This window comes from Tasmannia lanceolata, unplaced genomic scaffold (genome assembly GCF_043159265.1).
Source record: "Tasmannia lanceolata isolate RefF3 unplaced genomic scaffold, GAP_Taslan_0.1 ptg000015l, whole genome shotgun sequence".
Taxonomy (NCBI): domain Eukaryota; kingdom Viridiplantae; phylum Streptophyta; class Magnoliopsida; order Canellales; family Winteraceae; genus Tasmannia; species Tasmannia lanceolata.
The window spans coordinates 17,103,742-17,247,920 of record NW_027518692.1 but is presented as its reverse complement, the minus strand read 5'-3'; the positions used below and the strand labels follow the sequence as shown (position 1 = coordinate 17,247,920).

The 144,179-nt window shown below is 39.1% G+C and overlaps 2 protein-coding genes, 2 long non-coding RNA genes and 1 pseudogene across 8 annotated transcripts in view; 4 read left to right on the top strand and 1 right to left on the bottom strand.

Annotated features, from left to right (window-relative positions):
• The window catches only part of LOC143892915 (cytochrome P450 93A3-like), a 5,498-nt gene extending 5,299 nt beyond the window's left edge, over positions 1-199 (top strand). Inside the window, exon 3 of the mRNA XM_077397832.1 lies at positions 1-199. This exon is cut by the window's left edge and continues 747 nt beyond it. The gene's annotated coding sequence lies outside the window, so the exon portion shown is untranslated.
• Positions 200-54,619: 54,420 nt separating this feature from the next.
• On the top strand, positions 54,620-129,270 carry LOC143845730 (uncharacterized). 3 transcript variants are annotated; one of them, XR_013234511.1, is made up of 4 exons: positions 54,620-55,036; positions 58,284-64,723; positions 128,705-128,899; positions 129,012-129,270. It is a non-coding gene; the product is annotated as an uncharacterized LOC143845730 (long non-coding RNA). The 3 variants fall into 3 exon arrangements; XR_013234510.1 differs by having other exon boundaries at positions 58,224-64,723; XR_013234509.1 differs by lacking the exon at positions 54,620-55,036 and having other exon boundaries at positions 58,017-64,723.
• Positions 72,695-76,642, bottom strand: LOC143845804 (3,9-dihydroxypterocarpan 6A-monooxygenase pseudogene; annotated as a pseudogene).
• LOC143845724 (uncharacterized) lies at positions 79,443-91,745 on the top strand. 2 transcript variants are annotated; one of them, XR_013234507.1, is made up of 7 exons: positions 79,443-79,965; positions 80,095-80,200; positions 80,437-80,490; positions 80,585-80,637; positions 82,207-82,240; positions 89,400-90,386; positions 90,901-91,745. XR_013234507.1 is itself a non-coding variant. In XM_077354135.1 (6 exons), the coding sequence occupies exons 1-6, from the start codon at positions 79,907-79,909 to the stop codon at positions 89,430-89,432; spliced, it is 339 nt and encodes a 112-aa protein (XP_077210250.1). In that variant the 5' UTR covers positions 79,443-79,906; the 3' UTR covers positions 89,433-90,733. The 2 variants fall into 2 exon arrangements, 1 of the variants encoding a protein (XP_077210250.1); XM_077354135.1 differs by lacking the exon at positions 90,901-91,745 and having other exon boundaries at positions 89,400-90,733.
• Positions 110,118-113,487, top strand: LOC143846254 (uncharacterized). Of its 2 annotated transcripts, none has more exons than XR_013234718.1 (3): positions 110,118-110,465; positions 111,032-111,218; positions 112,379-113,487. It is a non-coding gene; the product is annotated as an uncharacterized LOC143846254 (long non-coding RNA). The 2 variants fall into 2 exon arrangements; XR_013234717.1 differs by having other exon boundaries at positions 110,118-110,470.
• Positions 129,271-144,179: the final 14,909 nt, after the last annotated feature.

Below are 144,179 nucleotides of genomic sequence, written 5' to 3'. Positions count from 1 at the left end.
CAACCCGAATTCCCAAAAATTGACCCGAGTCGTACCCTTAACTTCAATGGATCAGCTTCAGTGCGTGCCAACATAAGTCCTCCGAGAGGGAACTTTTGTTAGATTCAATGTTGTAATTTCTGGTGTAATTTTTGTTGTTATTTGTTGTCTAGGAGATGTATGCTACTTTGATTTATTTTGTAAGATTGTGTTTTTGGTATGATTCGTTGCTTATGAGATTGTATGTTTTGTAATGGTTTTAATAATTGAACCAACACATATTGAATAAAAATCCACTTCTAAAAACTCCCTTGGTAATCAGCTCGCCCTAATCAGCAGTAATATTTTGGACCTGCCATAGGAGCTTCCAAAGGTAGGAATTTACATCGTAGGGGCGTGATGTGGTACGGATGTGCGGATCTGCGGAAAACAAAGCGCAACATTGGATTTTCAAAGTTACAACAATAAGAGCAATACTTTCATGAAGAAAACGAAAAGATTACGAGAAAATATCCAAGAATAGTGGCAGATTTATAGAGGAAAAAAATGAAAACAACAGGGAAAATTCTTCATTTCTATTTGGGATTCACAAATAGAGTGGCAAAGGAAGGAGTTCTCTTACAAGATCCGAGGAAACTCCTAGTCTATCCATGAAGAAATTCCTATGGAACACGAACCGAGCAACCCCAAGGAGTTGGAATCCCTCCAAGCCTCCTTCAAACTTCTACAACTCCTCTCAATTTCTCATTCTCCAAAAGTGAAATTTGCATCCGCTACCTTCCTATTTATAAATCTTAGAGCTATATGAGAGGATGACACATGCCCATGGTCTCGATGGACAATTATTAAGAACACCCAAAAGTATAAGGCACGGGCGGAGAAGCATAGGAGAAGGGATGATATCAATGAAGGAGATCTTGTATGGGTTCATCTACGCAATGAGGGTTTTCCAACTGGAAAGTTTGGCAAACTTCAAGATCATGTGGATGGACCTTTTTTTCGAGTGCTTTAGAAAATTGGGGATAATGCATTTAAGATTGAATTACCCTGTGATTACGCTGTTTAAGCTACTATCAATGTTTCTGATATTATTCCATATCATGAAAGTGACCCGGTCAACTCAGGGACGAGTTGACGCTCAATCGGGGGAGATTGATATGGGTGCATTCCCGCTACAAAACTGCTACCCGATTTTCAAGCCCATTTTGGACAATTAGATGGAAGAATATGGAAATATGGTAAACTAGGAAGTTGTAGCCCTTTTTTATATGTTTCCAACGAGTATTTACACTCTTAATTTGGCCCAGTGGTTAGTGAGATAAGACTATTTTCGTGGATTGTGTCAGTAAGTTCATAGGCTAATTAATGTGTTTGTGATTTACTAAGTTTTTTATGAGTTTGCAACGCCCTAAACTAGTTAGTGGACTAGGTTGAACGTCTTTTCTCTTGTATTCCTCTATTAAAAGTGCACCAAACATCAACAATGGGAGTTTAATTGAAGAAAAAAAAATTTCTAATAATTTGGCAAGAATTCAACTTCTTCTTCTTAATCCACAATCCTAAGGATTGCGTTCGTCGATCCGAACGGTATCACATGCCCCATATTTTCTCCATATTTTGAGGCTTTGTTCTCTTGATTGATTGTTCTTATCTTATATATTGTTCTTCTATCATATATTGAACTCTATCTTCGGAGATTGTTCATCATCTCTTTTGGTTGTGGATATTGGGCTAGTGTAAACTTCGGTTGCACTATTTGAGAAGCGAATATTCATGTTTTTTGAAATCCGTCTTTCTCTTTATATACTGGGATTCTAGTGCATGGATTAATCCAGAACCCACAAACCCGCAACCCTTTCCTTGCTTCTCAACCAAGACCGTACAAAAGAAACTCGAGGGAGAATCCCAAAGAGAAAAACCCAAGAAGAAAACCCTAGAGGAACCCGAGAAGGAACCCCAAAGAAGAAAATCCCTTCTCTCTCTCTCTCTCTCTCTCTCTCTCTCTCTCTCTCTCTCTCTCACCTCATGTTCTAGCCTCTTCCCGCAACTCTGTTCACGGACCAGGTTTCCTAAAAACTTAAGAAACCCTTCTGTTTTGTATTCCCACCACAAACAATAGTCCTAATTATATTAGGAAGGAAAACGCTTTGAAAACAGGATTCCTTTTGGAAAATAAAAAGGGGATAGATGTGGCCGTTGATTTGACCTTTTTATAGGGTGTATTTATTTTTTTTATAGGGATTTGAACCTCTTCCTTTGTCTTTTTGTGGATGTGGCTATATTGATTGATGCCCGTTTTTTTTGTTGCAAAACGGAATCCCATTTTCCTAGCAAATCTCTATATTTGCGCTGTTTGGTTGGCTCATTTTGGGGGGATTGTAGGAGTTTCAAATGCTTGAGATCTTCCAAAGATTTCCCCAAAGCATGTTTGGTTGTCATTTAGACTTTTGACCACTAGACAACTTCTAGACATCATTATTGCATTTTATCCTAGGTGGCACTACGTGGCGGAGATGCTCCCCTCATAATTTTCTCCCCTTTTTTCACAAAAATGGAGAAATTTGTGTGGGGAATTAGGAGAAGATTCTTGTCTTATTCTTTTTCTCTCTTTCTCTCTCTTCCACCCTATATTTTGATAGCGACACCCTACATCTTCCGCTAATTTCCTCGCGCAACCAAATACTACTCACAAATCTCCCTCCTAATCTTCTCCCCATCTTCCATGCTTGTCTTTTTCTCTTTGACTTCTTTTTCTCCTAATCTCCCAACTATCTACAAGCAACCAAACAAAGAATTAGGAAAGAGGTGGTGGGAAACAAGGCAACTTTCCTAACATTTATGACTACTCTTTTTACGCCCTTGTCTTTTCTTCTTTAATAGGCTGCTAAGAGCTTTTTGGGAATTGCAAGTGCCTTTTAGAGCTGGTTAAATAATAAAAGACAAGGGGTGAATTAGTTCCATTGGTCAAAACTTGATAGTGGCTGTAGACACCCCATTTTGACCGAACCCTAATAGAGTCGTTAGGATAGAAACCCTATCAAACTAGTGTTTTAATATCCCAAATTTGTTCCGAAGCTAGGTTAGGGTCCCACTAAAATTCTCGTAAAATGTCGTCGGAATCCGAGCACGTTTGCCCAGCAAACAAGCGAGGTTTGTAGTGAAGCGTGGTGTAGGAATAAGGGTGGCGATTCAGCCAGAAACAGGGGGGCGCAGGAACCTAGAAAACCAGTTCAAATTTTCCGTAATGGGTTGTCCAGGGAGATATAGGGGTATGCGGATTAGTGTGTAATTTAGTTAGAGGGTGTATTATCCTGAACCAGGGCAATATCATAATTTGCAAAGATGCTTTTCTTCCCCTCCAAGCCACCATTAAGCCCTAAGCTAGGTTAGTGAGATGCTTAGGACTAGGATTAGTTAGAGGGAATCTTAGGAAGCTTCCTTAGAAGTTTCCTAGTTGGTTATGCTTCCTTTGATCCCAACCCTTGAACGAGAAAAGGTAATTTGGAGGGTTGGGATCAAAAGAGAGAAGATATTTTGCAAAAAGTTTCCCCCCCCTATTTGCTACTTGGCCACCCCTTCCCCTGCCAGTTAAAAAATTGCTTAAAAGTACACTGGAGATGGGCTGTCCATGGAAAGGGGGGGGGGTCAAATTCATCGTTTCTCTTTGATAAAACCCAACAAAATAGGGTTTTAGAAGAAAAGAAAAAAAACCATTTGCAGAGAGAAATCAGAGAGAGAGAGAGAGAGAGAGAAGGAGAGACCAGTTGTCTTCTTCGACTCTGTTTCCGGCTGGAATCCGGCCAAGCCAAGCTACATCCATCTTCTTCTTCTTCTTCTCCTTCTTCTCCTCCACCTTCTCATCATCTGCCATCTCATTCCCACTCCACCACCATTCTCCCCTCCGGCTCCATCTCAGCTGCACCACCTCCACCTCTATCCCACCACCTGCAACACCCAAACCCATTTCCATCCCACCACCATCATTTTCCTCTTCACAGCCCTAGATCTAAACCCCAATCCTCCATCTACTTCGGCCGTGCCACCTCCGACCACCGACCCTACCACCAGCTTCTTCTTCTCTAACTCCCCTTTCCACCATCTTCAACCTCAAAACCCGTTTCTCCAAAACCAAACCCATCTCATCGAGTACTCCCTCATCTTCTTCAAAACCCCCATAGAAACCCACTTCAAAACCCAGTTCTATCCCTTAAACCCATCTCCACCCCATTCTCCAGCCCTATCCTCCAGGACACCCATCGGAATCCGGCCAACCACCATTAAATCTGGCCGGATTCATCCCCTCCCAAACCCATTCCATCTTTACCTCTCTGCAACCCTCATCTCTACCACCACCACCACTGTCTTATACATATTCCACCCAAGCCACCATCAAACCCACTTCATTTTCATACCCATTTTACAGCCACCATTAAATCCGACCAACCTCCAACCCATTTCCTCCGGCCACTCCTTCCATCCTCTTCTGCTTCTTCTTCTTTTATTCTTTTCTTCTCAAAACCCATTTCACCCAAACCCCAGCCACCATTTCCCTTCAACCACTATCTCTCCCACCTCTCAATTTACAGCCACCAACTCCTTCTTCTCCGATCGGATTCTCGCCGGAATCCGGCCACAACCCCCATTAAACCCTCCATGAAACCCATTTTATTTCACCATTTCCAAACCCTCTTCTCAGCCTCCCATTCAGCCCACTAGCTAACACTCCTCAAATCCGATCACTTTTCGGACAAGCTTTTGACTGATTTTGAGTAGCTTCAAGTAGCATATTAGGAATTGAACGAGATCTCCACCAAGTTTGATCATTCTCGCATATGCTCTTGAAACTTTATGTAATTGACCGAAAGAAGAAGGAAAGAGGCGTGGATTTTCACAGAGAGAAGAAGGAGAAGACCTGAAGGAGAGCTCGAAATTTTGGACAAAATACGCTAGATCAGGTGAGATTTGGAGCAGAATTCATCGAATCACTGTAAGTTTCTTTCTTAAGATCTGTTGATGCTTTTCTGTTGTTGAGAATGCCGGTGTTTTCTAAATCTGTGGCCTTAATTTCGGGGTAGATGTCTTGATTTCCACACATATGAAATTGTTCGTTGATTTGCTAATTGATTAAAAAGAACAAGAGGAAATCTTGTTTGGGATATTTATTTCGGTTGAGTTTTTTTGTGGTTTTTGTAGATGAGTTTACTTGAAAGGATATTGACGTAGGGCTGGGAATTTAAACTTCGTTTTCTTACCTCTCTTCGTTGGTAATACTGTACTACGACAGATTTTTATTTTCCTTGTCATTTGGAATATCCACTGTTGTGTATCTGAAGGCATGGAGCAGTACATGTAAATTTTATTGTTGTGTTTCCTGGAAATCACTTCTTCAGTCAGCCTGGTTAGGTTTAAATGACTGTGTAACCGTATGCTCTTTTGAATCTCGGTTATATGGTCTGTAGAAGGTAACTCTGTGTTTTTGTTTGCTTCCCATCTAATTATGAGTTAACTTCTTTTGGGGGCTCCGGCAAGTGATGGGAGGTTTAAACTCAGGTACATTGTAATGTGACTGTCATTAGGAGCTCTCATGTTTTGAAATATATCCTTATTTACTATGGAGTAGTTTTGGTTGCAATCTTTCTGAATTACAGGTTTAGTCCAAAGTTTTAAGTGATTTCACTTCATAGATTTGTATCATACAAGTTGTTTGGGTGGATGATTTCAAAGAAAATCACATGTGCATAGTTATTGGTATTTTTGAGTGGTTGTTGGCTAGACTAAGTACCTATGGTCAAGCTGGGAAGATTTTGATTGGCATTTTCATCTCTGAATAGTTCATTGAGCTCATGAAATTTTGGCTTCAAAATTTTGTTTTGCATATGGTGGGCTTAGAACAGTAGAAGAATGGCTTTAGCTGAAGCATGATTCTGTTCGAGGGCACCATTCAAGTTGGCGACTGAATTTTGATTTTTTAAGAGTCTTTGTTTAGTTCATCAGGTAACTCTTGTTACTGTCGTGTGGGATGTTTATCAATTAAGGCTAGAAATTGCAAGATAGGCAAGGGAATGCCTGGTAAAATATGTATAACCAAATATTGCATGTCTAGTGTTTGAAAGAATGCGTACATGAACTTCAGGAGTTTCATCTTTCAACGGTTATTTCTTAACTTGGAGAAAATTGAATAAATGGCTTAGGAAAAGAAGCATATGCGGTGTAGATTTTAGAGCAAATTAATTATGCTAATAGTTTGGATTGTTAGCTATTGGGATCTTAATAGCCCAAACAAGGCTAGAGCTGCATCTTGTTTTAATGTGGTGCCCTCAGTTGTTCTCTGAAATGTTCATGAGATGATGTCAATCTTGTCATTAGTATTGTGCATATACCTGACTACTTGATACTAATTTATAGGTCCAGTTATTAGAAAGTTATTAGCATTAGCTGTGTGTAGGGCAATTGGTTTAATTCTTCTTCCATAGCCCTTGTACGAGAGAATCAATTTAAGTTTCCTTTGTTGCAAATTCTGTACATGAGTTGCTCATCAATAATGAGTTCAGAAGCCATTTTAGGACTACATTTGCATAGAGGAATTGCCATGTAAAAGGTTAAAAAGCCCTTCGATTCTGACATTTCAAGAAGCCATCCAATGACAGTAACATTGCTAGTAGTCCATGAACTCCATTCCAAGTTTCCTTTTCCTCATCAGACAACTTGCGAAACTTTGACTTCTTTACGATCCTCTCGTTACCATTTGTGGCCCCTTCAATTTTGCTCAATTACCCTAGAAGCTAAAGAGGGATTCAAGCGATCACCATTTTGAAAATGGCGAGTTCGACTCTTGGTCTAGAGATCGTCCTCGTCTAGCCCTCATTAGGGGCGATGAAGGCGCTAGCCCAAGCCCATCCTTAGGGGACTTGCTCAGTCCAAGTAGCGCTCCCCTCCTTTGTATATAGGAGACTTGCCCAGTCTCATCAGAACCCTTGTTTACGTCATTTGTGTCTCAGAGACAAGCCTTGTCTCATATAGAGAGTCTCCCCTTTAGGAGGCTTACCTAGCCTCATGTTAGAGTGACCTCCTCTTTTAGAGCGAGTCTTTGACTTTGTAGTGTTATTAGAGAGTCTCTGACTCATTTGTACTCCCTCCCTAGTGTTATTAGTTAGGAGTTTTTTCATTAGAGATTAACTCAGTCATATAGAGCCTTCCCTGCTTGGGATCTTAGATTGTTTTCTCTGTTCTTGAGGCACTAACTTTCTTATTGTGGATTGTCTCTTTGAGGCTTTAGTTGCTTGTCCGGGGTTTCCCCTTTTGCTTTAGGGCTTTGTCCTAATTTGTGGTTATGCTTGCGTGTTCCCTTTGAGGGTGAAAACATTTTAAGGTCTAAGAGCATTTGAAAAACTTCAAAAACATAAAAAACATTGAAATATCTTAAAAATTAAAAACATTTGAAAAACATTAAAAAACCTTAAATCAGCTAAAGTGTTGAGTTTTATAGCGTATTATGAGAGTTCGATTTTCGAACTACGTTGGTTTGATCCTCTTCCATGAGGTACGTAGTGCAGCTTAGGATTTATATCCCAATTGCAGCCAAACTTTTTTATAAATATCATTTTAAATCTTTTTGAATAAGCAACCTTTAAAACCTTGTTTTCAAAAGATCTTCCTCTAGAGTTAAGAGTTTCTCTTAGATAGAGAGTTTTAGAGTTAAGAGTTTCTTTTGATAGGGTGTTTGATTGTTTTTTTGTTGTGTGCTTGTTTTAGAATTAGGGGTCTGTCCTAGAGTTATAGGAGTGCCTCCGTCCGGTCAGTCGGCGATCCACATCGCCGAGTGATGACTAGAGTAGGATACGCTAGTACACCCTTTGTTTTCCTTAGGAAACACAGTCGAGTTACACATAGGTTGTAGGAACCACCTGCATTAGCTTAGGGCTAATCTGCATTCAGTTAGGGAGTATAGGGTGTCCTAAAATCCACAATTCACTGGAATTTAAATAATCATACAAGAAATTTTTAATAACTGGTCCGGTCTTTTAGATCGAGTCTATGATAGAGGTCTAGGTGTCTTAGGCATCATAGCTTAGAATAGGCGCAAAGAACTACGTTGCCTTGATTCTCGTGGAGGCTGGGATACGTAGGCTTCTTTGGATGAATATCATACCATCCAAGGACTCGGGCTAATGTTTTAGAGTCTTAGGATTTATTGTGTTGTTCTTGTATGTTTTGATGTGTTTTCTTACTTTCTTGTACTGATCTTATACCTTTAGCTTTAGCTTGTATGTGTATATCCACTAGAACTTAGACACCAGTTAGGGATGTCACTCACAACCTAGTTGTCATTATGTGACACATCTTTTATCTTACTTTATGTGTGCTTATTATTTCATCCCCGAGTCATGCATGATTAGGTAGACATTCACTCAGGGATATTTGTTCCCATTTCACATGATTTTTACCCAAACTTCTTTGGAGTTAATGAAAATGGCATAAGAGACCAAGTGCTTGCACTCGGACGAATTGGGGGTACTCTTCAGACATTCTCCATTCGTAATCAGGCACGAACCCATATATATTTCTGGTTATCCATTGCACAGAGGATTTAATTTTGGGGTTCCATGGCTTATCCATGGATGGCAACTCTGAGTTATTTTTAGGTACATCTCGGTTTCAAGCCTTGGCTCCTGATCAGGATGTATCTCTTTCGTTTTGTATCGCCACTCGCGCTTTGTTATGAGGGTGGCATCCATTTTGAGAGTTCCTTGGCAGAGTTCTCGTTCACGTGGATGATCCAGAGGATGTAGGGACCCGTTTCCTCATCACCGCCCTCGGATCGGGGTCCATAGGCTGGCGACTCTGTTTGGGAGTTCTTGAAACATTGCCTAACTCTATAAAAATGTCATTTTTACTAACTTTGGAGAAATTTGGGCTAAAATCATTTTAAATGAGAATTCTATCGTTAAAATCCAGGGGCACCAGATAGGTGCATAATTAAAACAAGGGATTCACACACTGCACATCATATGTTATCATATTGTTTACTCTACCTTTTTCATTGTTTTTTATTATTCTTGGCTCCGCGGGATAGATACAATGCGTGCCCAACTGGGATGTCTTTACCCTGATGGTGCTGTTGTATCTATTTCCAAGCTATGCGTCGGTGCTACAGCCGTAAACACTAGGTGTACTTGTGTTTACAGCAGCCGATGAGCAATGAAGCATACTATGTATAACACTAGGTGTACTTGTGTTACACATATTAAGTATGTTTCATACTCATAGTACCCGATAAATTGAGTCCGGAGCCCTACTTTATTTTATATATTATGTATATACTTATGACTTCGTGAAACCCAACTAGGAAGTGCCCGTGTTTATATAAGTATATTGCATTCATATAAGGGTCGAACGTGTGTTGCTTACACATGTGGAGCCTAGAGTTAGGAGCTTTGTCCCATTTGTAGACTAGGGTAGCTCATTTTATATGGCTACAACACGGTCCTAGTACAGTTATCAGTCTGTCTTGAGTTGAGATTTTCTTGACTTAGTTAGATTAGATTAGGGCTGGTGCCCCTGGTTAGGATTTGTGTGTATGTGTATATACGTATAGATACTGATTATATATATTAGGGTTCTCCTCTTAGTTAGAGTTCCTTATTCTTTTCAATCAGTTGTATTCATTCGGTATTCAGATCTAGATCTAGTCAGTGGCTTTTGATTACCATTACCTTGGCCATGTTTAGTCCTTGATCTGTTGATTATAGGATTTGACCCGTTGTTGTATGTTCTCACCTTTGGTCAGTCCTTCAGTTGATCACCTTTCTCTGGTAACCATTATTCATATACCTTTGATTGAGCTATGGGGATCCCTTGTATAGCCGTTATGCTGCCAGATTTTATCCAGAATATTTTTTGAGCATGACAGTTATTTCTTAGAGTTAGGAGAACCATGAGTTTACCTTACCTTGATTCTCTTGTATAGCGCCGTTATGCTGCCGGATTTTATCCAGAATATTTTTAGCATGACCGCTACTTCTTGAGTTAGTTAAACCATGAGTTTACCTTACCTTGACTTTCTTGTTTAGCTGTTATGCTGCTGAATTTTTCGCAACACATGTTGAGCATGATTGCTATCCTTTGGAGTCAGTTTACCTTGTCTTGATCCCCATATATAGCTTTGATTAGTTTAGAACCCACTCTTAGTGAGAGCTTCTGATTTGATCAGTTGTATTTGTATCCTTTCAGTTTCACTAGGATAGTGACCCGTACATATTGTTCTCGTGGTCACAATTTATTTGTTCCCTTGTGATTATATATCCACTCTTTTGTTATATCATAAATTCATTTTATGTATACATTGCTCAGTAGGATTGGATCCTTACCTGTTTGTCTTGAGATCTGGCCGATAGCTCATTCGCTGTCCTTATGACCATGGTCTATCATTTGATCCTCTTGATCACACAGTTGATGATATTCATCGCCGGATTTAGATCCGGTTTGCGACCTACTTTTGTCATTTTATGGCCGCGTTCTATTTTCTGATCTATTGGTTATCTTTCATCTTTGATGAAAAACTCAATGTCCCAAATTGTATCCTTCCCCTGTAATTGATCATCAAATTTATCCCTTTCATTTGTTTATGGATATCTCCTTTCTCTCATAATTTTGTCTTGTCTGGGTGATTAGGTTTGAGCATGGAAAATAATGTGTTGAAGAGTTGGATAAAGGAGACTCTTAAAACTCTTCCGAGTGAGCATTCAGAGAGGAGTATGGCCGAAAAGTTTATTAGTACATTCAATCATTTGAGCATACTCGGTTGTGGACCCCGCATCCGAGAGAGAGCGGCGGTGAGGGACGTGCCCCACGCGCGAACAGTCTCTATGGATCATCCACGTGAATGGAGAGCTCTACCAAGGAACTCTCGAAAGAAAATGCCTCTCACAGCATGAGTGGCGATACAAAGGTGAGATACCTCTCGATTCGGGGACTAGCCCAGATTCGAGGCGTACCTTAAACAAAGAAGAGTCGCCATCCAAGGAAAAAGGCAAATGGGCCCTGGATCCCATACTATGCTCTGTTGCAACGGATAACCAGAGATATAAAATAAGGTTCGTGCCTGGTTACGAATTCGGAAGGTCTAAAGAGCACCTCATCCGCCCAAGTGCAAACACCTGGTCTCTTATGCCATTTACTTAATAATTTTGAAGAGTTTTGGACGAGAATCATATGAAATGGGAACATAAATCTCCGAGAAGACGTCTATCTAATCATGCATGTCTCGGAGGAATAATAAACACACATAAAAGAAATAAAAGTGTCACCTGAGAATAACTAGGTTATAAGTGACATACCTAATGGGTGTCTAAGTTCTGGTGTGCAAACACATGCATGACATACCAAAAAAGTATAAGGTCTGCGCAATAAAGTAAGAAAACACTGCAAAACATAGAAAATGACTCGATACCATACGACCCTAAGACTCTAATCTATACCTAGGCCCGAGTCTTTAGATGATCTGATGTTCATCCAATGAAGCCTACGTATCCCCGCCTCCACGAGAATCAAGGCAACGTAGTTCTTCGCACCTATTCTAAGCTATGATGCCTAAGACATCTAGACCTCTATCCTAGACTTGATCTAAAAGACCAGACTAGTTTTTAAAACTTCTTGTGTGATTATTTAAATTCCAATGGATTGTAGATTTTAGGACACCCTATATGCCCTAACTAAATGCAGGTTAGCCCTAAGCTAATGCAGGTGGTTCCTATAATCTATGCGTAGCTAGGCTGTATATCCTAAGGAAAACAGTAGGATCTATCGCATCTTAGACCTAGTCATCAATTGGCGATGTGGATCGCCAACTGACCGGACGGAGGCGCTCCTATAACTCTAGGACAAACTCCTAACTCTAACACAAACACAAACAAACCACACAACACATCAAAGACAAACTCAAAACTCTAAAACTCTTTATCTAGGACAAACTACTAACTCTAGAGGAAGATCTTATTGAAAACAAGGTTTTGAAGATTTTTGGTATTTTTTCTTAAAATGGGTAAATGATTTATTTACAAAGGTTTGGCTGGACCTGAGATAAGAATCTCAAGCTGCACTACGTACCTCGTGGAAGAGGATCAAGCCAACGTAGTTCGAAAACAATTTTCCTAACTACTCCTAAATGACTCAAGATTTTTGAGATTTTTAGCTTTTCAGATGTTTTTGATATTTTGGTTGTTTTATAGTGTTTTTTGAGTTTTTGATGCAAGAGGACTGAATCCTATCATCATAAGGGGAGGACAGACTCCTGAAATCCCGCAAAGGTTGGACAGCATCCTATGCTTTGCGGGAGAAAGAACAGAAACACGACTCTGCAAGGGTTGGACAGCATCCTATACCTTACAAGAGCGGATAGAAAAACACAAGATTTGATGAGAGGTTGGATAAAATCCTAACCCCTATGATGATAGGACTGAAACCTGAAAGAAAGATAGACTCTCTAGCTAAGGACAGACTCCTAGGCAAAGGACTGACTCTGAAAATAGGATTCTAAGAAGGAGGTGCTAATGAGACAAAGCCTGTCTCCTAAAAGAAAATGAGATAAAGAAGGGTGCTAGTGAGACTATCAAGCTAAGATAAAGCTCACGAGTAATAAGGAAAGACCTTGTGCATATTTGGCAAAGGTAAAAACATCCAGCCGGGCCGGACAGCTACCTAGCCCTAGGGTGCAACAAATGTGCAACCCAATACCCATAAGGTAAGGGGTATGATGCCAAGCCGAGCAAAGTGTTCTTCCAAAAACCAAGAGACGCACAAAGATGAGGTTTAGCAAGAAAACGAGACTAGGTAAGTCTCTTAGACACAGAGGTAGGATAGAGAAAAATACTAACCAGGAAAAAGAGACCTTGTGCATATTTGGCAGAGGTAAAACACCCAGCCGGGCCGGACAGCTACCTAGCCCTAGGGTGCAACAAATGTGCAACCCAATACCCATAAGGTAAGGGGTATGATGCCAAGCCGAGCAAGGTGTTCTTCCAAAAACCAAGAGACGCACAAAGATGAGGTTTAGCACCTATGAGACTAGAGGTAATCTTCTAGAGGTTAACTTAGGTTGATTCATTAATGAGACAATGCCTGTCTCCAAAGATTTGGATCTAAAAGACTAGGCAAGTCTTTTGAGAAAATAGAATGCTATTTGGACTGTGCAAGTCCCCTAGAGATAGGCTTGGGCTAGCGCCTTCATCGCCCTTTCAACGAGAGGGAATTCTAATATCAAATAATTTTAACAAAAACTATAAGACTGTGTTAGTCTATCAAAAAAAAAAAGAAGAAAAGACTACCAGATAATCGCAAATTTTATTCCAAAAATAAATCAAGTGCCAAGCAAAGAAGAATATACAATCTAATAGCAATCATAAAATGATAAATAACATTAATTAGTCCAGACCAGCCGCTGGATAGCCTAATAAAGTAAAAACAATATCAAACACTTCAAAACCAATCACAAACCCCAATACGGGGACTCCAATGAAATCAGATGATGCCAAAGTAATCATCTGATATCAAATACACATGATAATATTTCTAATCCCGCCTTGAGATCGAACAGTACTCATGTCGATAATATCGAATAGAGTAGTCATCTGATCTCCTTCTTCCTATTAACAATTTATTTAAATAAAAAAGGAATGAGTATAATAAGCTTCGATATAATCTCACCTGAACAATCCATTTATCTTCAGAATCTAACTCAAAACTATAAGATGAAAGAGGAATATTAAATTTCCAACAGATTATAGAAACACATTAAATGATATTTACATCACCCTAAAAGATGGGCTTGGGATAACTCCTTCATCGCCCTTGCAATGAAAGGACAAATTCTAAAGGTTTCTAAGGACTATGCAAGTTTATAGAAAGAAAAGGAGAAAGAAGGGGGGACTATCATGATCGGGTAAATCCTTCTAAAGATGGGCTTAGGCTAGCGCCTTCATCGCCCTACACTTAAGTGATAACAAATAAGCTAAAGAGGTAAACTAAAAATGTGAATAAGGATAACAGAACTAAAATACATAAAACTAAAATTTATAGAATAAGAACAAGTCATAGGCTTGATATGTAAGCTGAAGCTATTAATTGGATATTGAATAAAAAGAAAGAGCCAAGAATAAAAATAACCAGGTTATAAGCATTTTGATTAACAGCAGATGATTTGGACACACTCTTCCAATATAAGGCAAACATCCAACAAGGGGATCCAAAATCTAATGAAATATTGCTCATTATACTCATATCAAAATGTCATACCACTGTAAAAATATAGTGCCATTATTAATATCATTACCAAAAGCAGTGGCATGAATATCTATTCAAGAGGAATTAATATTATTATAAACATGTCCCTGTAAGTGCTATACTATCCCAAAAAAATGACATCATCATCATGATATTTTAATCACCAACACATTCGAGCTTTATGGTAGTGAGATCTAGGAAATGTGGTGGTGGGGGTTAGTTATGCTAGCTGGACTAAGGTAATAGTGGCTGGATTTCAATGGCTGGCCGCAAGAAAATTGACTTGTAGATATCGACTTATAAATAAGCAAAGAAACACTCACTGTAAAATTATTACGGTATTACAACCAATGACAAACCGATGACTTGGATATCTGAAGAGGTAGAATATCTTATTGAATTCTCAAAAAAAAATCATTTTAAGTTTGAAAATAATAGTTTAAACCAATAAAATATAGCAATATTTACAACAGCTGCAAGAGAAGATAAAAATGGACAAAATATCACTTTATGTTAAGACTATCTCATTTTTATTTTTATTTTTTTACAAACATCTTCTAATCAAAACAAATAACCAACTGATTCAAAGCCCCCTTTTAAATAAAATAAAATTAAATTAATGATATTACTTTTTGAAAGAATGACCAGGCTTAAACTATTGGCAAAGCAATGACACTAAATTAATTGTTCATTCTAATCCAAACAGACCATCGAGCACCTGATATGAGGAAATATCTTCTTGCTGGAATTGATGGTGATGAGTGATGGCCGTGAGCTTGATATCCTAAACCCTCTTCTTTCTTTCTTTTTTTATTCTTTTCAGCTCTCAAAACCTTACAACCTCAGCTTCATAGCTACTGTTTAGATCTCCTCTCAAGTTACAGATCTGAGTCTCCAAAGTATCTCCCTATAGCATCTACGCTATGATCGGCACAGATCACCTCCCAGAACTTGGCTCCGATCAGGTTCCCGCATTAGCCGCCCTGGATATGCGAGATTTCTCGCATTTCGCTAGATCTAGGGTTGAAATGCAAAGAGATCGATGGAGAAGAAGGGGATTTGGAGTTATAAGCATGAGAGGATGGAGATCTGGTTTATGGAAATGGAATAATAAAGGAAATGTAAGATTAAAGGTACAAACAGAGGGAAAATGAGAGATCTAGAGTTTAAACACTTGCAAATAAGGTTTTACAAGGTATAATTTGAGAGCAAAGGGGAAAAGACTAAGGTAGAAGATATTGGAGGAAGAAAATCCGACGAAAAGCTGGCCGGAATCCGGCAAGAGTTGGTCGGAGAAGATGAAATCCCAATCGGAAAAAAGGATTTGGGTTTTTGTGAGACTCAAAAAACGTAAAGAAAGAAAAGAAAAACTAGCAAGATGATGAAATAAGGTGCTTGAAGCTACTTGCAGATGGAAAGATGGCCGGATTCCGGTCAGATCTACCGGAGAAGATAGGAAAATGAGATTAGGGTTTCAGGTTTTCTCTTTCTTTCTTTTCTTTGATTTTTTTTTTAAACGAAAATTTTCCTCCCCCCTCTTCTCTTTTACAGATTTTTTTTTATAGAAAATGATGGTGCTGATATTGGCACTACTCCCCTTTGATTGGCGCGCGATTTTGCGCGTCCCATTTGGATAAAAAATTACACCAATCCAGAACAAAATCGCCCCCCTCTCAGGATAAACACACCCCCCTTTCTGATTTACACTACGAACACCTCTTTGGCTCGTTTGCTAGGCAAACGCGCTCGGATTTTGACGAAATTTTGCAGGGACCTAGCTGGGACCCTAAGCTACCTTGAGGTGAAATTTGGGACCCTAGTTCATTCATTTGATGGGGTTTTTCTCAAACTTGGAAGGTTTAGGGCACGGTCAAAATGGGGTGTCTACATCGGTATAGACTGGAAATTTCTCCAAGCAGCTGCCAATCTTTGCGATCCTGCTCTTCATGTCTTTAGATTCGGTTCCTTTGAATTTTGTCCTATCTTTGAGGATTGGTGCGTCCTATTGGAGGTCCCATTGGAGGGACTCTGGGTCCAACTGTAGACACCCCATTTTGACCGTACCCTAAGCCTCTTGTGTTTGAGCAAAACCCCATCAAATCAAGCAGCTAGGGTCCCAAACTCCATCCTAAGCTAGCTTAGGGTCCCAGCTAAGCCCCTGCAAAATTTCGTCAGACTCCGAGCGCGTTTGCCTAGCAAACGAACCCAGGTGAAGTCGTAGTGTAAAGCAGAAGAGGGGGGTGTGTTTATCCTGAGAGGGGGGCGATTTTATTCTAAAATGATGTATTTTTTATCCAGATAGGACGCGCAAAATCGCGCGCCCATCATTTTGGCGTGCCAATATCAGCAACTTTTTTTTTTCTTATAAAAGAAAATTTCGTGCAGAAGAGAGGGAGGGGTTTTTTTATTTTTCATAAAAAAAATCAGAGAGGGGAAAAAAGAATTCGCAGAGAGGCAAAAGAGAGATTTCTTCTTTTTTTTTCTCATTTCCGATCATCTGCTCCGGCCAGATCTACCGGAACTCCGATAGAATCTGTAGCCTTTGATCATATTCTCCATCTCTTCTCATCTCTTCTCATTTCAGATCTTGATTTCTTTTTTCAGATCCGGTTGAAACATTTTCTCCGGTCACCTTCTCCGGTGAGCTCATCGGAGCTCTGTCTGACGTATTTCTCCTCCGATCTTTCCTTCGATTCTCGCAGATCTGAAAGAGAAAGAGAGAGAGATAGAGAGAGAGAAAGAGGATTTTAGAGAGGAAAAATAAGTCTGATCTGCTCAGATCATCTTCTCCGGCAGCATCATCGGAGTTCTGGCCGAGAAATTTTGTTCATTTTATTACTCATTTTTTCGCTGGATCTGTTGATCTCTCTCAGAAACTCTAGATTCAAGATCACCTTCTTCGGCAGATCTTCTTTTTCCCGGTAAGTTGAAATCTGTTTTTGTCAAGATTAAGAATAATATTCGATTTGCTCTTAGATCTCTAAATTCAAACCCTAAAAATCCTAGATCTGTTTTTGTTTTAATCATACGTACCCTAGAAATCCTAGATCTGCTATTGAAATCTCTTTTTCTCCGGCAATCTTTAATTTCTCCGGTCACCTCTTCTGCAACATCGTCCAAGTTCCGATTGAAAGATTTCTTCTTATTTTTTCCTTTGAATTTACTGATTCTATGGTGCTCTTACTCTAGGAATAATAGTCTAACTCTTCAGTTGCAAATCTGGACTAGACATTTTAGATCTAAGCTATAGAGACTTAGGTCTGTTTGTTTCAAGCTTGGATTCATCTTCTTAGCTTTGAATTTGAGCCTTTCGGTTTGAGGTCATCACTAGTGAAAGTTTTGTCTGAGGAAGGAAAGAAAAAGCTTGAAGATTCTTAGAGAAATTCAACAGAAATTGATCTATAAAAAAGGAAGGAAGATCTTTCAAGCTTTGCTTTATTAGCAAATCAGGTATTTTATTTTTTTGAAGTGTGAATGTGCTTGTGCGCTTGTTAAAATTTTGAGTTTCTTTGCTTCTCTCATGTTTACATTCATTTCCTGAAGATTACATGTTTGTGTGTAGAAAAGGCTGTAATGCTGTAATCAAGTAGGTTGACTCATTTATTTATTTATTTTTTTATATGGATTTGTTCTTACCATAAAGAAAGGATCATGTTAAAATTAATAATGGTTGTAACGCTTGTAATCTTTGATCTGGAGGTGAAGAAATGGTTTTTGTTTGAGTTGGGAGTTCTGTTCTAATCGAATTAGAAGTGCTATTTTCTGTTCAGGTTGAAAGCATATCTGTTGAACTTAAATTCTGTGCATGTCAACAGTAGAAATTTTAAATCTATGACTATTTGAAATAATATTTGATAATATTGTTTGAACATGTATGGATAGTTCAATTTGTTTTCTTCTATGTTGATAGACTCATGGTGTTTGTTGATAATTTCTGTCATAATCTATCAAAATACTCTGGATTTCTACAAATTGAGCTAAAAGATAGTGGATATGTGTTTGGCTTAATGTTTACATGGTTATACTTGATCTGTATTTCCAATTAGAATTGAACTAAGCTTTATATTTTTTTTTATCGTTAAGAAATCCAATTCTCAGATTTTATAGATAATTTGTATTAAATCTTGATTCAGCCCCGCTTTGTTGGCTAAACATGCAAAACCATAGCAGCCTCCATACACTTGATAATGGCAGCCCTTCTATGATTTGGTTTTGAGTAGCTATCTCTCCACAATGATAATAGCTGCTGCCCCTTGTTGTTTTTAATATATAGCTGCTGCCCCTTTGATTGTTTCTTTCAAATATATAGATGTAGCCTATTGATAGTTCATTAATGAATGCACAATCCATATTTATTTGTAAATGCACAACCCCACTCTTATTTGTAAATGCACAGTCATTACTCCATTTGATATACACAATCCCTATCACATTTGATAACTGACAGCCCTCACTTCCTTTGTATTGGCAGCCAACATATACTTTTGATTTTAAGAAACCACACCCCTGATATTGGCAGCCCTTTAAATAGTAAAAGATAAGATGTTTGGGTGTAAGTGGCAGCCATCTCTTTCCACATGGAAGGGTTCATATTATTTCCCTATTCGGTTGATTATAATTCTTATAGAAAAGTGTGGAAACCGGTTAAGAGTTGTTTGAATTAGAATGGACTTATTCACTCTTAATTTTTCATTGTGCCAACTATTTCTAATGTGTCAATGCCTCATTTTGTCATTTTTGTATTATCATCGAATAACCCAAGTGAGATGGGGGCAGATATGCTGTTCTTTTATGTTTATAGAGATTGGTTATAATTCCTTAGCTCAAGCACATAGATATTGTCCATTTTTTGCTCACTACTTGCTGTTCATTTTGTGTATAACTGCTGCCCATAGATTTGGTTCATAAGCACAAAGCTGTTGTCCATTTTTTATTCACCGCTTGCTGCCCATTATCTTGTATAAATTGCTGCCCATTATTTTGTATAAACAAGCTGTCTATTGGTTCTTTTCACTAGCACATAGTTGATGTTCATTGTGGTTCATTGTTTGATGCCCATTATTGCACATAGCTGCCACCTTTATAAGTGGTTAAATTCTTAGGTAATAATTCATGCTTGTTCAAATGTTTTAAAAGAGACTTGTCATTGATAATATTTTAAGCTGAGATGATGTCATTTCTTTAAGAAAAGTATAGACTGCTGATATCTTATTATTTTAACGTTTATGATAGTTCATTTTATATTAACGAGATCTTCCTGCAGTCTTTATTTTATATCATTATCTCATTTGATCATTTTAAAATATTCTATACAATCTTCTTGGACACCTTAAAATTCAATAATAAATGGATTGTTCAGGTGAGTTTATCTCGAAGCTTATTATACTCATTCTTTTTATTTAAATAAATTGTTAAATAGGAAGAAGGAAATCAGATGACTACTCTATTCGATGTTATCGACATGAGTACTGTCTGATTTCAAGGCGGGATGTGGAAATATTATCATGTGTATTATGATATCAGATGATTACTTTAGCATCATCTGATTTCATCCCCATATTGGGGTGGTGTTTGTGGTTGGGCATAGAAGTGTTTGCTATTGTTTACTTTTATTTTATTAGGCTATCCAGCGGCTGGTCTGGACTAATTAATGTTGTTTACCATCTTATGATTACTATGTTCTTAAAAATTCTTCTTTGATTAACACTTGATTTATTTTTATAAGAATAGAATAAAATTTGCGATTATCTGGTAGCCTCTTCTTCTCTTTTTTTTTGATAGACTAACACAGTCTTATAGATTTCTGTTAAATTTCTTTAGATATTAGAATTCCCTCTCGCTGAAAGGGCGATGAAGGCGATAGCCCAAGCCCATTATTAGGGGACTTGCTCAGTCCAAGTTGCATACCTCTCCTTTGTATATAGGAGACTTGCCTAGTCTCATTCTCTTACTAACCCTCCTCTTTGTGCGTCGTTTGGTTTTGGGAGAACACCCTACTCGGCTTGGCTTCATACCCCTATCCTATATGGGTATCTGGTTGCACATTTGTTGCACCCTAGGGCTAGGTAGCTGTCCGGCCTGGCTGGGTGTTTTACCTTTGCCAAATATGCACAAGGTCTCTTTTTCCTTGTTAGTATTTTCTCTATCCTACCTCTGTGTCTAAGAGACTTACCTAGTCTCATTTTCTTGCTAACCCTCCTCTTTGTGCGTCGTTTGGTTTTGGGAGAACACCCTACTCGGCTTGGCTTCATACCCCTATCCTATATGGGTATCTGGTTGCACATTTGTTGCACCCTATGGCTAGGTAGCTGTCCGGCCTGGCTGGGTGTTTTACCTTTGCCAAATATGCACAAGGTCTCTTTTTCCTTGTTAGTATTTTCTCTGTCCTACCTCTGTGTCTAAGAGACTTACCTAGTCTCATTTTCTTGCTAAACCTCCTCTTTGTGTATCATTTGGTTTTGGGAGAACACCCTACTCGGCTTGGCTTCATACCCCTATCCTATATGGGTATCTGGTTGCACATTTGTTGCACCCTAGGGTTAGGTAGCTGTCCGGCCCGGCTGGGTGTTTTACCTTTGCCAAATATGCACAAGGTCTCTTTTTCCTTGTTAGTATTTTCTCTATCCTACCTCTGTGTATAGGAGACTTGCCTAGTCTCTTTCTCTTACTAAACCTCCTCTTTATGTATCATTTGGTTTTGGGAGAACACCCTACTCGGCTTGGCTTCATACCCCTATCCTATATGGATATCTGGTTGCACATTTGTTGCACCCTAGGGCTAGGTAGCTGTCCGGCCCGGCTGGATGTTTTACCTTTGCTAAATATGCACAAGGTTTTCCCTTATTACTTGTGAGTTTTATTTCAGCTTGATAGTCTCACTAGCACCCTTCTTTATCTCTTTTCTTTTAGGGGACAGGCTTTGTCTCATTAGCACCTCCTTCTTAAGAATCCTATTTTCAGAGTCAGTCCTTAGCCTAGGAGTCTGTCCTTAGCTAGAGAGTCTGTTTTTCTTTCAGGAGTCAGTCCTATCATCATAGGGGTTAGGATTTTATCCAACCTCTCATCGTATCATGTTTTTATCCACTCTTGCAAGGTATAGGATGCTGTCCAACCCTTGTAGAGCTGTGTTTCTGTTCTTTTCCCCCGCAAAGCATAGGATGCTGTCCAACCTTTGCGGGATATCGGGAGTCTGTCCTCCCCTTATGATGATAGGATTTTTTCCCCCTCGAGTCAAAAACACTTAAAAACAACAAAAACATCTGAAAAACCAAAAATCTCAAAAATCTTGAGTCATTAGGAGAGTAGTTAGGAATTCTGTTTCGAACTACGTTGGCTTGATCCTCTTCCACGAGGTACGTAGTGCAGCTTGAGATTCTTATCTCAGGTCCAGCCAAACCTTTGTAAATAAATCATTTACCCATTTTAAGAAAAAATACCAAAAATCTTCAAAACCTTGTTTTCAACAAGATCTTCCTCTAGAGTTAGTAGTTTGTCCTAGATAAAGAGTTTTAGAGTTTTGAGTTTGTCTTTGATGTATTGTGTGGTTTGTTTGTGTTTGTGTTAGAGTTAGGAGTTTGTCCTAGAGTTATAGGAGCGCCTCCGTCCGGTCAGTTGGCGATCCACATCGCCAATTGATGACTAGGTCTAAGATGCGATAGATCCTACTGTTTTCCTTAGGATATACAGCCTAGCTACACATAGATTATAGGAACCACCTGCATTAGCTTAGGGCTAACCTGCATTTAGTTAGGGCATATAGGGTGCCCTAAAATCTACAATCCATTGGAATTTAAATAATCACACAAGAAGTTTTAAAAACTAGTCTGGTCTTTTAGATCAAGTCTAGGATAGAGGTCTAGATGTCTTAGGCATCATAGCTTAGAATAGGTGCGAAGAACTACGTTGCCTTGATTCTCGTGGAGGCGGGGATACGTAGGCTTCATTGGATGAACATCAGATCATCTAAAGACTCGGGCCTAGGTATAGATTAGAGTCTTAGGGTCGTATGGTATCGAGTCATTTTCTATGTTTTGCAGTGTTTTCTTACTTTATTGCGCAGACCTTATACTTTTTTGGTATGTCATGCATGTGTTTGCACACCAGAACTTAGACACCCATTAGGTATGTCACTTATAACCTAGTTATTCTCAGGTGACACTTTTATTTCTTTTATGTGTGTTTATTATTCCTCCGAGACATGCATGATTAGATAGACGTCTTCTCGGAGATTTGTGTTCCCATTTCATATGATTCTCGTCCAAAACTCTTCAAAATTATTAAGTAAATGGCATAAGAGACCAGGTGTTTGCACTTGGGCGGATGAGGTGCTCTTTAGACCTTCCGAATTCGTAACCAGGCACGAACCTTATTTTATATCTCTGGTTATCCGTTGCAACAGAGCATAGTATGGGATCCAGGGCCCATTTGCCTTTTTCCTTGGATGGCGACTCTTCTTTGCTTAAGGTACGCCTCGAATCTGGGCTAGTCCCCGAATCGAGAGGTATCTCACCTTTGTATCGCCACTCATGCTGTGAGAGGCATTTTCTTTCGAGAGTTCCTTGGTAGAGCTCTCCATTCACGTGGATGATCCATAGAGACTGTTCGCACGTGGGGGCACGTCCCTCACCGCTGCGCCTCTCTCGGATCGGGGTCCACAGGCTGGCGACTCTGCTGGGGAGTTCTTGGAACATTGCCTAACTCTGTTAAAATGCCATTTGTTGCTAATTTTGAAGAATTTTGAGCTAAAATCATTATAAATGGGAATTTAAATTGCTTAGAATCCAGGGGCACCAGATAGGTGTTTAAAATAAGAGATTCACACACTGCACAGCATACATCATTTTGATTCTTTATTTTCCTTTATTGATTTTCTTATTATTGGCTCCACGGAATAGATATAATGCGCGCCTCATGGGATATCACTATCCAGATGGTGCTGTTGTATCTATTACCAAGCTATGCGCCAGTGCTGCAGTCGTAAACACTCGGTGTACTTGTGTTTACAGCAGCCGGTGAGCAATGAAGCATACTGTATATAACACTCGGTGTACTTGTGTTATATACTTAAAGTATGGATCATATGCATAGTACCTGATAGAGTCCGGAGCTCTATTTTCATTTTACATATATTATGTACATGGATATATTTGTTGATTTAGTAAAACCCAATTAGGATCTGCATGTGCTTATATATATATTGCATTCATATAAGGACGAACATGTGTTGCTTACACATGTTGGAGCTTAGATTTAGGAGCCATGTCCTATCCATAGATTATTGCAGTTCACCTTATGTGGCTACAGACGCAGTCCTAATACACTCACATGTCTGTCTTGAGTCAAGCTTCTTGACTCTATGGGATCATCTTTTAGGGCTGGTGCCCCTGGTTAGGATATATATGTATATATCTATATTTTGATTATCAGATTAGAGCCTACTCATTAGTGAGGCTTCCTTATCTAATCAAATTAGTCATATCAGTCCGTTCTTCGGATCTAGACCCGACCAGTGGCTTTTACTTGCCCTCTCATGGTCGTGGCCTATCTTTTGCTCTAGTCATGGAAATTTTGTCCATATATCTTTTGATTATAAGATTAGGACCTACTTTCTAGTAGAGATTCCTGGCTTGAATCAATCAGTCGTGTATATTCATCTCTCAGATCTAAACCTAGCTAGTGGCTTCTACCTGTCACACTCATAGCTATGGTTTATTCCTTGACCTAATGATGATAAGTATTACCTGTTTTCATCCTTCAAATGCAAACCTCATTTATCCATTCTTTTGTTGTATTACTCAAATTATTGTTCGTCCTGTCTTAGATATGGTTGATAGCTTGTCTGCTGTCCCTATGACCATAGTCTATCATTATTGATCTTCTTGATCGTACATTTTTGTCGTCCACCTTTCAGATTTAGATCCGGTCTATGATCTACTTTTGTCATTTTATGACCGTGGTCTCTTCCCTGAGTTTCTGATCATCTTTGATCATCAATGGAACATTTGATGTCGCCAATTATATCCTTCTTGTGATTATTGGTTAAGTCCATCTTTATTCTTTGTTTATTCCAAGTTATTCTCCATTCCCTAATTATCCCATCCTATTCTTTGTGTTTAGGTTAAATCATGGCGAATAATTTGTTGAAAGGCTGGATAAGCGAGACTATTAGGACTCTTCCGCTAGAATCTTCGAACAGGAGTATGGCTGATCGGTTCATCTGTGCCTTCAATCATTTGAGTGTATCCGATATAAATTGGAAGTTTCTCCAAGCAGCCGCTAGATTCTGGGATCCTAATCTTCATATTTTTCGATTTGGATCCTTCGAGCTTTGTCCTATATTCGAAGATTGGTGTGCTTTATTAGAGCTCCCAACAGATGGACTTTGGATACAATCTTCGAACATAGATTCCTCTCATTCCATTTTTTGCAAGCTATTCAAAAATCAAACCGTTGATGCACTTTCATGCTTAACGGATACGTGTGTACAAGTTCAAAACCTCATCACCCTTTTTTCTGAAAACGTCGATCCTACTAACTCTCGTTTTCAGAGTTGTCGACGCAATGCTTTGATTTTTAGTGTCTTTGCGCGATATGTCATTCGGAAAAACCCTCGTGTTGCTCCGTTAACCTTGTTAACTGTGGTAGACCAAATTAACAAAGGGAGGAATCCTATCCCTACCATGTTAGCAGAGACCTTTTTGGGACTAGATCTTATTGCTTCCCAAAATATCAAAGACAATTTCTGTGGGTGTGTGAAGTTGTTGTATGTCTGGCTTGGTGAAAAATTTCAAATTCTTCAGCGACAAAAACAAAATCCGTATACCCTGAAGAATTTCCATACATGGAAACCAATAGCCAACCAACCTCAGTCCATTGATGAATGGCACAATTGGTTACAACATGTAGAGGAGAGTCAGTTTCGCTGGGTAAGTCATTCATGTTTCCATGTTTTTACTAGCACTTACCCGCATTCATTTGTTTACCTCATGGGTACCGAGAAATCTTCCTTTTATGCACCCATGCGAATTCTCCACCAGATTACGGGAATTCCGTGTCCTCCCGGAATCATAGTTCCTCCTCTTTGTGAAGATCTCACTCCTGACCTTATCCGATCCATTGTGGCTGCTTGGGGAAACAAAAATATAGAAAGGAGGTTAGGCTTATCTCGCAAATTCCGACGTGGAGAAATATCGGAAGAACCCGCAAGTCGGAGGGCTCGGATTGAGGAGCCTTGAAGATCCGTATCATGTTTTGTTATTCTGATTTTTGCATTTCCCATTTTTGTCAGTCTGTTTATCCAGTTGTGATTAGAGATTAATATTTTTCATCCTTTGTAATCACAATTCGAATTTTATTAATGAAAGTGTGTTTTTGTCTCTTTTGTCATTATTTGATTAAAATAGTTTATCTCGATTATCAAAATTTTAATCTAGTGTTTATATTTCCATAACAGGATTCTTGATTGAGCAGCCATTGCTCCTAAGAAAATCCTCGTTTCAAAATCAACCTGGTCCCGTCAGTCCGCTGATTCCAGGCTGAGTCGTTTTTCTTCCTCACCAATTTCTTTTACCTCCCCTGCATTACCTTTCTCCAATCTCCAGGAAATCCCTTCGCCTGTCCAATTTCCTATTGCACAGATGGCTGAATCTACAAACGCTATAGCTGAGATGAGTGAGATGATGAAGGCTATGCTTCAACAGATGAATAACATGAATGAAGAGATAGCCCGTCTGAAAAATGACAGAGAGTCTACTTCCAGAGAGCATGTAGCTCAGCACCCATCAGTTATACCTCCTCCCCCTCCTGCAATGGCCGGGCCTGCTGTCTTAAACGTCGAAGACGATCTTGATAATGAGCAGTATGAAGAAGAAAATCGTCATCCTAATCTGAATAGAGCCAATGAGGACAGAGCGATGGCGGACAGAATGGATAGGCTGGCCCAAGAGATGGAAAACATAAAATTTCAAGGCCCGAAAAAGTTGAACATGGCCGATTTTATGTTGTATCCGGGAGTCACATTGCCTCCTAGATTCAAAGTTCCGGACATGGATAAATACGATGGGACCGGGTGTCCTCGAAGCCATCTAATGTCAGTTCTCCCGCTTTTACAACAGCATGGTCTATCTCCGGAGCAAGTTGCTCTATTATTTCCTAGATCCCTTGTTGGAACAGCTAAGAAGTGGTTCCTGAGTTTGAAAACAGAGGAGATCCGAACTCTAGAGAGTATTGCAAATAGGTTCGTCGAACAATTCTCTATGGAAGAGGGGATCGATGTAACTAAGAGAGATTTGAAGGCTTTGAAACAGGGCCATAATGAAACTTTTACTTCCTTCATCCGTAGATGGAGAAGGAAAGCTGCCCAGATGACTCATCGGTTGTCAGATGAGGATCAGATCAAGATTGTGGTGAAAAATCTATCACCACAATATTACCACCATATGGCTATCCAATATTTCCTTGATTTTAACCATCTTATTAAGACTGGGACTCAGATAGAAGATGCATTGGCTAAAGGCCTGAGATCTAGAGTACCATCTGATGGCAGAGAAGGGAAGCGACCTGTGATGGCGCCGAAAGAGGTCCATAATGTCAATTATGTCAGGCCGCCCCCACCCAGAGTAGTTACTGAAGTAAGAAGGCCGACAATGGAGCAGAAGCCTCTTCGTCATTTCGATCCCCTTCCGTATTCTTTGTCTGTAGCTTTGAAGAAGCTATTGAAGGACAAGAAGATCAAGTTGCCTGACATTAAACCTCCTCCCAACCCGTTGCCAAGAACCTGGAGAGAAGATCAATTCTGTGATTACCACCGTAACACTGGCCATATCACTGACAGGTGTTTAGCTTTGAAACACCAAATTCAGAACATGATCGATAGGAAGGAACTGTCAATCCAGTTACCAAATGTAACTAGAAACCCTCTTCCTACGCATGCAATGCCGCCTCCATCCTCGGTCAATGTCATTTGCGCCGAGGAGTCTATCATTGATCCGGCTTCCTTCATATGTGCTGTGGAATCCGAAGAACCCTATGTCTGGAAATTTGAAGAAGGAGATCAGTTGGCAGAATCCGAAAGGCCATATGTTTTATCCTGGAACGATCCTGATGTGGCTGGGCCATCAAACCAGTCATATATTTTCCAGTGTGAAGATGAGGAGAAAGATTCTGAATCTCTATATGTCTTAAGGGTGAGTGATGATGAGGGAGAAGAAATAAAAACCCCTTACACCCTTAGGATAGAAGATGAAGATTTGTTACTCTTAAACGATCAATGTGATGAGCTCCGCCACGTCACACGGGGTGGACGAGTCTTTAAGCCAGCCGAACTCAGAGTTGATAATCCCGCTGAAGTTGCGAGAGGGGTTGATAGTCAGAGGCAGAAACAGAGGCTTGAGGAAGAAGAAGATAACTTGTTGAATCAGCTTAAGAAGACACAAGCTAATGTGTCCATTTGGGGTTTATTAATGGCATCGCCGAAGCACAGACAGGGTGTACTTCGTGAATTGAACTCGTCCCAGGTATCAGTTGAGATCACTCCTGACGAGCTGGTCGGTTTGGTGGCCATGACCAAGGCTTCAAAAGCCTTATCTTTCTCAGATGAGGACTTGCCTTCAGAAGGAAAGGATCATACTCGTCCTCTCAAAATTACCTTGCTTTGCAACCAGAAGAAAGTCTCTGAAGTACTGGTAGACAATGGGTCAGCTTTGAACGTGTGTCCTTTGAGCACTGCCACTACTCTGGGGTTTGGGCCTGAAGATTTTATTCCGTCTGAGCAGGGTATACTAGCATATGATGGTACCCGAAGGGATGTGATTGGAACGTTGGCTACTGAGATTGTCATTGGAGGAGAAACCTTTGACATTGAATTTCAGGTGTTAGATATCAAGACTTCTTTTTGTCTGTTGCTTGGTCGACCTTGGCTGCACAAGGTTGGAGTTATCCCTTCCACGCTTCATCAAAAACTGAAATTCATTCGAAACAATCGGGTGATCACAGTCAAGGGAGATCCCGAGCCAGAAGTCGGACAAATATCTCAAGAGCTTGTTACTGAAAACACAAGAGATATTAGTCTGACAGGATTTTCAGTGGAGGTTTCGGCTATCACCATGAAAGAGGCTATGAGTGAAGAAATTATGTTTCTCTCTAGCACCAATACTCGGGTAGTCAAAATGATGCGCCGATTTGGATATCTCCCAGGGGCAGGTTTGGGGAAGAATATGCAGGGTCCGACTGAGCGGCCTGAGTTGAAAGCGGTTGACGGATTATTTGGGTTGGGATACAAGCCAACTCGCAAGGAGATGCAAGAAATGAGAGCTTACATGTTCAAATGGGCCGAGTGTCGCCGCAAGGGTTTAGAATTTCCAATGGGACCCTTCAGTATGATCATGAATGGCAGATTCCGGAAAGAAGGAGCTGATTGCCCTTATTACGGTTTCTCAGAGCCGTGGTATGATGAGAGCGGGCTAAAGCTGCCTGGTCTTGAGATCTTCTTCGCAGATGAGCTGCCAGCAGAATTTTACAGTAAGCAGATTGTAGAGGCAGTAGTGACAGAGGAACCAGACTCAGACTGGGTTGAAAACTTCGAACCGGAACTCTTGAATTCTTTGTTTCAGACCGAGGCACCAGTCATTGCTATGATTGGAAGAGATGCACCTTTTCTGAACCCAGAGGACTATATCACCCCAGCCGAGGGACCTCTGGATAACTGGACCTCACAGGTTATACCCCAAGTAATCCCTCAGTACATTCCAGTCCCTTCAAAAGAGTCAGTTATTTCAAAGTATGTGTCAGTTTCTGAGTCCATCCCAGAGTCTGTCATTTCTAACTTTTCTTTTGATGCAGGTACTGTAGAAGTCGGGTCTACCTCTGGAATGGGTGACGAGTCTGTCCTTGGTGGTGTCGAGTCTGAGTCTGAGGGCGTATTCATTGATTCTTTGGCTGTACATGTTTCTCATCACGTCGATACTGATGTCGGCTTATTTTTTCATTCTGTTTCAAAATCTGTAACGCCTGATGTGGGCAAGTCATCTGATGTAATCATTCATTCTGATGAAATAAAAGATTCTTTTGCTTACATTCCTGTACTTGTCTCTTCTACTGATCCTGCTTCTAAACCTGATCAAGTAACTAATAATGATAATCAAGACTCCCCCTCTAATGAGGTAGTCGACGAAACTCCCCTTGAAATCAAGCATATGATTCAACAAGAGGAGAGTCGCCGCGCTAAACCACTTGAAGAGGAAATTGAAACCGTAAATATAGGTGATGAAACCTTAATTCGGGAAATACGAATTGGCAAAATTTTATCTCCTGAGGAGCGTGAAGAATTAATCACCTTGCTAAAAGAGTTTAAGGAGGTTTTTGCTTGGTCTTACGACGACATGCCAGGATTGAGTGAGGACATTGTCCAACACAAATTACCTCTAATCCCTGGCATCAAGCCTAAGAAGCAAAAACTCCGGAAGCTTAAAACAGAATGGGAGTTGAAAGTTCATGACGAGGTTAAGAAACTACTCGAAGTGAAATTCATTGAAGTAGTCGAGTACCCTGAATGGCTTGCAAATATTGTACCTGTGCCCAAGAAAGATGGAAAAGTCAGGATGTGTGTCGATTTCAGAGATCTGAACAAGGCAAGTCCAAAAGATGATTTTCCGCTTCCGAATATTGATCTCCTGGTTGACAATACTGCTGGACATGCACTCTTATCCTTTATGGATGGATTCTCAGGGTATAACCAGATCAAAATGGCGCCTGAGGACATGATGAAGACGGCATTTATTACTCAGTGGGGGACATATTGCTACAGAGTGATGCCATTTGGTCTCAAGAATGCTGGTGCCACCTATCAGAGGGCCGCGACTACTCTTCTTCATGACATGATTCATAAGGAGGTCGAGGTCTATGTAGATGACATGATTGTCAAAGGCAGGACTCGGCCAGAGCATACAGTCGCTTTGAGAAAGTTTTTTGAGCGAATCCGAAAGTTTCAGCTTCGCTTGAACCCTAATAAATGTGTATTTGGGGTCACGTCAGGGAAGTTGCTTGGATTCATGGTCAGTGAAAGAGGAATCGAAGTAGACCCTCAGAAGATCAAGGCTATCCAAGAAATGCAACCACCAAAGACAGAAAAGCAGATTCGTGGATTTCTTGGTAAAGTGCAATACTTGAGGAGATTCATATCTCATTTAACTATGACATGTGAACCAATCTTCAAGTTATTAAAAAAGAATTCCTCCAAGAAATGGAATGAAGAATGTCAGGAAGCGTTTGAAAAGGTCAAGCAGTGTTTGTCTTTGCCTCCTGTCTTATCCCCAGTCATTCCTGGTCAACCGTTGTTGATGTATTTGTCCATCACGGATACAGCAATGGGTTGTATGCTTGCTCAGCAGGAGGCAGGGTCTAAGAAAGAAAAGCCCATCTACTACATCAGTAAGAAAATGTTGGAATATGAAATCAAATACACTGTCTTGGAAAAGACGTGTTTAGCATTGGTCTGGGCGACTCAAAGGCTTAGACATTATCTTCTGTCGAACAAGATATTTTTGCTCTCACGGATGGATCCGTTGAAGTATTTGTTCGAAAAACCCGCTCTTACTGGAAGAACAGCCAGATGGTTGCTATTGCTGTCTGAGTTTGACATCACTTATGTCACTCAGAAATCAATTAAGGGGCGGGTCATCGCTGAGCAGCTAGCTGATGCTCCTATTGAAGAGAATGCTTTTCTGAAGGCTGATTTTCCTGATGAAGAGATTATGGACATTGAAGAAGAGATTCCGAGTTCCAAATGGCTTATGTACTTTGACGGAGCTGTCAATAATCACGGTCAAGGAATAGGGGCAGTTTTGGTATCTCCAAAGAAGGAGTACATTCCATTATCCATCAAGTTGCAATTTGAGTGCACCAATAACATGGCAGAATATGAAGCATGCATCGCAGGACTTGAGGCAGCTTTGGCTTTGCGAATTCAAGACATCGACGTATTCGGAGATTCAATCCTGATCATTTGTCAAATAAATGGGGATTGGAAGACAAAGGAGGCGAGGTTGATCTCATATCATACTTATCTCGAATCTCTGGTCAAAAAGTTCAGGAATGTCACCTTCACTCATCTGTCAAGGACGAGGAATCACTTTGCTGATGCTTTAGCCACCCTGGCATCAATGTTGGACATTTCTGCTACAATGGAGGTTCAACCTTTAGCTGTAAGGTTGCAATGGGCTCCAGCACATGTGAATGCCATTGAAATATCTGCCAGGTGTCCAGATGGAAAGCCATGGTATACAGATATCAGAAATTTCATTTCAGGCAAGGGGCATCCGCCTGAAGCTTCCAGCAAAGAGAGGAAAACTCTTCAGAAGTTCGCTGCCAACTTCATCATTTGTGGTGAAGAGTTGTACAGAAGGTCATTTGACGGTATTCAGCTTCTGTGTGTTGATGAAGATCAGGCTGCAGAGCTCATAGAACAAACACATGAAGGTGTTTGTGGTCCTCACATGAATGGAAAAATGCTGTCAAGGAAAATCCTTAGACTTGGTTTCTATTGGCCCTCAATGGAAACAGATTGTTTCGCATTCGTGAAGAAATGTCATAAATGTCAAGTCTATGCGAATCTTATTCATGTGCCTCCGTCAGAGCTGCATTCTATGACCTCGCCATGGCCATTCTCAGTATGGGGAATTGATATCATTGGCAAAGTCTATCCCAAATCGTCAAGTGGGCACGAGTACATCTTGGTGGCCATTGATTATTTCACGAAATGGATAGAAGCTGCTTCATATGCTTCCATAACTTCCAATACAGTTGCGAAGTTCATCCGTGCGAATATCATTTGCAGATATGGAGTACCTCATGAATTGATTTCTGATAATGGATCTCATTTCAAGAAAGAGGTAGTGCACTTGTGCGAAGAGTTTAAAATCAAGCATCATAAGTCATCTCCTTATAGACCGCAGACAAATGGGGCTGTAGAGGCAGCGAATAAGAATATCAAGGTCATAATCAGTAAGATGACCGAGACTTATAAGGACTGGTCGAACAAGCTTCCTTTTGCTTTATGGGCTTACAGGACATCGATCAGATCCTCTATAGGTGTAACTCCATATTCTCTAGTGTATGGAATGGAAGCAGTCCTCCCTGTTGAAGTGAGAATCCCGTCTCTAAGAGTTATGATGGAAGCGAATCTGCCAGAGTCTGAGTGGGCCAAAGCCAGACATCAGGAATTACAGATGATTGATGAAAAGAGGCTGAGAGCCTTGTACCACATCCAAGGGTATCAGAGAAGAATTGAAAGAGCCTTTAACAAGAAAGTCAAGGTCCGAGACCTGAAACCAGGAGATCTCGTCTTGAAATCTTATCGAGCACCGGTGTTCGATCCCAGAGGAAAATTCAGGCCAAATTGGTCTGGTCCTTATATTGTTGATGAAGTCCTGCCTGGAAAAGCCGTAAGACTCCTCAATGAAAATGGAGAAAAATTAACAGAACCTACAAACCTGGACCAACTAAAAAAGTACTATGCTTAGATACACCAGGAGGCCGTCTTTGATCGATCAGAGCTCAAAAGCCAACAACCTCAAAGTCAAAAACCATTTGCAAACACTTTGGGCCTAAATAAAAAAAAAAAACTTTCATTCTTTGATAAACTCAAACCAGGGACATCTTTTATGACTTGCGTCATAAAAGATAATAGCCTGAACTACGTCATGACCTGATCCCTCTCTACAGGGTACGTAGGTAGCCTGATTAATTCGGGTTCGGTCAAATCCTTCAAACCTTTCAAATCCTTAAAAAAAAAAAAAGAAGGAAAGAAAGAACAAAATAAACAATTTTTGAAACCCAAATGGGCGAACTACGCGGACCTGATTCTCATTTCTTTGGGGATACGTAGGCAGTCTGGAAGGCCAGATTCGGTCAAATACATGAAAACTTACCAAATGTTAACCTGTTTGAACCCAAACCTACCTAAAAGTCCTTCTGGTGTACTTAAGCCCAGGTTTGTAGAGAAACAGAAAGAAAATAAAAATGATGGAGTCTAAGACCCGCTAGACTGAAAACCCGCAAGGGCAGTCTAGGCAAAAGTTAGGGTCATTTGCCCGCTAAGCTGAAAACCTGAAAGGGCGGCTTAGACAAAAATTAAGGCGTGCGGTCCGCCAAATCGAAAACCTGAAAAGGCAATTTGGTCATGGCAGTGACTTCATAAAGGACAGAACCTCTGAAAGCCAGCAAGACTTTCATTTCTTCGGCAGCACTACTTCAAAGTCTGAGTAAGCGCCGACAGAAATTCTTCTGACACTCTCAAGGCTAAGGGGTTAAGACTAAGCAATCCAAGGGAATAATAACTATGATGGAAATACCGGAAAAAGGAATGAAACACCTTTAAATACGGTTTTCAAAAGATTTTAAGAGTGGTAGACTGTACCATTTTAAAAATACTTATCAGACTAAGAAGCAGATTCAGTCTCTCTTAAAGTTTAAGTCATTGTGCCCGTCGAAGTTCTCATTTGCTGGTTGTCCAAGTCTTTTTCTATGTTGAGTCAAGGTCAAATTCCAGAGTCCTGTGTGGTTAATATTCCTCCCAAGGCTGGGGTGATGAAAAAAAATGATGAATTTATATCCCCTCAAGGGTGATGCGCAGCAGAGTGAAGTTCCGAAGATGATTGATTCTCAAGTCCATATGGCAGGCTTTCAAGCCCATATGAAATGGCAGAGATCGTCAGAATTGAAAGGCAATTGTCGGGCAGATACAGCCTGTTGTAAACCTGAAAGCTTTGTAACCTTAGATATTCAATGAAATGAAAATTTTTAACCATTTCCTATGTTTTGCTCTTTTACGAATCTGTTATGGAAGTATTTCATACTAGGGGCATCTTTTATGACTTACGTCAAGCGTGATGATAACTAGGATAGCTATTCTCAGCAAATGAAAACCAGAGAAGCTTGAGTACAATCTTTGAGCCGGTCTCTTCAATCAAATTGTTTTCTTTTAAAGTCAAGTTTTCAGAAAATTTTATCCCTAGCGGAGTCTAGAATTTGCTCCTGCAATCGTCAAATCCTCAGCAAAATATTTTTCACTCATTCTAAAAGGGTCAATACCTGAAATTTTCTTCAAGTTCCTTGAGTTTTATCTTCGGCGAAGATCATGCTTTTTCAATCATTCTTGGCAAAGAATGACTTATTCACCTTGTGAAATTGATCAAAGTTGGTCATTTCTTCAATCGTTTCAATGAATTTTCCTTTCATTTAAAAAATATATGTCCGCCAATGGCTCCGTGATTTGGAGTTTGATCTTTTCTTTCACCATTTGAAAGATTTTAAAAGCTGTTTTCGCCAATGGCTCCGCGATTTGGAGTTTGGTCATTTCTTTCACCATTTGAAAGATTTTAAAAGTTGTTTTCGCCAATGGCTCCGCGATTTGGAGTTTGGTCATTTCTTTCACCATTTGAAAGATTTTAAAAGTTGTTTTCGCCAATAGCTCCGCGATTTAGAGTTCGGTCATTTCTTTCACCATTTGAAAGATTTTAAAAGATGTTTTTGCCAATGACTCCGCGATTTGGAGTTTGGTCATTTCTTTCACCATTTGAAAGATTTTAAAAGTTGTTTTCGCCAATGGCTCCGCGATTTGGAGTTTGGTCTTTTCTTTCACCATTTGAAAGATTTTAAAAGCTGTTTTCGCCAATGGCTCCGCGATTTGGAGTTTGGTCTTTTCTTTCACCATTTGAAAGATTTTAAAAGTTGTTTTCGCCAATAGCTCCGCGATTTGGAGTTCGGTCATTTCTTTCACCATTTGAAAGATTTTAAAAGATGTTTTTGCCAATGACTCCGCGATTTGGAGTTTGGTCAATTCTCCCACCATTTGAAAGATTTTATTTCAAGGCATTCAAAGTCCATTTTCACATGGCATTCCAAGTCCGTTTTCACACGGCATTCAAGTATTCCAAGTCCGTTTTCACACGGCATTCAAGCATCCAAATCATTCAAGTCCGTTTCTACACGGCATCCAGATTCATTTTCTCTTCAAATTTCAAGATCATTCATAATCAAATCTATCCTTTAATGTTTTGCAAGAGAGGCTATCTCGTCAATATTGTTGAGTTACGAGTTGGAGAGAGGCTATCTCATCAGCGTTTGCAGAGTCAGAGTCCGGTGACAGGCTATTTTACCGTATTATCTTTGTGAATATGATTTTCAAAAAAAACAAAAAAATCAAAATTTGCTTTGCTTTCTTTTTCGGGTCAGCCAAAATGTGTTGTCTGTTCAGCTTTGACATTCGCGTGACAAGCACGCTCTGCCAAAGAGGGGCATCTGTAGACACCCCATTTTGACCGTACCCTAAGCCTCTTGTGTTTGAGCAAAACCCCATCAAATCAAGCAGCTAGGGTCCCAAACTCCATCCTAAGCTAGCTTAGGGTCCCAGCTAAGCCCCTGCAAAATTTCGTCAGACTCCGAGCGCGTTTGCCTAGCAAACGAACCCAGGTGAAGTCGTAGTGTAAAGCAGAAGAGGGGGGTGTGTTTATCCTGAGAGGGGGGCGATTTTATTCTAAAATGATGTATTTTTTATCCAGATAGGACGCGCAAAATCGCGCGCCCATCATTTTGGCGTGCCAATATCAGCAACTTTTTTTTTTCTTATAAAAGAAAATTTCGTGCAGAAGAGAGGGAGGGGTTTTTTTATTTTTCATAAAAAAAATCAGAGAGGGGAAAAAAGAATTCGCAGAGAGGCAAAAGAGAGATTTCTTCTTTTCTTTTCTCATTTCCGATCATCTGCTCCGGCCAGATCTACCGGAACTCCGATAGAATCTGTAGCCTTTGATCATATTCTCCATCTCTTCTCATCTCTTCTCATTTCAGATCTTGATTTCTTTTTTCAGATCCGGTTGAAACCCATTTTCTCCGGTCACCTTCTCCGGTGAGCTCATCGGAGCTCTGTCTGACGTATTTCTCCTCCGATCTTTCCTTCGATTCTCGCAGATCTGAAAGAGAAAGAGAGAGAGATAGAGAGAGAGAAAGAGGATTTTAGAGAGGAAAAATAAGTCTGATCTGCTCAGATCATCTTCTCCGGCAGCATCATCGGAGTTCTGGCCGAGAAATTTTGTTCATTTTATTACTCATTTTTTCGCTGGATCTGTTGATCTCTCTCAGAAACTCTAGATTCAAGATCACCTTCTTCGGCAGATCTTCTTTTTCCCGGTAAGTTGAAATCTGTTTTTGTCAAGATTAAGAATAATATTCGATTTGCTCTTAGATCTCTAAATTCAAACCCTAAAAATCCTAGATCTGTTTTTGTTTTAATCATACGTACCCTAGAAATCCTAGATCTGCTATTGAAATCTCTTTTTCTCCGGCAATCTTTAATTTCTCCGGTCACCTCTTCTGCAACATCGTCCAAGTTCCGATTGAAAGATTTCTTCTTATTTTTTCCTTTGAATTTACTGATTCTATGGTGCTCTTACTCTAGGAATAATAGTCTAACTCTTCAGTTGCAAATCTGGACTAGACATTTTAGATCTAAGCTATAGAGACTTAGGTCTGTTTGTTTCAAGCTTGGATTCATCTTCTTAGCTTTGAATTTGAGCCTTTCGGTTTGAGGTCATCACTAGTGAAAGTTTTGTCTGAGGAAGGAAAGAAAAAGCTTGAAGATTCTTAGAGAAATTCAACAGAAATTGATCTATAAAAAAGGAAGGAAGATCTTTCAAGCTTTGCTTTATTAGCAAATCAGGTATTTTATTTTTTTGAAGTGTGAATGTGCTTGTGCGCTTGTTAAAATTTTGAGTTTCTTTGCTTCTCTCATGTTTACATTCATTTCCTGAAGATTACATGTTTGTGTGTAGAAAAGGCTGTAATGCTGTAATCAAGTAGGTTGACTCATTTATTTATTTATTTTTTTATATGGATTTGTTCTTACCATAAAGAAAGGATCATGTTAAAATTAATAATGGTTGTAACGCTTGTAATCTTTGATCTGGAGGTGAAGAAATGGTTTTTGTTTGAGTTGGGAGTTCTGTTCTAATCGAATTAGAAGTGCTATTTTCTGTTCAGGTTGAAAGCATATCTGTTGAACTTAAATTCTGTGCATGTCAACAGTAGAAATTTTAAATCTATGACTATTTGAAATAATATTTGATAATATTGTTTGAACATGTATGGATAGTTCAATTTGTTTTCTTCTATGTTGATAGACTCATGGTGTTTGTTGATAATTTCTGTCATAATCTATCAAAATACTCTGGATTTCTACAAATTGAGCTAAAAGATAGTGGATATGTGTTTGGCTTAATGTTTACATGGTTATACTTGATCTGTATTTCCAATTAGAATTGAACTATGCTTTATATTTTTTTTTATCGTTAAGAAATCCAATTCTCAGATTTTATAGATAATTTGTATTAAATCTTGATTCAGCCCCGCTTTGTTGGCTAAACATGCAAAACCATAGCAGCCTCCATACACTTGATAATGGCAGCCCTTCTATGATTTGGTTTTGAGTAGCTATCTCTCCACAATGATAATAGCTGCTGCCCCTTGTTGTTTTTAATATATAGCTGCTGCCCCTTTGATTGTTTCTTTCAAATATATAGCTGTAGCCTATTGATAGTTCATTAATGAATGCACAATCCATATTTATTTGTAAATGCACAACCCCACTCTTATTTGTAAATGCACAGTCATTACTCCATTTGATATACACAATCCCTATCACATTTGATAACTGACAGCCCTCACTTCCTTTGTATTGGCAGCCAACATATACTTTTGATTTTAAGAAACCACACCCCTGATATTGGCAGCCCTTTAAATAGTAAAAGATAAGATGTTTGGGTGTAAGTGGCAGCCATCTCTTTCCACATGGAAGGGTTCATATTATTTCCCTATTCGGTTGATTATAATTCTTATAGAAAAGTGTGGAAACCGGTTAAGAGTTGTTTGAATTAGAATGGACTTATTCACTCTTAATTTTTCATTGTGCCAACTATTTCTAATGTGTCAATGCCTCATTTTGTCATTTTTGTATTATCATCGAATAACCCAAGTGAGATGGGGGCAGATATGCTGTTCTTTTATGTTTATAGAGATTGGTTATAATTCCTTAGCTCAAGCACATAGATATTGTCCATTTTTTGCTCACTACTTGCTGTTCATTTTGTGTATAACTGCTGCCCATAGATTTGGTTCATAAGCACAAAGCTGTTGTCCATTTTTTATTCACCGCTTGCTGCCCATTATCTTGTATAAATTGCTGCCCATTATTTTGTATAAACAAGCTGTCTATTGGTTCTTTTCACTAGCACATAGTTGATGTTCATTGTGGTTCATTGTTTGATGCCCATTATTGCACATAGCTGCCACCTTTATAAGTGGTTAAATTCTTAGGTAATAATTCATGCTTGTTCAAATGTTTTAAAAGAGACTTGTCATTGATAATATTTTAAGCTGAGATGATGTCATTTCTTTAAGAAAAGTATAGACTGCTGATATCTTATTATTTTAACGTTTATGATAGTTCATTTTATATTAACGAGATCTTCCTGCAGTCTTTATTTTATATCATTATCTCATTTGATCATTTTAAAATATTCTATACAATCTTCTTGGACACCTTAAAATTCAATAATAAATGGATTGTTCAGGTGAGTTTATCTCGAAGCTTATTATACTCATTCTTTTTATTTAAATAAATTGTTAAATAGGAAGAAGGAAATCAGATGACTACTCTATTCGATGTTATCGACATTAGTACTGTCTGATTTCAAGGCGGGATGTGGAAATATTATCATGTGTATTATGATATCAGATGATTACTTTAGCATCATCTGATTTCATCCCCATATTGGGGTGGTGTTTGTGGTTGGGCATAGAAGTGTTTGCTATTGTTTACTTTTATTTTATTAGGCTATCCAGCGGCTGGTCTGGACTAATTAATGTTGTTTACCATCTTATGATTACTATGTTCTTAAAAATTCTTCTTTGATTAACACTTGATTTATTTTTATAAGAATAGAATAAAATTTGCGATTATCTGGTAGCCTCTTCTTCTCTTTTTTTTTGATAGACTAACACAGTCTTATAGATTTCTGTTAAATTTCTTTAGATATTAGAATTCCCTCTCGCTGAAAGGGCGATGAAGGCGATAGCCCAAGCCCATTATTAGGGGACTTGCTCAGTCCAAGTTGCATACCTCTCCTTTGTATATAGGAGACTTGCCTAGTCTCATTCTCTTACTAACCCTCCTCTTTGTGCGTCGTTTGGTTTTGGGAGAACACCCTACTCGGCTTGGCTTCATACCCCTATCCTATATGGGTATCTGGTTGCACATTTGTTGCACCCTAGGGCTAGGTAGCTGTCCGGCCTGGCTGGGTGTTTTACCTTTGCCAAATATGCACAAGGTCTCTTTTTCCTTGTTAGTATTTTCTCTATCCTACCTCTGTGTCTAAGAGACTTACCTAGTCTCATTTTCTTGCTAACCCTCCTCTTTGTGCGTCGTTTGGTTTTGGGAGAACACCCTACTCGGCTTGGCTTCATACCCCTATCCTATATGGGTATCTGGTTGCACATTTGTTGCACCCTATGGCTAGGTAGCTGTCCGGCCTGGCTGGGTGTTTTACCTTTGCCAAATATGCACAAGGTCTCTTTTTCCTTGTTAGTATTTTCTCTGTCCTACCTCTGTGTCTAAGAGACTTACCTAGTCTCATTTTCTTGCTAAACCTCCTCTTTGTGTATCATTTGGTTTTGGGAGAACACCCTACTCGGCTTGGCTTCATACCCCTATCCTATATGGGTATCTGGTTGCACATTTGTTGCACCCTAGGGTTAGGTAGCTGTCCGGCCCGGCTGGGTGTTTTACCTTTGCCAAATATGCACAAGGTCTCTTTTTCCTTGTTAGTATTTTCTCTATCCTACCTCTGTGTATAGGAGACTTGCCTAGTCTCTTTCTCTTACTAAACCTCCTCTTTATGTATCATTTGGTTTTGGGAGAACACCCTACTCGGCTTGGCTTCATACCCCTATCCTATATGGATATCTGGTTGCACATTTGTTGCACCCTAGGGCTAGGTAGCTGTCCGGCCCGGCTGGATGTTTTACCTTTGCTAAATATGCACAAGGTTTTCCCTTATTACTTGTGAGTTTTATTTCAGCTTGATAGTCTCACTAGCACCCTTCTTTATCTCTTTTCTTTTAGGGGACAGGCTTTGTCTCATTAGCACCTCCTTCTTAAGAATCCTATTTTCAGAGTCAGTCCTTAGCCTAGGAGTCTGTCCTTAGCTAGAGAGTCTGTTTTTCTTTCAGGAGTCAGTCCTATCATCATAGGGGTTAGGATTTTATCCAACCTCTCATCGTATCATGTTTTTATCCACTCTTGCAAGGTATAGGATGCTGTCCAACCCTTGTAGAGCTGTGTTTCTGTTCTTTTCCCCCGCAAAGCATAGGATGCTGTCCAACCTTTGCGGGATATCGGGAGTCTGTCCTCCCCTTATGATGATAGGATTTTTTCCCCCTCGAGTCAAAAACACTTAAAAACAACAAAAACATCTGAAAAACCAAAAATCTCAAAAATCTTGAGTCATTAGGAGAGTAGTTAGGAATTCTGTTTCGAACTACGTTGGCTTGATCCTCTTCCACGAGGTACGTAGTGCAGCTTGAGATTCTTATCTCAGGTCCAGCCAAACCTTTGTAAATAAATCATTTACCCATTTTAAGAAAAAATACCAAAAATCTTCAAAACCTTGTTTTCAACAAGATCTTCCTCTAGAGTTAGTAGTTTGTCCTAGATAAAGAGTTTTAGAGTTTTGAGTTTGTCTTTGATGTATTGTGTGGTTTGTTTGTGTTTGTGTTAGAGTTAGGAGTTTGTCCTAGAGTTATAGGAGCGCCTCCGTCCGGTCAGTTGGCGATCCACATCGCCAATTGATGACTAGGTCTAAGATGCGATAGATCCTACTGTTTTCCTTAGGATATACAGCCTAGCTACACATAGATTATAGGAACCACCTGCATTAGCTTAGGGCTAACCTGCATTTAGTTAGGGCATATAGGGTGCCCTAAAATCTACAATCCATTGGAATTTAAATAATCACACAAGAAGTTTTAAAAACTAGTCTGGTCTTTTAGATCAAGTCTAGGATAGAGGTCTAGATGTCTTAGGCATCATAGCTTAGAATAGGTGCGAAGAACTACGTTGCCTTGATTCTCGTGGAGGCGGGGATACGTAGGCTTCATTGGATGAACATCAGATCATCTAAAGACTCGGGCCTAGGTATAGATTAGAGTCTTAGGGTCGTATGGTATCGAGTCATTTTCTATGTTTTGCAGTGTTTTCTTACTTTATTGCGCAGACCTTATACTTTTTTGGTATGTCATGCATGTGTTTGCACACCAGAACTTAGACACCCATTAGGTATGTCACTTATAACCTAGTTATTCTCAGGTGACACTTTTATTTCTTTTATGTGTGTTTATTATTCCTCCGAGACATGCATGATTAGATAGACGTCTTCTCGGAGATTTGTGTTCCCATTTCATATGATTCTCGTCCAAAACTCTTCAAAATTATTAAGTAAATGGCATAAGAGACCAGGTGTTTGCACTTGGGCGGATGAGGTGCTCTTTAGACCTTCCGAATTCGTAACCAGGCACGAACCTTATTTTATATCTCTGGTTATCCGTTGCAACAGAGCATAGTATGGGATCCAGGGCCCATTTGCCTTTTTCCTTGGATGGCGACTCTTCTTTGCTTAAGGTACGCCTCGAATCTGGGCTAGTCCCCGAATCGAGAGGTATCTCACCTTTGTATCGCCACTCATGCTGTGAGAGGCATTTTCTTTCGAGAGTTCCTTGGTAGAGCTCTCCATTCACGTGGATGATCCATAGAGACTGTTCGCACGTGGGGGCACGTCCCTCACCGCTGCGCCTCTCTCGGATCGGGGTCCACAGACCTCTGAGTCCAGATGACCCTCATTCTCTTTTCTGCAAATTGTTTAAAAATTTCACGGTTGATGCTCTGTCATATCTCACAGACACAGGCGTGCGAGTCCAAGACCTCATCAAACTTTTTTCTAAAAATGTTGACCCTACTGACTCCCGTTTTCAGAGTTGTCGGCGAAATGCTTTGATTTTTGGTGTCTTCGCACGTTATGTGCTTCGTGGAGATTCTTATAATGTTCCTTTGGCCCTGTTAGCTGTGGTGGATCAAATCAATGAAGGAAGGAATCCTATTCCCACCATACTTGCAGAATCTTTCTCCGGACTGGATCTTATTGCTCGTCAAGAGGTTCATGATAATTTCTTTGGATGTGTAAAATTGCTGTACGTATGGCTTTGTGAAAAGCTCACTATCCTCCAGCCAAAAAGCCATGATAAGTACACCTTGAAGGATTTCTCATCCTGGCAACCAATGGCCAACCGACCACAATCCATCGATTAGTGGCGTAATTGGTTGCAGCATGTGGAGGAAACCCAATTTTGTTGTGTGAGTCATTCTTGCTTGCAAGTTATCACTAGCACTTACCCATATCCCTTTGTGTATCTTATGGGTTTAGAAAAGTCAAACTTTTATGCACCAATCCGTTTTCTTCATCAGATCACGGGATGCCCTTGTCTCCCCGGAGCTGTAGCACCTCCTTTGTGTGAAAAATTGTCTCATGATCTCATTCAGTCCATCGTAGCTGCTTGGAGAAATAAGGTCGTGGAAAAGAGGTTTGCCTTAACATCTAAGGTCCGACGTGGAGAGTTACCAGGAAAGCTCGCAGGCAAAAGAGCTCGGATTTCAGAGCCTTGAGGATCTTTGGCATGAGATTGTTATTTCTTTATTGTCTTCATTTGTTTTACTTGAATATAATCAGAGTCAAAGATTGTAAATCTGATTTCATTATAGATGAAAATTTAAAGAAAGAAATTTTACTTGATACATGTTATAGACAATTGGCAATTCAAGGTTTCATCATTTTTCATGTAACCAATTGCTAACGTTGTAACCTGCCAGTATAATCAATACAAAGGATGTTTGTTTTTCTTCTCTCTATGGGTGCAAACTATCTTATTTCATCTGTCAATCATTTAATCTAGTTTGTTAACTTCCAATCAGGATTCTGAAAGATAGCAACCATCGCTCCGAAAAAGGACTCCCAGGTTATACCTACCTGGTCTAGACCTACCTCAGTGTCTAGACTTGTTCGTCAATTTGATTTTCCTGTGTCGTCGACAATAACGTTACCTTCTTCACCAGAGTCTTCAGGTTCTTTTGAAGTAAACCAAATGGCCGACCCGACTGATCTTTTGTTGAGCATGCAAGAGATGATGAAAAACCTCACTCGGGACATGGCTGGGATGAAAGAGGAGATGGCAAACATGAAGACTCAAATAAGTGATAAGGCTTCTGCGTCTAGAAGTCCCATACTTCAGCCTCCTCATGTTCCAGCTCCGGAGTCGCATTGACCCGTTATCTCACCTTTTGAGGATGATTTAGACGAAGAGCAGTACGCTGCAAAATATTGTGATCCAAGGGTTGATAGAGAAAGGAAAAAGTTTGAAAATTTTGAGAAGGAAATGTCTGAGAAATTTAGCAAGATGGCTGATGAAATGGAGCAGATGAAGGTGCAGGGGCCAAAGAAATTTGACGTCTCTGAATTAATAGTCTTCGACAGTATCTTTGCCACCAAACTTCAAAGCTCCTGATTATGATAAATATGACGGAACCGGATGTCCGCGCAATCATATGAGATGGTTTATCATTCTTTCACAGCAGTATGGTCTGAGCCGCGAGCAGATGGCCCAGTTATTTCCGATCTCTCTGACAGGAATCGCCAAGAAGTGGTTCTTAAGGCTGAAACCGGAAGAGGTGAAAACCCTGGAAGACATTTCTGAGAAACTGATAGAGCAGTTCTCGATGGAAGAAGGCATTGAGGTCACGAAGAGGGACCTAAAACAGCTGAAGCAAGGTCCTCAAGAGACCTTTACTTTCTTTATCAGGCGTTGGAGACGCAAATCTGCTCAGCTGAGCCAAAGAATGTCTGAATCAGAGCAGATAAAGTTAGTTCTGAAGAGTTTGTCTCCTCAGTACTTTCATTTCTTGGCACCGCAGCATTACCCGAGTTTTGATCATCTGATCAAGACTGGTACTCAAACTGAGGATGCCATAGCAAAAGGCTTAAGAGCCAAGGTTTCTTCTGAGATTAGAGAAGGTAAAAGACATATGGTTCAGCCTAAGGAGGTTCACGCTGTTAGTTACACCAGGCCTGCGGCCAAAGTTGTTACAGAAGCTGCAAGGGCACCAAGGAGAGGCTTATGAAAGATAGGAAGATCCGGCTCCCGGATATCAAACCTCCACCCAATCCCTTACCCGCATTCTGGAAGATGGATCAATACTGTGAATATCACAGAGGTCCAGGGCCCCTGACTGAAAATTGTTTGGCCTTGAAGCATGCCATTCAGAATATGATTGACAAAGACGAGTTGGCAGTGGAGAGACCAAACGTCACTCAGAACCCACTTCCCAACCATCATGCTATGCCTCCTCCTACTACCAATGTCATATTCACTGATGAACCGTCACTTGACCCATCCACCCTCATTTGTGCCATTACCACAGAAAAAACCTATGTCATAAAGTTTGACGAAGGGGAGTTGGAAGTAGCAGAAAGGAAGGAGCGTTACGTGATTTCCTTTGATGACGACGATCTTGCTGAATCGTCTTCTTCTCAGTCTTGTGTATTTCAAACTGACAGTGCCGGAAATACAAGGAAAACTCCGTATGTCCTAAGGGCTGAAGATTTTGAAGAAAATGATGGTAGAGAGCCGTATGTTGTCCGGATAGAGGAGGACGAACTGTTGTTGCTAGATGACCATTGTGACGAGATGCGTCACATGACCCGAGGTGGGCGTGTATTCAAACCTCCAGAGCTGAATGTAGAAAATCCGGCAGAGGTTGCGCGAAACGCTGAAAACCAGAGGCAAAATAAGGTCAGTAAGGTCAGTGCAGATAAAGAAGAAGAGAGCTTGTTGAAACAACTGAAAAAGACTCAAGCTAATATCTCAGTATGGGGCTTACTCATGGCCTCGTCTAAGCACAGAAAGTTAGTCCTTCAAGAGCTTAACTCAGCACAAGTCTCTGTAGACACTACTCCTGATGAGCTGGTGAGCTTGGTCACCATGACAAAAGTGTCTAAGACTCTATCTTTTACTGATGATGATTTGCCTCCTGAGAGCCGAGACCACACCAAATCTCTGAAAATCACCGTTGTTTGCAATAAGAAGAGAGTACCAGAGGTGTTGGTTGACAACGGCTCTGCTTTGAATGTCTGCCCGTTGAGTACTGTAGCAACCCTTGGATTTGGTCCTGCGGATTTCATCCCATCTGAACAGGGTATTCTGGCATACGATGGTACTCGCAGAGATGTAATCGGAACTCTGGTCACTGAGATACAGATCGGAGGAGAAGACTTCGAAATAGAGTTCCAGGTTTTGGACATCAAAGCCTCATTTCTGTTGTTACTTGGCCGCCCTTGGTTGCACAAGTTCGGGATTATCCCATCCTCTCTTCATTAAAAGTTAAAGTTTCTTCGCAAAAACAGAACGATAACTGTAAAGGGAGACCCAGACCTTGAAGTAGGGCTTATTACTCATGATTTGACTGTGGAAATGGCCGATGATATAAGTCTAACTGGGTTCTCACTAGAGGTGACTGCCATCACCTTCAAGGAAGCTATGAATGAGGAAATTTGTTTCCTGACCAGCACAAACTCAAATGTCGTCAAGATGATCCGCCGACAGGGGTACATACCAGGTGCAGGGCTGGGTAAATACCATCAGGGTTTGACTGAGTTCCCTTAGTTTAAATCCTTCAATGGCCTAATTGGGCTGGGGTACAAACCCTCGAAGAAAGAGGTTAAAGAGATGAAGCAGCTGATGATGAAATGGGCAGAATGTTGCCGTAGAGGGTTAGAATTACCGATGGCGCCGATTAATTTGACAATGAACGGCCGGTTCCGAAAAGAGGGCGCAGATGTCCCTTTCTATGGCTTTGCCGAGACTTGGTTGGACGAGAGTTCAGGACAAAGGTTGCCATGTTTTGAAATTTTCTTTGATCTGGAATTAGAAGATAAGCAGACCGGTATGCAGATCGTAGAAGCTGAGTCAGAAGCTGATTGGGCAGAAGATGTAGAGCCAAGCCTTCTGAGTTCACTGTTTCTTCAAGATTCACAGACTATTGCCGTGATTGATCGGAGGGCTTTGATTTTGAACCCTACTCATTTAATCACCCCGGCAGAGGAACCATTGACTAACTGGACCTCTCAGGTTATACCTCAGGTTACTTTCCTATACAGTCGTGTTCCTTCAAAAGAGTCAGTTGTCCGTAAGTATGCGTCAGTCTCTGAGTTTGATTCGGAGTCTGTTTATTCTAACAATTCTTTTGATGCAGGTACTATAAAAGTTGAGTCTCCTGAGGTCGATGATGATTCTTCTTCTTCTAACGGGATTGAGTCAGATGCTGAGTCAGATATTCTTTCAATACATGGTTCAGAGTCAATTGACACAAATGTCAATATATCAGTTGAGTCTGTAAATTTGTTTCAAGAGTCTATTGTAAAGCCCGATGTGGGTAATTCATCATTTGATGTACTTGATTCAACATTCAATGAAATAAAAGATTCTTCTGTGTACATTCCTGTCTCTACTTTTGTTTCTAATGTTTCTGCTTCAAAATCTGATAATTTTAATAATAACAATAAAGACTCCCCCTTTGATGAGGATGCCGACGACACTCCCCCTGAAATCAGACACATGATTCAACAGGAGGAGAGTCGCCGAGCAAAACCACTTGAAGAGGAAATTGAAACCGTGAATATAGGTGACGAAACCTTGATTCGGGAGATTCGAATTGGCAAAATTTTATCTCCTGAAGAACGCGAGGAATTAATCACCCTACTCAAAGAGTTCAAGGAAGTTTTTGCTTGGTCATATGATGACATGCCAGGATTAAGTGAAGAAATTGTTCAGCATCGCTTACCCTTAATCCCTGGTATTAAGCCAAAGAAGCAAAAGCTCCGAAAACTCAAAACCGAATGGGAGTTGAAGGTTTATGAAGAAGTAAAGAAGTTGTTAGAAGTAAAATTCATTCAAGTGGTTGAATACCCAGAATGGCTTGCGAACATTTACCGGTGCCCAAAAAGGACGAAAAAGTTTGAATGTGTATCGATTTTCGAGACCTGAGCATGGCAAGTCCTAAGGATGACTTTCCTCTTCCAAACATCGATCTCCTGGTAGATAATACAGTTGGGCATGCTCTCTTATCCTTTATGGATGGGTTCTCAGGCTACAATCAGATTAAGATGGCGCTAGAGGACATGATGAAGACATCGTTCATTACTCAGTGGGGTACTTATTGCTACAGGGTGATGCCATTTGGTCTGAAAAATGCTGGTGCTACGTATCAGAAGGCTGCTACAACTCTTTTACATGATATGATCCATAAAGAGGTCGAGGTATATGTCAATGACATGATTGTGAAAGGCAAGACTCGACCTGAGCACACAATTGCTTAAGAAAATTCTTTGAAAGAATAAGGAAGTATCAGCTTCGCCTAAACCCGAGTAAGTGCATCTTTGGTGTTACATCAGGAAAGCTCTTAGGGTTTATGGTCAGCGAAAGAGGGATCGAAGTGGACCCACAAAAGATCAAGGCGATTCAATAAATGCAGCCGCTGAAGACAGAAAGGCAGATCCGAGGTTTCCTTGGCAAAGTTCAGTATCTGAGACGGTTCATTGCACATCTGACGATGACGTGTGAACCTATTTTCAAGCTTCTGAAGAAGAATTCCTCGAAGAAGTGGAATGAAGAATTTCAGGAGGCCTTTGAAAAAGTTAAGCAGTGCTTATCTTTACCTCATGTTTTATCGCCGGTTATTCCAGGCCAGCCGTTATTGTTGTACTTGTTTATCACAGATACAACGATGGGTTGCATGCTTGCTCAGCAAGATTCAGAGTCTAAAAGGGAGAAGCCCATTTTCTACATCAGTAAGAAGATGCTAGAGTACGAGTTAAAGTACACTGTTTTGGAAAAGACATGTCTAGCATTAGTTTGGGCTACCCAGAGGCTTAGACATTATTTGCTTTCAAGTAAGATCCTTTTGCTTTCACGGATGGATCCGCTAAAATACTTGTTTGAGAAGCCCGCCCTTACAGGAAGAACCGCAAGGTGGTTATTGTTATTGTCTGAGTTTGACATTACCTATGTCACTCAGAAATCAGTTAAAGGGCGTGTCGTTGTTGAACAGTTAGCTGATTCACCTGTTGAAGATAATGCTTTTCTGAAGGCAGAATTTCCTGACGAAGAGATCATTGATATTGAAGAAGAAACTTTGAGTACTAAGTGGCTTATGTACTTTGATGGAGCTGTAAACAGTCGAGGACAAGGAGTAGGAGTTGTGCTTATATGCCCTCGGAAGGAGTATATTCCTGTTTCTATCAAACTACAGTTTGAATGTACCAACAATATGGCCGAATATGAAGCTTGCATCGCCGGGCTAGAGGCAGCCTTAGCTTTGGAGATTCAGGATATTGATGTGTTTGGGGATTCTATCTTGATCATTTGCCAGATTAATGGGCAATGAAAAACTCGAGAAGATAAATTGATCCCTTATAACCCTTATTTGGAATCCTTGGTCAGAAAGTTCAAGAACATCACATTCACTCCCTTGTCAAGGACCAGAAATCATTTTGCTGATGCTTTGGCTACTCTTGCCTCGATGTTAGACATTTCTGTAGCAATGGAGGTTCAGCCGCTAGTTGTCAGACTTCAATGGGCTCCTTCGCATGTGAATGCTATAGAGATTTTAGCCAGGTGTTCAGATGGGAAGCCTTGGTATACGGATATCAGGAACCTTATTTCAGGTAAAGGGCATCCTCCGGAAGCTTCAAGCAAAGAGAGGAAGACGCTTCAGAAGTTGGCTACCAACTTTATTAATTGTGGTGAAGAGCTGTACAGAAGGTCATTTGATGGCATACAGCTTCTCTGTGTTGATGAAAACAAAGCCGCAGAGCTTATTGAGCAGACCCATGAGGGAGTTTGTGGTCCTCATATGAATGGAAAAATATTGTCAAGAAAGATTTTGAGACTTGGATTCTATTGGCCCACAATGGAAGCAGACTGCTTCGCATTTGTGAAGAAATGCCAGAAGTGTCAAGTCTATGCAAATCTTATTCATGTCCCTCCTTCGGAGTTGCACTCTATGACTTCTCCATGGCCATTTTCAGTGTGGGGAATTGATATAATTGGAAAGGTTTATCCGAGGTCTTCGAGCGGGCATGAGTACATTCTGGTCGCAATTGACTATTTTACGAAATGGATTGAAGCCGCTTCATATGCTTCCATCACTTTGAATACAGTTGCGAAGTTCATCCGTACCAACATTATTTGCAGATATGGAGTGCCTCACGAGCTGATTTTAGATAATGGGTCGCATTTCAAGAAAGAGGTGTTACATCTGTGTGAAGAATTTAAAATAAGACATCACAAGTCATCTCCTTATAGACCTCAAACAAACGGGGCTGTAGAGGCGGCAAATAAGAATATTAAAGTCATTATTAGCAAGATGACTGAGACTTATAAGGATTGGTCGAATAAGCTTCCATATGCCTTATGGGCTTATCGGACATCGATCAGATCTTCAACAGGTGTAACTCCGTATTCTTTGGTGTACGGAATGGAGGCAGTCCTCCCTGTTGAGCTAAGAATTCCCTCTTTGAGAGTGATGATGGAAGCTGACCTACCAGAGTCTGATTGGGCTAGAGCCAGGTATGATGAGCTGCAGATGATAGATGAGAAGAGGTTGAGAGCCTTGTACCATATTCAAGGATATCAGAGGCGAATCGAGAGAGCTTTCAACAAGAAAGTCTGTGTCCGTGATTTGAAGCCCGGAGATCTAGTTCTTAAGTCCTACAGGGCACCGGTATTTGATCCTAGAGGTAAATTCAGGCCAAACTGGTCGGGTCCTTACATCGTCGATGAAGTCCTGCCTGGAAAAACCGTAAGACTCCTCAATGAAAATGGAGAAAAATTAAAGGAACCTACAAACCTGAATCAGTTAAAAAAGTATTATGCTTAAATACACCAGGAGGCCGTCTTTGATCGACCTGAGCTTTGAGCCAGCAACCTAAATGTTTTAAACCATTTTGCAAACTCTTTAGGCTTATGAAAAACTTGCTTTCTTTGATAAACCCAAACTAGGGCATTTTTTTATATATGTATAAAAAAAGAGAGTAGTTTGAACTACGTTATGACTTGATCCCTTTTAAGGGTACGTAGGTAGCCTGATCAATTCGGGTTCGGTCACGTCTTTTGCAAGTCCAAATAGGGCGAACTACGCAGACCTGATTCCCATTTTCTTCAGGGATACGTAGGTAGTCTGGAGGGTCCAGATTCGGTCCAATGACATGCAAATACATTAGGGAACCTGAGCCTACCTGAAAGTCCTTCTGGTGTATTTAGGCTCAGGTTTATAGAGAAACAGAAAAAAAATGATGGAGTCTTAGACTCGCTAAGCTGAAAACCCGAAAGAGCAGTTTAGGCAAAAATCAGGGTGTTAAGCCTGCTTGATGGAAAATCTGCAAGGGCAGACAGTCCAGGCAAAAATTAAGGCATGTGGTCCGCTAAATCGAAAACCCAAAAAGGTGATTTAGTCATGGCAGGACTTCATGAAGGACAGAGCTTTCCGAAAGCCAGTTGAACTTTTATTTTATCTTTGGCCCTTCTTTAATGTCTGAATAAGTGCCATCAGAGCTTCTTTTGTTACTCTTTGAGTTAGGTAGATTGAAACTAAGCAATCTGAAGGGATAATAACCATAACGGAGGTCTTGAAAAGAGGTTGAAACATCTTTAAACATGGTATTTAAAAGACTCTAAGAGTAGTGGACTTTTAACCATTTTGAAATGTTTATCAATTTAAGAAGTAGATTCAGTCTCTTTTGGAGTCTTGTTTAAAACTCGTCAAAATCTTTGGTCATTGTGTGTCAAAGTCAGTCTGTTGTCGAGTCAAAGTTAATTTTCAGAGTCCTGTTTAGTCAGTATTCCTCCCAAAGCCGGGGTGATAAAGACTCAGAGGTTCAAAGAAGCAGAGAATTTGTGGTTCCTGTAGATAATGTAAAGCAGAGTAATGTTCAGATGTCGACAAGCTTTCAGCTCAATTCCGATATTAGCAAATGGCAGAGATGAGAAAATTTGAATAGAACAAGTTTCTTGTACCTGTGAAAAGCCTTGTAAACCCAAGTGTTTATCAGAAAAATTTGTTGTAATCTCAAATGTTCAGTAATAAAAGCCTTTGGCCCATTCCCTTTTTGTTGCTCTCTAATGAATTTTGTCATGGAAGTAATCATACTAGCAACATCTTTTATGACTTATGTCATAAAAGATGTCAAGTAATCATTGATACTTGAGATAAATATTTTCATAAAGTAGAGACTAGAGAAGTTCGAACGCTCTTTGCATTAAGCTTTTTAGTCAAGTTATTCTCCTTTGGAGTTGAATTTCTTTGAAAAATCTTTATCCCAGCGGAGTCTAGAATCTACTCCAGCGATTTTTAAACTTCAGTCAAATGCTTTGCATCTTTTGAAAATGGGTTGGTACTCTAAAATTCATTCAAGTTACTTGAGTCCGGTCTTTGACCAAAATCATGCATTTCAATTTCTCTTTGCGAAAAGATGGCTGGTTCTTTAATGAAATCATTATGAGTTTCTCAGTTTCCTGTTGTTTTGAAAGATTTTAATAAAGATAGAAATGGGCAGATTCTGTATTCCGCGGTCTAGCCTTTTCTTTCGCTGTTTTAAAAAGGTTTTAATAGGGTAAGAAATGGCCGGATTTAGTGTTGCACTATCTGGTTGTCTTTCGATCTTCGCTTTGAAAGAGGTTTTTAATAAAGAGAATTCATCAAACCTGTGTTACACGGTTTGATCTTTTTCTTCGTTCATTTTGAAAGGTTTTAATAGAGTAAGAAATTGCCGGATTTAGTGTTGCACTATCTGGTTGTTTTTCGATCTTCGCTTTGAAAGAGGTTTTTAATAAAGGGAATTCATCAAAACCTGTGTTACACGGTTTGATCTTTTTCTTCATTCATTTTGAAAAGTTTTAATAGAGTAAGAAATTGCCGGATTTAGTGTTTCACCATCTGATTTTTTTTTTCAATCTTCGTTTTGGAAAAGGTTTTTAATAATGGAAATTATCAAACCTGTGTTACACGGTTTGGTCTTTCTGAAAGATTTTTAATAGAAATGAAAATTACCGAACCTGTGTTACACGGTTTGGTCTTTTTGAAAGATTTTTAACATAAATGGAAATTACCGAACCTGTGTTACACGGTTTGGTCTTTTTGAAAGATTTTTAACAGAAAAAGAAATTACCGAACCTGTGTTACACGGTTTGGTTTTCGAAAGATTTTAACAGAGATAGAAATTACCGAACCTGTGTTACACGGTTTGGTCTTTTTGAAAGGTTTTTTTTATGGAGGAACTCGCAGAACCTGTGTTACACGGTTCGTTCTTTTCTTCGTTCGTTTTAAAAGGGGAAAAATTATCAAACCTGTGTTGCACGGTTTGGAATTTTCTTCGATCATTTTGAAGGTTGCAGTAAGGAAAATATTACTGATCCTGTGTTACACGGATTAGTCTTTTCTTCCTTCGCCCGGGTATTTAGTACCCTGATGATTAGTAGTGCAGTGTCAAGTATTGACTTGCCTAATCATCGTGCCGCAATGTGCAGCTTCCTAACGAGTTAGGAGTCATGCGTATCTGCGAAGAGGTTTGTATGGGACTGTTTAGCAGGACATACGAATTTGGGTTTACGTGGAACTGTTTAACAGAGCTACGTGATCCGGAGTGATTCGCTACCTTGAAAGAGAGGAGTCAGAGTTACTCGGATAGTTAAACAGATTTATTTTCAGCAATGATCTATATATCTATCGCCAGGCTTGACACTTAGTTTTGCCTCGGTATTAGATGTTTGAGTTTAGCTCAAATATTCGAGTACCCTAATAAGTGGTCGAGTAAGTTTTAGACTAATCGACGTGTTATAAAAAGAAAAACTCTTTGAGTATTTGGTCTTGAGCTTGTTTTGGACGAGTTTTAATACATTGGTCTTTGGCCTATTTTTGTAAGTTTCTAAAAAAAAGAGAGAGAAAAGAAATAAAGTGTGTTTGTGTTTTCTTACTGTTCGTTCATCTTTGCTAGCTAGTTTAAATAGTTGAGTCGTGAGCGTTAGAGAGAGGCTATCTCTTTGAGATATCTTAGTTGCCGAGTTAAGAGTCGATGAGAGGCTATCTCCCTATTGTTTGTAGAGTCTTGTCCTTGTGAATACCATCTTTAGAACCCGAAAACCCACAAAATTAGTTTTGCTTTCGGGTCAGCCAAAATGTGTTGTTTGTTCAGCTTTGGCATTTGCGCGTTACACACGCTCTGTCAAAGAGGGGCATCTGTAGACACCCCATTTTGACCGAATCCTAATAGAGTCGTTAGGATAGAAACCCTATCAAACTAGTATTTTAATATCCCAAATTTGTTCCCAAGCTAGGTTAGGGTCCCACTAAAAACCTCGCTCGTTTGCCCAGCAAACGAGCGAGGTTTGTAGCGAAGCGTGGTGTAGGAATAAGGGTGGCGATTCAGCCAGAAACAGGGGTGCGCAGGAACCTAGAAAACCAGTTCAAATTTTCCGTAATGGGTTGTCCAGGGAGATATAGGGGTATGCGGATTACTGTGTAACTTAGTTAGAGGCTGTATTATCCTAAACCAGGGCAATTTCGTAATTTGCAAAGATGCTTTTCTTCCCCTCCAAGTCACCATTAAGCCCTAAGCTAGGTTAATGAGATGCTTAGGACTAGGATTAGTTAAAGGAAATCTTATGAAGCTTCCTAGTTGGTTATGCTTCCTTTGATCCCAACCCTTGAACGAAAAAGGTAATTTGGAGGGTTGGGATCAAAAGAGAGAAGATATTTTGCAAAAAGTTTTCCCCCCTATTTGCTACTTGGCCACCCCCTCCCCTGCCAGTTAAAAATTGCTTAATGGTAAACTGGAGATGGGCTGTCCATGGAAAGGGAGGGGGGTCAAATTCATCGTTTCTCTTTGATAAAACCCAACGAAATAGGGTTTTAGAAGAAAAGAAAAAAACCATTTGCAGAGAGAAATCAGAGAGACGGAGAAGCAGAGAGCAGTTGTCTTCTCCGACTCTGTTTTCGGCTGGAATCTGTAGACACCCCATTTTGTTTTGTTTTAATCAACAAATAAATTAGTGTGTTAAATCCATGTGAGAACCCCCTCTATCATTGATTTATATGTTTTAGGTCATTAATATCTTGATCTGACTTTACGGATCATCAATCGGGACAAAATAAGCTAGGGTCACTTCATAGCCCGGACCCTGATTCCATTCCGAGACCCGATTTCCGTAAATCGTTAGATCAATGGCAGATCATGACCTGGGTCTAACCATCCAAAACCACCTAACCTCTCCTCTCATCCTAACCATTCAAACCTCACCTAACCTCACCTAACCTCTCCTCCCATCATAACCATCCAAACCTCACCTAACCTCACCTAACCTCACCTAACATCACCTAACCTCACCTAACCTTACCTAACCTCACCTAACCTCACCTAACCTCCTATCCCATTCTCCTATAAATACCCTCTCATCTCACCAAAGAAAAGAAGGAAAAAAAAAAGAAAAGAGGAGAGAACCCCTCTCTTAGAAAATTCAAGCCCTCTCTCTAGACCAAATCCCTCTTCTCCATAAGTTTGCATGGAATATCGTCTACAAAAAGGTATGTCTTTTGGAATTTTATTTTCTTTTCTATATTTGTAGGATTGAGTGTTGTTTTGCGTATATTTTGGTTGATGTCATGTTTAATTTTGTACTAGTTTGGCCTTGGTCATGTTCTCACTTATGCTAAATATAATTAATGTGTTAGGGTCATTAGAACCTATTTGCGATGGGATGTTGAAATCATTGGCTTGTTAGGGAATTTAGATTTCTTTTGGGAAAACAATTCATTAAAAATTTTGAACATTTACAAGAAAGAAAACTTGAATTTTACATGAATTATCAAAACCCATTTAATTTGGCTTACAAAACCTCCATCTTTCAATTGATAACAACAGCCCCCACTCCAATTTGATAACAACAGCCCCCACTCAATCTCAAGAACCCAATATCCATACCCCACCTTGCCAAGTAGATAAAAACAACCCCTTTTTCAAACATCCCATTTGAATCTAATCTCAGGCCCATTCAAGCCATTTTTCATATTCACCGTCTTTTAATCACTAAAAAAAATAAGAACTATCAAAAGAAAACATGGGGGTGCCAATATCATTCCCGTCATAGTGCTAGCTGTTAGACTTTAAACAGATTTTTCGACCTCTAAACAACAGAATCGTGGGAAATGGTTAACTACAAAGTCGTAGATATTTTCGTGCCGTTTCCAACGAGTATTCGTGCTAGATCAGACAGCGAGCGGTTAAAAAGTTAAGTCCAAAATGGTTGCGGCACACCTTTAGGCATTTCCAGTTTAATGTTGCTGTCCTTTTGTTTGCAACACAAATTCGAACCTCTAAATCACAGATTTACAAACAATGGAGAACTACAAAGTTGTAGCCCTATAAAAGATCTTTCCAACGCATGTTCGTACGTTGAATTTGGCCAAGCGGTTAAAGAGTTACGACAATTTTAGTGGGCTGCATTTGTTAGATCTTTTAATGGTCAATGGTTTGTCGAATTTGTGCAATTGTCAAAACTTGGTTGTGTTAACGTCATTTTCCAAACCAAAATCGAAAGACATTAATCTAAAGTACATCCAACCTAAAATTAACAAAACTAAAATTCACCCATTTAAAATCCACTGATAAAAATCCGTTAAAAGCCATTAACCAAAAGACCACTAAAAATTTCAAATGAAACTAAAACCTTCTAAATAAACATCTTTAAAAGCTACCAAACACACTAAATACCTTCAGATAATAAAAGCTTCAAGAAAACTCTAAAAGTTTCCACAAACCCAAAAGAATTCGAGATTCCCAAGAGCCGGTGGATTCAAAATTCCTTTAGGAACCCTTAGAGCCCAATTTAGGAACACTGGTGTCGTGTCGTGTCCTAAGTTTTAGGGAGTCTTAGGTTTTAGGGAGTCCTAGAGTCAGGAGTCCAGCTTCATCACGGACGTTTGCTATGTATAGCAACCGTGCCATAGGTCTAGTTACATTAGTCACCCGATCTTTCCCTAGGACAAGCCTAGTAAACTAGGATGTAGGCAAACCTGCATTAGTCTAAGGGACAACTTGCATTCAGATAAGAATCATATAGCATCTTTGATGAAATCCTAAGATAATAAAATCCTCAACTTGAATTAAATAACTCCTCTTAAAACTGTTGAAACAGTCAAATCCGTCTAAGTCGGTGTCCTAGTTGAGTTAGGCATATGTAGCTTAGCTTAGGTGCACCGAACTACGTCGACTCTGATCCCAGTGAGGTTTGGGTACGTAGGCAGCTTGGATGTCTGACGGCATACCACCCGCGAGTCGGCACCACAACAAATTGTGGTGTTTTATATATTAATTTTCTTGTAAATGCTTAATTAAATCACTTAGGATTTTCCATGAAATTAGAATTCTAGGAGAACTGTCACTTAGATTGAATCCAGACAAATTAATAAATCAAGATACACATCTAGGATTCACATTGAAATTATATTCTAGGATGCATGTCACTTAGTTCGCACATTAACATAGAGTTGAATGGGCCATTTAAAATAAATTTAAAAGAGTTAGCTTTTGGAATCGAAGACCGATTATCGGGCAGGAATGGTGCATGTGGCGGATAACTCCCCATACCTTCCATTCTCGTAACCAGGTAGCGAGTCTAGATTTCTGGTTAATTACGGGTCCTAGATCCCACATCTAGGTGGCGACTCTGTCAGTCTCTTTCGTGTGGAATTCGGATTGCCTTAGTGATCCCAAGTTCACAGGAAAGATTAATTCAAATCAACATTAAAATGCACACGCCAATTGCGTGGATATGAGAGACCAAAAGAGAGAGCGCGTGGCGGCTCGCGCCCCGCCCCTCTCGCGGGATCCGGGTCCCACAGTCTGGCGACTCTGCTGGGGATCACCTAACTTCATTAAAATTCCAAAAGATAATTCATTTGAATTTAATTTAACTGGCTCATAAGAACTCTATCTCTTGTATACTTGTCAGATAAGTTTGTCTTGTTTTATTTTCTCATCACATTTTACTCAAACTTAATCTAACAAAACCTGAAGGCATCATAGATCGCGCGAACTTATTGCACACACTTACATCACTTGCATCTAAACCCTTGCATCTCACGTGCACACACGTCCTATTTTAGGAACCCGGAGTGTTATCTAGCATGGTTGACTGGGATTTCATCACCTGGTGCCTCTGTGCTAGAGAAGCATTCCACCCTTAGCCTGGTACCTTTATGGTACGTAAACGGATCTCTTGTTCACGTACTGATACGCCGGACACTGGTACAGTATATCGAGCAGGGATTCGCGCTAAGGGAACTCTTGGCCTTACCCCTAGATTAACCCACACATGCATGTAGTATACGAACACATGTGCATCACGTGTGTGAGCCTAGTTTAGGATATCCTACCCATTGGTGTCTAGATTAGGCCGTGGTCCATCTTCCAATGGTCACGATCGGTCCTTATATACATGAACAAAGTCATGAGTCGAGATTCTCTCTCCACTCCGATAGATTAGGATTAAGGTTGATACCTTCAGGTAACACTGATAAAATGTGAAAAAAAAAATTCCCTTTGAGTTAGGATATAAATCCCATCATTTCCAAAGATCTCATAGGATTAGTCATTCATGATCTATCCGTTGAAAGCAATCTTATGCTATCTCATCTAATCTTTTGATCGTGCGTCTTTCGTTCTTCTGTCATACGATTCGATCGTATCTTCATGTCATCCCCTAACTGGCAGATGCAGAATCTCACAATCTTTCGATTATGCGTTCTCATGATCTGATCATGCCTGGTCCAGATAATCCAATCTTGCTTGTACCCCTGGTCTGTTCCTCCTCTAGGGGCTACCTTTTTCAAGATTATTTTGCTAAGTCCTTCAGAGTTCACTCTCAGAATCCTTGAGCTAGGGGCATTTCCCTATGCGAATCAGTCATCATTGTCCAAAATTGAAAGTATCAGCCATGATGATGTTCAGAACGAACCAGCCTTCGCCGAGCCTTCAACGCCAAACAGTTGCAGCAGTTAAAGTTTTAGTCACTTACTATTTTATGTTGAGTCAGTCATCATGGTCAGTATAATTGTTGAGTCCGGTCTTACAGTTAAAGGTCAATGCCTAGTCCAGGCAAGTTATCTTCTGTTTCCCTTTCTTATTTAGAGTTGTGAATCCTGAGCATGTTCAGGATAGGTCGTCTGATGTAATAGCTTTTGTTTAAATAAAATTTCAGTCAGTTCCAAAAAGTTCACTTGTGTCTGTTCTTAAGTGTGCTTCTGATCTTAAAATAAGACTCCCTCTTCAAATGAGGACAAAATTGACGAAACTCCACTTGAGTCACAGCAATTACTTGAACGAGAGGAGGAGCGCCAATCCCAACCTTTCAAAGATGAAATTGAAATGATAAACACTGGCACTGATACTTTGATTCAGTGAATGCCGATTGAAAATACATTACCCTCTAAAGAGTGTGAAGAATTGATAAAATTATTTCAAGAATAAGAAGATTGTCTAGAAAAGCTACAACCGATACCAGGGGCAAGACATAGATGGAAAGCTCAAAGAAAATGAAGAAAGTGAGAAGATATATGCTATACAAGGGGCATAGAGTGGAAACAACTTTCATATTTCCAATCAATGACCTTGGTTCTCAAATTCATAACAAAAAGCCAACAAATTCAAGATGAAAAGTTCAAGAGCAAACAATGAAAAGTGATCATCAGATATCGAGAGTACGAATCCATAGATGGAGGATGTCAAAGAACAAGTTTCGCTCTATGAAAGTCAAAAGCACGTATTAGAATCTTGGAAGAAGAAGATCCATTATCTCTTACCTGGAAATGCCGTCAAATTCTGTGAAAAAAAAAAAGAAAAGAAAAAATAAATAAATAATCAGTACCAGAGGGACCCTAGTAACCTAGATCGATTCCCAATTTGAACATCGGAAGGCCTCCTTTGGCCGAATAAATCCCAAAATCAGAACCAATGTCAAAAGAATACCGGTTTGCAAACCCTTCGAGCCTGAATAAAATTTTCTTGAAAACCCATCAAACTCGGGGCATTCGCCCCCGAACTACGCGAGACCTGATCCCTACACTGGGGTACGTAGGCAGCTCGGTTAAACCGAGTTCGGTCGATTCAAAAAAAAAGAAAAAGAAAAATCAATCGTTCCAGAAAAAAAAAGAGGGACAAGTTCCAAAAGAAGAGAAGTTAATTGTTCCAGAAAGAAAAGAAAAAAGGAAAAAAATCAATTAACCTTCAAACAATTGATCTTCAAACTAGGGGCATTCGCCTTGACCTACACACGACCTGATTCCTACCTTGGGATATGTAGGCAACCTGTTCACAGGTTCGGTCGAAATCTTTGTTGAACCTTAAGCCATTCTTTGAAAAGCCCTATCCTACCTATAAAGTCCTTCTGGTGTTCAGAACTAATGAGCTAGGTCCCGAGACACAATAAAAAAAAATGATGAATAAGAAAACGAACGGAGTTTGAAGATCTGCTAGACTGAAAACCTGAAAGGGCGGTCTAGGCAAAATTTAAGATCATTCCCCTGCTAAGTTGAAAACCCGAAAGGGCGGCTTAGGCAAAAGCTAAGGGGATAGCCTGCTGGATCGAAAACCTAGAAAGGTGGTTCAGGCAAAAGTTAAGGCTAGCGCGGTCCGCCAAGTTAAAAACCCTGAAGAGGTAACTTGGTCACGGTAAAAGAATCAGTATAAGAAGGCTACAGCCGGTATCAAGACTGAAGATCAACTGAAATTCAAGCAAATTCAAGTGATATCCTCAAAACTGGGGGCATTGAAGCTAAGCAATCTTAAGGGGCGTAATTAAATCCTTGAGGCATTACTGTTTCAAGGAAGAAGTCCCATGTGCACCAATTGAAAAAAAACATTCCTTGAAAGGATAGACTTACCAAATAAAATATTAACTAAGTCAGAAGTATTACTGTGTCTGTCAGTGTAGTCAGTCAATCTTTGTCATTCTATGTTCACTCCTTCAGAGCTGCTCAATCTTTTGAGTAGTGCATTTTATCTAAGTTTTCTCTTTAGAAAGAGTCAATCGTCGTCCTGGTGTCCAAATGATGCAACTGTCTCGGTGAAGAAGGCCCAGCCTCGTCAGCTCCCTGCGATCGTATGAAGGAGTTCGAGAATCTAGTCAAACAGCTACATTTCAAAGAAGATCAACTCAGAAGAGTTCACAAGTAGAAACATCAGAAAGCCCAACTTTCGTAAAAAGATCATACCCCAGGAAGGCACCTTAAGCTTGGAAGAGCCCCAGATGCAATGGTGGTTGAGCCAATTTCTCAGAAAGATGAACCATTAAAATTCAGAATTTCCTTCTGGTTAGTTAAATACTATCCTGGTCAAGAAATGTTCATCTAAGCACCTGTCAAAAAACAGATCCCGCTTTTCCATGTTAGAGAGCCGTTGTTCTAAATTACCAATTTCAAGTATCTTGTTCAAGGTTTCAGTTATCAAAATCCCCAGAAGACAAGACCAACAGTCTCATTGAGAAAAATCTTGTTGAAGTTTCATAAAAGTGTTCCTAATCCATTCTTGTTACTAATGGTTCTTCGTTCATAAGGTTGGTCGTCTCATCATTCGTCAAAGTCTTGGTTTCCAATATCTTTACTGGGCACGATCTATAATGTCCCCGATTTCATTGAGTTAAAAAAAAAAAAATCCTTAATTCAAAAAAAAATCCAATCCTATGTCAAATTCAAGTTCATAAAAAAAATCTCTAAATTCTTCGAGCCCGTTTGTGAACGGGGCCTCATTTCTCGAGTCCATTTGTGAATGGTCTCGTCTTCTCCTTGAACCCGTTTGTGAACAGGTTTCTCATTCTCTGAGTCCATTTGTGAATGGTCTCATGTCCTCTTTGAGCCCGTTTGTGAACGGTGCCTCTTTTCTCGAGGCCATTTGTGAATGGTCTCATCTTCTCCTTGAGCCCGTTTGCGGACGGTACCTCATTTTCCAAAAATAAAAAAAAATTTATCAAATCCAAATCCTTAATTAAAAAAAAATCCAATTCTACGTCGAATTCAAATTCATGAAAACCTCTAAATTCTTTGAGCCCGTTTGTGAACGATGCCTCTTTTCTTGAGGCCATTTGTGAATGGTCTCGTCTTTTCCTTGAGCCCGTTTGCGGACGGTACCTCATTTCTCAAAAATAAAAAAAATTCATCAAATCCAATCCCCGATTCAAACAAATCCAATCTTACGTCAAATTCAAGTTCATGAAAAATCTCATGTCCTCTTTGAGCCCTTTTGTGAAAGGTGCATCATTTCTCGAGTCCATTTGTGAATGGTCTCGTCTTCTCCTTGAACCCGTTTGTGAACAGGTTTCTCATTCTCTGAGTCCATTTGTGAATGGTCTCATGTCCTCTTTGAGCCCGTTTGTGAACGGTGCCTCTTTTCTCGAGGCCATTTGTGAATGGTCTCATCTTCTCCTTGAGCCCGTTTGCGGACGGTACCTCATTTTTCAAAAATAAAAAAAAATTTATCAAATCCAAATCCTTAATTAAAAAAAAAAAATCCAATTCTACGTCGAATTCAAATTCATGAAAACCTCTAAATTCTTTGAGCCCGTTTGTGAACGGTGCCTCTTTTCTCGAGGCCATTTGTGAATGGTCTTGTCTTTTCCTTGAGCCCGTTTGCGGACGGTACCTCATTTCTCAAAAATAAAAAAAATTCATCAAATCCAATCCCCGATTCAAACAAATCCAATCTTACGTCAAATTCAAGTTCATGAAAAATCTCATGTCCTCTTTGAGCCCTTTTGTGAAAGGTGCATCATTTCTCGAGTCCATTTGTGAATGGTCTCGTCTTCTCCTTGAACCCGTTTGTGAACAGGTTTCTCATTCTCTGAGTCCATTTGTGAATGGTCTCATGTCCTCTTTGAGCCCGTTTGTGAACGGTGCCTCTTTTCTCGAGGCCATTTGTGAATGGTCTCATCTTCTCCTTGAGCCCGTTTGCGGACGGTACCTCATTTTCCAAAAATAAAAAAATTTATCAAATCCAAATCCTTAATTAAAAAAAAAATAAAAATCCAATCCTACGTCAAATTCAAGTTCATAAAAAATATCTAAATTCTTCGAGCCCGTTTGTGAACGGGGCCTCATTTCTCGAGTCCATTTGTGAATGGTCTCGTCTTCTCCTTGAACCCGTTTGTGAACGGTGTCTCATTCTCTGAGTCCGTTTGTGAATGGTCTCATCTTCTCCTTGAGCCCGTTTGTGAACGGTGCCTCATTTTCTGAGTCCATTTGTGAATGGTCTCGTGTCCTCTTTGAGCCCGTTTGTGAACGGTGCCTCATTTCTCGAGTCCATTTGTGAATGGTCATGTCTTATCCTTGAGCCCGTTTGTGAATGGTGCCTCTTTTCTCGAATCCATTTGTGAATGGTATTGTCCTCCTTGAACCCGTTTGTGAACGGTGCCTCATTTCTCGAGTCCATTTGTGAATGGTCTTGTCTTCTCCTTGAGCCCGTTTGTGAACGGTGCCTCTTTTCTCGAGTCCATTTGTGAATGGTCTCGTCTTCTCCTTGAGCCCGTTTGTGAACGGTGCCTCATTTTTTTGAGTCCATTTGTGAATGGTCTCGTCTTCTCCTTGAACCCGTTTGTGAACGGTGTCTCATTCTCTGAGTCCATTTGTGAATGGTCTCATCTTCTCCTTGAGCCCGTTTGTGAACGGTGCCTCATTTCTCGAGTCCATTTGTGAATGGTCTTGTCTTCTCCTTGAGCCCGTTTGTGAACGGTGCCTCTTTTCTCGAGTCCATTTGTGAATGGTCTCGTCTTCTCCTTGAGCCCGTTTGTGAACGGTGCCTCATTTTTTTGAGTCCATTTGTGAATGGTCTCGTCTTCTCCTTGAACCCGTTTGTGAACGGTGTCTCATTCTCTGAGTCCATTTGTGAATGGTCTCATCTTCTCCTTGAGCCCGTTTGTGAATGGTGCCGCATTTCTCGAGTCCATTTGTGAATAATCTTGTCTTATCCTTGAGCCCGTTTGTGAATGGTGCCTCTTTTCTCGAATCCATTTGTGAATCGTATCGTCCTCCTTGAGCCCGTTTGTGAACGGTGCCTCATTTCTCGAGTCCATTTGTGAATGGTCTTGTCTTCTCCTTGAGCCCGTTTGTGAACGGTGCCTCTTTTCTCGAATCCATTTGTGAATGGTATCGTCCTCCTTGAGCCCGTTTGTGATCGGTGCCTCATTTCTCGAGTCCATTTGTGAATGGTCTTGTCTTCTCCTTGAGCCCGTTTGTGAACGGTGCCTCTTTTCTCGAGTCCATTTGTGAATGGTTTTCTATCCTCCTTGAGGCCGTTTGTGAACGGTGCCTCATTGTCCAAGTCCATTTGGGAATGCTTCTTATCCTCGTTGAACCCGCTTGTGAGCGGCGTCTCATCTCCTTCTAAAAACTGTTTGAGAACGATCTTTGTCCTTTCCCTTCAGAATCCATTCGAAAATGATATCTCATTCTCTAATTGCCCGTTTGTGAACGGCGCCGCATCGAGTTTTTATTATTATTCAAGTTCTAGGGTTTCATCTAAGGTTTTGCATTATGTTAAGGTGCGTTGTGTCTAGAGAGTCCTTTGTCGATTAAAACTACGCAAAATGGTTCTGTCATTTTTAACTTTGGTATTCAATGACTACGTCATCTCTACCAAAGAGGGGCATCTGTAGACACCCCATTTTGTTTTGTTTTAATCAACAAATAAATTAGTGTGTTAAATCCATGTGAGAACCCCCTCTATCATTGATTTATATGTTTTAGGTCATTAATATCTTGATCTGACTTTACGGATCATCAATCGGGACAAAATAAGCTAGGGTCACTTCATAGCCCGGACCCTGATTCCATTCCGAGACCCGATTTCCGTAAATCGTTAGATCAATGGCAGATCATGACCTGGGTCTAACCATCCAAAACCACCTAACCTCTCCTCTCATCCTAACCATTCAAACCTCACCTAACCTCACCTAACCTCTCCTCCCATCATAACCATCCAAACCTCACCTAACCTCACCTAACCTCACCTAACATCACCTAACCTCACCTAACCTTACCTAACCTCACCTAACCTCACCTAACCTCCTATCCCATTCTCCTATAAATACCCTCTCATCTCACCAAAGAAAAGAAGGAAAAAAAAAAGAAAAGAGGAGAGAACCCCTCTCTTAGAAAATTCAAGCCCTCTCTCTAGACCAAATCCCTCTTCTCCATAAGTTTGCATGGAATATCGTCTACAAAAAGGTATGTCTTTTGGAATTTTATTTTCTTTTCTATATTTGTAGGATTGAGTGTTGTTTTGCGTATATTTTGGTTGATGTCATGTTTAATTTTGTACTAGTTTGGCCTTGGTCATGTTCTCACTTATGCTAAATATAATTAATGTGTTAGGGTCATTAGAACCTATTTGCGATGGGATGTTGAAATCATTGGCTTGTTAGGGAATTTAGATTTCTTTTGGGAAAACAATTCATTAAAAATTTTGAACATTTACAAGAAAGAAAACTTGAATTTTACATGAATTATCAAAACCCATTTAATTTGGCTTACAAAACCTCCATCTTTCAATTGATAACAACAGCCCCCACTCCAATTTGATAACAACAGCCCCCACTCAATCTCAAGAACCCAATATCCATACCCCACCTTGCCAAGTAGATAAAAACAACCCCTTTTTCAAACATCCCATTTGAATCTAATCTCAGGCCCATTCAAGCCATTTTTCATATTCACCGTCTTTTAATCACTAAAAAAAATAAGAACTATCAAAAGAAAACATGGGGGTGCCAATATCATTCCCGTCATAGTGCTAGCTGTTAGACTTTAAACAGATTTTTCGACCTCTAAACAACAGAATCGTGGGAAATGGTTAACTACAAAGTCGTAGATATTTTCGTGCCGTTTCCAACGAGTATTCGTGCTAGATCAGACAGCGAGCGGTTAAAAAGTTAAGTCCAAAATGGTTGCGGCACACCTTTAGGCATTTCCAGTTTAATGTTGCTGTCCTTTTGTTTGCAACACAAATTCGAACCTCTAAATCACAGATTTACAAACAATGGAGAACTACAAAGTTGTAGCCCTATAAAAGATCTTTCCAACGCATGTTCGTACGTTGAATTTGGCCAAGCGGTTAAAGAGTTACGACAATTTTAGTGGGCTGCATTTGTTAGATCTTTTAATGGTCAATGGTTTGTCGAATTTGTGCAATTGTCAAAACTTGGTTGTGTTAACGTCATTTTCCAAACCAAAATCGAAAGACATTAATCTAAAGTACATCCAACCTAAAATTAACAAAACTAAAATTCACCCATTTAAAATCCACTGATAAAAATCCGTTAAAAGCCATTAACCAAAAGACCACTAAAAATTTCAAATGAAACTAAAACCTTCTAAATAAACATCTTTAAAAGCTACCAAACACACTAAATACCTTCAGATAATAAAAGCTTCAAGAAAACTCTAAAAGTTTCCACAAACCCAAAAGAATTCGAGATTCCCAAGAGCCGGTGGATTCAAAATTCCTTTAGGAACCCTTAGAGCCCAATTTAGGAACACTGGTGTCGTGTCGTGTCCTAAGTTTTAGGGAGTCTTAGGTTTTAGGGAGTCCTAGAGTCAGGAGTCCAGCTTCATCACGGACGTTTGCTATGTATAGCAACCGTGCCATAGGTCTAGTTACATTAGTCACCCGATCTTTCCCTAGGACAAGCCTAGTAAACTAGGATGTAGGCAAACCTGCATTAGTCTAAGGGACAACTTGCATTCAGATAAGAATCATATAGCATCTTTGATGAAATCCTAAGATAATAAAATCCTCAACTTGAATTAAATAACTCCTCTTAAAACTGTTGAAACAGTCAAATCCGTCTAAGTCGGTGTCCTAGTTGAGTTAGGCATATGTAGCTTAGCTTAGGTGCACCGAACTACGTCGACTCTGATCCCAGTGAGGTTTGGGTACGTAGGCAGCTTGGATGTCTGACGGCATACCACCCGCGAGTCGGCACCACAACAAATTGTGGTGTTTTATATATTAATTTTCTTGTAAATGCTTAATTAAATCACTTAGGATTTTCCATGAAATTAGAATTCTAGGAGAACTGTCACTTAGATTGAATCCAGACAAATTAATAAATCAAGATACACATCTAGGATTCACATTGAAATTATATTCTAGGATGCATGTCACTTAGTTCGCACATTAACATAGAGTTGAATGGGCCATTTAAAATAAATTTAAAAGAGTTAGCTTTTGGAATCGAAGACCGATTATCGGGCAGGAATGGTGCATGTGGCGGATAACTCCCCATACCTTCCATTCTCGTAACCAGGTAGCGAGTCTAGATTTCTGGTTAATTACGGGTCCTAGATCCCACATCTAGGTGGCGACTCTGTCAGTCTCTTTCGTGTGGAATTCGGATTGCCTTAGTGATCCCAAGTTCACAGGAAAGATTAATTCAAATCAACATTAAAATGCACACGCCAATTGCGTGGATACGAGAGACCAAAAGAGAGAGCGCGTGGCGGCTCGCGCCCCGCCCCTCTCGCGGGATCCGGGTCCCACAGAATCCGGCCAAGCCAAGCTACATCCATCTTCTTCTTCTTCTTCTCCTTCTTCTCCTCCACCTTCTCATCATCTTCCACCTCATTCCCACTCCACCACCATCTTCTCCCCTCCGGCTCCATCTCAGCCGCACCACCTCCACCTCTATCCCACCACCTGCAACACCCAAACCCATTTCCATCCCACCACCATCATTTTCCTCTTCACAGCCCTAGATCTAAACCCCAATCCTCCATCTACTCCGGCCGTGCCACCTCCGACCACCGACCCTACCACCACCTTCTTCTTCTCTAACTCCCCTTTCCACCATCTTCAACCTCAAAACCCGTTTCTGCAAAACCAAACCCATCTCACCGAGTACTCCCCTCATCTTCTTCAAAACCCCCATAGAAACCCACTTCAAAACCCATTTCTATCCCTTAAACCCATCTCCACCCAATTCTTCGGCCCTATCCTCCCGGAAAGCCATCGGAATCCGGCCAACTACCATTAAATCCGGCCGGATTCATCCCCTCCCAAACCCATTCCATCTTTACCTCTCTGCAACCCTCATCTCTACCACCACCACCACCACTGTCTTATACATATTCCACCCAAGCCACCATCAAACCCACTTCATTTTCACACCCATTTTACAGCCACCATTAAATCCGACCAACCTCCAACCCATTTCCTCCGGCCACTCCTTCCATCCTCTTCTGCTTCTTCTTCTTTTATTCTTTTCTTCTCAAAACCCATTTCACCCAAACCCCAGCCATCATTTCCCTTCAACCACTATCTCTCCCACCTCTCAATTTACAGCCACCAACTCCTTCTTCTCCGGTCGGATTCTCGCCGGAATCCGGCCACAACCCCCATTAAACCCTCCATGAAACCCATTTTATTTCACCATTTCCAAACCCTCTTCTCAGCCTCCCATTCAGCCCACTAGCTAACACTCCACAAATCCGATCACTTTTCGGACAAGCTTTCGACTGATTTTGAGTAGCTTCAAGTAGCAGATTAGGAATTGAACGAGATCTCCACCACGTTTGATCATTCTCGCATATGCTCTTGAAACTTTATGTAATTGACCGAAAGAAGAAGGAAAGAGGCGTGGATTTTCACAGAGAGAAGAAGGAGAAGACCTGAAGGAGAGCTCGAAATTTTGGACAAAATACGCTAGATCAGGTGAGATTTGGAGCAGAATTCATCGAATCACTGTAAGTTTCTTTCTTAAGATCTGTTGATGCTTTTCTGTTGTTGAGAATGCCGGTGTTTTCTAAATCTGTGGCCTTAATTTCGGGGTAGATGTCTTGATTTCCACACATATGAAATTGTTCGCTGATTTGCTAATTGATTAAAAAGAACAAGAGGAAATCTTGTTTGGGATATTTATTTCGGTTGAGTTTTTTTGTGGTTTTTGTAGATGAGTTTACTTGAAAGGATATTGACGTAGGGCTGGGAATTTAAACTTTGTTTTCTTACCTCTCTTCGTTGGTAATACTGTACTACGACAGATTTTTATTTTCCTTGTCATTTGGAATATCCACTGTTGTGTATCTGAAGGCATGGAGCAGTACATGTAAATTTTATTGTTGTGTTTCCTGGAAATCACTTCTTCAGTCAGCCTGGTTAGGTTTAAATGACTGTGTAACCGTATGCTCTTTTGAATCTCGGTTATATGGTCTGTAGAAGGTAACTCTGTGTTTTTGTTTGCTTCCCATCTAATTATGAGTTAACTTCTTTTGGGGGCTCCGGCAAGTGATGGGAGGTTTAAACTCAGGTACATTGTAATGTGACTGTCATTAGGAGCTCTCATGTTTTGAAATATATCCTTATTTACTATGGAGTAGTTTTGGTTGCAATCTTTCTGAATTGCAGGTTTAGTCCAAAGTTTTAAGTGATTTCACTTCATAGATTTGTATCATACAAGTTGTTTGGGTGGATGATTTCAACGAAAATCACATGTGCATAGTTATTGGTATTTTTGAGTGGTTGTTGGCTAGACTAAGTACCTATGGTCAAGCTGGAAGATTTTGATTGGCATTTTCATCTCTGAATAGTTCATTGAGCTCATGAAATTTTGGCTTCAAAATTTTGTTTTGCATATGGTGGGCTTAGAACAGTAGAAGAATGGCTTTAGCTGAAGCATGATTCTGTTCGAGGGCACCATTCAAATCGGCGACTGAATTTTGATTTTTTAAGAGTCTTTGTTTAGTTCATCAGGTAACTCTTGTTACTGTCGTGTGGGATGTTTATCAATTAAGGCTAGAAATTGCAAGATAGGCAAGGGAATGCCTGGTAAAATATGTATAACCAAATATTGCATGTCTAGTGTTTGAAAGAATGCGTACATGAACTTCAGGAGTTTCATCTTTCAGCGGTTATTTCTTAACTTGGAGAAAATTGAATAAATGGCTTAGGAAAAGAAGCATATGGGGTGTAGATTTTAGAGCAAATTAATTATGCTAATAGTTTGGATTGTTAGCTATTGGGATCTCAATAGCCCAAACAAGGCTAGAGCTGCATCTTGTTTTAATGTGTTGCCCTCAGTTGTTCTCTGAAATGTTCATGAGATGATGTCAATCTTGTCATTAGTATTGTGCATATACCTGACTACTTGATACTAATTTATAGGTCCAGTTATTAGAAAGTTATTAGCATTAGCCATGTGTAGGGCAATTGGTTTAACTCTTCTTCCATAGCCCTTGTACGAGAGAATCAATTTAAGTTTCCTTTGTTGCAAATTCTGTACATGAGTTGTTCATCAATAATGAGTTCAGAAGCCATTTTAGGACTATATTTGCATAGAGGAATTGCCATGTACAAGGTTAAAAAGCCCTTCGATTCTGACATTTCAAGAAGCCATCTAATGACAGTAACATTGCTAGTAGTCCATGAACTCCATTCCAAGTTTCCTTTTCCTCATCAGACAACTTGTGAAACGTTGACTTCTTTACGATCCTCTCGTTACCATTTGTGGGCCCCTTCACTTTTGCTCAATTACCCTAGAAGCTAAAGAGGGATTCAAGCGATCACCATTTTGAAAATGGCGAGTTCAACTCTTGGTCTAGAGATCGTCCTCATCTAGCCCTCATTAGGGGCGATGAAGGCGCTAGCCCAAGCCCATCCTTAGGGGACTTGCTCAGTCCAAGTAGCACTCCCCTCCTTTGTATATAGGAGACTTGCCCAGTCTCATCAGAACCCTTGTTTACGTCATTTGTATCTCAGAGACAAGCCTTGTCTCATATAGAGAGTCTCCCCTTTAGGAGGCTTACCTAGCCTCATGTTAGAGTGGCCTCCTCTTTTAGAGCGAGTCTTTGACTTGGTAGTGTTATTAGAGAGTCTCTGACTCATTTGTACTCCCTTCCTAGTGTTATTAGTTAGGAGTTTTTCCATTAGAGACTAACTCAGTCATATAGAGCCTTCCCTGCTTGGGATCTTAGATTGCTTTCTCTGTTCTTGGGGCACTAACCTTCTTATTGTGGATTGTCTCTTTGAGGCGCTAGTTGCTTGTCCGGGGTTTCCCCTTTTGCTTTAGGGCTTTGCCCTAGTTTGTGGTTATGCTTGCGTGTTCCCTTTGAGGGTGAAAACATTTTAAGGTCTAAAAGCATTTGAAAAAACTTTAAAAACATAAAAAACATTGAAATATCTTAAACATCAAAAACATTTGAAAAACATTAAAAAACCTTAAATCAGCTAAAGTGTTGAGTTTTATAGCGTATTAGGAGAGTTCGATTTTTGAACTACGTTGGTTTGATCCTCTTCCATGAGGTACGTAATGCAGCTTGGGATTTATATCCCAAGTCCAGCCAAACTTTTTTATAAATATCATTTTAAATCTTTTTGAATAAGCAACCTTTAAAACCTTGTTTTCAAAAGATCTTCCTCTAGAGTTAAAGTTTCTCCTAGATAGAGAGTTTTAGAGTTAGGAGTTTCTTTTGATAGGGTGTTTGATTGTTTGTTTGTTGTGTGCTTGTTTTAGAGTTAGGGGTCTGTCCTAGAGTTATAGGAGCGCCTCCGTCCGGTCAGTCGACGATCCACATCGCCGAGTGATGACTAGAGTAGGATACGCTAGTACACCCTTTGTTTTCTTTAGGAAACACAGCCTAGTTACACATAGGTTGTAAGAACCACCTGCATTAGCTTAGGGCTAATCTGTATTTAGTTAGGGCATATAGGGTGTCCTAAAATCCACAATTCACTGGAATTTAAATAATCGTACAAGAAATTTTTAATAACTGGTCCGGTCTTTTAGATCGAGTCTAGGATAGAGATCTAGGTGTCTTAGGCATCATAGCTTAGAATAGGCGCAAAGAACTACGTTGCCTTGATTCTCGTGGAGGCGGGGATACGTAGGCTTCTTTGGAATATCAGACCATCCAAGGACTCGGGCTAATGTTTTAGAGTCTTAGGATTTATTGTGTTGTTATTGTATGTTTTGATGTGTTTTCTTACTTTCTTGTACTGATCCTATACCTTTAGTTGTAGCTTGTATGTGTATGTCCACTGGAACTTAGACACCAGTTAGGCATGTCACTCACAACCTAGTTGTGATTAGGTGACACATCTTTTATCTTACTTTATGTGTGCTTATTATTTCATCGCCGAGTCATGCATGGTTAGGTAGACGTTCACTCGGGGATATTTGTTCCCATTTCACATGATTTTTACCCAAACTTCTTTGGAGTTAATGAAAATGGCATAAGAGACCAAGTGCTTGCACTCGGACGAATTGGGGGTGCTCTTCAGACCTTCTCCATTCGTAATCAGGCACGAACCCGTATATATATTTCTGGTTATCCATTGCACAGAGGATTTGATTTTGGAGTTCCATAGCTTTACCATGGATGGCGACTCTGAGTTATTTTTAGGTACATCTCGGTTTCGAGGCTTGGCTCCTGATCAGGATGTATCTCTTTCGTTTTGTATCGCCACTCGTGTGCTTTGTTATGAGGGTGGCATCCGTTTTGAGAGTTCATTGGCAGAGCTCTCATTTACGTGGATGATCCAGAGGATGTAGGGACCTGTTCCCTCATCACCGTCCTCGGATCGGGGTCCACAGTGGCAACATCAGTAGCCATATTAAAATGAGTATTTGCTTCCGAAAAATTGCATAGTTTTTTGTTAAAAGCTTTCCCAATTAGCTGTTGATAGCTTGTGAGAATTGCTGAGAGTTGTTGGTAGCTTGCCAACAGACAACCACCTTACACACTACCAATAAAAGAAGGGTTTTGTTAATGAGTTCCCGAAGGTCACTTGTTAAGCATCATTTAATGACCATTAGGAACATGATTTTACACATACTTTGATGGGGGAAAATCTCAAAATGGGTGTAAAAGTATAAAAGTACGTTTAAAATCATGTACCCAATGGTCATTAAATGATGCTTAACCAGTGCCCCTCGTTAACAAAACCCACAAAAGAACAACCTTACATATTAAGGTTAATTAAAGATCATAAATCTCCCTTGTAAAACCAAATCTCCATGCAGTCAAACGAGTTTTTACACTGACTCAGGTAGGGCCAAGTAGTGTTAACTCCGTTGAGTTTCTAAGGGAGTTTTTAAAACCAGATTTTAATAATTAATCCATGTTCTGTTGCTCCAACTAAAGCCATTAAAATCTCATAAACATGACATCCTACAAACATTAAATCTTACAAACAACAAATCATAGTAGCAGAATTATTCCATTGGAAGTAATCAAAGATTTCACATGCAGCATAAATAGAGAGTTTGCAGATTCCAATAGATTTCTGTTCATATCTCAATACAAGGGAATGGATGTAAGCGAGCAACGGGGACACACACCAAAGGTTGTGCCCTAGGTAGTGTCAACCCTGGTCCTTCTTTCATGTCAACCTTAGAATTCCCTTCTCCATGGCCCACCTTCAAAGTAAAACACTGAATCATATTGGCCACTGTTGCATGTATTACTTGTAGTGCTAGAGTTGCACCGGGGCACCCTCTCCTTCCACTCCCGAAAGGCAAGAGATGGAAATATTGCCCCCTAACGTCGGTCAGATTCTGGTCATTCATGAATCGCTCCGGCCGGAATTCGAGCGAATTGTCCCAGTATTTTGGGTCTCTTCCAATGGCCCATAGATTGATGAAGACTGAAGCATTTGCAGGGATATCGTATCCTTTGATTTTGCAATCTTGAGTGCACTGTCGTAGACTTATGGGGCTAGCTGGGTGCAGTCTGAATGTTTCCTTTATGATTGCTTGGAGGTAAGGGAGATTTGGAATGTCTGATTCTTCTACTAGTATGTTTTTTCCGACTATGGAATCGATCTCTTTTCTTGCTTTCTCACACATAATGGGGTTGTTGATTAGCTCCGATAATGCCCACTGGGATGTAACGCTTGATGTATCGGTGCCTGCCACGAAAAGATCCTACAGGAATAGTGTTAAGTATAAATCATTAAATGACAATAACTCTAATAGCTTAAGCTTTTGGAGTAACTGGTTGTTTCACATGGTATCAGAGCAAATGCCTGGGTTCAAAGTTCAAACCTCCTCGATAGCAAAATCCACATGCAATGGGCAAACCCAAAAGAGGGGCCACATGTGCCACGTGTAGGCCAACCCTAAAAAGAGGGGCCGTACATGACGGGGAAGTGTTGAAGTATAAAAGATTAAATAACGCCTTCTCCAACTGCTTAAGCCTTTTGGAGTAATTGGTTGTTTCATGAATGAGAAATGCTTGAAGGTCTTCAAAAATGCCATTGATGATAAACTTAAGTCTTTAATCAAGTAATTCCCAAATTCAACCTTTTTCATTAGAAAAATTCTATAAGAAGAGTATTCTCTAGCAAAAAAAATGAATGCCCCGACTTTTACTTTTCAATTTACTTGGTTCCAGTAGATCAATTGGAAGCTGCTCAGAGTCCCGTCGGTTTCAAGGTATTAGTTATAAGAAAGGGAATTAATAGCCCCTTTTTCTTCCTTGGGCCACCCCCGTATAGCATAAAAGGTTTGTCAAGAATACACTAGAGGGGCCTGGCCCAGGGGAAGAGAAGGCTTTTAAAGGAAAAGTCAGACCTGTAGCAGTCTCCGTTTGGCTGTCATGGCATCATCCCATCTGAGAAAGCTTTTAAGGCAAAAATAATAATAATAATAATACAAGCAAAACAAATTATGAGGAATGATAGATGCAAGGGCCCTCTTTATGCAAGGGCTGGAGAAGGGCCCTTGAATAGATCCACGTCATTTTTAAATTCAGTTGAGAAACTGAATTCGTTGCACTTAATGACGTGGATGTATTCCAGGGCCCTTCTTTAGCCTTGCATAAAGAGGACCTCTGCGTCTATCATTCCTCACAAACTATATATACAAGCAATCACTTCAAATTCTGTTTTAATTTGAGTACAAAACAAACAGGCCTAATTCAAACATTCAACAAGGGTATTTGAAAATCCAATGTGGCTTCACTACTGCCAAGAAGTAGGGGATATATACATCGGAGATAGTCGAGTTCTGGCCGGATACATCTCAAGCAAAGCATATCACCAAGAATTGGAATGTATCGGGATACATCTCTAGCTAAACACATCACAAAATATAGGTAGGGGAGCGAATTGTCTCGGTCCGATGGACTACCGGATCCGAACTTAAAAACGGACAGGACACATTACTAGGATCTAAGGACACATGCATTCTGGGACCCTATTATCGGATCCGAAATTATTGCCCATCAGATCTAGACAATCAACAAAAGGCCACAGGACGACAATCCTAAATCCGATTTTATTATACTATTTTACTAACCATCTAATATTTTTTATAATTTTAAATATTCTTAAAGGGATATTTTGGTAGAAATAAGCCATATGATTTTTTTCGAACGATTCCTAATTTTAGTATTTTTTCATTCATCTCTCAAGTCTCGAGTCACCCTCTTCTCTTACTTCTCTAACCATTGACCCTAAGTCCCTAGCCCACTGCATTCCCGCCGCTACGGCTCACCCTTCCAAATACCAGTCACGTTTGCATTTGCCCTCTTTTAAGAATTTTAACTTCGTAGAAGTGTAAGTAGGACCTACTAGGACACTCCAATGGATAGTCCGATTTGAAATGGATCGTGACCAAGATGTCGGAGGTAGAAGTCAAAGATCACTTCGAATCCGATACTATCAATAAGAAATTTGAATGGATCGTGACTAAGAAACAGGTGTGTCTAATCCGAAGTGGATCCATTGACGCCTTTAAAAATAGTGATGTATGGGGGTGTCAACGGATCCACGTACTTCTTACTCACTATTCATTCAAATACCTTACCGGCCAGATCATACAGTGTTCTTCGGATCCTACTTCTCGAGACTCATTAATAGTCCATTTCAAATTAGACTGTCCATCGGAGTGTCCTAGTCGGTCCTACTAACATTGTAAACAATTAAAATTCTTCGAAGAGCATGGGCCAGTGACAAGGGCGAGCACAAGTATGGCAAGGGAGCAGTGGATGGGAGTGGTGGATTAGGGACTTAGAGCCAATGATTAGACAAGGTAGAGACGATGGTAACTTCGATGGGTGACAAAATACTGAATAAAAATGCATATTAGATGGGAAATGATTTTAGCACTCGAATGTCTAGATATGCTGCGAAAGCTTCTTGTCTTTTAGTGTTTAAAGGGCAGTCAAAAGGTTATTTACAGTTCCCAAAAAGCTCTTCCAATTAAAAAAAAAAGACAGATTACTTTTGGGACAGTGGAGTACTAAACTCATTTCCCTACTTAGTTTTACTAAAATACCCATTGGATAATGATTAAGTTACAAAATAATTGGAGGGTATGCCCTTAAAATAGTACAATAAAATCAGGGAAATGATAAATGCTCCCCTTTTCATTACTTGGGACCCCAGCTATTGTGTATCTATGACTGCAAAGGGACTGATGTACTTCACAATTGAAGGAATGAAGCGGCCTGATTGGCACGTACAATGAAGCTGGGTGTCCCAAGTGTTGAAAAGGGGCCTGGACCACGACTCGAACCTCCTCGGCCTCACCTTCTGTTCTAGATGCCCTCTTACTCATAGCCATCCTCGAAACCACATTGTTGGTAAGATTAGAGAGCTCTCGGCTAAGATTAACACCCTCTCCTACTTTTGATTTTTCTACTAAGAACTTCATAAAGGACCTCCTCTCTTCTCGTCTTAAGGGTTCAAACATGTCTATGGTTCGGCCACCTAGGAGCTCGGACACACATAGTTTCTTCATGAACTTCCAGTAAGGACCGTAAGGCGCGAAAGCGAAGCCATAGGTGCCATAGGTTAGATGATCAACGGCTATGGTTTTGGGGCGGGTTGCGAAGGAGAGTTCTTGGGTTTTGAGGATTTCTTTGGCGATTTCTGATGAAGAGGCGATTATGCAAGGGATGGAGCCGAGGTGGAGGTAGAGCAAAGGACCATAGTTTTTTGAGAGTTTGTATAGTGCGTGGTGGACTATTGGGCCTAAGAGGTGTAGGTGGCCAAGGATTGGTAGGGCCATTGGGCTAGGGGGGAGGCGAACCTTGGTTCGAGATTTGAAGACGATGGTTCGGACTAGGAGAGCGGTGAAGAGGAAAATGAGGAAGAGAATGGAGTAGGACTGAAGGTTGGACATGGTTGTTACATGCAAAGGGAAGAGGAATGATTGAATGGAGAGATTGAGAGAGATGAGATATGTTGTTTGTTTTCGTATATATTAAACCAATTGGGTGAGTGTGACGGGTGGGAGAGGACATGACTGAAATGGACAGACTAACAAGAAAAATGTGGCTAAGTATGATTGGGTGAGGCCTAAGCAAATTAATCGATTTAAGGCAATCATACTGATTAAACAAAAAGAGTTTTTATATGGTGGCCGACCTTTAGAAAGAGAAAACACCCCCTCCTTGATTTTAAATCTATCAAAGGCCCCCTTTTTAATTAGGCATATCTTCAATCCATTTTCTCCATTAATTAGGCATCCAATTCGCCTATCTTTACTTCCCTAGCTATATAACGTGAACAGTGGACAACTTCAACACTTTTTAAAGTCAAATCACATTAAAGGGGGCGAATGCGTACTGCAGAGGGGCGAAAATATCATCTCCCTGTTTTTTTTAGTTCTTTCAATTTATACTGATGGGACATGCACATTAATAATGATCGCACCACAACATCACCATTAGGGCTGCAACTCGGGTCAGGCGAGTCGGGTTTTGGAGAACCCAACCCTACCCGAGAAATATCTCGGGTCGGGTCGGGTTACTTTCGGAAAACCCACGATTCCCAAACCCGGCTCTACCCATGATAAATCTCAGGTCGGGTCGGTTTTTTCACGTTGAGCAATTTTTTAAGGAAAATTCATATTTGGCAAGGCAACTCAACTCATAGAAGTAGAAATTACACTCACATTACACTTGAATCAAACAATGATGTAATTACACTCACATTACACTTGAATCAAACAATTTTGTAATCAAACAATGCTGAATCAAACACTTGGATCAATTCAACTCATAGAAGCAGAAATTACACTCACATACAATAACAGTGGGTGCGTGGGTTTTCACTTTTAACTTTTAACTAACAATAGAAAAAAAATGTACATACTATAACTTATGTAACTCGGGTCGGGTCGGGTCGGGCCCTTTCAAACCCGGCTCGACCCGAAACCCATGAAACCTGAACCCAACCCAGGCTATTTTCGGGTCGGGTCGATGCGGGTCGGGTAAAACCCAGCTCGAGTTGCAGCCCTAATCACCATCATCATTTCCCTTTATCATCTCTCCAATTTTATTTTCTTTCTTTCATTTTATGGTAATGGGACATACACATGAAAATGATCATCTCTCACTCTCTCCGACAAGATACAAAGGGGACGTTTGGATCAAGGTTTCAAATTTCGGGTTTCGGGGGAGCTTCGGACCTGGGCCGAAATTGAAAGACGCGAAATTTTGAATTTTTGGGCCGAAATTTCAACCGACCGAAATTTTGGTAATTTTGGCTGAAATTTGGGAAGGAATAAAAAATTATTTTTTTTTAAAAAAATTCGACCAAAATTTGGTACGTTTCCAATTTCGGTTTTGGAACGTTTCGGTTTTGACAGAGAAATTTTGGATTTCGGACGAAATTTAAAACCTTGGTTTGGATACATGGATTTTACTATCCATGATTGTAAAATCCTGGATTTTACAAAACTATAATCTTGATTTTATATGTTAAAGCCGGGAAATTTGATATTGATCGGCTGGTTGAGGATCTCTCTCTCTCTCTCTACACACGCTAAAGTTTATGGATAAGGGCTAAGGCCCTAATTGGATTGGAAGATATTTTTTTTTGGAAAAGTTTGCAAACGAATTTTTTTTCTAAAGATCATACTTGTTTTACACATGAAAAGAGATAACTTGAACCCATCCTATTTAATTTCTACTAAGAGGGGCCTTCAATTTATGAAAATATCAGTCCAAGTCAACGATAATCTTATCATTTCCCTCTGAGTCGTGAAAAGAAGAAAAAAATTACGAAGAAAAACACATTAGATAATATTCATCTAAGTCATAAATGTTTTTTCTTGCAACAGTGTATCAAAAGAGTTGGAAGAGCCTAAGGAAGAATTGTTGTTCCCTTCTTCTTCTCAGTAGAATGATATCCAATCTGCAGGGAACGAAAATGCTCGATTATCCTACTTCGGGATATAACTTTCCTGACACGCCCTGATGGCGCCAGAATCCGGGTTCGCGATCGATCGGTGTGTAGAGGGCCTCCGCTGGGGTCTGCAATCACAAACAAATGGGTCAGAGAGGTTCGGGGTGGGTCCCGGACGATCACTTCGATACCCAAGTCAGATTCTGGACCAACGATATAATGAACAACAAGAAATAGCTGAGGTATAATCAGGTTTACCAAGACCAATACACGGGTTCTTTTTCTGATATCTGGGTGGGTGAGTTGGGGGCAGCAGATAGGGGGAGGCATAGGGCGTCCAACGCCTCTTCCCTCTCTTGCTTAGAGTCGGAAAACCTTAATAACGGTCTAGAGCTTCCTTTAATGGTGCTTGATCCTAGATCGTCCTCCCTCCCATGGGACTTAATGGTGTATTTATGCTTTTTTTTTGCATGTAGATTCTCTTCATGGGGCGTCACATGGATCATTTTCATCATTTTAGAAAGAAAATCTTCTTTTGTTGGATTGGGTTGCCCCCCCTGGTTCGACGGCGTGCGTGGCTTTTGTTGTGTAATCTTACCTATAATTGTGATGATGGAGTTTTTTTCTTGGTGGCGGGGAGATGACGTGTGGCGAAATCATGTTGTCTTACTGTTTTCTAGCATCTATCCTAATCATGATTAGATTCTTTTTCCGCATGGGTGACACGTGATGAGATACAACGGTCCTGCCGTATTTATGCCTTATCACGCCCACGACCCCCATTGGATAATCCGTGACCAAACAACTTAGGTTTGCAATTTTCCTTGAAAGCACGTAAAAAACATTCAATTAGGCTACCAAATGCCAGGGACCGAATGGCTCGATTATCTCGGGATGTAACTCTTCCTTGTAAATTAGTCTACCAAATACCGGAAAACTCAGTTTCCATGTGAAATTCGTGTGAGGTGCGTAGCAGCACCCTTCAACTCTACGCGGAGCAGCACAAGTGCGCACCACGCACCCCCGTGTATGGTAGAGCCGTACAGGTACAAAAGCAGCACGCTCTTTAACCTTATGTGGATCAGCACGAGTGCGCACTACACACCTAGTGTATCGTAGATTTACCAAAGTCCTTTTGCAATCTCACAAGGCCAGGCGCAGGAAACCGAAACTGAAACCTTCAAAGCTGCTCCCGCCATGAAGATCTTCACAACCTGAACGAGGTTTCTCTCTTTTTTTTACCAGAGTTTTGAAACCCTAATCGCTAATCCTTACTCATGGACAAATACGTGCTTCCTCGTTCCTCTTCTCCTGATACCTCCAAACCCTTGCGCAGGTATTAAAAACCCTAATCGCCATTTTCCAGTGTTTTCCAGATTTCTGTCTTTGTCTGTCTTTTCTCTTTTTTTTCTCACGCATTAGTTATTGCATTTGAGAGAATTGACTGATTGTGGGTTTTTATCAGCTATCAAAGGCATAGATGGAAGAGGACTGTTGCCGAATTGAATGGAAGATTTCTGTCAAAACAACAGCATGAAATTTCTGGTTTATTGCTCGATTCCTACTCTGAGGTTGCTGTTTCTCTTCTTCTTTTTTTGTTTCTTTTTTATATTTTTGGAATTGGGTATATTTAGGATTTTATGGTCTTGCAGTTTTGACAAGGGCATGTGATAAGACCTTTTCTTTTGTCATTATCTTTATTTTCTTCCAATTTTTTTGACATTACTGTTTTGGATATCTTTATCAATTTTATAAAGGATTGATGATTTTCCAATTTCTGATTTTTATGTTCTTATGCTATGGGAAGATAGGAGCTTTTGGGCATTGCTACAATATCGACGGTGAAAGCTGTCCGACACATGTATGAATTTTATCACTTGGTTTCTCTAGTTGGTTTTATAGCATGCTTGTTCTTTGCTTGAATTCATTTCTTAAGTTGAATAATTGTGTTGTAGCCGAGTCAAATTATCAATGACATGAATATGGATCTCCAACTACCTTTTAGAAGGTGAGTCCTTTCTTTGTATCTTTGATGCTCTATGTTTTCACATGCCGTTGAGGAATTCAATTTCTTTCACCATCTAATGCATTTTATTGGCATTTAGAACTCCTGCTTTAAAATTAAATAAGGCTTGTTTGTTGTTTTTGTTAGTTTATGTGCCTTTAGTTTCCTGGAGGCTATCTATGAATTTGGAGGGAATTTTAAGCTTTTTAGAGTTTCTTGTTGTTTTGTCTTGGTAGTGCTCAAGCGTTTAGTCCCACATTTGTTTGGGAGACTAAACTTCATGGTATATATACGGAGGTGGTTTTGTTATGGGTGCGAACCCATGAGAGCGGGAGAGAGGCTCCTTGTCGGGTGAATCTTTATTGCGGGCTAGGTTGGACCGGGACATGGATGTGTCCGTCTGATGGCTTGAGCTAGGGCCCATTCTTCTTTTTCTTCTGTTTCTTTATTTATTTTAATTTTATGATTTACCACTATTTACTACTTGTTTTAACACATTATAATGACTTAAGTGGGTAACCTCACTTTCTAACCATTTGCAACATTCCCTAATCCATCCCGTGTAGGTGGAATTACTTGCAATACAATTTTAGGATTCTATAAAATAAAGTTTTTTATTGGCAGAAAGAGAGAGAAAATAGATGCCTTGTTTTCTTCTCTGCAGCACAGTTTAAATCTTCTCTTTCTTCCTAATGGTTCTATTTTCAATTGGGCAGATCGTGTGTATGTGTTCGCGGATTCGTGAGTACACACTCCTAATGTGATAAATTGTTGTGTTCTTGGGGGTGGATGTTGTGAAGCCCTTATGCACCGAGATTTTGATCCATAAATTGAGCAAAATCTACCTTACATTGTTGGAACGAGTGTATGAAAATAGTATGTAGAATGAGGAGAATGTAAACGGTGACTTCATGTTTGCTCCTTTTTTTTAGAAAGATACTGCATGTTTGCTCTTAATGACATTTAAAATAACTAGGGACAACAATGAAAATTATAATGTAGAGAAGAGAAGTTAACTTATTGGATCAAGATGCAGGTCTAGCACATGTTGATCCGACAAGACAACTTCTATTCTCTACATTCTAATTTTTCTTTTTTTCCCATTTTGAATGATTATCAATGATCGTGCAACTATTCACATTTTATTGTGGGGGCCCTGATTTTTCTTATTTTCCCATTTTGAATGATTATCAATCTCGATATTCATGACATGATAAGAAGATTTTCTACTCTATTTGTTTAGTCAAAATATCATCTAGTTGAGCGTTTATGGCAAGAGTTTTGCATTATATTTGCACAATTGCACTTTAGTCGTGCTATATGAAATCACATTATCAAATATCAATGGGGCCAAGTTTTGTCCTCCTGTTATGAATTATGATTGATCTCTATATTTGTTTCCTAAGTAGTTAATATATTCTCTCTATATTTATTTGTTTCCATACTAGTTAATCTGGTGTACATATATTTGTGCTTGTGTAGATATGGGGCACCATTTTTTGTTTTAAATCTCTTAATCGATCCTCTATTTGTTCTAAATGATAATCCATTTTGAACATATTATTTTTTCAGGGAAGGTATATCTGGATTGGAATTTGACAAGAAGGTAAATGTTTTTAATGATCATCCATTTATTACTATATTCTTTTGGGTTTTTTTAGTGGGTTGTGTAAGAAAACATTCTAGTTTCATTTTGCTTATTTTGTAATTTTTATTCATTGGTTGTGCACCCTGATGAGCTGTTGAGCCTAGTTACGACTGCAATTTCTAGTAAATTTGGTGTGCTTTGTATCGTGAAACTTATCAGCTCGTTGATGCAGAAGCATCAATTATTTGCATGCAAACTAAATAAAGTGGAAAGGAGAAGACATAAAAAATTGTTTATTTTTTATGGGAAATGATATTTGCACTCCCTTGTTTATGGGAAATTACTTCTCTTTTATCATCTGTAGAATGGAAAGGAACTGAATGATGCTTGCCGGTCTAATGCATACATGGAATTAACAACTTTAGATTACCAATGAATGTATCACCGAGCCAATAGTGCCAAAGAGATATGTGACAAAATGAAGAGCAACTTTAATTAGGCTATGATCTAGATAATAAAGTCCAGTTGACTCAAGTCCGCTCCCAATCGTCCTCTTTGCCTTTAGATCCTGAAACAAAAAAATGGGGGGAAAAGGATTTTGAGGATTGTAGGGACGTTCAGCTTACTCAAAATAATAAATTGAAAGAAAACTTCAAAACAGAAGACAGAGAAAAAGACTAGTTGTTAATGAATGTTAAGAGTTGTAGAAAGAGAGGAGAGAGAAGAGAAGGCGGATAAAATAGTTAGAGTGAATAGAATAGTTTCCACGATAGGTTGTTCCTTCAGATTTATGACAAAACCCTACATGACAAGAAAAAGACATAATTAACCAACAAATACACTGTAATCCCCATACAAGAAATATCCCTTATTTCCTTACTATCTACTATAGGATCAAAGGATTATACATTCCTCATTTTATAGTTAATCTCAAGTATCACATATCCATATCTCAACAGGGCTGTGGTGCACATATTTGCTCGTTGTCTATAGTTTTAGAACAATACACCGATTGTAGCTGTAAGGTAAACTGCTGGAGGTCCTATATTTCCCCATCTTTAAGGTTTCTTCGTAAGCGGATATCCCAAAGCCCTTTTCCAAACTTTCCTTCTCGAATGCGGTAGTCCGCCACCGTTGCCTCTCGATTGACTGCAATCCGAAATAGCCTCGAGTATTCTATAGAAAGCATCACTTTACTCTTGCCAGAATTTTACCTCCGCGCCCTTACCCACTTTGTATCGAATTTCCTGATCAAAATCATCTTTGACCGAGCAAATAGATTTTCAAGAACCCGACCCCTTTCCACTTGCCGGTTTTTTAATGTTCCTATCCCCCTTTCCTTTCCCATATTTTGAGTCAACCACACGGTCCCAAAGAGCCATCTTTTCATTTCCATATAGCCAAAGCCATTTTCCTAGGAGGGATTTGTTACGTAACCTTAGCTTCCCAATTCCCAACCCTCCATCTCTTTTGGATTTGGTTACCCTATCCCAGTTCATTAGGTGCCTTAATTTCCTAGACTTAATAAGGCTGTGGTTCGTTTTGGGTTGAGACAGTGTGGTGTGGAACATACCATGTTAGTCGCCGATCTTCAGCTGGCCACGTTGTACTTGTAGTCTATGTGGATGTTATAGCTGTGATTGGCGATGATGCTGCAGGATATTCAGGAGTTTAAACCTTTCTTAAGAAGGAGTTTCATATGAAAGACTTGGGAAAACTTCTGTACTTCTTGGGTATTGAAGTGGCCAAGTCTTCTCATGGTATCACACTTTCTCAATTTAAGTATGTACTCGAGTTACTTGATGAAACTGGGTTGTTGGGTGCGAGACCAGTTAACAATGAGGATAGGCATGTGGTAATTCCAGCTTTATCCTCCACACACCGCAATGATAGGGACTCTCGCTGGGTCCGTGAAATTTCTTTCAGGATGACATTCAAAATATGCAAATTTAAGAAGAAAACGATGCCATGTCTCAATGTATTTGCAAAGGCAATTATAACAAAATTATACTAATGATTCATGTTTCCTCGTCATGTGCAAGTGACCCCAGTAGATAAAATATGACATGTAGTCATTTATTTCTTCTCATAGCTTCAATGACTTTACCTTATCACTACGTTACTTTTACCTTGCTAACTTGTTTATGCAGAAATATCAGTTCTGCTAAAGATTTCTTCTTGTAGCTTCAATGATTTTACCTTAGCCATAAGTAACTTTTTACGTAGCTATGAATAAAAATTGGACTTAATTGAGATACAAACATCCTTTTGTGGCCAAAATGTCACATTAAGCTCTGTTTCTTTCGACATGAAATGGGGTGTAGAAATAATTTTACTCTCATTTTCTCACTTAATATTGGGCGTAAAATTTGCTTCTCGCCCATTTTACGTTGAAAGAAACAAAGCCTAAAACACTATCTTCGAAGGTTCATTTCAAGACATGACCTTGAGGCCGGATTATTCGATCGAAGGATTTAATGTGTTATAATTTCTCATTAAGTGTAGGGTATTAATTGGTGGGTAGAACTCTAAAAGCTTTGGGGATTTCTCTAGTAAACTAGTGGGACCTATCTCACGATGCAGGAGTGAATAAATGGAAAAATAAAGTAGAGAACACAGGCTGGGAAGTTGGTTTTGAAAAAAAGTAGCTCACATTAAATATTCATAGAAGAGATTTAGTATATCACAATATATGACATAAATAAATAGCTATAATTCACTATTTTCCAATAATTAAACTCGATCCCCTGAAGCTACTTGTATGGAGAAATATGTTTTTATATGTTTCAAAGAAGGGGCAATGAGCTAGAACCCCCTTTTTGACCAATGAAAAGGGATGCACCCACTATTTGTATTATTATTTGTGAAAACTGGAGGGTATATGAGGGTGAGAAAAAACAGAAGAATGCTTTAATTTTTTTTTCGAAGATTCATATGGAAGACACAATAGTAAAAAAAAATTAGGAATCAGGCTTTACACAATTGAGAATGAGTACTAAAATTCTAGATAAGTAGCTTATTCAAAAAGAAAAAAAAAAGTACGGTAATAGAGGGAGGTGGTGTGATACAATATATCCTAAATTAATAAATAAATGTTCAAGAAACAAAGACATCAATTACCAAAAAAAAGAGGAAAAAAAAGAGAAAATTTATTAATAAAAAATGTGAACCAATGGTGGATGCCAGAGCCATAAATTCATAGCTTGAGGATGCAAAGAAAAGAGAAGGATCATAAAGAAATGGAGAGCAAAAATGAAAAGAGACAAAAAAGAAAATCTACAAATATTTGTCCTCTCTTCTACTATAATTCATAAAAAAAATGAAAAGAAAAGGATAAGAAAAATGAAAAGAGAGGGTCGGGCCATTAGCTCAACGGTTGAGGCTTTGTTCCTCAACCTTGAGGTCGCAGGTTCGATCCCAGCTTGCCTATAAAAATACAAAAATAAAAAGAGAAATAGAAGAATTGTCATAACCAGAGATTTTCCACTCTCTTGTACTATAATTTGTAATAAGCTTGACAACCTCTAGAAGAGATTTTCTGAAAACAAAGTGGATGTCATCGAGTTGGAGGCGAGAAATAGAAGAGTTATCATACCCAGAGATTCTACAAATTTTTGCCAACTCTCTTATAATAAAATTTGTCATAAGCTTCACAGCCTCTGGAAGAGATTTTCTGAAAACAAAGTGTATGCTATCAAGTTGGAGGCTAACTTTTGTTGGATCTATACAATTTCTAACTTCCATCTCCTATTAAGAAAAAGATGTTGTCATGTTCAATATTTCACAAAGGTTTTCTTCTGTATAAATATTTTACACACCTTAAGAATAAGATGTAGGTACATGTGTGTCTTTGATATAAATACACTATCATAAAATTTAAAGGGTGTAAGAGCAAAAAACAAAAAGAAAGCATGAGAAGTTTGACAGTAAAAATTCTAAAACCCATTCTACTTTTGCTGCATCCGTACAGACTGTAGAACCCATAGATGAACACTTGTATTTGGTGTCCTGTGAATAGAAAAAAAAAACAGCATAAGAAGTGAGCAAGATATAGAAACCAACCCATGAGCAGAGAAAGAAATAACATTTATGGAGAGATATAGAGAGAAAGAGTGGAAAAATAGAGGAAATTCAGGAGTTTATGGGCAAGAAATTAGAAAATATTAAGAGGAGTAGAGAAGGTTAAATAGAAATAAATAGCTTCTTGGAGAGGGACTCAAAATCACCGCAATTTTTTACTTTCTTTCCTTTTGCAACAGACCTAGGCGTTATGGTTTGGTTTTTAGTAATTATCTGATTAAATGGAAATAATATGAAACGTTTTCTAAATGAGAGAGATTTTAGGGAGGGGAGAGATAAATGTTTTCTAAATGAGAGCTTCCTGCTATATTATAATAGATAGATAGATAGATATAGGAAACCACAAAAGTGAAAGGATGCAAAAGGACTGTCATGTACCCATGAGGTTATTCGGTTAAATGGGGCCAATGAATTTTGAAGGGGGGCAATTTATCAGCGCTCTAAGTCAAAACAAAAACTAGGAAAAATATCATCCCAAAACGTTAACGTCCCTTCTCAAGTAAATCTCCTACTTGTTTGTAAAATAAGAAGTCTCTCCGAAATAGGAAAGTGAGATAATTCAAAACTAGAATTGACCAGGTATTACTCTTCGATACGAATTGTATGGTTTTTCTCTGTTGAAGGATTACCACTTGTTAAGTTTAGATTAAAAGAAGACAAAGTAAGGTTAAGAGATTACCAACCACAAGTGAGAAGGAGATAAAGGGAGCAAGAGGATGAACACAAAGATTTTAAAGTGGTTCGGTACTTGGATCTAACACCAAGACCTACATCCACTCGCCAAGACCTCCTTGGCGCTTCCACTATCACGATCCTCCTTTGTTAACCGGCCGGACCGGAAAACCCTCGTACAATGCCGGATTCACTTTTCTTAACGGGCCGAATCGGAGACCTCTCTTGCAATGCCAGATTCACCTTTCTTAGCGGGCCGAATCAGAGACCCTGTAATAAAGCTTGAAGAAGAAAAAAGAACACTCTTTTAGCCTCTCGAAGGCGTGATATATAACAGTGAACCCTCACTACAACTCTCTCAAAAGATTATAATTGAAGGCTATTCCAACTCTCTTGAAGATTTTTCAAAATCAAGGCAAGGGTTAGGGAGAGATATGTTAGCCAAAAATAGTTTGCAAGTGTTTGTATAGGCCTTAGATGGGTTGGAAAACCTTTTCATGCAAATTTAAACCCATATATATATAGCCAAGAACCAAAACTAGCCGTTACAGGGGCAAAACGTAATTCTGTGCAACTTTTAGAAATAGTCATTATGTCCCAATGGCTATTTCCCGCGCACCAGGGCCGGTTGACCACGGGGGCCCGGTCGTCCGCGCTGTAAAGATTGATTTTTCTTATTGGATTTTGACGTTCTTGTACTCTATGGACAAGAGAAGAAGGAGATCTATCTTTTAAAAATATTTTGGACCAATTGTAATGTAGTTAAGGTCTGTGGTCAATAAGCAAGTGCTAATTTGATACTTTTTCATGTTTGATTTCACCTTGGCACTTGGGCTTTGGGTCCACTTAGTTTTGGGCCTATTTTGAAAATACTTTGAGGGATTTGTGAGTGTGCCTTGATAGAGAGAAAACACAAAAGAGAAGGAATTGCAATCGACCATATAAAAAGCTCTTTCAGCCTTCTCTTGATGTGTAACCTTCACTTGATCTTCAATTGGGTGCAAGGCTTGCTTTTTGGATCTTTGGCTTGAGTTTCTAGCTTGGACATCTTCCAAGGATGATGTCTTCAATGTGTACAAGCTCCTTTGGTTCATTTGTGCATATTGATCCTTAAACATGTGTAGTGTTGTTGATGTTCTAAGTTCGGATTGAATAGTGAATTTCCTATCTAAAGCACAACACTACAAGGCAACACCTTAGTTCATAAAGACTAATCAATTTGGGTTTGCTAGCATCAAAACAATAAGGAAAAGGTAATTAGTTGAACCCATGGGAACCCTTGGGCTAACAATTTCGTTCACCTAAGCAATAATTTTTAGCAAAGAATACCAAAATACTAAAGCTAGGTGGGCATTATTTTTATATTGGACGTGTCACTTTAAAAGAACATTTTGAACAAGTTAAATCAAAAGTTCTATAAGGTTTCTAGTGCATTAGATGTCAGGAGAAGAAATTTAGCATTCTTAACATGCAACAGAGCCAAAAGAAGCATTTAAAATGCATTCTGCACAGAAGCATAGTTGCTAGGTGATCTTTCTCGGAAAATAATACGTCAAAAATGACTTGCAGAAACCAAAGGTAAATGGACTCTTGGTAATTGCAATGAGAAAGTTTTTACAATAAGACAAGAATCTAGAATGAAAACTACAAGTAATGAGATCTTTTGCTAATATAGAAAGACAATTGTTGACAAGGGGAGATGCTTCATCCTCTACAGTCGTTCCCCATTTCAAATGTATTCGAAAATGTAAAGAGATAATGTATTAATACAGAAATAAAACAAGAATGAGGAGAATGAACATTCCATCATTTCTTGCATATGAATATGAATAACATCATAGGGCGGCGGGCTAAGATGAAGCAGTTCGGGCCCTGGCATTCCTCAAGTCATTTCTCTAAATTAGAAGTCACTTTGTTTCTCTGTGAAGCACCTTTTATGAACAAGTTAATGGAATACTCACTAGTAGACGTAAATTGGAAAAGTAACAAGTGTGAATCACTGGTTTTTTGTGTTAAAGCTGACAACTAAACATGCACGCATATCTTATTGCGCCTCCTGATCTGGCTGGCCACAAGACTTTCGGGGTTCTCCCAAAAGTTTTGGCTTTGATATTTACTCGCCTTGATATACCCTATAGATTTCCATTCAACGTGTGTATGGCCCACTTGTGGTACACCAGATCAAATGGACCCAATTACCGAACCCACATGCCACATATATGTTGGGATTACCCGCCTCCCAAAATTTTGGGATGCCTGAACTTCCATCACAAATGACTAAAGCTTGCTATACTGTTAGATTTGGGATGGATGGTTAGGGGAGGTTTATTTGAAAGGAGAAATGAAAACAATTTTGCTTTAGTATTTTATTCTCAACTACAGCTCCATGCATCTTTTGAAGCCGAAACATCTTGTTTGTTTGCAGGTACATCCAGAGCACCTCTGCCACATCAGATGAGAGATGGATTGTTTGAAGGGCTTGATTGGCTCGAAAATATAATTTAAATCGATGAAACACTGGATCACAAATTCATAACAGTATGATGTTGGTTGCTGAAGAAAATCACCAAAGAAAAGATTGAGCAGACCTTGTCAAACAATGGATGCAGAGAAAGATACATTGGGATGGAAGAGCAACAGTCTGTGGACTTATCCTCTCAAGAAACTGAGAGAATGTGATAAACTCTTACTTCCATGGAGGGTTTTCAACCTGCAAAACATTAAAAATGAGCTTTCAGTTGAACTGATCACTTCAAGCATCAAAGAATCTATCAATTGTAAATGACCAGGAAAGCTTTAACATCAGAAAGTACAGTTATGTGTCAGAAATAAGAACCTATTTTACCTGGATATGGATACAAGTATCCTTCCAAAAAAAGGATAGGGATGCAGGTAAGTGATATGGCAAATGTTGGGGTATGGGGAACGAACTTCGAAAATGTTGAGATATGAGTATGGCAAAAATCCAATAAGCATTTGTAGGGTACAGTAAGGACTTGAAATATAGGATTCTTCAGACCATCATGGTACTGTCTGCCCTTAACTATCCAGCAAAGGTGACTTAGTTGCATAAAGCAGTTTTGTAAGTTCAGGTTTTAAGAACTCGGTACAGAAAATGGAAAGAAAAGAAAAAACAGTGAGATAGATACTATCATAAGCATATCCGTGTCCTTATCCTTGTCATACACAACAAGTTCTGAAGGAGTAATGCAATAGGAGTGAACACAAGTCATCCAGGAAGGAGAGTTAAATTTATGCCATGAGACAATCATACAGATACAAGAGCTGCGAAGGGACATTTTGGTTCCTGACTGCTGTTTTGCTGGTGGTGAGGAGCTCATGTCTCTTAATGCTTGGTTTGGTCCAGCTGGGACGGTTGCACCATGATCTACACCATAATCTTTTTGCTCAGGTATTTCAAACTTCTGTATAGTTCATTGAGAAATGCTGATAGGAAGCCTAACATCCCAAGCATATATCATAATGTCCAGTATGATCATCCTAAATTTTCTTTGGAAAATTTTCTCGTTGTTTTACTTCTAGCTAAAGGTAACAGATAGTAACCGATAGGAATCCAGAACCTTAAAAAAAACGGACGAGGACCCAGATAGCTAGGTCTAGGGAAATAGAATAGGAAGTTTTATCGAGGCCTGTGACCCAATCCCTTCACCAACATTTCCAGTGTTCTATGATAAATTCTACTTTTGAAAGTTATGTTGTTACCATTATGCTTATAGTGCATAACTTTTTTTGTCTCTCTGCCTCTCTTTCGAAATGCTTGTTTTATTTATTGTTTGTGAAATGCATTGCTAAAAAATGGCTCTGGAGAATTAAACTAATGAACAAGATTGTGGAGATGATGAATCTGAATCATTTTGTAGATATGTTAATAAAATCGACTAATCTAGAGTGAATGTCAATCATAGGAACAAAGTGATGCTGCAAAGACACACAAGTCAAACCATACACTGAAGGAAAGGCAACTTGCCGATTGGGCAGCAAAGGAGTCCAACCTTAACAATGAACTCAATGGGAAGTTTCTTCGATTCTATCAAAGAATGTTGCTGAAACTTCCACAATTTCCGTAAATTTGAACAAAAGAAGCTCATTTGCAAGGAGAATCAATGTTCTTTGAAATTAGGACAGCAATGTGCAGTTTGAGCCCAGCAACAATTCAATTTATAAAAGTCTTTTAGTCAACAAACAATTTCATCTATTCTAAAGCAAAAGAAGGGTTGGAAACAGAAATAGAGGTATAAAATTTTAGTTCCAAAATACCCCTTGCTGTCTACAACTTATGAAGACTTTGCAAACTGCTTGTTACAATATCAAGGAAGGGAGATTGCATCCATTGTCGAGCTTATTCAAGAAGACAAAACAATTTGTAGATAAACTTAACCATCTCAAAAGCAGATTGACCCACATTCTTTGTTGCTCCACTTGTAAAAGTTTAATCTCCGCTATGGTTTTCTATGTTTCGCTCAATGGTTCAACATATATGGCTGCAACTGCATGAGCCATATCAAAATTATAGGAAGACATTCATCATTTCCATCCACATGATATCTACAACATGTACTTGGCGAGATCTTTTTACTCCTTGGCTATCACTTCACCTCAAGTTGAAGGATAAAAAGAGAATAAGACACAGGTCACAATTGCATTTATCATTAAGTTCAGAAAGATAAAAAAACACAAGTCATTTTTATTGGCCTTGCACAAAACCTTAGGTCTTCCAAAAAAAATTGGGAAACATAAAAATCTGTTTGTTCTTGACACTGCACTAACCACAGTGTCAACAACATCCAGCTCACTAATGTCACAATTGGGTTTCTTCCTCATAAATTTGCATCAAAGTTTCAACAATTGGCTGTCAAATGTTCTCACTCTGGATAAACTTGTGAGATGCTTAACTTCCAAAAAGTTATCAACTTCAGGCAATGCACCAAATGTCACTAACTGCAATGAAGAATTTTTAGGCTCATTGTGGCATTATCTCATGAGTCATGACATGATTCAAATGTTTAACATTTTGTTGAAGTTGAGCATGAGATTAAGTAACCACGGATACAACAAAATACATGGGCAAAGATGAAGAATCAATTATGAGATTGTAAACTTCCGCAAAAAAAAAAAAAAAAAAAAGGTTCCTGCCATACATTTCGTGATTTAAAATTTCGATGAAGATCTGCTTGATAATGAATATCTAATATGGAAGCTTCATAAGCTTCAACACCAAGTCTAGAAGGTAAGGGAATGTTACAAATAGTATTAATTATTGTAAAGACTACCCTCATTAAATCTAAAATTTAATCTAAAAACTGCATAAAGCCGTTCAATATTCATAATTAAGGGAAGTAATTAGGGGCATTTGATGACTAAATTAAAAAGGCTAGTAATAATTAAAAGGAAAAACGGTTGGAAATTATGAGGAAGGAAATCACGATCTCAAAATTCCAAGAGGAGAATGGGCAAAAATAAAGATTTTCTTTATGGATCGTATTTATTTTGTGGTAACTTCCATCCTTGCTTAGAAAAGCTTAAAAATCCCACCCAAATCAATTACATACCTCATTGTTAAGATCAAAAATCAAGAGAAGAAGAGGGGAAAGAATACAGTGAGAGAGAGAGAGAGGAAGAAAAAAGAGGCTCGGACGGTTCTTGGACGGGAAACCCATCTTGATTCTTCGTCTTCCCCATTCACCGTCACCGAGAGGTATGTTGATTTTTAATTTCTTGAAATCCCTTGCATCTTCTTCATCAAATTTTTGGAAACTATGGAATTTCATCCCCAAAACCGTGTATGCTATGAAACCCTTTCTGTTTATTCTGTAAAACCCATTTCTTGTTCACGATTTCTTCCATGCCCTCTATCGCACTCCAAAACCTGCAAAACCACATCTCGTTAAAAATGAAAATAGGGTTTCTGCAAACCAAAGAAGCAGATGCAAAAAGGAAAAATAAAATAAATAAAATGATCTATACATTACCCATTTCAATTTCACGAATTTTCCTTGCCCAAATCTCCAGCTTCAAAAACCTGCAGAAAACCGACATCTACGTTAAAATGAATTTAGGGTTTCTACAACTAAGAAAGCAAGATACAAAAAGGAAAATAAATAAATAAATAAAATGATTTATACATTACCCATATCAATTCCACGATTTTTCCGTGCCAAATCTCACGATTTAATCACCTGCAAAAACCCTCATCTTCGTTAAAATGAAATTAGAGATGCTGTAAACAAATGAAGCAAGGCAGAAAGAGAAAAGAAAGAACGAAAATTTTAATACTTATGCCCTTGTTTTACCTTGAGACACCCCCCTTTTTGTTTATTCGTTTTCTTAAAAAAAAAAAAAAAAAAAAAAACAGTACATATGTATGGGTATAAATGTTCTTTTGAATGGTAATGCGTATAAACTAATGTATACGTAAAAATCTGTGTATAATAACTAAATAGACATGGTACAATTTTGATGTATAAATTAGTGTATAAACTATGTATCTCATCCTTGCCAGGTTATCAATCTTCCCACCTCCTCTAGGGGGGCTCGTCAAATTTTATCCACAAATCTAACTGGAAGGCAGGTGACAGTTAGGCCTTGCCTTGTAATAGTTTTCAATATAATTTGTCTATGCAATGTAGCTCTACTTATAAAATTTTGCCTTATTGATACCTGCTTAGTTAATTTATACTTGCTTGCCTGGAATAAAATGAATTGGAATGAAAAATAAATTGTTCTAAAATATTATGCGAAGTAATGCAGGAAGGGAGACAAAGGTAATGTACTTTAATTTCCTAATTGCATATCATACATGGGGGAGAGTGAAGGGGAACTTAAGGGTGTGGTGGTATCATCCTGGGACCTAAGGTCCAAAGGCCAACGCGAGAAGCGTGTACAGCCTTTCGTTGGCAAACCATCCAAAATGGATAGTATCCCCGAAACGGCTCGGCATTAAATGCGAGAACGAAATCCGAGTCCATAACGCCACTACCTTTAGACAGGGGTAGTGGGTAGTCGTGCGGCAAGGACACCGGCAAAAAGAAAAAAAATGGGAAAGTCAGAAAAGAACTGACAGAAAAATAAACTGGGGAAAAGCCGGATGTACCTGGGGAATGTGCTGTCTCAATTTATATAATCGTTGCATACATAGTATAAATTTGGATTATTGTCACTCCTGTTATTTATATTGCAATCAATAGGGTAATTCCTTTCCAGTTTTTATTATTGTTGCTATATATTGCTGAGGATCTGGATTATATTGCCTGTACTTTTTATATTGTCTCTCTTACTCTGCTCGGTCTCTGGAGGACCCTGCTCTGACGTTGTTTACTCCACCACAGGGGTTGACGCGTTAGATGGTGGAGCGTTTGCAAATGAAGGAACCTTGGGATAAGGGACTGTGTGATCAGAGAGTTCGTTTCTGGGGTTTTTGCATTTTGACGTCTTGCGTCATTTACCATTTTTTTTTCTATCAAGACTTTATTTAGTTTGGACTTTGGTAATTTAAAACTTTACTTTTCTTTTGAAGTATGAGTATTGAAATTGTTATGGTAAGACATATTTAATTTGGAATAAGACTTTATCGTGGTTGCTGATTATAAAATATATATATATATATATATATATATATATATATATTTTCATGATTTTTGCGTTCTTTTGCTCGTAGCTACTGGACGGAAATCGGGTCATTACAGTTGTGGTATCAGAGCTCTAGGTTTTTGTGAAATACCTGGAGTACGTGAGAGTGGGTAGATTATAGGATTGGGGTAGACAATTAAGACTTGTCGATCAAAATATATGCACTCTGATTTCTATACCCTTAAAGGGAAGACACAATACTAAATTTTAATACTACTCAATCAATGGCAACAAAGTCTTCTATTAGTATGGTACTTCTTAGCAATGAAAAGATTATGTCATTGATATATATACATATGACTTTGTATTGTTCATTTTACAGATGTATCAGAGGAGGGGAGCTGCTAACCAGGCTAATGTCCCTAATAATGATGGACATGAACCAGCTCAGCCCGGTGCGCATGGCCAAGATGGACCTGACCTAGCTCAACCCTAAAATCAGGATGGTCTGCAAATGCTGGCAGAGATTCTTAAACAAAATCAGATAGCTAATCAGACCGCCCTTCCTTCAGGCCATCGCAGCCAATCTCGGGGCTCGTCAGGAGTCGAGGCCTCGTGAGGATGCCTCTCAGGTTCACCGTCAGTTCCGGGACTACCATCCATCTGAGTTTACTGGTTCAGGTGACCCCTTAGTGGCAGACCATTGGCTTACAGAGGTAGAGGGGATCTTTGCCGTGATGGAGTGCTCTAACATTCAGAAGATTCGTTTTGCTTCCTTCCTACTGAAGGGAGAGGCGGGTGTCTGGTGGCAGACTATGATTCAGAACTATCCCGCAGTTTTGTCTGGAACTTGGGGTCAGTTCAAGTCTCGCTTCAATGAGCAGTTCTTTCCGGAGCGCATAAAAGATCAGTTGGCGGGGCAGTTTGCAGAACTAAAGCAGGGGGCGTTGACTGTGGCTCAGTATGGAGCCAAGTTCAGAGAGCTTTCGTGTTTTGCACCTGGATACGCAGCGACGGAGGCAGATCGGGTTCGGAAATTTGTTAGCGGTCTTCACCCTTCCATTAAGGCGAGTATCATTAACCTTGGTACTAGGACCTTGGCAGAGGCCTGTGAGAAGGCCGAAGTGGCGGAAGACTGCGAGAAATCAGTGCAAGCAGCTAGATCTCAATCATTTATTAGCAGGAATCAGGGACCTCCACTCAAAAAGCAGAGTACAGATGGTGGTTCGCAATCCAAGACCTTGTGCTCTCTTTGCGGAAAATTCCATTCAGGCCAGTGCTGGAAATCTATGAACGTTTGTTTCAATTGTGGAGATCCGAACCACAAGCAGAGGGATTGCCCTAAGAAGAAGCATCAGCAGTATGCCAGGCAGCCATATCAGCAGCAGCAGCAGCAGCGGGCTCTTCCTAGACCTCCACCCCAGCCGCAGCAGCAAAATCAGTGGAGGGGAAACCCAAATCTCATACCGGTCCAAGGAAGAAATGCACCCCAAGCTCCTATTGTAACGACCCGATTTCCAGAACCAAGCCGTTACACCTATTTGACAAATTCACCTGATGTTCTTTATGAGCAGCGGAAGTATTCTCAATAATGAAATCCATTTAAAATTTTAAACTCACTCTGTTCTAAATTAAGGACCTAGCATCCCAAATAAAATTTATTACAGTCCGAAATTAAATACTTAAACTGAGTCTAAATATGACAGGTGACCCATCTGTCACTCCACCCTCTCTATTTATTTCCCATTCCCGCTTTATTTATATGTCTTCGTTTGCGAAGGCTCCCTCTTCTACTAATCCTGTGGAGGGAAATATAGCAACGTAAGAGCAAGGAAAAAGGCTCACGACATAAAAGAAACAGTACAATAACCATAAAAATTTCAATGATCAACATTAGAATCCATTTTAAACTATACAGTTTTTTTCTTTTTTCAAATAAATCAATTTTGGAAATAAATCAAGTAATATGAACTCTCATCCTTACTGTGATTCCCAATATGTTCTCTCCCCCAATAGTCATACGGTCATTATGGCCATTATGGCAATTCCCCAATTACCCTGACTCTGGCCGGCAACTATTGACCATCAAGGAAGCTCCGCCCCCTAATGAGACGTGCTCCTTTCTAGGATTTCCTTTGGGTCACCTTCCACCCGAGGATTTTGGGTCACCTTCTACCCGAAAATCTCTCCAATAGTCATACGGTCATTATGGCCATTATGGCAATTCTCAATTACCCTGACTCTGGCCGTCAACTATTGACCATCAAGGGACCTCCGCCCCCTAATGAGACGTGCTCCTTTCTAGGATTTCCTTCGGGTCACCTTCCACCCGAAAATGCATTGTCAGCCAGGTGTCGTACGCTCACAGCCTGGGTAACTTTTGGCTTGACCAAGGACGGATCGTAAGGGTCTGCCTTAGTCCTTTCTGGGATCTTAAGGGTCTGCCTTAGTCCTCCCTCCCTTTATTTCAATTTAGAATGGCATGCAGAATTTATGCAATGTTGCTTTCTGAAATGAATATGAAATTTTGCTTTCTGAAATGAAATACTAAAGAAATATGGTATTGAAGATGCTTTTTCCTTTGAAGATACTTTTACCTTCTAATACAGTCACATATCAAATAATCATAGGAATTACACTGAATTACCGTTATGAAGCGAGTCCATATTCACTTGCCTGAATGTACGTGGAAAGGATCGTGCAGATGAGAATTTCACGAAAGCAACGTGAGAAGTACCCTTTTCAAATTCTGATGTTTCCTGTGTTCAGTGTTCTTTCTATCAAATTCCTTTCTGATAATATTCCCTGTGTTCTTTCTATCAAATTTAAGATCATGTGGGCCCCGTATGTTACTATTCATATGGGCCCCGTATGTTACTATTCATGTGGGCCCCGCATGCTACTATTCATGTGGGCCCCGCATGTCACTATTTATGTGGGCCCCGCATGTCACTATTCATGTGAGCCCCATCATGTCACTATTTATGTGGGCCCCGCATGTCACTATCCATGTGGGCCTCATCATGTCACTATTCATTTCACCATAAGTTGATAAAGTTTACTTTACGGTTACTATGCTAGCATTTCACCGTTAAGTATATAGGTGGTAGAACCAACCATTACTTTATCCATATAGGTGGTAAAACCAACCATTACTTCAAATAAAATATAGGTAGGTGGTAGAACCAACCATGAAAGAGATCATTAAATAATTTAGGTGGTAGAACCAACCATTGAAAGAGATCATTGCTTTCAAATAATTTTAGGTGGTAGAACCAACCATGAAAGAGAGACTATTATAAAAGACTTACTTGGTAGTGGATTTCCCTTTTCCTTCTTTTCTCTCTCTCTTCCCTCTCTTTCTCTTCCTCTTCCTCTCTCTCTCTCTCTTTTCCTCTTCCTCTCTCTCTCTCTCTTTCCTTTTCTTCTTATTTTCTTCTTCTTCTTCTTCTCTTCCTCTATTTATAGACATTTTTTTGCATAGTACTTTTGCATAGTACTTTTGCATAGTACTTTTGCATAGTAAAGACTATTTATTATTTTAATATTATTTCTGTCGGTCAATAGTATTTTTGCATAGTACTTTTGCATAGTAAAGACTATTTACTATTTTAAATTATTATTTTCGTCGGTTAACAGTACTTGCATAGTAAATAATATATTTTTTTATTATTAATTTCGTCGGTCAATAGTATTTTTGCTACTATTTACGATTTGTTTATTATTATTTTCGTCGGTGCGATGATATTTCCGTTTTCCACTAGATGTGGGACCCGTTGATGTGGGACCTACTTGTGTGGGACCCGCTTGTGTGGGTCCTACTTGTGTGGGACCCGCTTGTGTGGGACCCGCTGATGTGGGACCCGCTGTTGGTGGGACCCGTTTGATGTGGGGCCCGCTGGTCGTGGGACCTACTTATGAATAGTACTTGGTGGGTCCTACTGTGAATAGTAATTATGAATAGTCTTATTCTGAATAGTACTTATGAATAGTAATTTGCATAGTAATTCTGCATAGTATTTTTAATATATATTTTTACCGGTTATTACATTCTACCCCCCTTAATGAAAATTTCGTCCCCGAAATTTACTATTCTAGAAGAACAAGGAAATGGTGCGTCGCATAGGCTATCAATTATCATAGCTCACAACTTGAGCTGAATATGGGATGTTCTTGGTCTCTGAGGTTTCACTCTCGGAGTCACTATCTTCTATTATGATGACCTAAAGTTCCTGCCTTTTAGTTCCTGCCTTTTTACCCTGAGTGACTCCTGAACAGATGTCCCAAAGATTTGCCTCCTATCACTTAACTAGCTTCTTTCCCCCCTTACAAATCCTACCATCTCATATCTAACTTTTCGCAGGCTTACTTTTCGCAGGCTTACTTTCAGTCATGCTCTATGAATTTTCATCCTAAGTCACCCATTCCAGAATGTAGGCCGTAAGTCTTATGATTCCCCATTCCAGAATGGAGGCCGTTCAGTACTATTTCAATACGAAGCATACCTTGAGTTTTATAATAAAATTGTAAGGAGAATAGTAATTAAAATCCTGACCTTTAGTTATCGCAGTAGATGCCTTAGCACTGTCGTTAACGAGTGCAAAGAAACGATTTCCTGACCCTCCTTGCGCTTTCTCATTTTGACTCAGAGGGCGATATTGGTTTCTCTTCTCTTGAATTTGCGACTGGTTCTGATTACCCCTCCACTGGTTCTGCTGAGGAGCAGACTGTCTTAGAGTTTGAGGCTGATGTTGGGATGGGGTCCCATTTTGCTGTCTGCCCAACCTAGGGCAGTTGTACTGTTTGTGGTTAGGGTCCCCACAGTAATAGCATACATCCCTGCCCCTCAAGCATTGACCCGTATGTCTCTTTCCGCAAGTTGGGCATACTGGAACAGTATAACTCACATTCTCATTCTCATTCTCCGACTTCTGCTTCTTTAGAGGTGGTGGTTGATTTCGGTTCGCAGAGGATTGTGCCCTTGCAGCCGAAACAATTCTTTCGCTTCTCTCTGCGACTTCCGCCTTCGCACAGGCCTCTGCTAAGGTCTGAGGATTAAGGATAATAATGCTGGCCATAAGGGTGGGGCGGAGCCCGTCCACAAACTTTCTTACCCTATCCTCCTCAGTAGCGGCATAACCTGGGGCATAGCGGAATAGAGTCCTGAATCTTGCCCCATACTGGGCCACCGACAACCTTTCTTGCTTCAGTGCTGCGAATTCTTCAGCCAGTGAGTCCTTTACATGTGCAGGAAAGAACTGGGCATTAAATCTCGTCTTAAATTGGCTCCAAGTCTCGGTGGTCGCCGTCGGGTAATTCTGTACAGTGGTTCTCCACCAGACTCCTGCCTCGCCAGTGAAAAGAAATGAGGCCAACCTAATTTTCTGTTCATCATCGCACGCCATGACATCAAAGATGCGTTCCACGCTCAAGATCCAGCTGTCGGCTACCATAGGATCTCCCACCCCAGTGAATTCAGGAGGGTGATAATCCCTGAACTGACGATGGAGTTTGGTAGGATCTTCCCTTGGCTGGTGCACGGCCAAATTTGCCGCAATACTTCGGAGAGCCTCTTGACTCGCTGCTTGGGACTGCACTTGACTCCTAAGTATCTCCGTAAGCATGTGCAGAGGGTCTTGCTCCTCTTCCTGCCCATCCCTCCTAGCTCCTTTTCTTTGGTAAGTATTCATCTTCTGCCAAGACAAGCCTACAATTAATTTACATTTTCAGGGTATGTTGGAAGATTTTAAACCCCTTCGTCCTAGCGACGATTTGTCGGTAATAGGAAGGTACCATAACTTTTAATTATTTAGATCTTCGTATCCCATCTTAAGACGTACCCAAGACTCGTTCACCAGGTTCCTCACAGCCTAAACCTGGCACAGCTCTGATACCACAACTGTAACGACCCGATTTCCAGAACCAAGCCGTTACACCTATTTGACAAATTCACCTGATGTTCTTTATGAGCAGCGGAAGTATTCTCAATAATGAAATCCATTTAAAATTTTAAACTCACTCTGTTCTAAATTAAGGACCTAGCATCCCAAATAAAATTTATTACAGTCCGAAATTAAATACTTAAACTGAGTCTAAATATGACAGGTGACCCATCTGTCACTCCACCCTCTCTATTTATTTCCCATTCCCGCTTTATTTATATGTCTTCGTTTGCGAAGGCTCCCTCTTCTACTAATCCTGTGGAGGGAAATATAGCAACGTAAGAGCAAGGAAAAAGGCTCACGACATAAAAGAAACAGTACAATAACCATAAAAATTTCAATGATCAACATTAGAATCCATTTTAAACTATACAGTTTTTTTCTTTTTTCAAATAAATCAATTTTGGAAATAAATCAAGTAATATGAACTCTCATCCTTACTGTGATTCCCAATATGTTCTCTCCCCCAATAGTCATACGGTCATTATGGCCATTATGGCAATTCCCCAATTACCCTGACTCTGGCCGGCAACTATTGACCATCAAGGAAGCTCCGCCCCCTAATGAGACGTGCTCCTTTCTAGGATTTCCTTTGGGTCACCTTCCACCCGAGGATTTTGGGTCACCTTCTACCCGAAAATCTCTCCAATAGTCATACGGTCATTATGGCCATTATGGCAATTCTCAATTACCCTGACTCTGGCCGTCAACTATTGACCATCAAGGGACCTCCGCCCCCTAATGAGACGTGCTCCTTTCTAGGATTTCCTTCGGGTCACCTTCCACCCGAAAATGCATTGTCAGCCAGGTGTCGTACGCTCACAGCCTGGGTAACTTTTGGCTTGACCAAGGACGGATCGTAAGGGTCTGCCTTAGTCCTTTCTGGGATCTTAAGGGTCTGCCTTAGTCCTCCCTCCCTTTATTTCAATTTAGAATGGCATGCAGAATTTATGCAATGTTGCTTTCTGAAATGAATATGAAATTTTGCTTTCTGAAATGAAATACTAAAGAAATATGGTATTGAAGATGCTTTTTCCTTTGAAGATACTTTTACCTTCTAATACAGTCACATATCAAATAATCATAGGAATTACACTGAATTACCGTTATGAAGCGAGTCCATATTCACTTGCCTGAATGTACGTGGAAAGGATCGTGCAGATGAGAATTTCACGAAAGCAACGTGAGAAGTACCCTTTTCAAATTCTGATGTTTCCTGTGTTCAGTGTTCTTTCTATCAAATTCCTTTCTGATAATATTCCCTGTGTTCTTTCTATCAAATTTAAGATCATGTGGGCCCCGTATGTTACTATTCATATGGGCCCCGTATGTTACTATTCATGTGGGCCCCGCATGTCACTATTTATGTGGGCCCCGCATGTCACTATTCATGTGAGCCCCATCATGTCACTATTTATGTGGGCCCCGCATGTCACTATCCATGTGGGCCTCATCATGTCACTATTCATTTCACCATAAGTTGATAAAGTTTACTTTACGGTTACTATGCTAGCATTTCACCGTTAAGTATATAGGTGGTAGAACCAACCATTACTTTATCCATATAGGTGGTAAAACCAACCATTACTTCAAATAAAATATAGGTAGGTGGTAGAACCAACCATGAAAGAGATCATTAAATAATTTAGGTGGTAGAACCAACCATTGAAAGAGATCATTGCTTTCAAATAATTTTAGGTGGTAGAACCAACCATGAAAGAGAGACTATTATAAAAGACTTACTTGGTAGTGGATTTCCCTTTTCCTTCTTTTCTCTCTCTCTTCCCTCTCTTTCTCTTCCTCTTCCTCTCTCTCTCTCTCTTTTCCTCTTCCTCTCTCTCTCTCTCTTTCCTTTTCTTCTTATTTTCTTCTTCTTCTTCTTCTCTTCCTCTATTTATAGACATTTTTTTGCATAGTACTTTTGCATAGTACTTTTGCATAGTAAAGACTATTTATTATTTTAATATTATTTCTGTCGGTCAATAGTATTTTTGCATAGTACTTTTGCATAGTAAAGACTATTTACTATTTTAAATTATTATTTTCGTCGGTTAACAGTACTTGCATAGTAAATAATATATTTTTTTATTATTAATTTCGTCGGTCAATAGTATTTTTGCTACTATTTACGATTTGTTTATTATTATTTTCGTCGGTGCGATGATATTTCCGTTTTCCACTAGATGTGGGACCCGTTGATGTGGGACCTACTTGTGTGGGACCCGCTTGTGTGGGTCCTACTTGTGTGGGACCCGCTTGTGTGGGACCCGCTGATGTGGGACCCGCTGTTGGTGGGACCCGTTTGATGTGGGGCCCGCTGGTCGTGGGACCTACTTATGAATAGTACTTGGTGGGTCCTACTGTGAATAGTAATTATGATTATTCTGAATAGTACTTATGAATAGTAATTTGCATAGTAATTCTGCATAGTATTTTTAATATATATTTTTACCGGTTATTACACCTATCAATCGGGTCTTTGCCTTGAGTCAGCGCGACGCTGAAGCATCCGATGCAGTTATCGAAGGTCAGCTTCTCGTTAATGGTATATCTGTTCATGTCTTATTTGATTCTGGCTCTACATTATCATTTATATCGCCTGATTTTGTTCGAGAATTAGCTTTATCCCCTGTACCCTTACTACATCCGTTGAGAGTGGTCACACCAGTAGGCGATGTGGTAGTTACTGACTTGGTATGCAAGGGTTGTAAAATTAAAATTGGGGACCGTGAACTTTTGGGAGACCTTGTATTGCTGAATATGAATGACTTCAAGGTCATCTTAGGCATGGACTGGTTGGCATCTTATCACGCCAGTGTGGATTGTTTACATAAGGTGGTGGTGTTTAGAATACCCGGAGAGGAAGAGTTCATGTTTGAGGGTGTGAAGCGCCCTGGCAAGATTAAAATTATTGCTGCATTAAGGGCTCAGAAAATGTTAAGTAGAGGCTGTGAAGGTTTCTTGGCGTATGTGAAGAAAGAGGATGATGGTGTAGGGTTATCAACAACTGATATTTTCGTGGTGAGTGAGTTCCTTGATGTTTTTCCAGAGGATCTCACGGAGTTGCCTCCCCACAGGGAGATCGACTTCACCATTGCTCTCGAGCCAGGGACCTTACCCATTTCCAAAGCACCTTATCGGATGGCCCCTGCCGAGTTGAAAGAATTGAAGGAGCAGTTGTCTGAGTTGCTTGAGAAAGGATTTATCAAGCCAAGTTCTTCGTCGTGGGGTGCTCCTGTTTTATTTGTTAAAAAGAAGGATGGCAGCCTCCGTTTGTGCATCGATTATCGGCAACTGAATAAGGTTACTGTCAAAAATCGTTATCCTCTGCCTAGGATCGACGATCTTTTTGACCAGTTGCAGGGAGCTTGTCACTTTTCTAAGATTGACCTCAGATCAGGGTATCATCAGCTTCGTGTCAGAGATGAGGACATATCCAAGACAGCTTTCAGGACCCGATACGGTCATTTTGAATTTGTGGTAATGCCATTTGGATTGACTAATGCTCCAGCCATCGTTATGGATGTAATGAACAGGATCTTCAAACCCTTCTTAGATCAGTTTATTGTAGTATTTATTGATGATATACTCATTTATTCTAAGTCCAAAGAAGATCATGCAGAGCATCTGAGGAGAGCACTTGAAACTTTGAGGCAGAATCATTTGGTTGCCAAGTTTTCCAAGTGCGAGTTTTGGTTAGAAAGCGTGACATTCTTAGGTCACGTGGTCTCTAAGGAGGGCATCTCAGTTGACCCAGTTAAAGTAGAGGCGGTGTTGCATTGGAAACAGCCTTCTAATGCAACGGAGGTCAGAAGTTTCTTGGGGCTAGTTGGTTATTATCGAAAATTTGTTGAGGGGTTTTCTGCATTGGCTGGTCCTCTGACCAAGTTGACTAGAAAGAATGTCAAGTTTATTTGGGCGGAGGAGAGTGAACTCGGTTTCCAAGAATTGAAGAAGAGATTGACTTCGTCGCCTGTTCTTGTCCTCCCTTCTGAAGGAGTGGATTTTGTTATTTATAGCGATGCTTCCATAAAGGGGTTAGGTTGTATACTTATGCAGGATGGGAAGGTGATTGCATATGGCTCACGGCAGTTGAAGCGGCATGAGGTGAATTACCCCACCCATGACTTAGAATTGGCAGCTGTGGTTTTTGCGCTCAGGATCTGGCGTCATTATTTGTATGGTGTGAAGTTTGAGGTTTTTACGGACCACAAAAGCCTCAAATACCTGTTTGATCAGAAAGAATTAAATATGCGCCAGAGGAGATGGCTTGAGTTCTTAAAGGACTACGATTTTACATTGAGCTACCATCCGGGTAAAGCCAACGTGGTTGCCGATGCTCTCAGTAGGCAAGGAAGTGCTAGACTTGCATGCTTGATGATGGAAGAGTGGAAACTCCTTGAGGAGTTTAGAGATTTGACATTGGGTGTTTGCAAAGTGGGTGAGAAATCAGTCTTAGCAAATTTTCGAGTGCAGTCAGACTTTTTGGAGTCGATAAAGGCGGCTCAAGCAGATGATGCAGAGTTGGTCAAGTTGAAGAATGAGGTAGATTCCAGACCAGACTTTTCAATTGGGGCAGAAGGTTTCTTGTACTTTAAAGGCAGGATATGTGTGCCAGCTAAAGAAGATCTCAGAAGGAGTATCTTGGATGAGGCCCATAAGTCTCGCTACACCATTCACTCGGGTAGCACCAAGATGTATCATGATTTGAAAAGAAACTTCTGGTGGAACGGAATGAAAAGAGAAGTGGCTAGCTATGTTTCAAAATGCTTGACTTGTCAGAAAATAAAGATTGAGCATCAGAAACCTGGAGGCACTCTAAAGCCTTTGGAGATACCCATGTGGAAGTGGGATAGCATTTCTATGGACTTCATCATGGGTTTGCCCAAAACCAAGAGCGGTTGTGATAGCATCTGGGTGATTGTTGATCGTCTCACCAAGTCCGCGCATTTTATTGCCATGAAAAAGACTTGGACTTTGAACAAGTTGGCTGAGGTGTATGTGGCTCAAATTATCAGATTGCATGGAGTACCTGCTTCTATAGTATCAGACAGGGACACCAGGTTCACTTATGGGTTTTGGCGTGGATTGCAAGAGGCTTTGGGATCGAAGCTAAATTTTAGTACTACCTATCATCCTCAGACGGATGGTCAGACTGAGAGGGTTAACCAGATTGTGGAGGACCTATTGAGAGCCTGTATTCTCGATTTTGGGGGAGACTGGGAGTGACACTTGCCCCTAGTCGAATTTGCTTATAATAACAGCTATCAGCTGAGTATTCAAATGGCTCCCTTCGAGGCTCTTTATGGTCATGCTTGCAGATCACTATTGTGTTGGGTTGAAGTTGGTGAGAGGCAGTTGCTTGGGCCGAAATTGGTGGAAGAAACTTCTGAGAAAGTAACCTTGATCAGGGAGAGGTTAAAGGCAGCTCAGAGTAGGCAGAAGAGCTATGCCGATCAGCGGCGTAGAGAGCTCGAGTTTGCTGAGGGAGATATGGTTTTTGTTAAAATCTCGCCTTTCAAAGCGGTTATGCGGTTCGGCGGGAAGGGTAAGTTGAGCCCTCGTTACATCGGGCCTTATCGCATCTCTAAGCGAGTTGGATCTCGAGCTTATGAGTTGGAATTACCTCCAAACCTTGATCGGATGCATAATGTATATCATGTATCCATGCTCCGTCTATATCATCCCGACTCTTCTCATGTGCTAGAGGAGGACGAGGTGGAGCTTCAAGGTGATTGGTCCTTTTCGGAAGGACCTGTGCGCATTCTGGAGCGCAAAGATAGGGTTTTGCGGAACAAGTCGATTCCCCTTGTCAAAGTACTTTGGCGTCACCATGGCGTCGAGGAGGCTACTTGGGAGCGAGAATCCGATATCCAGAAAAATTTTCCAGAATTATTTGGAGGTACGCCTTTAGTTATTTAGTGATACCGTTTATGTTTGAAATCATTGTTAAGTTGTACCATATCTAGATTTGTTGTATAACCCTTAAGTGTAATTACCCTTGTCAAAGATTTGAGAGAGGAATTTTGAGGACGAAATTCTTTTTAATGGGGGTAGAATGTAAAGACTACCCTCATTAAATCTAAAATTTAATCTAAAAACTGCATAAAGCCGTTCAATATTCATAATTAAGGGAAGTAATTAGGGGCATTTGATGACTAAATTAAAAAGGCTAGTAACAATTAAAAGGAAAAACGGTTGGAAATTATGAGGAAGGAAATCACGATCTCAAAATTTCAAGAGGAGAATGGGCAAAAATAAAAAATTTCTTTATGGATCGTATTTATTTTGTGGTAACTTCCATCCTTGCTTAGAAAAGCTTAAAAATCCCACCCAAATCAATTACATACCTCATTGTTAAGATCAAAAATCAAGAGAAGAAGAGGGGAAAGAATACAGTGAGAGAGAGAGGAAGAAAAAAGAGGCTCGGACGGTTCTTGGACGGGAAACCCATCTTGATTCTTCGTCTTCCCCATTCACCGTCACCGAGAGGTATGTTGATTTTTAATTTCTTGAAATCCCTTGCATCTTCTTCATCAAATTTTTGGAAACTATGGAATTTCATCCCCAAAACCGTGTATGCTATGGAACCCTTTCTGTTTATTCTGTAAAACCCATTTCTTTTTCACGATTTCTTCCATGCCCTCTAACGCACTCCAAAACCTGCAAAACCACATCTCGTTAAAAATGAAAATAGGGTTTCTGCAAACCAAAGAAGCAGATGCAAAAAGGAAAAATAAAATAAATAAAATGATCTATACATTACCCATTTCAATTTCACGAATTTTCCTTGCCCAAATCTCCAGCTTCAAAAACCTGCAGAAAACCGACATCTACGTTAAAATGAATTTAGGGTTTCTACAACTAAGAAAGCAAGATACAAAAAGGAAAATAAATAAATAAATAAAATGATTTATACATTACCCATATCAATTCCACGATTTTTCCGTGCCAAATCTCACGATTTAATCACCTGCAAAAACCCTCATCTTCGTTAAAATGAAATTAGAGATGCTGTAAACAAATGAAGCAAGGCAGAAAGAGAAAAGAAAGAACGAAAATTTTAATACTTATGCCCTTGTTTTACCTTGAGACACCCCCCTTTTTGTTTATTCGTTTTCTTAAAAAAAAAAAAAAAAAAAAAACAGTACATATGTATGGGTATAAATGTTCTTTTGAATGGTAATGCGTATAAACTAATGTATACGTAAAAATCTGTGTATAATAACTAAATAGACATGGTACAATTTTGATGTATAAATTAGTGTATAAACTATGTATCTCATCCTTGCCAGGTTATCAATCTTCCCACCTCCTCTAGGGGGGCTCGTCAAATTTTATCCACAAATCTAACTGGAAGGCAGGTGACAGTTAGACCTTGCCTTGTAATAGTTTTCAATATAATTTGTCTATGCAATGTAGCTCTACTTATAAAATTTTGCCTTATTGATACCTGCTTAGTTAATTTATACTTGCTTGCCTGGAATAAAATGAATTGGAATGAAAAATAAATTGTTCTAAAATATTATGCGAAGTAATGCAGGAAGGGAGACAAAGGTAATGTACTTTAATTTCCTAATTGCATATCATACATGGGGGAGAGTGAAGGGGAACTTAAGGGTGTGGTGGTATCATCCTGGGACCTAAGGTCCAAAGGCCAATGCGAGAAGCGTGTACAGCCTTTCGTTGGCAAACCATCCAAAAGGGATAGTATCCCCGAAACGGCTCGGCATTAAATGCGAGACCGAAATCCGAGTCCATAACGCCACTACCTTTAGACAGGGGTAGTGGGTAGTCGTGCGGCAAGGACACCGGCAAAAAGAAAAAAAATGGGAAAGTCAGGAAAGAACTGACAGAAAAATAAACTGGGGAAAAGCCGGATGTACCTGGGGAATGTGCTGTCTCAATTTATATAATCGTTGCATACATAGTATAAATTTGGATTATTGTCACTCCTGTTATTTATATTGCAATCAATAGCGTAATTCCTTTCCAGTTTTTATTATTGTTGCTATATATTGCTGAGGATCTGGATTATATTGCCTGTACTTTTTATATTGTCTCTCTTACTCTGCTCGATCTCTGGAGGACCCTGCTCTGACGTTGTTTACTCCACCACAGGGGTTGAGGCGTTAGATGGTGGAGCGTTTGCAAATGAAGGAACCTTGGGATAAGGGACTGTGTGATCAGAGAGTTCGTTTCTGGGATTTTTGCATTTCGACGTCTTGCGTCATTTACCATTTTTATTTCTATCAAGACTTTATTTAGTTTGGACTTTGGTAATTCAAAACTTTACTTTTCTTTTGAAGTATGAGTATTGAAATTGTTATGGTAAGACATATTTAATTTGGAATAAGACTTTATCGTGGTTGCTGATTATAATATATATATATATATATATATATATATATATATATATATATTTCCATGATTTTTGCGTTCTTTTGCTCGTAGCGACTTGACGGAAATCGGGTCGTTACAATTATTGACCCAAAGAGCACTACGTGCTTCTTTTCATGGATGTGACCTTCTAGAATAATAAGGACTATAGCTTAGTTAGGTAGAGCCCCTTATTTATACTTGCGCCAATGCTTTATGCAATATCATCTTTAATTGTTTGATCTTTTATCAGAGATATAATCTTTTTGCTTAACTATTTTAAAGGGTGTCCTATGAAGCATTCAAATAAATTATAAACTCTTTCTTTTCTTTTTGCGTGTTGAATGAAGAAAAATCTTATTGGTGATGAAAGGTGAATAAGAGCCCAACAACCGAATTGGTCAACACAAAGAGAAATAAAACACTAGCGAAGAGTACATAAAATTGTTAGACATCCGGGTTAGGAAATCATACATCTCTATAGGAAATCATACATCTCTAAACCCTCCCTTTCAACACCAGCCTAGCTAACCTATCCGCTGGTTAGCCATATCTTCTTACATGCCTGTAAGTAATGGTGTAATACCCGGGCCACCCACCAACACACACATGAATATTTTTCCTTCTTTCTTGAATTGAGTATCATTACCAAAGTTGAGCCAATGACCATTATTTTGAAATTGAGTGTGCTTGTCAAATTAAGCCAATAATGTACACTTAGGGGGTGGCTTTATCAATTACATTAGTGGGCATCAATTGGAGTCCAAGGCAAGGGTGTCTTTACGAATTTAACTAGTGGTTAAAAGTTGAGCTCTTGGGCATGGAGTGCCCTTATCAATTGGAGAAAGACTATCAATCTTTACATGGGGTGTACTTATCAATTTGGGAGTAGGTAACAAATGAATTTTTGGCTCATGTTTGCAAGTGTCTTGAAGTGAGGAATCGGATTGGGGATAGAGGGCCCCACTCCATTTATATCTCCATGCCTCCCATAGCCTCCAAACAAAGACCCACTTCTTTACCTCTTCCAACCAACTCACCACACCCCATTCTTCCTCTCCATCTTTTGCATTTAATGAGATACCCTCTCCCATAACCCCACCCTTTATCTTTATTAAGAGACTACACTTGTAACACTCCCATGCCTCTTCACCATCCCCCATAAATGTCAACCCAGCACATCTATAAGAGCCCCACCGTCTTCTTTATCTCTCCCCATCTCCATCTATTGTTCTATAGTACCCCATCACCACAACCCCTCCCCATCTCTCCATTTCCCATCTACCTCCACCTATTTTACCCATAACAGCCTATCACCTTTTGAACTATGTGCTCCACCACCCCATCCCCTCTCAGTGGGTTTCATTTTTCCACCCACAGATCATATCTTTGGCCTTGGTTACACAAGAATTATAGCAAAGCTGAACCTCTTCAACCGAGTGAAAATCGTGGATTTGCCAATAACTACTTGCCCACACACTACTTCATTCTTCTTTATCCATAAGTAGTGTTGCTGCCATGCTCACTGTCCGCGCAAGAATCTCCTCTCGTACATCTAGTAGCCAACGAGGTCATTGATATATGTAAGGTAAGTTCTATATATATTCCAAGCTCTCTTGCTGCCATTTTAATTTGACACCAATTAAGAGTCCTATGAGAAATATCTATATAGAGTTTCATCATCCAAGCAGCCCTTTTTCAACTAAACTATAACCACTTGTTGTCCTTGATTCAACACTCCCATGTTTTGAAAAAGCCACCCATATAAGATACAGAGCAAAGTGTGATGACTCTTGCACACTATGGACCACGAGCCTCAGATCAATGTTCTTAAAAAGGAACATTACACAAAGTGACATTTGCATTTCCACTGTCAAAAGATAATTCGGTGTTTAAAATACCTTTCCTAGGATTTGATAAGGTAAATGGCCTGCTTATAAGCTAAAATCATTATCCTTGGACATCACTAATTACTTGTGGTTTTGTCAATGTGATCAGTCTCGTATGGACACAAGCGTGGCCCATTCTCTGTGCCCAACCTTCTCACTAATTGATCCTAGCCCTTGCACTATTAGCCCAAGCTAAGGATTTTGCTAACATAAGCTAATGCCTTGATATTTTTGGCCATAATATGACATATGGGTCTCAGATTAGAGATATGACTTGGACCATATGGGTTGCCTCATGATAATACACCAAATCAACGGTCTTGATTACATCGCTCTACAACACTATCAAAGCGTTACCGCGGCATTTTTTAACTTTGCAGATGACATCTGTACCTAAAGACACTATCAAATTGGCACTTGTCATAAGATATTTGGATTTTAAGCGAGGTAGGTGATCCTATACCCATGTTAGTATATTATGTGTGCCATGCTATTTATATCTACTATTCACGTTTCTTTTTCACAATTTATATGTGGGATTGGTATTTACTTTCTGTATTGACAAAAATGGTGGATTTAATATCTTAACTTGTTATATGCATGCCATCCATGTTTCCCACTTTACAACTTAGATATAAAGAATAGTATTCTCTTTAAAATATTGGAAGGTACTTTAGATTTGAAGTATTAAACTTGGTTTATGCTTTGAATACTTGATGTTGGTAGGATTTGGGAACTCAGTATAATCGCTTTAATTTAGCACCTTATTCCAAACATAATTTTATAAAAATATATTGCAATGAGATTGTACATTTCAATTTCATGGATTTAGAACTGGGGAGTTCCAAATGGTTTGAAACATGGTGAAATATTATTTGGATGATATTAGAAGAAAACGAATTGAAATGTTTTTACCTACAGTCTTGGTATGGAATGGGTTCCACTAGTAAGGTTGATCTCTAGTGGGGACCTAGTACCTAACCTACCAGTGGGTGAGTACACTGGTCATGATCACGTAGACCGGTCAAGTTTATTTGCTCATAAGGTTGATCTTGAGCTGCCAGTAGAGAGTCCTCTGGCCATTGATATTACCATATTGCACGCTTTAGGACCTGGGAGTCCTGCAAACGAGTGTTCGCCTTGGGGTACGCTACTTGCCAATAAGGTTGGAAATTGGCCACAGAGAAGACTGATTACTACTCCTTATCATTGTTTTTTATTTTCCAAAGTGGAATATTGTAAAACCATGTGGTTTGAACTACTCCTTATCATTGTTTTTATTTTCCAAAGTGGAATATTGCAAAACCATGTGGTTTGAAGTACTCTTTATCATTGTTTTTATTTTCCAAAGTGGAATATTGCAAAGCCGTGTGGTTTGAAGTACTATTTATCATTGTTTTTACTTTCCAAAGTGGAATATTGCAAAACCGTGTGGTTTGAAGTGCTTATTATCATTGTTTTTCCAAATTGGAATATTGCAAAACTATGTAGTTGAAAGTGCTTTGTGCAAAAGTAATTATTTTACCATATATGCATGTATGTTTCTACTAGCTGATGTAGATTCGGAAACCTACTGGCTATTTGCTTATGTGGATAAAAAATTTCAGGCATTGAAGAACAGTAGACTGATCTTAGTTGGATCCCTAAGGAGAAGATCGTTGGAGAAGGTTTCAGCTTCAGTGTGGTTACTTGTAGTTCAGTTCTTCTGACTTTGTACTGAAGGTGTTGTAATAAATAATTAGTTATGGTGTAATAAGTAATCAGAAACTCCTTAGACTAAGTGTTTTAAATAAATTATGTTTCCATGAATTTTTAGCAGCTATGTATATTATGGATGATAAAATGAGATTGAGCCTTGCGTACTCGTGGGGCGACCCCCTGGGCATGCGGCTGCTGTCGCGCTTGTCCTGGGCCTGCACACCTCAGGCCAGGGCATGACAAATGGATGCTCCCGCCACCCACTCGTGGAGCTCATCAAACTAGGGCGCAAATCTCCATGGATGAGGATGACCCTTCTACAGCCATATGATGACATTCAGAGTCTCACTCTATAATATGCATGTCCATAATGTTTTCCTCCATAATCCTTATGTCTCGGAGAAGTCTCCATAATCCTTAGTCCAGTTAGAAATTAAGGGGCCGTTTGGATACGCGGATTTTAGAATCCAGGATTTCTTCAAAATTGTAGCCAAGAGACAAGAGAAGAAGCGGACCAGCCGTCGTTTTTTACTTCTCGTCCTTCTTCCCGTCAGCAAGAGAGTAGCAGATCCTCCCATATTTTCAGGTTTTAGAAATCTCAGGATGCAGGAGAGATTTTTAAAACCTGAATATCTCACTTAAAATCCAAGAAACGCTGTCCGGACAGCATACAACAGCTTATCATGAACCCTCTTTTACACTGTTTTCAAACTAAAAACCTAGATTCTAAAATCCGCATATCCAAACGGGCCCCTAAAGAATTGATCATTAAGATTTTATTTAGGCCCCTCATAAATCTCCACTATAATTTCACGAATCACTTTTCCTATACTTTACCACAGGTAATTCTGGGATTTTCTCTCCTAATCAGCCATAGAGCTGATGAAAAGAGAATATTTCACAGCATGTTCGCCCTCTTTTCACCCCTAGAGTGGCACCACCATTTCCAGGGTAGTAACACTGGAAATCAAGCAGGTTGAAAACTATGTAATTTTCTATTATTTGTTGAGAGCCTCTACAATGGATTGGGCTTGTATATATAATTTGATTTTCCTCTTGCTCGACTGTATTTAAACAATCAAACATCCCTCATTAATGGATGTGTCTTTGTGAAATCAAGAAAAATGATTCTGTCAAGTAGATAGTAGTGAAGAATAACAAAAACACCCTTATATAAAAATCTATCGTTGGATTTATATTGATTTTCTCATGGCTAATGGGCATTTTTTGGAGGGCCAATCTGTTGGAATTTTATGGCATTTTATTTAGCATTGCAAGACTATTTCATTGTCAGTAATCTAATTCTCTCCTATTGTTTTTTAATGTATAGAATGTGATTACAGGAACCTTGAGAAATTCTCTTAGCAGGTCAGGAATGTGAACAGATCTAATTAGTGCCAGGACACAATCAAGAAATACATCGCAGTGGTGATAGGATCATGTGACATGCAAGGGAAATTTAGCCCTTAAACGTGGCTGGAGATTAGCTCCTGGACATTGTTGACCCAATATGTTTGAAGAAGCACATGGATCGTACAACGGTGTGTCTCACACTAGAATATATTCATTCTCAACATGTGAAAATATAGGCTTGTAAGAGATCCGATAGTAATCCAACGGAATTGGGCTCATGTATGGTTTTTAGGAATGCATTGAATTGCATGCACCACGATATAATAATTTGTACGCAATATATCTAGCTAGAGAAGTCAGTGTGGTGAAATCTTTGGTATGTAACATAGGGGTATAGGACACTATGTGGTAGAATGTGATGAATGTCTATGCTAGTACTCATTGCAACGTGTTAATAGAATTAAGTTGACGAATTAACTATAGAGTTCCTATTTATTTTATATTTAATTACATTTAATATTTTGAGTAACATTGGTGTTGTTGGATACTTGGATCTTCCCGTGTGACTTTTTCATTCCATGGAAAACTTAAGGGAAATGATAATTACGCCCCCTTTATCACCAGGGAAACCCATTTGCCAACGTACTTTGCAATCAAAGCCATTGAATTTTTCTGACATAAAGTACATCAACCCCCTTTTCGCCTTTGATACACTGACACTTGGTGTCCCTGGTGATCAAAAGGGACGTAAATATCACTTCCCGAAACTTAATTCATAAAATCTTCTCATTATTTTACTAAAATAATACTTTGTTCAAATAATATCTAGTGATCACTCGTGGTTTGATGTGACTTACGCCGATCGCGCATCTCTGCGCAGCAATATCGCATCAGAGGGTGAAAGGTGGTCTGCTGGCTGAAGAAGAACAGACCTAAAATATGATTTTTTATGGTGTAAGGGCTTACAACTATATGGTGGAGGTATCCACCCTTACAGCTGTTGGGTGAAATATGAAGGGTGGATACCTCTACCGTATAGTTGTAAGGCCTTACACCATATAATTTCTCCATATGAGTTTAATACTGTAGACACCCCATTTTGACCGAACCCTGAACCTTCCAATTTCGTGCAAAATCTTATCAAATCAACTAGGTAGGTTCCCAAATTTCACCCTAAGCTAGATTAGAGTCCTACCGAGGTCCCTGCAAAATTTCGTCGAAATCCGAGCACGTTTGCCTAGCGAACGAACCAAGAGAAGACCGTAGTGTAAACCAGAAAGGGGGGTGAGTTTATCATGAGAGGGGGGCGAATTTATTCTGAGACGGTGTAATCCAAATCAGAAAAGACATGATTTGTCCGTGCGCTTATCAAAAATTCCGCCAAATGTGCGCCCATTAACTAGAAGTGCCAATATCAACTTCCCCTTTTGCCTATAAATACCAAACTAACTCTCTCATTTTTTTTTAATCAAGATTTCTTAGCTTAATTTTAGAGAGAGAAAAGAGAGAGAAAATAGATCTGTAAATCGAAACCCTTTTTTTTTTACCTTTTCCGATCATCTTCTTCGTTGGATCTTTCCAGATTTCGGTTATCCTTCGATCATTTACTTGTATTCTTCATCTTTCTCAACTTAGAAACTCTAGATCCTTGCTATTCTCTTCAAATCTCAGTTAAAATCTCTCTTCTTAGGCTTCAAATCCTAACCTCTTCATTTTTTCTCTGATCTTCTTCTCCTTTTGTCTCCGGCCAAAACTCCGACAATATTCCGGCTGTTTGCCACAAGATCCGCAAATTAGTCGGATTCTGACCTAGCTCAAGCTAATACGAGTCTCTTCTCTCTATTCCTACTGATCTTACGATTAGAAATCTCAGATCTATTTTGTGGAAACCCTAACCTTGAGCTTCAAAATTCAGATATGATCTTTCTATTCTAGATCTTTACTTCTAAATAGCTGATTCTAGCCTTAGATCTTCAAATTTAGAGTTTCGTTTGTGAGATCTGTAGGTTTGACTGAAAATTAATGAGTAAGATGAGATCGGCTTCAAGATTTTCTCCGCAAGAATCAACAGGTCAATTTTCAGATTAGGCAAAATTTGTGGAAATCAGAGGTATAAACTTCAAATTCAGATATATTGTGTTCGAATTGGAGGCCTTCAATAGCACATCAGGTATTTATTCATTTTTTTTAGTCCTCTGTTTCATTGTATGATGTATAAATATCTGTTAGATGATAGAATTTATGCTTCTCTGAATATGTAATATTTTGTTGTTTAAGATGAATAGTGCAATAAAATGACTTGTATGCAAGGTTAATGTGTTGTTTGATTGGAGTAATATTTGCTAGGTAGAAAATAATTTTGCTAGGATTGAAGGTTTATATGTGTTTTTTTTTTTTAGTTATTTGATTCAAAGATGATAACGCCTGTTTTATATGTAACTGTTCTAAACAGCGACATTAAAGCCGTTGATAAAAATTAGAATGAAAAATTGAAATTGAGGCGTATATCTGATTGTTCAAATGATGAAGCTAGTGATTGCAGCCCTTTAATAATGTATGCTTATGACATTTTTTTTTTTTTTTTTTTTTTTGGGAAAGTAATACAAAAGTATTCTTGTGATAGTCCAGATGTTTAGATTGTAGAATTTATTTTTATGCATTCTTTCTTGTTGATTTTGAAATATACGAAAAGAAAATGATAATCATTTGTTTTGCTAAGAAAGGACAAAAGAGGTGTTTATTACTAAAAAGAGTTTTGATGTTCTATTGCTAATAGGACTCAATTTTTATAAGAATGTGTAGATGTGTGTCTATCAAATCTGTAAGTTGTGAGTATAAGTTTGTGGCTGTCTGTGAGTATATATATCTGTGAAATGTGTTTGTGAGTGTGGTTGTGAGAGTGTTTGTGAGTGTGTTTGTGGTTGAATGTGTATGTGTGTGTGTGTGTGTGTGTGAGAGAGAGAGAGAGAGAGAGAGAGAGAGAGAGAGAAAGAGAGAGAGAGTGTATGACAGTATACATATGTATGTGTCTGTGTGTGGGTGTTTGTGAGTTTGTGAGTTTATATGTGTGTGTATATGCATATGGCTGTGTGTATGTGTGCATGTATATGAGAGTGAGTATATGTGCATGTGGCTGTGTGTGTGGATGTGAGGGTGTGTGTCTTTGTGTGTATATGTATATGCGTGTGTAGTTTATTCATTTGTAGTTCAGTCCTTGTTTGTACAACATGAATTCATAGTTCAGCACAATTTTACACATTTCAATCCATGCTTTGGTCCTAATTATTCTTGTACAAACCAGTCTATGGTTATACTCTTTGTTCTGGCAGCAATTCTTTCCAAATTCATATTGAGGGCATATATGTAAGAAAGCATTTATAGTTCTAAGCATTTACTTTTTCACAAAATTTTGATAAAGGAATTTAGATTTTCATGAGAGTTTTGTTCATAAGTATTGCAACATGAAGACTTAAAAATGAAATGGCTTATTTGCAACTGTCAGGATGTGAGGTAGAAGGCGTTTACACATTAGTAAATGGAGTTCAAGTCATTGGGCATGATATTTTCTTTTCACCTTCAGGTGTAATAATTAGAATAGGAATGTCTTAGCATTATAGTCACAAAAGTAGGCTAAGATAGCATAAGGAAAAGGTATACATGATTGAGGTTTATGCTCGCAAGATAGATAAAGGTAGAAAAGTATATGAATTTTCAGTTAGCTTAATCATTTAATGTTAAAATCGATTTATTAAACTTAAAGTGTGGCTTTAGGCCTTTTCCACTTAATTATCAGCACATCCATTCTGCTATTGAAATTTGATGTGAGTTATTGTGTTTTTTTGATTTCGTCTGCAGATATTTATTAATAATATTGATTATGTAATAAATAATAGAACTACTCACTCAATATTTGACCATAGAAGTTTGAACTAATAGATGAGTGTTTGAGATTTGCATTTGAATTCGGTATAATTGCTCTAATAGGATGGTGTTTATTTTATATTATATTTCTCAGAAATGTGATTCTATCATTGAAGGTTATACTCCAAAGTAGTTCAATACATGTCTTAAATTAGATCTCTTTAATGGTTGTAGTTTTAGTAAAAGCCTAAGGAAACGTTATTAAGATAACTGTTAAGATTATTCAAATGAATTAGAACTTCTCAAGATATAGATGTTATACTGTCATATGTGAATAGAGGTATCAAATTCATTTAGAAGGAGCTGATCTATGTGTATTTTGTCAAAATCAGTTATGAGAATATTAGCTGATGGTTGTTGTCTTCCCTTATTAAAATTCTGTAATTAGTCTAGCTTGATGTTATATGTAAATCATTGATTTTATCTAGTTTGAAATCACGATCACATTAACAAGGTCATATGGTTTTTATAGTATATTAAGCTCTGCAGGTGAATTACTGTGTTTGTGTTTTGACATAAATCCAGCCCATGATTTGGCACCTATTTCAGCACAGATTTCACTCATTTTAGCATTTGTTTCAGCACAAATTTCACTCACTTTAGCACTTGTTTCAGCACAGATTTCACTCACTTTAGCACTCGTTTCGGCACAGATTTCACTCACTTTAACCCCTCGTTCCAACACAGATTCAGCCCCACTTCAGCCCCTATTTAAGCACAGTTTTTCACCCACAAATTTTTGCCCAGTTCAGCCCATGAAATCTGTCCCTATTTTTGCCCAATTCAGCCCATGAAATCTGTCCCAATTCTTACCCAGTTCAACCCATGAAATCTGTCCCAATTCCTGCACAGATTTGGTTCGCAAAATCTGAAAGGTTCTGTACCCAAAATCTGCTCCCCTATTTTGGATTAAAACTAGCCCCTGTTTCAACATAGATTTAACCCCATTTCATGCCCAATTTTCACACAGAATCTGTTCACATTTCATGCACAGTTTTCGCACAGAATCTGTCTACATTTCATGCATAGTTTTCGCACAGAATCTGTCCACATTTCATGCCCAATTTTTGCACAGAATCTGTCCATATTTCCAACCCCAGTTTCGCATAAAATTCTGTCTTTATATTTAGCCCTGTTTAGCATGAAATTCTGTCCATATGTTTAGCCATGTACTGTACGGATTTAATCCTCAAATCTGCCCAGTTTTTGCACAAATCATTATGGTAATTTTGATATGCAAAGTCATTGAAATAAGTCTATTGTTTGGTCGTTGGATAAAATTATTTGATTTTTCCAGGTTCTATGAACTTATGTTTTTAACTTGGTACTTGTTTACTATAATTACTTGGTTGTGTAACTTACACTTTGAGTTTATTTTTTTTTTAGTCTTTAGTCATAGGTGTTGAACTGTTATGGGCGTCCAAGTGAGATGTAAATGGTTTTCTTTTGGGCATTGTCGTTTAGTACTGGATTGTTGTGGATATCTAAAATATGATTTGTATGAGAACATGTGAGTGTTGAAATATGATTCATTCAAAGAATCATATTGGTGTTCTCATATGGGTATTAAGTCCTCACTACTTTTAATATGGCAACCCTTGCTTTCTTTTGATATTGGCATTAAACTTGGCTGTATGTTCTATCATTATTTGGTTGCTTAGGATTTTTAGAATTTTTATTAACTTATTTTAGCAGCCATTCAAAGATAAAATGATTAGCTGAAATAGTATATAATGTAATGTGGTTGTGCTATTGTCATTTAATTATTCTTATTTATGATTTTCTTAATCCAGTTAACATTTTTTTTTTTTCTTTTTCTTTTCTTCAATTTATATGTTTTCCATTTCACTCGAAATATTTCAGCAATATTAGAACTATTAAGTTGAAGAAGAGTTTTCTATGATCCCTTAGCATCATTAGAACCCATTCATACACACTTTAGCATTTTATAATGTGGCCCTCACTTATATATTTTTGACTCATTCGTATAGATATTATATCTTGAATTTCAGATTGTGTTGCAAGGAATTTTGAGTTTAAGGCACCTCAATCCTGAATCCATAAGGTTTTGGTATTAGAAGAGCTAATCAGAAATACTCTGTATTCGGAATTTTCAATATAGTACTATTGTACACCTAAATGGTATGAGGAATATTTTCGTATTGTACACAGTTGTGGAGAGTATATTTGCATAGACATGTCTTGTCATGTGTATGATTTTAGGTTGTTCATTCTTATCAGTTATTGTATAGGAAATGATGTCAACTTGACCTTGCTTAAACATAGATATTGCTTAACTTCAACTGGTTACAATTCATTAGGGGGTTTGTAAATTTCCATTTGTTATCAGATTGATGGGATACAACTCATTAAATGATTTTCATAAAAAAAAGAAATTTTAAATCTGTCCATCCAGAAAATTATATCGTGCCTGCCCCTTAAGCACTTCTTGTTTGAATTTCTATAGTGTTGTCAAGTAAGCTTGGAATTTGGCAAATGATTTTATTGAAAATTTTAGGCTTGTTTAGCTAGAAACTTTCATTTATAACCACCCACTGAATGATCTTCATCATAGTTTTTCATTGTGGCTGAGTGGTTTTGAGCCTACCAATGATTTTTATTCGGAACCTTAAGTTTACTCATTTGGGTGTTAATATCATGTGTTTACTTATTAAAGGTCTTATGGCCTTGATACTATATTTTGATGGAGTTTAGTATTTTTTTTTTCTTTCTTTCTTCTGAAAGAATGAATTGTTAACATGTTACACTTTTATTAATTGTTTTAATCTGCTTATTCAAATGTTCAAACTTGTGTCTATTGAATGTAGTTATGCATATTCTTGCTCAAGTTTCTCTTAAGCCATTGAATTCCTTGCTTTTATTTTGTGAAAACATTATAGACTATAACCCATAGAATTAAATTACCATTTTATTTTGTTATGAATTATCGTTTCTAAGTATCATAATAGTTTGGAATAGGAATTTAAAAGGAAAAGAATATGAGAGTTCAATATTTGAATTTGAAGGTCTAGTACTTGTTACAAGTTTATTTGGCTATTTGAGTTATCATTTTATGGGTAATTTAGAGGCGTTGAAGGTGCTAGCCCAAGCCCATCCTTAGGGGACTTGCTCAGTCCAAGTAGAAATCCCCTCCATTTGTATATAGAAGACTTTCTTAGTCTCATTAGCACCCTTGTTTATCTCTTTTGTGTTTTCAGTCATATTTTGACTCAGTTGCACCTTCTCTTAGAGTTTTAGAGAGTCTTTGACTCATTTGCCCTCCTTTAAAGTGTCTTTGATATACTTGTAACCTCCTTTAGTGTTGTTTGGTTTAGAGGTTTATGCTTAGAGACTAGCTTAGTCTTGTTCGAGTTTGACCTGTTCGGGATCCTTATCCTTTCTCTTTTATTTTTCAGCTACTGGTTTGTTGGTTTAGTTCAAGTGTCTTTGACATTAGTTTGCTTGTTCGGGGTTTCCCCGTAGCTTTAGGGTTTTGCCCTAGTTTGTTGCTTTGTATGTTCTCTTTAGGTCTTTGACCAAAAGAGTGAAAACATTTTAAAAATCTAAAAAAAAAAAAAACACTTGAATACTTTGAAATTTAAAACAAAAACATTAGAAATTTGAAACCCAAAAACAATTGAATATTTTAAAATTCAAAAAAACATTGAAATATCTTAAAATTAAAAAACAGTTGAAAAATATAAAAAAATCTTAAGTCATTTTGAAATACTTTTGAGCTTTATGAGCGTAGTAGGAGAGTTCGAGTCGAACTACGTTGGCTTGATCCTCTTCCACGAGGTACGTAGTGCAGCTTGAGATTCTTATCTCAAGTCCAGCCTAACTTTGTAAATAAATCTTTTAACCCTTTTAAAAAAAATATATATAAATCTTCCAAAATATTATTTTTTCGAAAAGATCTTCCTCTAGAGTTAGGATTTTGTCCTAGATAGAGGGTTTTAGAGTTAGGAGTTTGTCTTTTGTTGTGTGCTTGTTGTGTGTTTGTGTTAGAGTTAGGAGTTTGTCCTAGCTAGGAGCGCCTCCGTCCGGTCAGTTGGCGATTCACATCGCCGACTGATGACTAGGTCTAAGATGCGTTAGTGATCCCATTGTTTTCCTTAGGACGCACTGCCTAGTTACACATAGGTTGTAGGAACCACCTGCATTAGCTTAGGGCTAACCTGCATTTAGCTATGGCATATAGGGTGTCCTAAAATCCACAATTCACTGGAAGTTAAATAATCGTACAAGAAACTTTAATAACTAGTCCGGTCTTTTAGATCGAGTCTAGGATAGAGGTCTAGGTGTCTTAGGCATCCTAGCTTAGAATATGCGCGAAGAACTACGTTGCCTTGATTCTCGTGGAGGCGGGGATACGTAGGCTTCTTTGGATGAATACCAGACCATCCGAGGACTCGGGCTAATAATTTAGAGTCTTAGGATTTGTTGTGTAGTCATCGTATGTTTTGATGTGTTTTCTTACTTTCTTGTACTGATCCTGTACCTTTAGCTATAGTTTGCATGTGTTTGCACATCAGAACTTAGACACCTTTTAGGCATGTCACTCATAACCTAGCTATGCTTAGGTGACATATTTTTCATTTCATTTTATGTATGTTTATTTCTTTATCCTCAGGAAATGCATGCTTAGGTAGACGATTCCTGAAGGTTGTTCCTATTTCATATGATTTTCGCCCGAAACTCTTCGAAGTTAATAATAAATGGCGTAAGAGACCAAGTGCTTGCACTCGGACGAATTGGGGGTGCTCTCAGACCTTCTCCATTCGTAATCAGGCACGAACCCATATATATTTCTGGTTATCCATGGTATACAGAGCATATTTTTGTTTAAAGGATCCATGGCCGTATACCGTGGATGGCGACTCTGAGTTTGTTTAGGTACGTTTCGAATCCGGACTTGTTCCTGAATCGAGAGGTATCTCTTTTATATCGCCACTCGTGCTATGCTATGAAGGTGGCAACCGTTTTGAGAGTTCCTTGGTAGAGCTCTCCTTTCACGTGGATGATCCTAAGAGGCCGCTGGAGGCTCGTCCCCCACCTCTCTCCTGGATCGGGGTCCACAGGCTGGCGACTCTGCTGGGGATGTTCTTGAAACGTTGCCTAACTCTGTTAAAATGCCATTTGTTACTAACTTTGAGGAATTTTTGGCTAAAATCATTGTAAATGGGAATTTAATCGCTTAGAATCCAGGGGCACCAAATAGGTGTTTAAAACAAGGGATTCACACACTGCACGGCATACATCATTTTGTTTTTATTTTTGCTCTTATTTGATTTTATTATTATTGGCTCCATGGGATAGATACAGTACATGCCAGATGGGATGTCATTACCCTGCTGGGATTGTTGTATCTATTACCAAGCTATGCGCCGGTGCTGCAGACGTAAACACTAGGCGTACTTGTGTTTACAGCAGCCGATGAGCAATGAAGCATACTATGTATAACACTAGGCGTACTTGTGTTATACATGTTAAGTATGGATCATAAGCATAGTACCCGATATATTGAGTTCGGAGCTCTACTTTCATTTTACATATATTATGTACATGAATATATTTGCTGGCTTAGTGAAACCCAATTAGGATCTGCATGTGTTTATATATATTGTATCCATATAAGGACGAACATGTGTTTCTCACACATGTTGGAGCCTAGATTTAGGAGCCATGTCCTATTCATAGACTATTGTAGTTCACTTTATGTGACTACAGCGCGGTCCTAGTACACTCACATGTTTGTCTGGAGTCAAGTGTCTTGACTCTATGGGACCATATTTTAGGGCTGGTGCCCCTGGTTAGGATATATATGTATATATCTTATATATTGATTATCAGATTAGGGCCTACTCTTTAGTGAGGTTTCCTTGTCTAATCTAATTAGTCATATCAATCCGTTTTTCAAATCTAGACCCGACCAGTGGCCTTACTTGCCCCTCTCATGGTCGTGGCCTATCTTTTGCTCTTCTCATTGAGATTTTGTCCATATATCTCTTGATTATAAGATCAGGACCTACTTTCTAGTAGAGATCCCTGGCTTGAATCAGTCTGTCTTGTTTATCCATCTCTCAGATCTAAACCTGGCTAGTGACTTATACTTGTCACACTTATAGCTACGGTTTATTCTTTGACCCAGTGATGATAAATTTCACCTGTTTTATTCTTCAAATTCAAACCTCATTTATCTATTCTTTTGTTGTGTCATTCATATTTCGTATATATTAATCAAGTTTTTGCTTGTTTTGTCTTTAGATATGGTCGATAGTTTGTCTACTGTCTCTATGGCCATAGTCTATCATTGTTGATCTCCTTGATCATACATTTTTGACATCCATCTTCCAGATTTAGATCCGGTCTATGATCTACTTTTGTCATTTTGTGACCGCGGTCTTGTTTCTGAGTTTCTGATCATCTTTGATCATCATTGGAATATTCGATGTCACCAATTGTATCCTTCTTATGTTTGATCATTAAGTTTATCTCTAATCTTTGATTATTCCAAGTTTTCTTCATTCCCTCATTATCCCTTCCATCTTTGTGTCAGGTCTGATTATGGCGAACATTTTGTTGGATAATTGGATAGTCGATGCAATTAAAGCTCTTCCGCGTGAACAGTCACAGAGAAATATGGCTGATCATTTCATCAATTCGTTCACTCATTTGAACAGTCGGGATATAAATTGGAAGTTTCTCCAAGCAGCCGCTGGACTTTGGGATCCTGTTCTTCATGTATTCAAATTTGGTCGTTTTGAACTCTGTCCCATATTTGAGGATTGGTGTGCCCTGCTAGAGCTCCCATCTGAGGGACTCTGGATCAAACCTTCAAGGATAGAATCTCCTCATAATCTGTTTTGCAAACTATTCAAAAATGAAACTGTGGATGCTCTGCCATGTCTAACGGATAAGTGCGTAAAAATTCAAGACCTGATTAAGCTCTTTTCCAAAAACGTCGATCCTACTAATTCTCGTTTTCAAGATTGTCGACGTAGCGCTTTAATCTTTATGGTCTTCGCACGACACGTTCTTCGCGGAAACTCCCACGTTGCATCTTTGACCCTATTAAGAGTGGTAGATCAGATTAATGAGGGGAGGAATCCTATACCCACCATGTTAGCAGAGACCTTCTTGGGACTAGATCTTATTGCTTCCCAAGAGATCAAAGACAATTTTTGTGGGTGTGTAAAGTTGTTGTATGTCTGGCTTGGTGAAAAACTTCAATTTCTTCAGCGACAAAACCAAAATCCGTATACCCTGAAAAATTTCCGTACATGGAAACCAATCGCCAATCAACCTCAGTCTATTGATGAATGGCACAATTGGTTACAACATGTAGAGTGGAGCCAGTTTCGTTGGGTGAGTCATTCGTGCTTCCAAATTTTCACTAGCACTTACCCACATCCATTTGTTTACCTCATGGGTCTTGAGAAATCATCTTTTTATGCACCCATGAGATTTCTCCATCAGGTTACGGGAATTTTATGTCCTCCCGGAGCTGTAGTCCCTCCTCTTTGTGAGGATCTCACTCCTGATCTTATCAGATCCATTGTGGCTGCTTGGGGAAACAAAAATATGGAAAGGAGGTTCAGTTTATCATCCCAAGCCCGACGTGATGAAATATTGGAAGAGCCTGCAAGCAGGAGAGCTCGGATTGAAGAGTCTTGAAATTTCATATCTGTTGGATTATCTTGATTTCTGTATTTCCTTTTTTATTTGTCAATCTTCTTATCCAAATTGTGATCAGAGATTCGTATTGTCATATGTTGTAATCACAATTCAAATTTTATCAATGAAAGTGTGTTTGTTTTTCTCTTATCTTTATTTGCTCAGAATGTCTTATTTCACTCATCATTCATTTAATCTAATATGTTAATTTCCATTCAGGATTCTGAAAGAGAGCAACCATCGCTCCATCAAAAGAAAACCAGTCCAAACCTACCTGGTCTAGATCTTCCTCTGTTTCTAGACTTGTCCGTCATTTTGACTCACCTATATCATCCAGAGAATCTTTATCCCCTACCTTTGAGTTATCAAACTCATCTGAGTCTGACCAAATGACTGATATAACTGATCCCATGATGGTCATTCAAGAAATGTTGAGAAACATGTCTCGAGATATCTCGGGATTGAAAGAAGAAATGGCCGTGCTGAAATCTCAGAATACTGACAAGACCTCTACTTCTAGAGCGCCTGTCATCCAGCCTACTCCTTCTGCATTTCCTGCTCCCAATAGACCTCACGTGCCTGCTGAGGAGATTGACCTTGACGAGGGCCAATATGCTGAAGAGTATTGTGCTCCGCAGACAAATAGGGAGAATGAGTTATTCAATATGTGTCAGAAGATGGCCAAGGACATTGAAAACATGAAGTTCCAGGGGCCGAAAAGATTCGACATTTCTGAGTACTTTGAGACTCCTACTGTTACTTTGCCGCCGAAGTTCAAAGCACCAGATTATGATAGATATGATGGCACTGGGTGCCCCAGAAACCATGTCAGATGGTTCATAACCCTCTCTCACCAGCACGGGTTGAGCCGTGAACAAATGGCTCAGCTATTTCCCATGTCTCTCATAGGAATAGCTAAGAAGTGGTTTCTGAGGTTAAAGCCTGAAGAAACCAGATCTTTGGACGATATATCGAACCTGTTTGTTGAGCAGTTTTCAATGGAAGAAGGGATCGAGATAACAAAGAGAGACCTGAAACAGCTAAAGCAAGGTCCTCAGGAAACTTTCACGTTGTTTATCAGGCGCTGGAGGCGCAAGTCTGCACAATTGAGTCAGAGGATGCCAGAAGATCAGATCAAGTTAGTGATCAAAAGCCTGTCTCCGCAGTACTTTCATTTCATCGCACCCCAGCATTATCCCAGTTTTGATCATTTGATAAAAACTGGCACCCAGACAGAGGACGCTATAGCCAAAGGGCTTAGAGCGAAGGCATTGTCCGATGTGCGGGAAGGCAAGAGGCCTATGGCCCCACCGAAAGAGGTTCATGCAGTGAACTATTTCAAGCCAACATTCAGACCAGAGGTCAAAGCTGTTGCTGAGGTGGCTAGACCAGTAAGGAAAAATGTTTTCAGGCAATTCGATCCCCTCCCTTACCCTTTACCAATGATATTGAAAAAGCTGGTAAGAGACAAAAAGATAAAACTTCCGGATCTGAAACCTGTGCCAAATCCATTACCACCATACTGGAGGTTGAATCAACATTGCGAATATCACAGGAATTCAGGTCATCTGACTGAAAATTGCCTCGCCTTGAAGCATGCCATTCAAAATCTGATTGATAAGGATGAGCTCTCAATTAAAGGGCCGAATATTACTCAGAATCCCCTCCCGAATCATCGTGCTGCTCCTCCTCCTACAGCTAATGCCATTTTTTGTGATGAGCCCATCCTTGATCCCTCTGCCCTTATATGTGCTATCATGACAGATAACACCTATGTTTTAGAGTTTGATGAAGAAGAACTTCAAGATGTGAAAGGGAAGCAGCCCTATGTTTTGTCATTCAGTGACATAGAGATTGCGGAGTCCTCTTCATCTCAATCGTATCTTCCTCATAATGATGACATGGGGAAAGGAAAGAAGGCTGCATACGTTTTAGAGATGGATGACTTTGAGCAAGAAGACGTCAGAATTCCTTATGTCTTAAATATGGATGACGATGAATTGTTACTATTAGATGATCAGTGTGACGAGATGCGTCACATGACCCGAGGAGGGCGAGTCTTTAAACCTCCTGAGTTGAGTGCTGACAATCCGGCTGAGATAGCAAGGGCTGCTGATGGCCAGAGGCAGAATCGGCTTGTGGTGAATGAAGAAGATGATAATCTTCTGAAACAGTTGAAGAAAACCCAAGCAAACATCTCTGTTTGGGGTCTTTTGATGTCATCTTCGAAACACCGAAAAGTGGTGTTGAAAGAGTTGAACTCTGCCCAGGTGTCTGTTGAGATAACTCCTGACGAGCTTGTCAGTGTAGTTTCCGTGGCTAAAGCAGCGAAGACTCTTTCGTTCGCAGACAGTGATTTGCCCCCAGAGGGGAAGGACCATACGAAGCCGCTACGAATTACTGTCGTTTGTAATAAGAAGAAAGTGCCCGAAGTCCTTATTGATAATGGGTCCGCACTGAATGTATGCCCTCTTAGTACAGCGACTACTCTTGGTTTCGGACCTGAGAGCTTTGTTCCTTCTGACCAGGGTATTCTGGCTTATGATGGGACCAGAAGAGATGTGATCGGGACTCTAGTCACAGAGGTATTGATAGGAGGAGAAGAATTTGATATTGAATTCCAAGTGTTAGATATTAAAGCCTCCTTTTTGTTGCTCTTGGGGCGTCCTTGGTTACATAAAGTTGGAGCTGTCCCATCCACCTTGCATCAAAAATTGAAATTCATTTTGAACCATAAGGTGGTCACTGTTAAAGGAGACCCGGATTTGGAAGTGGGTCAAATTTCGCAGGAATTGACCCTGGGAAAAGAAGGAGATATTAGTTTGACTGGTTTCTCCTTAGAAGTTGCGACTATAACCATTAAAGAAGCGATGAATGAAGAAATCTTTTTCCTAAGTAGTACCAATTCGAACGTCGTCAGAATGATCCGTCTACAAGGTTATATCCCAGGGGCAGGACTTGGCAGATACCATCAGGGTATGACTGAGTGGCCAGTGTTCAAGACCTTTAATGGTTTATTTGGACTTGGGTATGAACCAACCAGGGCAGAGATCAAAGAAATGAAACGATATATGATGAAATGGGCAGAGTGTCGCCGCAGAGGTGTAGACTTGCCGATGGGACCGTTTGATCTGACTATGAATGGGAGGTTCCGCAAAGAAGGATCTGATATCCCATTCTGTGGCTTTGCTGAAGCATGGAAAGATGAATCTACTGGGCAGTGGCTGCCAGGCTTTGAGATCTTCTTTGACTTAAAACTTGATGATGAGCTGATGAGTCTACAGGGCGCAAGAGCTGAAACAGATACTGAAACAGATTGGGCAGATACAGTAGGGCCAGATGCACTGAACTCCCTTTTTCATGAGAGGTCACAGACTGTGGCCGTGATCAGCAAGAGCCCGCTTGTACTGAATCCTACTCACCTTATCACCCCGGCTGATGGACCTTTGACTAATTGGACCTCTCAGGTCCTACCTCAGGTTACTTTTCAGTCCTGTCTTTCTCCTTCAAAAGAGTCAGTTGTTTATAAGTATGTGTCATTCTCTGAGTCTAATTCAGGGTCTTCCGTTTCTAATGATTCTTTTAATGCAGGTACTTTAGAGGTCAAGTCTATTTCTGAAGTCGGTGATGAGTCCATTTCACCTAGTGAAGTCGAGTTGGAGGCTGTTTCTGCTGATGAGCCTGGCGTTTCTTCTTTACATTTGTTTGAATCGGTTGATACTGATGTCAACCTATCATTTGAGTATGTAAATACATTTCATGAGTCCATTGTAAAGCCTGATGTGGGCCATTCGCAATTGGATGTATTCAATTCTACTTTCAATGAAATAAAGGAGTTTTCTTCTGTGTATATTCCTGTCTCTGTTTCATCTACTGAATCTGCTTTAAAATCTGATAATAATAATGATAATCAAGACTCCCCCTCTGATGAGGATGCCGACGAAACTTCCCCTGAAATCAAACACATGATTCAACAGGAGGAAAGTCGCCGAGCAAAACCACTAGAAGAGGAAATTGAAATCGTGAATATTGGTGATGAAACCTTAATTCGAGAAATAAGGATTGGCAAAACTTTATCTCTTGAGGAGCGCAAAGAATTAATCTCTTTACTTAAAGAGTTCAAGGAGGTTTTTGTTTGGTCTTATGATGACATGCCGGGATTGAGTGAGGAGATTGTTCAGCACAAATTACCCTTGATCCCTGGCATTAATCCAAAGAAGCAAAAACTCCGAAAACTCAAAACTGAATGGGAGTTGAAAGTTTATGAAGAAGTCAAGAAGCTCCTAGAGGTGAAATTCATCCAAGTGGTTGAATACCCTGAATGGCTCGCTAATGTAGTACCAGTGCCCAAGAAGGATGGGAAGGTTCGAATGTGTGTTGATTTTCGAGACCTGAACAAAGCAAGTCCAAAAGATGATTTCCCATTGCCGAACATTGATCTTCTAGTAGATAATACTGCTGGACATGCCTTGTTATCATTTATGGATGGGTTCTCGGGATACAACCAGATCAAGATGGCACCCGAAGACATGATGAAAACAGCGTTTATCACTCAGTGGGGTACTTACTGCTACAAAGTAATGCCGTTTGGTTTAAAGAATGCTGGTGCGACTTATCAGAGGGCTGCAACCACTCTTCTTCATGATATAATTCACAAAGAAGTCGAAGTCTATGTAGATGATATGATCGTTAAAGCAAAGACTAGACCAGAGCATACAGTTGCCTTGAGAAAGTTCTTTGAGAGAATCAAGAAATATCAGCTTCGCCTGAATCCAAACAAGTGTGTATTTGGAGTTACATCAGGAAAACTCCTTGGATTTATGGTCAGTGAAAGAGGAATTGAGGTGGATCCTCAAAAGATCAAGGCAATCCAAGAAATGGAGCCACCAAAAACAGAAAAGCAAATCAGAGGTTTTCTTGGAAAAGTTCAATACTTGAGAAGGTTCATATCTCATTTAACTATGACATGTGAACCAATTTTCAAACTTTTAAAGAAGAGCTCTTCGAAGAAGTGGAATGATGAATGCCAGGAAGCATTTGAAAAAGTTAAACAATGTTTATCTTTGCCTCCTGTCTTATCACCTGTCATTCATGGCCAACCCTTGTTGATGTATTTGTCAATTACAAACACTGCAATGGGTTGTATGCTTGCTCAGCGAGATGCAGGGTCTAAGCGGGAAAAGCCTATTTATTATATCAGTAAGAAGATGCTAGAATATGAGTTAAAGTATACTGTTTTGGAAAAAACTTGTCTAGCATTAGTTTGGGCTACCCAAAGGCTTCGCCACTATCTGTTATCAAACAAGGTATTTTTATTGTCACGGATGGATCCGTTGAAGTACTTGTTTGAAAAACCCGCCCTTACAGGAAGAACTGCAAGGTGGTTATTGTTATTGTCTGAGTTTGACATCACTTATGTCACTCAGAAGTCCATCAAAGGACGGGTCATAGCTGAGCAATTGGCTGATGCTCCTGTTGAGGAGAGTACTTTTCTGAAGGCTGAGTTTCCTGATGAAGAGATCATGGATATTGAAGAAGAAACTCCGAGTACCAGATGGTCGATGTATTTTGACGGAGCAGTCAATAACCGAGGTCAAGGAGTGGGTGCTGTTCTGATATCTCCAAAGAAAGAGTATATCCCTATATCCATCAAACTGCAGTTTGAGTGCACGAACAACATGGCAGAATATGAAGCTTGTATTGCAGGGCTTGAGGCAGCTTTAGCTCTTCAAATTCAAGACATAGATGTGTTTGGGGACTCAATGCTCATTATTTGTCAGATCAATGGGAAATGGAAAACTCGAGAGGATAAATTGATTCCTTATAATACATATTTGGAATTTCTGGTTAAAAAATTTAAGAATATCATTTTTACTCATTTGTCAAGAACCAGGAACCACTTTGCTGATGCTTTGGCTACTTTGGCTTCGATGCTTGACATCTCTGCAACTATGGAGGTTCAACCCTTAGCTGTGAGATTACAGTGGGCTCCGGCACATGTGAATGCAATTGAGATATCAGCCAGGTGTCCAGATGGGAAGCCGTGGTTTATTGACATCAAGAACCTTATTTCTGGTAAAGGGCATCCTCCTGAAGCTTCGAGCAAAGAGAGGAAGACTCTTCAAAGATTAGCTGCCAACTTCATCATTTGTGGTGAAGAGCTATACCGGCGATCTTTTGATGGTATACAACTCCTGTGTGTGGATGAGGACAAAGCTGCAGAGCTTATTGAGCAGACCCATGAAGGAGTCTGTGGCCCTCATATGAATGGAAAGATGTTATCTAGAAAGATTTTGAGACTTGGTTTTTATTGGCCCACAATGGAAGCAGACTGCTTTGCTTTTGTGAAGAAATGTCACAAGTGCCAGGTCTATGCAAATCTCATTCATATTCCTCCTTCGGAGTTGCATTCTTTGTCTTCGCCATGGCCATTCTCAGTATGGGGAATAGACATAATTGGGAAGATTTATCCGAAGTCCTCGAGCGGGCATGAGTACATTTTGGTAGCTATCGACTACTTTACGAAGTGGATTGAGGCTGCATCCTATGCTTCGATAACTTCGAACACAGTTGCGAAGTTCATTCGTGCGAATATTATTTGTAGATACGGAGTACCTCACGAGTTGATTTTAGATAATGGGTCACATTTCAAAAAGGAGGTTTTACACCTGTGTGAAGAGTTCAAGATCAGACATCATAAGTCGTCTCCTTACAGACCTCAAACAAATGGGGCTGTAGAGGCAGCGAATAAGAATATCAAAGTCATTATCAGTAAGATGACTGAGACTTATAAAGACTGGTCAAACAAACTTCCATATGCTTTGTGGGCTTATCGGACATCGATCAGATCTTCGACAGGTATGACTCCGTATTCTTTGGTGTACGGAATGGAAGCGGTTTTGCCGGTTGAGCTGAGAATTCCCTCTTTGAGAGTGATGATAGAGGCTAGCTTACCAGAGTCTGAGTGGGCAAGAGCCAGACATGATGAGCTGCAGATGATAGATGAGAAGAGGCTGAGAGCTTTATATCACATTCAGGGATATCAAAGGCGGATTGAAAGAGCTTTCAACAAGAAAGTTCGCGTCCGAGATTTGAAGCCTGGGGATCTTGTTTTGAAGTCCAATAGGGCACCAATATTTGACCCGAGAGGTAAATTCAGGCCAAACTGGTCTGGTCCTTACATCATTGATGAAGTCCTGCCTGGAAAAGCCGTAAGACTCCTCAATGAAAATGGAGAAAAATTAAATGAACCTACAAACCTGGATCAGCTAAAAAAATATTACGCCTGATACACCAGGAGGCCATTTTTGATCGATTTGAGCTTTGAGCCAACAACCTATATGTTTAAAACCATTTGCAAACCCTTTGGGCCAATAAAAAATATATTTCCTTTCTTTGACAAACTCAAAACCAGGGGCATCTTTTATGACTTGTGTCATAAAAGATATTGAACCTGAACTACGTTATGACCTGATCCCTTTTTAAGGGTACGTAGGTAGCCTGAGTAATTCAGGTTCGGTCACATCTTTCGTAACATTTTGAAAAAGAAAAGAAATCCTTGAAATCCCAAATGGGCGAACTACGCAGACCTGATTCCCATTTTCTTCAGGGATACATAGGCAGTCTGGAAGGTCCAGATTCGGTTAAAATACATTTAAACACACCAATGTTTACCCTGCTTGAACCTAAACCTACTTGAAAGTCCTTTTGGTGTATTTTAGGCCTAGGTTTGTAGAGAAACAGAAAAAAAATGATGGAGTCTTAGACCCGCTAGACTGAAAACCCGTAAGGGCGGTCTAGGCAAAAGTTAGGGTCATTCCCCGCTAAGCTGAAAACCCGAAAGGGCGGCTTAGGCAAAAATTAGGGTGCAAAGCCTGCTGGATGGAAAATCTGCGAGGGCAGACAGTCCAGGCAAAAATTAAGGCATATGGTCCGCTGAATCGAAAACCTAAAAAGGCGATTTGGTCATGGCAGTAACTTCATACAGAAATGACAATTTCCCAGAGCCAGCTAGACTTTCTTTAGCATTACTTCAATGTCTGAGTAAGCGCCAGCAAGGTTTTCTTTAATACTTTTGAGTTAGAGAGATTGAGACTAAGCAATCCAAAAGGATAATAACCATAACTGAAATATCGAAAAGAGGGATGAAACGCCTTTAAACGTGATATTCAAAGGATTCTAAGAGTGGTTGACTTTTACCATTTTAAAACATTTATCATTCTAAGAAGCAGATTCAGTCTTGCTTAGTATAAAAGTCAAATGTTTGTCAGAGTCCTCGTCTTATTACTTGTCGAAGTCTTTCTTTTGTCGAGTCGAGTTCAAACTTTGAGGTCTTTTTAGTCAAAGTTCTCCCAAAGCTGAGGTGATAAAAAAAACCTCAGAAAAACAGAGAATTCATGGCTCCTGTGGATAATGTGAAACCGAGCAAAGTTCAGAAAATGACAGACTCTTAAAATCCTTTGCGATATCAGCAGATGGCAGAAATGAAGAGAATTTTGAGCAGAACAAATTTCTTGTACCTTGTGAAAAGCCTTGTAAATTCAAGTGTTCATGAGAAGAATCTTTTGTAAATCCCAAGTGTTTGATAATGAAAAGCCTTTGGCCTGTTTTTCTTGTGTTGCTCTATAATGAATCTTGTTATGGAAATAATCATACTAGGGGCATCTTTTATAACTTACGTCATAAAAGATGTTAAGCAAGCGATGATGCTTGAGATGGATATTTTCATCAGATAACGACTAGAGAAGTTTGAGCATGCTTGTTTGAGTAAAGCTCCTCATTCCAGTTGTTCTCCTTTGGAGTCAGGTCTTTTGGAAATTCTTTATCCCAGCGGAATCTAGAATTCATTCTAGCAATCTTTAGATCTCCGTTGAATGTTTTTCACTTTTGAAAAAGAGTTGGTACCCGAGAATTTCTTCAAGTTACTTGAGCCTGATCTTTAACCAGGATCATGTATGTTTTAGTCACTCTTTGTGTGAAGTGATCGGTTCATCAATGAAATCTATAAGAGTCAATCTTTTGCTTCATTTGTTTTGAGATTTTTTTTTTATAAGGTAGAAAGTTACCAGGGTCTGTATCTTATGGCCTGGTCCTTTTCTTTCATCAATTGGAAAGTTTATAATGTCTTTTCCTTCAATCATCTATTGTTTTGAGTTTTTAATAAGATTAGAATTTGAATGCTCCGTGTTTCACGGTCTTGATTTTCATTTAGCGCTTTGAGAAGTTTCCAATAAGTTGGAAATTATCGGAGTTTGTGCTGCGCGGTTTGGTCTTTTTCTTTAGTTTTTAAAATGAGACTCTTTGAATGTTTGGTTTTATAATCGTTTTGGTGAATTTTTTTTCATACAATGAAAAAAAAAAAAAAAAAAAAAAAACTCTTTGAGTGTTTGGTTTTGTATCTGTATGGAGCTGGTTTATGCGGCACCATAAAATCAAGGTTGATCCGTAATGTGCCGCTACCTAACTGGTTAGGAGTCAGGCATATCTGCGAAGAGGTTCATATGGATTTGGTTTTTGCAGAATCATATGAATCTAGATTTACATAGAGCTGGTTTATGTGGTACCATATAAATCTTGGGTGACTCGCTACCTTGAAAGAGAGGAGTCAGAGTTACCTTGATAGCTAAACAGATGGATTTTCAGTAATGGTCTGTATAGTTATCACCCTGGTTTTAAACTCTTTGAGTGTTTGGTTTTATGTTTATCATTGTTTATTTGGAAAAATTGTATGGAACTGGTTTATGCAGCATCTCGTTTATTTAAAAAAAAAATTGCGTGAAGCTGGTTTATGCAGCACCGCGTTTTTTGGAAAAGAAGTCTTTGAATGTTTTGGTTTCATACTATCTGTGAGAGGTTCATATGGATCTGGTTTGTGCAGAATCATACGAATTTGGATTTCTATGGAGCTGGTTTATGCGGCACCATATAAAACAAAATCTCTTTGAGTATTTGTGATTTCAAAAATGAAAAGTGTTTGTGTTTTGTGATTGTTGAGTTGAGTCATGAGCGTTTGAGAGAGACTATTTCTTTGAAATGTCTTGATTACCATTTTTTTTAGAGGATAGTGAGAGATCACTTTCCTATTTGTTTATGATCTTTGAGTCTTGTAGTGCCCTTTTGTGGATACCATCTTTGAACCGAAAACTCTAAAATTGCTTTCTTTTGTTTTCGGGTCGATCAAAATGTGTTGTCTGTTCGACTTTGGCATTTGCGTGAAAAGCACACTCTGCCAAAGAGGGGCATCTGTAGACACCCCATTTTGACCGAACCCTGAACCTTCCAATTTCGTGCAAAATCTTATCAAATCAACTAGGTAGGTTCCCAAATTTCACCCTAAGCTAGATTAGAGTCCTACCGAGGTCCCTGCAAAATTTCGTCGAAATCCGAGCACGTTTGCCTAGCGAACGAACCAAGAGAAGACCGTAGTGTAAACCAGAAAGGAGGGTGAGTTTATCATGAGAGGGGGGCGAATTTATTCTGAGACGGTGTAATCCAAATCAGAAAAGACATGATTTGTCCGTGCGCTTATCAAAAATTCCGCCAAATGTGCGCCCATTAACTAGAAGTGCCAATATCAACTTCCCCTTTTGCCTATAAATACCAAACTAACTCTCTCATTTTTTTTTAATCAAGATTTCTTAGCTTAATTTTAGAGAGAGAAAAGAGAGAGAAAATAGATCTGTAAATCGAAACCCTTTTTTTTTTACCTTTTCCGATCATCTTCTTCGTTGGATCTTTCCAGATTTCGGTTATCCTTCGATCATTTACTTGTATTCTTCATCTTTCTCAACTTAGAAACTCTAGATCCTTGCTATTCTCTTCAAATCTCAGTTAAAATCTCTCTTCTTAGGCTTCAAATCCTAACCTCTTCATTTTTTCTCTGATCTTCTTCTCCTTTTGTCTCCGGCCAAAACTCCGACAATATTCCGGCTGTTTGCCACAAGATCCGCAAATTAGTCGGATTCTGACCTAGCTCAAGCTAATACGAGTCTCTTCTCTCTATTCCTACTGATCTTACGATTAGAAATCTCAGATCTATTTTGTGGAAACCCTAACCTTGAGCTTCAAAATTCAGATATGATCTTTCTATTCTAGATCTTTACTTCTAAATAGCTGATTCTAGCCTTAGATCTTCAAATTTAGAGTTTCGTTTGTGAGATCTGTAGGTTTGACTGAAAATTAATGAGTAAGATGAGATCGGCTTCAAGATTTTCTCCGCAAGAATCAACAGGTCAATTTTCAGATTAGGCAAAATTTGTGGAAATCAGAGGTATAAACTTCAAATTCAGATATATTGTGTTCGAATTGGAGGCCTTCAATAGCACATCAGGTATTTATTCATTTTTTTTAGTCCTCTGTTTCATTGTATGATGTATAAATATCTGTTAGATGATAGAATTTATGCTTCTCTGAATATGTAATATTTTGTTGTTTAAGATGAATAGTGCAATAAAATGACTTGTATGCAAGGTTAATGTGTTGTTTGATTGGAGTAATATTTGCTAGGTAGAAAATAATTTTGCTAGGATTGAAGGTTTATATGTGTTTTTTTTTTTTTAGTTATTTGATTCAAAGATGATAACGCCTGTTTTATATGTAACTGTTCTAAACAGCGACATTAAAGCCGTTGATAAAAATTAGAATGAAAAATTGAAATTGAGGCGTATATCTGATTGTTCAAATGATGAAGCTAGTGATTGCAGCCCTTTAATAATGTATGCTTATGACATTTTTTTTTTTTTTTTTTTTTTTGGGAAAGTAATACAAAAGTATTCTTGTTATAGTCCAGATGTTTAGATTGTAGAATTTATTTTTATGCATTCTTTCTTGTTGATTTTGAAATATACGAAAAGAAAATGATAATCATTTGTTTTGCTAAGAAAGGACAAAAGAGGTGTTTATTACTAAAAAGAGTTTTGATGTTCTATTGCTAATAGGACTCAATTTTTATAAGAATGTGTAGATGTGTGTCTATCAAATCTGTAAGTTGTGAGTATAAGTTTGTGGCTGTCTGTGAGTATATATATCTGTGAAATGTGTTTGTGAGTGTGGTTGTGAGAGTGTTTGTGAGTGTGTTTGTGGTTGAATGTGTATGTGTGTGTGTGTGTGTGTGTGTGAGAGAGAGAGAGAGAGAGAGAGAGAGAAAGAGAGAGAGAGTGTATGACAGTATACATATGTATGTGTCTGTGTGTGGGTGTTTGTGAGTTTGTGAGTTTATATGTGTGTGTATATGCATATGGCTGTGTGTATGTGTGCATGTATATGAGAGTGAGTATATGTGCATGTGGCTGTGTGTGTGGATGTGAGGGTGTGTGTCTTTGTGTGTATATGTATATGCGTGTGTAGTTTATTCATTTGTAGTTCAGTCCTTGTTTGTACAACATGAATTCATAGTTCAGCACAATTTTACACATTTCAATCCATGCTTTGGTCCTAATTATTCTTGTACAAACCAGTCTATGGTTATACTCTTTGTTCTGGCAGCAATTCTTTCCAAATTCATATTGAGGGCATATATGTAAGAAAGCATTTATAGTTCTAAGCATTTACTTTTTCACAAAATTTTGATAAAGGAATTTAGATTTTCATGAGAGTTTTGTTCATAAGTATTGCAACATGAAGACTTAAAAATGAAATGGCTTATTTGCAACTGTCAGGATGTGAGGTAGAAGGCGTTTACACATTAGTAAATGGAGTTCAAGTCATTGGGCATGATATTTTCTTTTCACCTTCAGGTGTAATAATTAGAATAGGAATGTCTTAGCATTATAGTCACAAAAGTAGGCTAAGATAGCATAAGGAAAAGGTATACATGATTGAGGTTTATGCTCGCAAGATAGATAAAGGTAGAAAAGTATATGAATTTTCAGTTAGCTTAATCATTTAATGTTAAAATCGATTTATTAAACTTAAAGTGTGGCTTTAGGCCTTTTCCACTTAATTATCAGCACATCCATTCTGCTATTGAAATTTGATGTGAGTTATTGTGTTTTTTTGATTTCGTCTGCAGATATTTATTAATAATATTGATTATGTAATAAATAATAGAACTACTCACTCAATATTTGACCATAGAAGTTTGAACTAATAGATGAGTGTTTGAGATTTGCATTTGAATTCGGTATAATTGCTCTAATAGGATGGTGTTTATTTTATATTATATTTCTCAGAAATGTGATTCTATCATTGAAGGTTATACTCCAAAGTAGTTCAATACATGTCTTAAATTAGATCTCTTTAATGGTTGTAGTTTTAGTAAAAGCCTAAGGAAACGTTATTAAGATAACTGTTAAGATTATTCAAATGAATTAGAACTTCTCAAGATATAGATGTTATACTGTCATATGTGAATAGAGGTATCAAATTCATTTAGAAGGAGCTGATCTATGTGTATTTTGTCAAAATCAGTTATGAGAATATTAGCTGATGGTTGTTGTCTTCCCTTATTAAAATTCTGTAATTAGTCTAGCTTGATGTTATATGTAAATCATTGATTTTATCTAGTTTGAAATCACGATCACATTAACAAGGTCATATGGTTTTTATAGTATATTAAGCTCTGCAGGTGAATTACTGTGTTTGTGTTTTGACATAAATCCAGCCCATGATTTGGCACCTATTTCAGCACAGATTTCACTCATTTTAGCATTTGTTTCAGCACAAATTTCACTCACTTTAGCACTTGTTTCAGCACAGATTTCACTCACTTTAGCACTCGTTTCGGCACAGATTTCACTCACTTTAACCCCTCGTTCCAACACAGATTCAGCCCCACTTCAGCCCCTATTTAAGCACAGTTTTTCACCCACAAATTTTTGCCCAGTTCAGCCCATGAAATCTGTCCCTATTTTTGCCCAATTCAGCCCATGAAATCTGTCCCAATTCTTACCCAGTTCAACCCATGAAATCTGTCCCAATTCCTGCACAGATTTGGTTCGCAAAATCTGAAAGGTTCTGTACCCAAAATCTGCTCCCCTATTTTGGATTAAAACTAGCCCCTGTTTCAACATAGATTTAACCCCATTTCATGCCCAATTTTCACACAGAATCTGTTCACATTTCATGCACAGTTTTCGCACAGAATCTGTCTACATTTCATGCATAGTTTTCGCACAGAATCTGTCCACATTTCATGCCCAATTTTTGCACAGAATCTGTCCATATTTCCAACCCCAGTTTCGCATAAAATTCTGTCTTTATATTTAGCCCTGTTTAGCATGAAATTCTGTCCATATGTTTAGCCATGTACTGTACGGATTTAATCCTCAAATCTGCCCAGTTTTTGCACAAATCATTATGGTAATTTTGATATGCAAAGTCATTGAAATAAGTCTATTGTTTGGTCGTTGGATAAAATTATTTGATTTTTCCAGGTTCTATGAACTTATGTTTTTAACTTGGTACTTGTTTACTATAATTACTTGGTTGTGTAACTTACACTTTGAGTTTATTTTTTTTTTAGTCTTTAGTCATAGGTGTTGAACTGTTATGGGCGTCCAAGTGAGATGTAAATGGTTTTCTTTTGGGCATTGTCGTTTAGTACTGGATTGTTGTGGATATCTAAAATATGATTTGTATGAGAACATGTGAGTGTTGAAATATGATTCATTCAAAGAATCATATTGGTGTTCTCATATGGGTATTAAGTCCTCACTACTTTTAATATGGCAACCCTTGCTTTCTTTTGATATTGGCATTAAACTTGGCTGTATGTTCTATCATTATTTGGTTGCTTAGGATTTTTAGAATTTTTATTAACTTATTTTAGCAGCCATTCAAAGATAAAATGATTAGCTGAAATAGTATATAATGTAATGTGGTTGTGCTATTGTCATTTAATTATTCTTATTTATGATTTTCTTAATCCAGTTAACATTTTTTTTTTTTCTTTTTCTTTTCTTCAATTTATATGTTTTCCATTTCACTCGAAATATTTCAGCAATATTAGAACTATTAAGTTGAAGAAGAGTTTTCTATGATCCCTTAGCATCATTAGAACCCATTCATACACACTTTAGCATTTTATAATGTGGCCCTCACTTATATATTTTTGACTCATTCGTATAGATATTATATCTTGAATTTCAGATTGTGTTGCAAGGAATTTTGAGTTTAAGGCACCTCAATCCTGAATCCATAAGGTTTTGGTATTAGAAGAGCTAATCAGAAATACTCTGTATTCGGAATTTTCAATATAGTACTATTGTACACCTAAATGGTATGAGGAATATTTTCGTATTGTACACAGTTGTGGAGAGTATATTTGCATAGACATGTCTTGTCATGTGTATGATTTTAGGTTGTTCATTCTTATCAGTTATTGTATAGGAAATGATGTCAACTTGACCTTGCTTAAACATAGATATTGCTTAACTTCAACTGGTTACAATTCATTAGGGGGTTTGTAAATTTCCATTTGTTATCAGATTGATGGGATACAACTCATTAAATGATTTTCATAAAAAAAAGAAATTTTAAATCTGTCCATCCAGAAAATTATATCGTGCCTGCCCCTTAAGCACTTCTTGTTTGAATTTCTATAGTGTTGTCAAGTAAGCTTGGAATTTGGCAAATGATTTTATTGAAAATTTTAGGCTTGTTTAGCTAGAAACTTTCATTTATAACCACCCACTGAATGATCTTCATCATAGTTTTTCATTGTGGCTGAGTGGTTTTGAGCCTACCAATGATTTTTATTCGGAACCTTAAGTTTACTCATTTGGGTGTTAATATCATGTGTTTACTTATTAAAGGTCTTATGGCCTTGATACTATATTTTGATGGAGTTTAGTATTTTTTTTTTCTTTCTTTCTTCTGAAAGAATGAATTGTTAACATGTTACACTTTTATTAATTGTTTTAATCTGCTTATTCAAATGTTCAAACTTGTGTCTATTGAATGTAGTTATGCATATTCTTGCTCAAGTTTCTCTTAAGCCATTGAATTCCTTGCTTTTATTTTGTGAAAACATTATAGACTATAACCCATAGAATTAAATTACCATTTTATTTTGTTATGAATTATCGTTTCTAAGTATCATAATAGTTTGGAATAGGAATTTAAAAGGAAAAGAATATGAGAGTTCAATATTTGAATTTGAAGGTCTAGTACTTGTTACAAGTTTATTTGGCTATTTGAGTTATCATTTTATGGGTAATTTAGAGGCGTTGAAGGTGCTAGCCCAAGCCCATCCTTAGGGGACTTGCTCAGTCCAAGTAGAAATCCCCTCCATTTGTATATAGAAGACTTTCTTAGTCTCATTAGCACCCTTGTTTATCTCTTTTGTGTTTTCAGTCATATTTTGACTCAGTTGCACCTTCTCTTAGAGTTTTAGAGAGTCTTTGACTCATTTGCCCTCCTTTAAAGTGTCTTTGATATACTTGTAACCTCCTTTAGTGTTGTTTGGTTTAGAGGTTTATGCTTAGAGACTAGCTTAGTCTTGTTCGAGTTTGACCTGTTCGGGATCCTTATCCTTTCTCTTTTATTTTTCAGCTACTGGTTTGTTGGTTTAGTTCAAGTGTCTTTGACATTAGTTTGCTTGTTCGGGGTTTCCCCGTAGCTTTAGGGTTTTGCCCTAGTTTGTTGCTTTGTATGTTCTCTTTAGGTCTTTGACCAAAAGAGTGAAAACATTTTAAAAATCAAAAAAAAAAAAAAACACTTGAATACTTTGAAATTTAAAACAAAAACATTAGAAATTTGAAACCCAAAAACAATTGAATATTTTAAAATTCAAAAAAACATTGAAATATCTTAAAATTAAAAAACAGTTGAAAAATATAAAAAAATCTTAAGTCATTTTGAAATACTTTTGAGCTTTATGAGCGTAGTAGGAGAGTTCGAGTCGAACTACGTTGGCTTGATCCTCTTCCACGAGGTACGTAGTGCAGCTTGAGATTCTTATCTCAAGTCCAGCCTAACTTTGTAAATAAATCTTTTAACCCTTTTAAAAAAAATATATATAAATCTTCCAAAATATTATTTTTTCGAAAAGATCTTCCTCTAGAGTTAGGATTTTGTCCTAGATAGAGGGTTTTAGAGTTAGGAGTTTGTCTTTTGTTGTGTGCTTGTTGTGTGTTTGTGTTAGAGTTAGGAGTTTGTCCTAGCTAGGAGCGCCTCCGTCCGGTCAGTTGGCGATTCACATCGCTGACTGATGACTAGGTCTAAGATGCGTTAGTGATCCCATTGTTTTCCTTAGGACGCACTGCCTAGTTACACATAGGTTGTAGGAACCACCTGCATTAGCTTAGGGCTAACCTGCATTTAGCTATGGCATATAGGGTGTCCTAAAATCCACAATTCACTGGAAGTTAAATAATCGTACAAGAAACTTTAATAACTAGTCCGGTCTTTTAGATCGAGTCTAGGATAGAGGTCTAGGTGTCTTAGGCATCCTAGCTTAGAATATGCGCGAAGAACTACGTTGCCTTGATTCTCGTGGAGGCGGGGATACGTAGGCTTCTTTGGATGAATACCAGACCATCCGAGGACTCGGGCTAATAATTTAGAGTCTTAGGATTTGTTGTGTAGTCATCGTATGTTTTGATGTGTTTTCTTACTTTCTTGTACTGATCCTGTACCTTTAGCTATAGTTTGCATGTGTTTGCACATCAGAACTTAGACACCTTTTAGGCATGTCACTCATAACCTAGCTATGCTTAGGTGACATATTTTTCATTTCATTTTATGTATGTTTATTTCTTTATCCTCAGGAAATGCATGCTTAGGTAGACGATTCCTGAAGGTTGTTCCTATTTCATATGATTTTCGCCCGAAACTCTTCGAAGTTAATAATAAATGGCGTAAGAGACCAAGTGCTTGCACTCGGACGAATTGGGGGTGCTCTCAGACCTTCTCCATTCGTAATCAGGCACGAACCCATATATATTTCTGGTTATCCATGGTATACAGAGCATATTTTTGTTTAAAGGATCCATGGCCGTATACCGTGGATGGCGACTCTGAGTTTGTTTAGGTACGTTTCGAATCCGGACTTGTTCCCGAATCGAGAGGTATCTCTTTTATATCGCCACTCGTGCTATGCTATGAAGGTGGCAACCGTTTTGAGAGTTCCTTGGTAGAGCTCTCCTTTCACGTGGATGATCCTAAGAGGCCGCTGGAGGCTCGTCCCCCACTTCTCTCCTGGATCGGGGTCCACAAATACATATATATATATATATATATATATATATATATATTTTTTTTTTTTTTATTTTTTTTATTTTTTTATTTTTGAATTGTGGAAAATTTATTAAAGAAACCAACAAAGTACAAGCAAACCGACTGAGAAGGTTGGAATAAGAAATACAAACAAATAATAAGGGATACCTCTACCAGCCATTGAAAAATTGATCTAAAAATCTATCGTTGGATTTATATTAATTTTCTCATGGCTAATGGGCATTTTTTGGAGAGCCAATCTGTTGGAATTTATGGCATTTTATTTAGCGTTGCAAGACTATTTCATTGTCAGTAATCTAATTTTCTCCTATTGTTTTTTAATGTATAGAATGTGATTACAGGAACCTTGAGAAATTCTCTTAGCAGGTCAGGAATGTGAACAGATCTAATTAGTGCCAGGACACAATCAAGAAATACATCGCAGTGGTGATAGGATCATGTGACATGCAAGGGAAATTTAGCCCTTAAACGTGGCTGGAGATTGGCTCCTGGACATTGTTGACCCAATATGTTTGAAGAAGCACATGGATCGTACAACGGTGTGTATCACATTAGAATATACTCATTCTCAACATGTGAAAA

Bases quoted from the DNA above. Each gene is read 5' to 3' on its own strand.
- LOC143845724 (XM_077354135.1), top strand. From the start codon at position 79,907: ATGGACAAATACGTGCTTCCTCGTTCCTCTTCTCCTGATACCTCCAAA. The intron at 80,491-80,584 runs GTATGAATTTTA...ATTGTGTTGTAG, and splicing joins GTGAAAGCTGTCCGACACAT to CCGAGTCAAATTATCAATGA. The intron at 80,638-82,206 runs GTGAGTCCTTTC...TTATTTTTTCAG, and splicing joins CTCCAACTACCTTTTAGAAG to GGAAGGTATATCTGGATTGG.